Source organism: Argentina silus, assembly GCF_951799395.1.
Source record: "Argentina silus genome assembly, chromosome: 14".
In the NCBI taxonomy this organism is placed as follows: Eukaryota; Metazoa; Chordata; class Actinopteri; order Argentiniformes; family Argentinidae; genus Argentina; species Argentina silus.
The window spans coordinates 13,667,108-13,810,549 of NC_139668.1; the positions used below are offsets into that span (position 1 = coordinate 13,667,108).

At 44.0% G+C, this 143,442-nt stretch overlaps 8 protein-coding genes across 11 annotated transcripts; 4 read left to right on the top strand and 4 right to left on the bottom strand.

Annotated features, from left to right (window-relative positions):
* Window positions 1-4,320: 4,320 nt before the first annotated feature.
* LOC310814694 (transmembrane and immunoglobulin domain-containing protein 1-like) lies at window positions 4,321-5,873 on the bottom strand (the record flags this gene model as incomplete). Its single annotated transcript, XM_083684194.1, has 4 exons — window positions 4,321-4,332; window positions 4,536-4,639; window positions 5,040-5,324; window positions 5,582-5,873. The coding sequence occupies 4 exons, from the start codon at window positions 5,871-5,873 to the stop codon at window positions 4,321-4,323; spliced, it is 693 nt and encodes a 230-aa protein (XP_083540320.1).
* Window positions 5,874-9,139: 3,266 nt separating this feature from the next.
* LOC310814695 (multidrug and toxin extrusion protein 1-like) lies at window positions 9,140-15,924 on the top strand (the record flags this gene model as incomplete). Its single annotated transcript, XM_083684195.1, has 17 exons — window positions 9,140-9,154; window positions 9,436-9,537; window positions 9,882-9,950; window positions 10,074-10,222; window positions 10,647-10,689; window positions 10,903-10,947; window positions 11,725-11,822; window positions 12,063-12,160; window positions 12,314-12,427; window positions 12,624-12,691; window positions 12,996-13,104; window positions 13,338-13,413; window positions 13,617-13,686; window positions 13,889-14,021; window positions 14,787-14,881; window positions 15,260-15,382; window positions 15,628-15,924. The coding sequence occupies 17 exons, from the start codon at window positions 9,140-9,142 to the stop codon at window positions 15,922-15,924; spliced, it is 1,704 nt and encodes a 567-aa protein (XP_083540321.1).
* A 108-nt stretch (window positions 15,925-16,032) lies between these two features.
* On the bottom strand, window positions 16,033-23,526 carry slc47a3 (solute carrier family 47 member 3). 2 transcript variants are annotated; one of them, XM_083685379.1, is made up of 17 exons: window positions 23,371-23,526; window positions 22,466-22,567; window positions 22,119-22,187; window positions 21,788-21,936; window positions 21,462-21,504; window positions 21,240-21,284; window positions 21,046-21,143; window positions 20,514-20,611; window positions 20,217-20,330; window positions 19,844-19,911; window positions 19,563-19,671; window positions 18,800-18,875; window positions 18,174-18,243; window positions 17,823-17,955; window positions 16,978-17,072; window positions 16,851-16,893; window positions 16,033-16,635 (listed from the first exon to the last, which is right to left on the bottom strand). In XM_083685379.1, exons 1-17 carry the CDS (start codon window positions 23,506-23,508, stop codon window positions 16,415-16,417), a joined length of 1,671 nt encoding a protein of 556 aa, XP_083541505.1. In that variant the 5' UTR covers window positions 23,509-23,526; the 3' UTR covers window positions 16,033-16,414. The 2 variants fall into 2 exon arrangements, with proteins under 2 accessions (XP_083541505.1, XP_083541504.1); XM_083685378.1 differs by having other exon boundaries at window positions 20,217-20,611.
* Window positions 23,527-29,289: 5,763 nt separating this feature from the next.
* On the bottom strand, window positions 29,290-36,282 carry slc13a5b (solute carrier family 13 member 5b; the record flags this gene model as incomplete). Its single annotated transcript, XM_083684482.1, has 12 exons — window positions 29,290-29,415; window positions 29,626-29,763; window positions 31,908-32,069; window positions 32,466-32,587; window positions 32,709-32,815; window positions 33,215-33,427; window positions 33,577-33,699; window positions 34,045-34,219; window positions 34,579-34,808; window positions 35,000-35,136; window positions 35,255-35,383; window positions 36,184-36,282. 12 exons carry the CDS (start codon window positions 36,280-36,282, stop codon window positions 29,290-29,292), a joined length of 1,761 nt encoding a protein of 586 aa, XP_083540608.1.
* A 2,438-nt stretch (window positions 36,283-38,720) lies between these two features.
* wdr81 (WD repeat domain 81) lies at window positions 38,721-51,374 on the top strand. 2 transcript variants are annotated; one of them, XM_083685306.1, is made up of 13 exons: window positions 38,721-38,897; window positions 39,683-40,170; window positions 40,356-43,827; window positions 43,903-43,951; window positions 44,139-44,246; window positions 44,628-44,827; window positions 45,181-45,362; window positions 45,475-45,640; window positions 45,955-46,120; window positions 46,311-47,171; window positions 47,428-47,573; window positions 47,937-48,119; window positions 49,237-51,374. In XM_083685306.1, exons 2-13 carry the CDS (start codon window positions 39,812-39,814, stop codon window positions 49,561-49,563), a joined length of 6,219 nt encoding a protein of 2,072 aa, XP_083541432.1. In that variant the 5' UTR covers window positions 38,721-38,897; window positions 39,683-39,811; the 3' UTR covers window positions 49,564-51,374. The 2 variants fall into 2 exon arrangements, with proteins under 2 accessions (XP_083541432.1, XP_083541431.1); XM_083685305.1 differs by having other exon boundaries at window positions 40,356-43,951.
* A 1,370-nt stretch (window positions 51,375-52,744) lies between these two features.
* serpinf2b (serpin peptidase inhibitor, clade F (alpha-2 antiplasmin, pigment epithelium derived factor), member 2b) lies at window positions 52,745-55,502 on the top strand (the record flags this gene model as incomplete). Its single annotated transcript, XM_083684197.1, has 7 exons — window positions 52,745-52,801; window positions 52,936-53,272; window positions 53,529-53,672; window positions 53,915-54,103; window positions 54,437-54,579; window positions 54,806-55,010; window positions 55,153-55,502. 7 exons carry the CDS (start codon window positions 52,745-52,747, stop codon window positions 55,500-55,502), a joined length of 1,425 nt encoding a protein of 474 aa, XP_083540323.1.
* Window positions 55,503-56,686: 1,184 nt separating this feature from the next.
* rpa1 (replication protein A1) lies at window positions 56,687-84,572 on the top strand. Of its 2 annotated transcripts, XM_083684978.1 has the most exons (17): window positions 56,687-56,812; window positions 57,174-57,221; window positions 57,492-57,570; window positions 59,205-59,313; window positions 59,527-59,615; window positions 59,835-59,903; window positions 61,470-61,590; window positions 62,012-62,114; window positions 63,201-63,269; window positions 63,714-63,906; window positions 65,155-65,291; window positions 65,988-66,136; window positions 72,949-73,081; window positions 76,691-76,867; window positions 78,013-78,120; window positions 78,498-78,584; window positions 83,716-84,572. In XM_083684978.1, exons 1-17 carry the CDS (start codon window positions 56,780-56,782, stop codon window positions 83,821-83,823), a joined length of 1,812 nt encoding a protein of 603 aa, XP_083541104.1. In that variant the 5' UTR covers window positions 56,687-56,779; the 3' UTR covers window positions 83,824-84,572. The 2 variants fall into 2 exon arrangements, with proteins under 2 accessions (XP_083541104.1, XP_083541105.1); XM_083684979.1 differs by lacking the exon at window positions 59,835-59,903.
* Window positions 84,573-115,192: 30,620 nt separating this feature from the next.
* Window positions 115,193-117,338, bottom strand: rtn4rl1b (reticulon 4 receptor-like 1b; the record flags this gene model as incomplete). The annotated part of the gene is made up of 2 exons (XM_083684198.1): window positions 115,193-116,206; window positions 116,868-117,338. The coding sequence occupies 2 exons, from the start codon at window positions 117,336-117,338 to the stop codon at window positions 115,193-115,195; spliced, it is 1,485 nt and encodes a 494-aa protein (XP_083540324.1).
* Between the last annotated feature and the right edge of the window lie 26,104 nt (window positions 117,339-143,442).

Below are 143,442 nucleotides of genomic sequence, written 5' to 3' on the forward strand. Positions count from 1 at the left end.
TGTGTGTGTGTGTGTGTGTGTGTGTGTGTGTGTGTGTGTGTGTGTGTGTGTGTGTGTGTGTGTGTGTGTGTGTACATGTGTGTATGTGTGTGCTTGCGTGTTTCGTGTTTGTATGAATTGTTGTGCATATTGTGTAAATATCTTCAAAACCAAGAGCATGACAATGAAAGACCATGTATTCAAGAGGGAAGGGCCAGCAGCTGGTTCTCCTATGATCAGTCCTTTATGAACCACAGTACATAGTCTCACTGCAGCTCAATACACCCTGTTGTTAAAAACAGTCCTACTGTATTTCCATATGGTTTGAATTGAAGCAGTGTATCTTACCAAGCATTGGTGGAGTTTTTATAACTGCTTAGAAAGAGCGAAGGCCTCAGAGACTTTAAGCCTCAAGGTTAAGCTTAAAACCTGTGAAGAAATTCTCTCTGCGTGCTGGTAGCAGAGGCTTAGAGACAGAGTTATTATTTTCTTGCCTCTTTTATTGAACCACAAAAACTGGTCAGTGGGCCGTAGCAAAACTTTCCAAATGAATTACAGTGCAGTCGGTTCACTGATAACATGTGAATGTAAACGTCTGTGTATCTTTATCCCTGTAAAGTCCAAAACACAACAGCATAACTCTAATGATCTGGGATATACTGTAGAATACTGTACATAGGCCATGCTAGAATAGTTAAACATGGATTTTGACTTGTGATTTGTATCTTCATTTGAATGGGTTGAACATTGATTTTGTACAATATAATGGCTATGTCATCTAAGCAATGAAATGATCATTCTCATCAATATAGGACCTTGTATGTATGTATGTATGTATGTATGTATGGTAGTCAGTATGTTTTCAAAAAAATGTGTTCTAACACTTTACAGTGATTTTGTTTCAGCTATTAGGCCTGTGTCTAGAAAGGCAAAATATTGCAATTAGATATTTTACTTAATTTGACATTTTAATATAAGTGATATTTACTAGTGTGAAGCTTATCATAACATACTGTAAAGATGTGTCAACTAGCCTATTCTATTTTGAGGGAAACTATGTGGTCAGAATTGTACTGCTGCAAAAAATGTACTTAAATAACAAACATTACGTTTATATGATATTGTTTACTGTAATTGTATTGGACTTCTCCATCTCTCACTATCCCGTCAATAATAATAATAAAAAAAATAGCACAGGCAGAGTTCTAGAAATGGCTCAATCATGTCCTGACAACACAATGGTATTGTGTCAGTATACATTCTCTTCAGACACAGGTAAAGTACTGGTAAGGTACAGGTAAAGACCCACCTGAATCCAGAAGTGAAGAGCTAAATCACCTTTGATAGCATGACCTAATCTGGATGATGAGCCGTGAACTGAAAACTCTTCCAGCTCAGCCTCCTGCACTAAGCTAGCTATCAGTCCTAAGCCCTCCACCCCATCTCTCTTAGCTTATTATCATATGGCTTTGTGCAGACTTTACTTAATACTTGCAAAGTATGCAAATCCACAGCTATTTGGAAATCTTAGTAGATTGCCTGCATTGTGATGTGACACCTGGATGCTGAACGAGAGTTAAAACCAGGCAACCAATTGCCACTCTCACTCCTCAACCTCACCACGTCCTCCTCCTCCTCCTCTTGCTCCCCCTCCTGCTCCTCCTCCTCTTTCTCCTCCTCAGTGTCCTCATCCTTGGTGTTATGTATCATTTGTCCTTGAAATATAGATGGGGAGAAAAGTTTGCTCAGAGGAAGTCTTTAGAAAATAATGCCTCCCTATTTTCTCCAGCCATTTGTCTTGCTGCCAAGTCGCTGTGCTCGATCAATATCTGGTATCCGGGTAGTTTCCCCCTAAGACCCATGTACTCTTTCTGACATGGAATCAAACAAACATTTAGTTCTCTATCAAATGGACTCTTGGGGAAAAAACAAAGAGGTTTTTTTCGATTTTACAGACTGGAGCGTTTGATCACTGCAGCTCACGGTTAACCTGTCACCCAGTTAAAGTAGAACACCATTGCTAGTACTCCAGTCCCATTAAGAAAAGAAATGAACTTCAATAAGGCCTGGCTGGTGTGTCTCTCTAGCACTTGATTACCAGTACAAGTGCAGTAGCCTATAAAGCATCAGAGCACAAAGGACATCAAGAGACACGCTGCAACAAGTAGTTGGTTTGTTCTTTGTGCTTTGCCAAAGTCAAACACAATATTGGGTACACCTAACCTCTGAGCATCCCACTGCTGAATCTGATTGTTATTCCTGGATACCGAACCAGGGCTTAATTTATCCTGTGCCACAGTGGAGATGAGGAAGATGAGAATGGAATGTATAAAACACTGGCCAGATGAACAGCCCAGTGCAGCCAGAGAGAGAGAAAGGAGTAGAGAGGAAGAGAGAGGGAGGGAGAGGACACACACACACACACACACACACACACACACACACACACACACACACACACACACACACACACACTCACTCAACTCAGCAAGGCCAGATAGAGTTTCCTCAGTAACAATCCAACTTGGGAAATTCACTGCTGCGGTTTATATGGGCTCAGAGCAGAGACTTCAGTAGTCTTAAAGGGATGTTCCACCTTTTTAAAATGTTTCCTGGTTTTGCCCTGATTGTGGCCATACAGTAGTTGATTAGTACACAGCTTTTAGTTACATATTTTGCTTCCTTAGATTTTGAGTTGTCATATTTTGGGCTCCATAGGGCCCCATTAATTCTGGAAGTACAGTGCCCTGTACAGTGAAGTACAGTGCCCTGTACAGTGAAGTACAGTGCCCTGTACAGTGAAGTACAGTGCCCTGCGTAAGTCATGGGACAGTGAAGCATTAGTCTTCTTTTGGTTCTACACTCCAAGAGTTTGGATTTGAAATCAAACAATTACTGCTTACGGTTAAAGTAGAGATTCTCAGCTTTTATTTGATGGTATTTGTGTAGATATTGGTTTCATTGTGCGCATTAAAACAATTGAAATTGTCTGATCGCCTTGATAACAGGACATCTTTCAAGCTTTCAAACTTGAATCTCTCGATTGAATCTCTCAATGGCTGAGAGCTATCAGTTTTTTTGGCAACATGTGCATGATACTGTGATATCATGAACCTGTACATATGCATGCTGTATTCTCTGTGCTGCTTCCACATAAGGCACCCCAGCTGGGTGCCTTACCAAACAAGTTGTTGCCATAGTAACATACCAGTTAAAAGCAGTTGCTCAAGTTGCTCAACTCAATGCCGCCTGCCAGCACCACTTCTAGTGTGCCTCTGAGAGAGATATAGTATTGATTATTATTATCATGTTTTTATATTAGCTAAACGAAAAAGAAATATTTTGACAGCAACAGATTGGTACAGTAAGGCTGTGGCTTACATGCCTACAGTGATGAGCCACCACTGGGTATAAGCAAGATATCTTCAAAACTTGGACATTTAGCACCACGGTTTTTGGAGAATGTACCTAGAGTGGACTAATGCAAGAACAATTTGGATTTGGAGTAAAGTACAGCTTTAAATAACACTTTTGTTGACTGGTACGTTTAAGTCATACATGACGAAATGCATACACATTTATGAAATATTTATTTCTTACCCTACTATACACTACTTGCCTATTTTTATTATTACAAGATTTTATAACAGGATATTTTGAAAATATGATTAATTCCCACTCTTTGCTGCTATTTAAGCTGAGGGCTGGAAAACAATTGCCATGAAATGCATTTGAATGCATGACCTTATAAGAAGAGAATGTTGCACACTCAAGCCACAAAACTGTCACTGTCATTTATCGAATGGTTCCCACTGATCATAAATGGCTTTGGATTCACCTGTCAGCTTGCATTGGTTTAATCTGATCTGAGCTCACAGTATCCATGACCGACCTTGACCAAAAGCATCAATATTTAACCTGGTTTAATGGTTTTATTCTTCTTAGAACTGAATGGGATAGTTATGGGAGGAGCCCTTTCCTGTTTCCCCTCTATATTTTACATGAAGTTCCATCAATATGTAACTTTATGGAATCAGATCGAGCCAATGTTGCTGATTCATGCTCCCAGTCACTGAAATTAAAAGGCCTAGTAAGGTTAGAAACTTTCAATAGGCAAGGAAGACAAAACTCCTCTGGTTCCTCCATTCACACACTCCCCCTTCTCCTTTTCCTTTGTCTTGAAAATCCAATAGAACTCAAAACACTGTGAAGGTTATTTTTATTTTATTTAATTAGGTATGTCAAATGAATTCATCTTATCAGCAGAGTACCAGGAAAGAGAATAATTGGCTCCAGTGTTATTGTAACTGTAGCTATAGCACAGGTTGTACACAACCTATCTTACTTGCAGCACTGTGGAAGACACAAAAAGAGTATTATTGAATTATACTATATACTATAATAGTATTATACTAATACTATTACTATTATTAATATATTATAGGAACTATTGAATTGAAGCTGAAAATGATCATATGAAATGAATGTACACACCAAGTCATGTACTTTATTAGAATACATGACTTATTATTAAAAGGTAAAGGAATAATAAGTACCTGTGTAATCCTGTTCCACCTGGAGACAACAGCCAATACAGCAGTACACAGAATCACTACCACGCCTGCAATGATTGGAGCGGTGGGAATCCCCATCACCATCTCTGCAATGAAGTGAGAGATTGCAGGTAAGATAACATTGGACAGTTCGGATGGGGGCCATGAACTCACTGGATTAACCTTTAACTTTGGGTTGACTTTGGAATACAACAACACAACTTCTTATACATTATATAAGCTACCTCTTCAACTGAAGCACCTGTTAAGGTGCCATCTGCTCCTTGGTTGCATGGATTATTTGAAATCTTTAGGGTGGGAATCACAATAATATTTAAATTCTTATTTATTAATAATAAAAATTGTGGGGGCCCTGATTTGTTACAGGGCATTTATTTTTAGTTTCTAAAAAAAAACGGAATATTAGAAGATATTTACATAAAATCCTGTACATTCAAACCACTTCCTCAAATTGACCCCAACCCTGCTCTGAATACCAGCTCTGACCTTCTACAGTGAGCTGGAAGGACTTGGTGCTCTGCCCATATTCCGTGGAGTTTGTCACACAGCTGTAGAGGCCTGGGTGGACGTCCCTCAGCGCCTTGGCGATGGTGACCCGGGCTTCCCTGCCGTCCTGGTACAGCGTATACCCACTTCCCACCAGGTCCAGGTTCTCCCCATTCCTCGTCCAGACCACGCTCACGGCAGGGTTGGCATGGACATCACAGGACAGCTTCACCTCACTGAATTCCTCTACTGTTACCTCGTCTGTGCCAGACAGCACTGGGGGGACTGGAGGAATAGCAGGGAAGGAAAGGCATATCCAGTAAAACTTTACTTAAGTACACAGTTGTAATGCATTATAATTCTTGTCTCTGTAGGAGAACCCTTTAAAGAACCCTTTAAACCCTTTAAAGAACCCTTTTTTGTGCCATGCAACACCGTTTTTGTTGCCATGTAAAGCCCTCTTTAGATTGAAGAGCATGACAGACACCTTGTTTAATCAAGTGGAAAGGCCATATTAAAGGGGCAAATACTTGAGTACTCACAGTGGACATTCAGCATCACAGAGGCCTTGACGTCGGGGTCCCTCTTCAGCAGGCAGGTGAAGGTAACCAGGTGGTCATCTTTGGACATGTTCTGCACACACAGCCTGCTGACATTCAGCCTGTTCCCCTGTCCCAGGTTCACCAGCGCCCCCTCCCGGGTCCACTGCAGCTCCTCCTCTGTCTGCCCCCCCTCCACCTCACAGCTCAGAGACACCGTCCCCTCCAGCTGTGTGTGTACAAAGCCCCCCTCCGGACTGCTCCCCTCCCCTGCAGGACTCACCCGCACCCTCATCCCCACTGCAGCCAAGACAGAGGAATGATAGGATTAGGTGTATCACAATTCTAGACAAATTACACTTGATGACATAGATGTTTGTAAATTGGTTATGGCAGGTCATCTGAAAACGTTTCAGTGAAAAGCATTATGGTTCAATGGAACTGACATAGTCATGTTGGATGTCTGATGTTGACAATACTCCGAGGCTTCTGTTCTTCTGTTCTGTATTTCACCTCTAAGTGTTCCCTGTTTACATGTAGCACTGTGTTGTACTGCACTGGGCTTATTCAGTACACAATCACAGAGTAAATTATACCTGTATATATATTTGTGCTGAAAATTAGTAGCCTCCATGGTGGAGAGGTAGACATATACTGGTAGTGAGCTGTTTCAATGTGCTGTAAGGAGTGCTGCTCTTTATTTACCTGCTTGCTGACACACACAGCTGAGGATGAGAAGAGGGTGAAGGGCCCTCAACAGTGAGTCTATATTCATCCTGAGGGCCTGAAACAGAGTGGAATGCAACGACATGTGATACCTGCCGAATATCCTCCATATCTGTTAACAAAGACTGAGAGAAAAGTTTTTTTGCAAAAAAGGATGAAATTGTAAGTGAGTGGGAGAGAAAGAGAGAGGGGAGAGAGACAGAGAGAGGGGAGAGAGACAGAGAGAGGGGAGAGAGACGGAGAGAGGGGAGAGAGACAGAGAGAGGGGAGAGAAACAGAGAGAGGGGAGAGAGACGGAGGGAAAAATAGAAAGACATAAGCTGGGTAATGAAGTGCCCTCAGAGCCTGTAAACAACACAAAGATGGCAAACAACAAGTGACGGATACAAATCACTCGTGACAAGTCACATGATGTCTGCTGTGGCCAGACGAAAAGCCTGATTGATTTAGCCAAATTGTGTTTGTGTGTGTGTGTGTCTGTGTGTGTGTCTGTCTGTCTGTGTGTGTGTGTGTGTGTGTGTGTGTGTGTGTGTGTGTGTGTGTGTGTGTGTGTGTGTGTGTGTGTGTGTGTGTGACAGACAGACAGACAGACAGACAGACAGACAGACAGACAGACAGACAGACAGACTGACTGACTGACTGACTGACTGACTGACTGACTGACTGACTGACTGACTGACTGACTGACTGACTAAAGTCTAAAAGGGGCCAGGAATTGTCACAGTGAAGAGGAACTGCCTCAGTGGCTTTCAACAAAAAAAAATCAACTGATGGGCTAAAATCTGAAGAACCCAGACCTCTACCATCTATCATTCAGCATTATCCTATTTAACTCTCCGATGTCATCTCCTGTGGAATGGGAGAGACACATAAGAGGGAGAATCTGTGAAAAGTATTGAGAAAGCATTATGATTGTAAACAAAAGCACACTCTTCCCCAAAGGCTATCGATTTTTAATTTGGTCACTACAAAAGAAATGGAAAAAGAAAACACAACAGACTCAAGTCAGAGGGACCTTTTCTGTTCACTGTTATGATCGGAAAAACTAAAACAAAACTATTTATCCTGCTCCCGGACCGAAGGCATTTTATTCTAATCATTAAAGGCGACTGTTTGCTTCTTCCATCTTGGAAAAGGAAACAACTGTTTGTCATGGAAAGGTGTTACGTTACTACTGAATATTCCACAAATTCGCACTGGAGTTTGGCCTCGCGGACATGATTGCGACCCCTGAGACCAGGGTAAGATCGTCAGTTTTGCCTCTTCCTCATCTATCTCCCTCTACCATTCCCACTGTATGAAAAATCTGTCAATAAAATACAAAAGGAGGGTGAAGAAAAAGAATGACGAATATTCTACAAATTCAATGTTTGTTTTAAAAACTCTATAGTTTCTACTCTATTGCAATACATTCAGCTTATAGTATCAAGAAAATGATAGTACAAACCTTTTTGTTATGTTTTGTTATTCCGGCAACTGCCCCCTCAAATATCCAGCTACAGTATTCCAAGTCCTTGTACAATAATCAAAGGATTAAGCCTATCCCACTGAATAGGGCATAAGGTGCCTGACTGGTTTTATGCGCTGCCAATAAGGTTTTATTGCATTCTCTCACAAACTGATTCCTGTCGGCCTGTTATGTTAGCTACAATATGACTACAACCGTTTTATAGCATTTATTCAGATTTGCACAATCCCTTTCGCTGCCTCTGTGTCTGTGTCACTGCCTCGCTGGGGGAGATTTGTTAAGGATACATCGATTATGACAGATTCAAGATAAGGACAAGAGAAGCTACACGCTACATACATATTTTGTATGTAGTTTCTGTATCTACAATACCATGTATCAGTGTTGCTCATTACCTCATTGACTGTAGGTAAGCTATTGTGGCCACAGGTTATGGTGCCATGTGGTTTTAGATAAAGCATTAAGCCCTCTTGGTATTTACAGTGGTGCTGCCCTCTACCCTGGATGGGGTTAATGTTATCTGCGCCTTTCTGTTACTCAATGTGTCTGTACAATGTGTCTCTCAGGTCCGGCGCGGGGGGTGGGGTGGGGGGTGGGCTGTAGCAAGGCCGGCGGTGGCTATGGGCAGCGCTAAATAGATAGGAGATAGGAAGTGGACCTACAGTCAATACAAATATGAGATTAAACATCCAAACACGCCCCCGGAATATCAACAATTAAAAAAAAAAAAAAAAAAAGAATCGTAACTTTTGATCGAGTGGGCTCAGCCCACCCCTGCCCATAGCCACCGCCGGCCTTGGTGTCTCTATGATGATTCACTCAACAGCACCCCTCTTCTGTAGAGTCAATGTAATATGTAATAGTTATGTAATAGGGTTAGTGACAAATACACTTGTGATTACAATTTATTTATTTTACATAAATACATCTGTGTCTCATAATTATGGCTCTTGCAATTGGTCTTTCTCTGTGAATGTTCACAATGCTACTGAATGCCATTGGGTTTATACAATCCATTGTGCAACAAGGCCCTTGAAACCCCTTACACACTGTCAATGTAATGAATAAGCTTTTTGGTAGTGGTGAGACATTATGTAATATGTGACCTGAAGATGACTGTTGCTCACACAGCAGAAGAGCAGACTGCCACTGACAGTAGAGGTGTCAACAGTTACATCACTGAGAAGGAGACATAGTATGGTATGGAAGACTCAGGGTCGACACTAGTATCATCTGGGCACCGTCCTTCTCCCAATCCACAGGCCATGGCGGAGGAAGCCAATCCCAGTGCCAGGCTGTTCTGCTGCCATTGGGTGAGGCGCAAGGTGCCCCTGGCGCACCAAGAGGAACTATACCACATTGTCAAGATGACAGGACCCCTGGTAAGGACTAAGGCTGATACTCATTTCTCCAGTACCTTCCCTGATGTGTCTGGTTGTGTCTGGTCTCTGGAAGCAGACAGCTCTAGTGTCTGGGTTAGGTACTCTATACTCACTTTATACTTTATAGGGGTGTAAAATAGTGAGCATTGTGCACAATGTAACAATAGCTCCATGGTCTTGTCAAAGCATACTATGAGGACTATTAAAATGCATTACAACCGGTGTATATTTCACATTTGTTGACTTAGTAGTACTGTTGTATATGTTTTATCTTCCCGTAGCTGCTGTCTCGAATCCTACATTTCCTGCTCCCATTTGTCATAACAATGTTCTGTGGTCGTCTGGGGAATGTTGTGTTGGCTGGCTATGGCCTGGCCAGTGCGGTGAGTCTGCCAGTCTGCCTCCTTTTCTTTTCTGTCTACTGTATCTGTCTGTATGTCAGTCCTATATGTACAGTATGTGTTGTGCTCTTCTGTGGTCTCTGCACTAAGATAAGGAAATGGATGATTCTCTGGAGAGGCTCAGATGGTGTGAGAGGGAGAAAGGAAAGATGACATTGTCAGCCAAGGTCCCTGTGGCTTTTGGTGTTCCCTTTCTTAAGAATCTCTTGGAAGGGCATGGCAATGATGCAATCAGTTCTAATTAGAAAAACATTTGATGTTGAGTCATTTTGTGTTGAACGCAAGTGTCTTTGATGTGTTGTGAATGTATTTCATGTCTCTTTCAGACAATCAATGTTACAACTGCAGCAACAGGAACTGGTCTTTCCCTGGCATGTGACACTTTGGTATCCCAGGTACGAAAACGTATTTAGGTTGTAAGAAACGTGCAGTGCTTCAAAATGTATTTTAAAGTTCGAAATGGAAATCATTTCTGCTGTTTTTGTGTTTGTTCATGTGCTGCGGCTGCTGGTGAGCAGACGTTTGGAGGTAAGAACCTGCTGCGTGTGGGAGTGGTCCTCCAGAGGAGTGTCCTCATCCTGCTCCTCTTCTGTCTGCCTTGCTGGGCCATACTCATCAACACCCAGTCCATCCTGCTTGCCCTGGGCCAGAATCCAGAGGTGGTCAGGTAACAACAACAACAACAACACAGTCTGTCTCATACTGGACGACTGGAGTCTGAAACACAACACAGATACAAACTACAAATTAACCTGTGCTCCTGTATGTGGATGAAGATAATGTGCTTGTTTGTCTGTTAATTGGTTTGAACAGAACTCATCGTCCTCCTAGCTGCTGCAACAACACTGACTGAGCTCAAAGCTTGCCCCTGGTCATTCGATGACTGCCAACGTTTTTATAGCCAATTTAACTAACCGATGAGATCTACAGATTAGACTACAGTTACTGTTTTTACAGACAACTGAGTTGTGATACTGTAGGATACCTGTGATATTTTGGAGTTGAACAGTATGCGTGTGTGTATAGCCTGAAGAAATATAAGTAGTGTGTGTGACATTGATTCGACAATCAGTACATGCTTTGTATTCCAGAATAGCACAGCTGTATATCTTCGCCTACCTACCTGCCGTACCTGTGAGTTAATCTGTTTTCTCTCACACCTTTTCCCAATGATACAATAATTCATAAGCTAATTTTGAGTGGCTGTAGTTTATCCACGCTAGAGTTACATGAATCCACTTCTAACAGTAGAGAAGTGACACTCATATTTGCTGTTTTCTCACTCAACATGTCTCTCTCTCCCAGCCCCCTCTTGTTGACTCTTGTTGACTCTTGTCTTTCTTTCAGGCGTTGTTTTTGCATCAGCTTCAGGTGTCTTATCTTCAGAACCAGGTACATTGTGCTGCCGGGGGTTACAAATGAGTTGGATTTGTTCTACACAGTTCACCCCAACCTCTTGTGTCTTGTTCAGTTAAAGGAATAGTTAACTCTAAAATCAAATCTCTGATCAACCACATACCTTCACTTCAGTTGATACACCAAGACACCTCTTTATCTTGGTTATTTTGCAACTTCATTGTAAATTCTGTTAATCATAGAAATGTGACTAACTGTCCCCCGAATAAATTAGTAATGTTAATTTTATTGATGATTTTAATGATGTTCCAAAGTGTTGATTTTGGGAAGCCTAAGGTTTTGGCTATGTTTTGGATTTTTTTTTTCTGATGTTTTAGCCTAAAAATTGCTTCCTTGACTTTCTCTTTTGTCCTCATGTTAACAGACATCAATAGCAAACTCCAAAGGCAAATGCAAAGCCTAGAATCAATATTAGACATTGACAGCTCTCTTATACCTGCCCAAATGATGTGACGCAACACACCTGACTTACCAGAAACACCTGTCAAGCTAAATGTCCCATTACTTTTGGGTACCCTAAAATAGGAGAACTGCATTCTAAGTGTCGTAATGTCTGAATGGTGAAACCAATATGGACACAAAAACCATCAGATAAAAGCTGAAACCTAATCTCTAATGTAGAGCCAAAATAAGAGAAAATGCTTCGCTGTCCCATTACTTACGCAGGGCACTGTATATGAGATGCTTTACTCAAGCAGTAAACAATTCTAGGTGACACTCAACTCACACACTCCTTGGTGTTTTTGTGCTTAGGGTATAATACTGCCTCAGATGTACACATCAGCCCTGGCAAACATTGCCAATGTGCTGACAAACTACATCCTGCTCTTCTGGATGGATCTGGGAGTTGAGTAGGTGTTCTCAAAATTTGACACATTTACATTCTTAACAGTGAGTAAATTACATTAAATGATTCAAAATTATTTCATGGTGTGTGTGTGTGTGTGTGTGTGTGTGTGTGTGTGTGTGTGTGTGTGTGTGTGTGTGTGTGTGTGTGTGTGTGTGTGTGTGTGTGTGTGTGTGTGTGTGTGCATGTTTTCCTTTGTGTGTGTGTGTGTGTGCATGTTTTCCTTTGTGTGTGTTTTCTGTAGAGGGTCTGCAGCAGCCAACACCCTCTCTCAGCTCTACATTTGTGTTTTTTTATTTGCTTATATTTGGTGGAAGAAGCTGCATGTAAAGACATGGGGAGGTACAGTAACAGAGAGTCAAAGGTTTATTCTGTTCTTGTGGTACTGTAGTTTCTATTGGTGATTTTCTATTGTTTTTGCCTAATGAGCATAGCTCTGGTTTAAATCTTAATCGTGACCCGTTGATATGAGAAGGCCTCTGTCTCCCCCTACAGGCTGGACTACAGAAGCACTACAGGAGTGGGGCTCCTACATGAAACTGGCCATTCCCAGTGCAATGATGATATGTTTTGAGTGGTGGATATATGAGGCTGGGGGCTTCCTTGCAGGTAGCCTAAACATTTCAGCGCTTAGATAAGCACTGACAAGCATAGAAATAGAATCCGAAAACAATCCCAAACAAATACATAACACTCATCTCTGAAGCATGCATGAATCTACAGTTAAATCTCAAGGTCTAGGAGTTCGGTTTAACAACATGCTTTGAGACTGGACCATAATTGTGTCTCCCTCTCTATTTCCCAGGAATGCTTAGTGAATCTGACCTGGCAGCTCAACACATCGTCATAATGCTGGCTTTCATAAACTATATGGTATTGCATGCACTTCAGTAAACCCCCACTTGAACACTCATTCACTTTCCCTGACCAAATGCCTCACTCATCCCTAAGCCAAGCAGGTTGAAATATAACGGGAATGTGCATTGTGAATGTGCACTACAGTAAACTTCAGATCAAAGTTACACCTGAGGTCAAATAATACAGTACATGGTTGGATCATACACGGTGACATTGCATGCTGTCTGCATCGTAAAAGAAAGTGTTTTGAAGCACCAAAAAAGCCGATCAATTAGCTGCTGTAATTAACAGTGTGCATCCGTATACTGTACATCCATAGTTCCCCCTGGGCTTACAAGCAGCAACTTGTGTCCGTGTCGGGAATGCCCTGGGGGCAGGAGATACCGCCGGAGCAGTCCTCACCAGCAAGGTGTCTCTCACCCTGACAGGTCAGTTACAGAGCAACGGTTTGACAGCATCATAAGCGAGGACCGATGACTCCATCGTTTATGTTTTTAGTGGTCACCTGAGACTTTGTAAACGGCCTTAAAATCATGTTCTAAAAAAACACTCATCTCATGGAACGTCATGTTTTGAGCACAACAGATATGTCAAGTGCTATTTGCAATGTTAAAAAAGTGCTATTTGCTATGTTCACATGAAACTCAATGTCATGCTCTAGGTTTAATGGCAGTAGTTCAGGGGCTTGTACTGGCCTCTACTAAAACAGTGATCGGTTACATCTTCACCTCTGACCAGTGAGTACAGAATTATTACTGCATGTGAACTATGGTGTAGGTGTAGAACTACAGTAGTATGTGATATAGAATAATTAATGCGATGATTTAAATCAGTGCATATAGTTATGTGATAACTTGATGACTCAATAGTTGGAATTGACAGGCACACATTGGCAACTTGACTTGGCCATATGAATAACACTTTTTTTTTTTAATTTCAGGAAGATAATAGGTCTGGTCTCTCAAATTATGAATGTGTACTGTGTCCTTCAATTCTTTGATGGACAAGTGGTAAGTTATGCAGCTATGTGCTGTGTCATTTGGTATACTACTGTATATTAACAATATATCGACTTGTCTTCATCTTTCTATACCACAGTAGATTCAAACAGTAAATGCTGTTGCAGCCAACAGCATGTTTTCGTGTCTGACACGTAATCAGAGATTTCTCTCTCTCTCTCTCTCTCTCTCTCTCTCTCTCTCTCTCTCTCAGTGTGTGTGCATGGGTATCCTCCTGGGTTCAGGGACACAGAAGATAGCAGCTGTGGCTAATCTCATTGGATACTACTGTGTGGGCCTTCCACTGGGCATTTCTTTGATGTTTGCAGCGAAGCTTAGAGTTTTAGGTAAGGTCCTTTTTTCTGGATATACAATTGAATAAAATCCTTGCTTTTGATTAATAACACTTTCTATGAGGCACATACGCATATAACACTTTTTGGTACCTTATGCCTTCATCATAATATATCATAATATGTCATTTCTTTTCAACAGAAAATGGCTGATAATAGCTTGGATCATCATGAGATAATATAAGACATTATATAATCTAGATGTAATCATAATTCTAATATATATAATCATAATTAACTGTGAACAAATAGCTGCATGCTCTAAGTAAGTAGTGTTACCAAAGGGTCTACCTAGAACCGAAAACAGTTACTTCTGCTCTCTGTAGGAAAACCCTTTGAAAGAACCCTTTTGGTGCTATGTAGAACGCTCTCTGTGGAAAGGAGTGGGCTTTCACAAGCTGCCACAAGCCGGAGAACCCTTTCTTTTTAAGAGTGACACCGTTGTTACAAGTCAGTCCAATCAAGGTTTTGCTCTCACTAGCAATCAAGCCTTAATCAAGGGCGAACAAACCAGGGTTATGTCCAAAAACAACCCCTACCGTAGCCCCTTCTCTTTGTATACTTGCGTAGATCTGATAGTATTGGAAAGGTACATGGATAAGCAAGATTGTAGTCGCTCCACCCTGCTCTCTGATAGACAAAGTGGAACCTGCCATGCTTATACCTATCCAATTCACCTATCAGATTGACACAAATGTCTAGGGTGTAGGGGCTAGAGGTTGATTTTAAACAGACCCCTCTCCTCTCTCCCTCCCACAGGGTTTTGGTTGGGCCTATTCATCAGTGTCTGTTTACAATCAAGCTTCTTCGTCATAGTCATCTTCAAGCTCAACTGGGAGAGAATTACAGAGGAGGTACAGTACTCCAGTGGCTTTTCAATGTCCCTATCTGGGACATACAGGGGCTCACTGAGCTGATAGAAAGTCTGACGGTGTGTTCTATCTTTATTGTATCAGTTGTGATGCATCTGAGCGAACAGATCTACCTAAAGGTCTACCTAGAACTAAAGACAGTTATTCTTGTCCCTGAAGGAGAACCCTTGTATAATTCCAATTGGAGCCTGTTTTGGTTCCATGTAGAACCCTTTCCATAGAGAGGGATGCATCCATTTCACAGATGCATCACACTGGTACCCTAAAGCAGAAAGAACCCTTTTTGAACCCCTTTTTCACATCTGGGGTGAATGTCTAACACCGCATTGAGTTCCTACATTGTATGTGTTGGCGCCCCAGGCTGTGAAGCGGGCTAGGAAGACCAAACACATGAGGAGGACAGTAGACCTCTTGGAACCTGTGGATGGTCACCTGACCCAGGAGACAATAGGTGCTTCTGACCATGCACTGACCAATGGAAGAGTGAGTTGACTTCAGTTGTCCGTTTCATATGATACGATTTGTATTATACATGCAATGTTCAACAAACTCTAGTTCTGTCAGTGGCTGCTCTCATAATATAGTAAAACATTGAATATGTTTTTTGTTACAATTCAAGAGTTAACAGTATTTAAGCTTTTCCCACACTTTGTCAATACAGCTGGAGTTGTGATCATTTATAATGCAGCAGTTGTTATAACACAGTTTCTATTTCCTCTCACATCCAGACAGTTAATGGCGATATGTCTGTGAGTGCTGAGGTCCAGGAGGACCTGGGGGGTAGCAGTGGAACGGAGGAGGGAGAGTGGGAAGGGAGTCCCAGAAAACTGCTCTCCACCACCCAGTTGATCCTAAGGAGAGGCCTCACTGCGCTGGCTGCCATGGTCATTCTGGCTGTGGGGACAAGTGTCCATCTCCTCGTGCTGCCACCAGAGGCCCATACACTCTCAGAAGGCAATCTCACTGTGGACTGGACCAACACCAGTTACCCCCCTGAACCGGTCCAATCCACTCTACTCATCTGAGAGAAAGACCCAGGTTAACAACAATAAGTCATATACAGTAGATCATATGCAGTGTGAGTGAGTGTCTTGAATCAATGAATGGAATACAATTGTTTGGATTTTATGAAACTGTCTTTATTTTGAGACATGAATTCAGCTCAAGTGAGAGATGCACATTACTTGCATCATAATACCACAAGCACTTGGCAAGATAGCATTTGGTTGGATTTGTTTCTACAATCGACAAAGACAGTAGGATCTGAAATATACTTGGGAAACAAAACCCTTCTGGGTGAATGATCCCAGGTCACCACAGGAGCTTTCTCTCCCTTCGCTGGTCATCACAGACCAGCAGCACCAGAAACGTGTTACCACCACGTTTTGGCCAGCTCCGCTCCTCTCCTCTCTGCATTGGTGCTGGTACAATACATCTTTATAAGATTTATTATCTTGCTCAGGCAAGGTTACTCATTACGCAAGAGGAGTGGTCTCCGAACCAACTCTGTTACACTCAGTCGATGTGGTTGGTGAGGAGCTGGTTGGTGATGATTCCCACAGCAAGGATGGCGAGCATCACACCCAGAGCCATGCCCCTGCGCAGCACCAAGTCTCTGTAGGATAGCAAGTCCCCCACTGTTGTGAGGGTCACTTCGTCCCCCTCAGATAGCGCCACTGTGTCTGTGTGACCCTCGCAGTGCCCCGTCTCCTCTGAGTGGGCATCAGGGGACATGTCTGACACACACAGACACACACACACACACACAGACTCTTACAGAAGGCAATACCACTTACAGAGCTCTGCAATACCTAAGCAAGCCTTAAATGGTAAAGGCATGGAGAGAGTTAACTTTTCAGTAATTTCAATGACAAGACACTGAACATGCCTAAACCACTCTATGGTAAGACATTATGGTCCAATGCTTTTACAGGGGTTGAGTTCCTCTTACCCATGTCTGTGGAGTTCCCCTGCACCCCAGCTCTGGTCTGTGCCTGGGGGAAAAAAATACATTTCTATCAAAGCCTCTTCAAGGCATTAACAGAGCATTTTGGAGTGTTCTACCCCTGCATACTCACCTCTATTGTGGCTGTCTTCCAGTTCATTCTGACTAGGTAGAAGAGCAGGAAGGAACACTGCAGGAACACACAGATAAAGAGACCAGTCCACAGACCTAGGGGAAGGGAAGAACAGCTCATCATCAGAGAGAGAAGAGAGAGAAAGAGAGAGAGATCCCTCCGCAGGCCAACCTGACTCCCACTCACAAACACAGATCCAAACATTCTGCATACTGTACATACAGTGTCCTCCATAAGTATTGGAAAGAGGAAGCATTTTTTCTCTGTACTTCAACAGTTTGTTGGCATCACCAGAGAATATACCCAGCATCTGGTGGGGTCAACAGGTCACAGACTTCAGGCAGTTATTGCAGGATTGTCAAACAGATACTAAACATGAGTACTTTATTTGGACATTATATGTTTTTTTTCCAATACTTTTGGAGCCCTGAAATAGGGGGAGTATGTTTAAACAATTTTGTAGTTTCTAAATAGTCAACCCAATCTGAAAAAAAACCCATTGAATTAAAGCTGAGAATGTCTAGACAAAATTCTTCCAATACTTATGGAGGAAACTGTAGATAGAGTTACATACACATACTCACATACACAGACATACAGTACGTATGGTCAAACAATTTAGACGTTTCGTAAGTTCAGAGAACACACACTTTTAAGAAAAATAAGGTTCCAAAAGGGTTCTTAGGCTGTCCCTGTGGAAGAACTCTTTAGCCTACCATGTAGAACTCTTTTGGAACCCAAAGGGGTTCTACAAAAGCTTTTTTCCCCACAGGGACAGCTGAACCCTTTTTGGTTCAAGGTAGAACATTTTATTTCCTACGTGTGCAGTGCTTTCTTGTTCTTACCCATGATTCCAAGTCGGGCAGCAAACATCAGGGACACTCCAATCGGAAACCCAACACCATAGTACCCCACAATGCTGCAAACTGCCCCAACCTTCTGCTTCCCTGCCCCTCTTATAATGCTCCCTGAGGATACCTGTAGAGCCAGGACAGATAGAAACAGGGTTACTGGTACAATACTCTTAATAAAAGTATTATTTGTTTTACGATAGAACCCAAAAGGGAACAAAATGTCCCTAAGAACACATTTGTTGTCATGAATAACTACTTTTGATATTGGAATGTCAAGCACATTGCCATGAGTACATCTAGTTACATGTTCTTCTGATAAAGTAAAATGTCCTTGGTCCTTACCGATAATGCATCTAATATAACGAATGGAGCATAGAAGGCCATAACTTGTGCAACCCTTTCTCTGATCTGCCTGTTGGAGTGGAAGAGAGGATTTGGTCTCTGTAAGACTTGCTCTCACAGCACGGAATAAACAATACATTATAACATGGTGATTATACAGTACAGTAATTAACACTTTTATTGTGAAAAACTATACAGTGTTATTCTATTATTACCATGTTATTACCGCGATATTGCCTGCTGTAATATAAACATGAGGTTCAGCAATTCTGCTCTTACAATTGTTTGGCCTTACAGTTACAGTGAACCTGAGAATGAATCACAGATTAACTTCACCCTAGTTAATATGTGAAGATGTGTCTTAGTAAGGGTCAAAGGTGTGTACTTCTGGATATTGCAATGACTCATATCCTAGATCAAAGTTCACACTAAATTCATAATGTGAATTGTAAACCTGTAAATTCAGGTGAATTTCAGGTGAAATAATGACTCATATCCTAGAGAAAGGTCATCAAAGTTCACACTAAATTCATAATACTGTAAATTCAGGTGTTGACATCACAACAAATACTATATTAGCAGCTCACAAGGTCAGCTAAAGAAGCAGATTAGATGATAATACTCACTCATCATATGTAAAAACATAGGAGATTTTGTCCTTCAGTGTCCCAAGGAAAATGGACATGCACACAGAAACTGAACCTGTATACATTATGGACACAAAAAAGTATGGATTATCTTTCATGCTTTAGAATTGTGTGAATTTGGAATTGCCGTGTGATCTAGTTTCGTGGATACTGATAAAATGTGAATTGTCAGTAAAGACGTGTGCAGGAGCCAATTGTCTGTTTGTTTCATTGTTATTGGGCTGTCACATTATTACCACTAGAAGCAGCAGCACACAAGGTGATGGGTGAAGTGAGGGATCAACAGGTGTAACACACTCATTTTTATGGCATTCAGCAGACGCCTTCATCGAAAGCAACTTACAACAAATACATTTGTTTCAGTAAGTGAATCATCTATCCATCAGTCATCATAAGATAAAGTAATCAATGCTCAGACCAGGGGCCATAGGCAGTCACAATACTAGAAGAAGGAATTTATTTATTTTTTACTCCTCAGCAACACCACCACCACAATATCACACCTGCTATGACATCACGCTACTAGAACAACCATAGTAGTCTTGCACCTTTGTTTGTTTTTAGCAATATCACTATTAAATGGAAACAACCACCAGAACACATATCATAACTTAGACATTGTAATCTGTTGCGCGTCATAAACACCTTTGGTATCTTCATGCTGTAGTGGCTAACAGCTTTGTTTAGATTTAATGATAGCCACTACAACATGGTTTGATATATTTGCCCACATGTACTGTACCTGCACAGAACATGGTGAGTTTGGCAGAAAGCTTGGCCCCCTCTGTCTCTCCAGCTCCCAGAGCGTTTCCCACCCTCACACTGCCCGCCACGCTGAAACCTAGGGGGAACTGATAGCAACCATGGTGGTCAACCTCTGGAACTGTAGATACATTTTGACACTGTATATGCTCATTTTCCAAGTGGTTGATACAGTAAGTAGTGATGTTGAATACATGATGTAAGAACAGCTGCAAAATAGTTGACAGAATCTTAGATCTCCTCTAAGGGATGTTAACATACCATAAATGCAACATTTGCCAGTTGGTAGACGACTGACTGTGCTCCAAGCTCAACCTCGCTGATCAGTCCTGCCATTGAGAGGTAGTGACAGGGTAATGAATCAATGTTTGTTGCATCAAAACAAGTTGTGTAGCAGTTTTCCTAAATCAAAAGGACTTCAAGCAATTGCTCAAGCTTGAGGGACCAATACTGATGTGGATGATACAATCTTACAACCCTGGGTCTAGGTAGGCAGGTTCAAATCACTAGTCTGGAATGTAAAGACACTTTGTAATCTGTTTCTCAGATTGCCTTCTCATCCTTTGTAAATGTACAGTATGTTCTTTCTACCAACACCACTAGCTTGTACAGGGCAACTGCTGCCTGGCCTTACCAGCCAGAAAGCCTCCGAGCTCATAGGTCCACCACTCGGCACACAGCATGAGCATGCTGGGGATGGCCAGTTGGATGTAGGGGCCCCACTCCTGCAGGCACTCTCTCGACCAGCCTACATAGGGAACACAAGGGAAACATCTTGGGGTGAAACTGAAAAGTCTTTCCTTGATTCCTGTCACCCTTTCTCCCTGCTTTCTCCCTCCAAAAATATTGCAGGAGACGCTCCTAGGTTCCTCCTCTTGGACAACCTCCTCCAATGTGTTTTGAGACAGAGAAGACAGCACAGTATGATCACCTCCCCAGGTAGCCTTGTGTAGACCCTTCCACATGATGTGGGAGTAAAGCATGGCAGCCAGGGAGAATTGGGAGATGGTGTTAGCTGCCGCAGACCCACTGGGAATGACATACCATGCACAACATATTACAGACCTGTAGTCGAATGGCACTCGATTTCTATGATATATCAGCTGTGCTCAAGGAATGACATTCCATTAAACAGAGCAGCTGTATATAATTTGCTTACAAAGTTTCCAATGACCACCGAAACATAAACAATGGAGTAATCAGTCCATACTGCTTTGGTTAGGATGAGGTTATACAGTTGTCCTACTCTCGTTGTAGCATTTAGAAGTCATATTCATCATAGGAAAGGGGTATATTTAATCATTTAGAAGTCACATTCATCATAGGAAAGGGGTATATTTAATCATTTAGAAGTCACATTCATCATAGTAAAGGGGTATATTTAATCATTTAGAAAATGAAGACAATATCACAGTGGGTTTAATGACAACAGTACGAGAGGAGCCACTGGAGGTCGTACTCACGCTACACCCAGATCCAGTGCATAGAGAAAGATGTAGTTGATGAGAACATTGAGCAGGTTAGCCACCCCTCCTGTGATGACCTGGGGCCAAATGATTCCCTGAAAACAAGGACTTATTTAAATCCAGCTGGACAGATGATCATTGACTCTGCTAGAAGAGATCTTTGTCATTCTGAGGAGCCAGCAATTCCTTACCTGGTTTTGTAGATATTTTGCTTCCAGTTGATAAATAAATGTGGCCTATAAAAGTAAAAGATGGGCAAAATAAAGCCTTCACCTAGGATATTCACAGCTAAAATACTCCTTTGAAGGGCAAAATCGGCCAATAAAAGTGAATTGTTCTTGACGATTCCACAGAGTCGTATCATGTTTCTCAGTCTTGTTTTATTGCCACTGTGTTTAGAAAGATATACTCACTGGGAGTGCTGGCATAAAAATCTTCACGTACATCTGAGACAACCTTGTGACGCACAATATGACATCTGTCAGAACCGTCCCTTACAATCATCTGATCTCCACACGTCACTTATACATACAGTAAATGATCAAATTGAGATTGAAAGTCTATGGACCCAATTTTGCTTGAACAAAACAGCACTGAGCTGCATTATTTGAAACACACTGAACAATGTCCCATTCCATCTATTTGAAATATTACAGTTTTTTCGTGCAACTGTGCTAACTGTTTGTCTCAAGCAACATGGGGCCCTTGGGGTATATTGCAGTAGATTAAGCAGTCTCACCTTGCCACCTCTGGGCTTTGCTTGACAGCCAGGAGAATGGATTCTGTATTTATGAGAATAGCCCAGCAGGGGAAGCAGGCCAGCATTAAAATGAGGATTGCCCTCTGTAGAACGACGCCAATCCTCATTAAGTTGCCGCTCCCATAGGTCTAAAGGAGAGAAAGACCTTTCTGAGTACCCCCAAGAGTCAGTGTGTGATGTAATTCAAACCCTGGTTGACAAGATGATGGAACTTTCAAACAAAATGAAGACATGGACATACTGCTGCCCTGTGTTTGATACAAGGATCAGTAAAAGAGAGGGTGAGGAGGAGCAGGAGAGGACTTCCTACCTGAGATATTAGTGTATCACATGCTGAGGATAAGCCAAAGCCTATTGAAACACCTGTTACATTAATAACCTGTAAACACAGAAAAGAGATTCCGAATGTTTATTGAAAAATTGCAAATGTGTTATCTGAAATGATATATCTATATCTATATATAAATGATATAAATCAATAGTATCAATAGTTTTGTTTTAATAGTGGTTTAATATAAACTAGTGAGTAAAACACATTCATTTATAATATGTATTTTTTAAATACATTATATGGTTCATGAATGTACTGTAGTCTATGGTTGTTCAAATGAGGAGTGATGCACTTAGTGAAGACACAGCATCAATAGGCCTACTTACAGCTATGGCAAGAGTGACACCTGCCAGTTCTGTCTTCCCGAAATGTCCACAGAAAACAGTACTGATGAAACTCACAAGAAATACCATGAGTTGAGACATAAACTGGTGAGGACAAAACATAAGCAGAGTTTACAATGCAGTATACAAAAAACTATTGCATTTGTATTGATTGTGATTTTCACCAAATTTGACCTCTAGAACAGAAATTGAATGAGGCATTGTGTGTGCTAAAATGAATAGGGTTGCATTTTTATAAATGTATATTCATGCTTGTGGTTAAAAAAAACGTTATGGTTCAATTCATCCATCCATTCATCAGATAAATTAAAATATACCACTCTGGGTCGGGCTAGTAACTGGATAGGCGTGAGACTCTGTGGGACGGAGGACCTATAGAATAATGCTCATTCTTTATAAAAAAAAAAAAAAACATTGATTAATTGCTTTCAAATAACTTCCTACTTGAGCTGCTAATTAACCAAATAAACACTCCAACATCTGCCTCAGGCAACAACCCCTAACTTGGAAAGCGAGAGACTGGACGGGACAGGAGGGGAAATGCCGGGTATTTTGCACTACAAAAGCACTACAAACTCCGTCCCCATGCAGTGCGCACCGATGCCCATGGCCTGCGCTCCGGTACCCTGCTCTCTCTCTCTCTCCTGTTCACAACTCCTAAACTAACCCTTAAAGCAAGGTTGAAGTCAATTCAATCCACACAATGTACAGAAGCACTAGGCTACTTTCGTTTGATCATGACCGCGCATGGTCTAGGTCAGGTTTTGACTTGCTATGCGAGACAGTGTCATGGAGAGCGATAGATACCTCTGATTTACGTTTTTTTTAATACTCATTATTTCGGACAGGCTCGGAGGTCACAGGCTAGAAATAAGAGATATTCTTACCACCGGCCCGGCCATTTTGGATAATTCGATTATTTCTTGTTTGGAGCCTACTGGAATCCAATTACGAATACGCCTTAAACAGTTTCCACAAATTGTGGACGCACACAAGCTTTCAGTCCAATCAGCCTCCCTCTCCATAACGTGGCCGTTCGAATCCATTCCGGAACCGTAATGCTCACACTATACTCGATTAGAAGTAATGGAATGAACGTTTTCCACGTCACGTGCTCTAACGCGTAGGCGCCATCCTGGTAGTTACATAATCTATGAATTGCCTGTACATTCTGAGATTGCTTAAATTACCTGAATGGGAAATGATTAACTGCCTATTGTTGATAGGCGTGAGACTCTGATTCAAGATTTCCAGATGCAAGACCTATATTGGGCCCAATCTACTTTATAATCGACATAAAACTATTAGTTTGTTGTTGGGTGAAATATTTTCTTGTCAGTCCTCATTTAGCAATGATATTCTATTCAAATATTGTATTGCAATTGATGGCAATACTGTAGCTAGGCTTATTTCTAATTCCAGACATAGGATATTCTGTTAGCTTGTGGTCAGTGTGGCTCTCCAAGTGAAATTGATTTGCCAAAGTTGCAAATGATGTAAAAAATGTTCTGAAGGCCACTGATCTACACTGTCAGAGATACTTTGTTGCATATTTAGGATAATACAGTTGCCTCAATTCTGCAATTGCACCAGTGGATGGAGCCATTTCTCTATGAACACAGCAGTTATACACTCACTGAACACTTTATTAGGAACAACTGTACACCTTCTCACGGTGGAGATGGTGTAATGGTGTGGGGAATGTTTTCTTGGCACACTTTGGGCCTGTTAATACCAATCAATCATCGCTTGAATGCTACAGCCCATTTGAGTATTGTTGCTAACCATGTGCATCCCTTCATGGCCACAGTTTACCCATCTTCGAATGGCTACGTCCAGCATGATAATGCACCATGTTGGAAAGCAAAAGTCATCTCAAACTGGTTTCATGAACATGACAATGAGTTCAGTGTTCTTCAGTGGCCTTCCCAGTCACCGAATCTGAATCCAATAGAACACCTTTGGGATGTGGTAGAACAGGAGATTCACAGCTTGAAAGTGCACCTGAGAAATCGCACCTGAGGAAAGTGCACCTGAGGAATTGCGTGATGCAGTCATGTCATCATGGACCAGAATCTCAAAGGAATATTTCCAACATCTTGTGGAATCAATCAATGCCACGAAGAATTGAGGCTGTTTTGAGAGCAAAGGGAGGCCCTACCCAGTATTAGTATAGTCTTCCTAATAAAGGGAGGCCCTACCCAGTATTAGTATAGTGTTCCTAATAAAGTGTTTGGTGAGTGTATTCCAAAGGGGTCTCTTCCCATAGAGATACTCTACTTCTATGATGTATTCTCCTCTGGCTGTCCCATATAGGATGCCTGTAGTAGTGTTTGTTTGGGCAACAGTTTTAATGTCTAAAGCACACACAGGGTAATGAATATCAGCTGTACACTTTGTCTGCTACAGTTTGCATCCTGTCCTATAGTGGACCTATGTCTTTTGCTTCACTCTCATGTTTACAAAGCAATGGTTGTAATTATGTGATGGAGACAAAACATTTGATAACGAGACTTTAACTTTTTGACTGAGGGGCATTTTCTTTATTCCAATTTCGTGGCTTTATAAAAGTAATTGCTTGTCGTGGGTGCTTCTCTCTGGTCAGCATCAACTCACTGTGGGCTCCAGAGACACAAATAAAGGCTCTTTGTCCTCTTCTTATTTGGCTTGGGTCTTGTCTAGCTTTGACCGGAGACAATTCAATGAGTTAAGAATGTCTCGCTTACTTAATTAGAGACTGAATTGGCCTGTAGAAACCACTCTCTAGACACAGTCTTCAGTGTTGATTGTATCAGACAGGCTATATATTGTCTGCTTTAGTAACTGATACAGTATCTAAGAAGAGGGCCAAAGGAAGCTTAGAAGTCAGTCTGGTGTATGAAATTCTCTCCGTGTCTGAATCACCATGACTAGGTTAATACAACAGGTGGATACAAAGTTCTCCTCTTCCTTTCCTTTCTTAGGTCTATGTTACGCTTGCTGAGTCTGAGGTCTTGAATATCATGTCACTCTTAGGAAAAAATGGTTCAGAAGGGTTCTTTGCCTGGTCCCTGTAGAAAACCCTTTTTGGTTCTACTTAAAACCAGGGATGGAATTTAAGGAATTTGGCACTGGGCAGCCAGGCTAGTAGACTGCAATTTCTACTAGCCCGGATGACACTCTACTAGCCCATGCCCAAAACATGCCATGGCTAAGGCAAACTATTGTTCCTATTATAGACATAAAAAATATTTCAATTAATATCTCATCTACTTCACAATTATTCATTTCCATAATGTACAACTTCATAACATTGTGACTTCTCAGGTATGACATCCATTCTTTTGCACTAAGAAGACAAAAAAGGGCTAGTTAGAAACACTTTTCACCAGCCAGCTCTGAAAAATATGCCAAACAGGCTAGTTTAATTGCCATCCCTGCTTAGAACCATTTTTGGTTCCATGTAGAACCGTCTCGTTGGAAAGGCCAAAGAACCCTTTTTGGCTCTAGGTGGAACCTAATTCTTTTAATAATATATGCCATTTAGCTGGCGCTTTTATCCAAAGTGACTTACATTGCAGTGAGTGCATTTTAAGAGTATGTGCCATTGAATAACTAACAAATGTGCGTCGTTGCCCAGTGTCATTTGATACACACAGTCGCACACACAGGGTTAATGCAAGCATGTTCGTGAGTCCACCGTAGGGCTTCTCTTTGGAATAATTTTTTATGCAAAGAGAATAGCTACCATACCCCTTTCCTCACCAAACACTTAAATGTATATATAGCCAATAACAGAGGCGATGATACAGAATTACTTGTTTGAATTGGATAATGAGTGGGTGTTTGAGAGGCAGCGAAGGGAGAGAAAGAGCACTGTAATTACATAAGCTTGTTCCTCCTTAGAACCTCTCAGAAGATCATAGTGATCTGAGCTGTACACCCAACTGCCTGTTAACTACTCATTAAGAGTTTAACTTTTGAATTTCCCAAGACTCTGTGGTCAAGGTCGTGGCTAAGATATAATCCTTTCTTTTTTTTCTTCCTTTTTTCATTTCCCCTCTACCTAAGATTCACAATTATTTCACAATGTCATCCATAATGTAGGCTTTTTGGCATCTTTTAAGCTGTCAATAGCCATATGGTGTTTTAAAGATTCAACAGTTATTCAAAAATGTTACGTGTGTCTGTGAAACTTGTGCTGTCTTGTCTGTAAAACCTGTCATCCTCATATGATCATTCCATGGTGGTGAGAGATTCTCAGTTTTGTTGACCAAAGTGAAGGGACTGTTGGTTGTTATGAACTGTCCTGCAGATTATAAATATCTGGTTGTGAAACGGCCTCTTGTTGGCCACAGGGTGTTTCAGTCTGGGTATTCACGCGGAGCTTCTTCTGACCCTGCCAGGTTCATGCAATCACTCATAAAGGGATAGTGACACAGCTCTCTACCCAGGTGTAGTCATGTAGTCAGGTGTAGTCATGTAGTCAGGTGTAGCTCTCTACCCAGGTGTAGTCATGTAGTCAGGTGTAGTCATGTAGTCAGGTGTAGCTCTCTACCCAGGTGTAGTCATGTAGTCAGGTGTAGCTCTCTACCCAGGTGTAGTCATGTAGTCAGGTGTAGCTCTCTACCCAGGTGTAGTCATGTAGTCAGGTGTAGTCATGTAGTCAGGTGTAGCTCTCTACCCAGGTGTAGTCATGTAGTCAGGTGTAGCTCTCTACCCAGGTGTAGTCATGTAGTCAGGTGTAGCTCTCTACCCAGGTGTAGTCATTCGGCCCAGGATTACGCTGGGGGTGCAATATGTTTTTATTGGACCAACGTGGCCTATGAGTAGGAGAGGTGGTTCCGTGACCACACTTGTGTGATCAGTAACCTTGCTTGAGATGTGAAGACATGCGTTAGCTCCCCGAAACCTTTTTTTTTTTTCTGTAGACAGTGTCCAAAGTATGCTAAGTTAACAGTTGCTATGCAAAGAAATGTGAATTGTGGATTACAGTCTCATGGCCCATAGATGACTTTCAGGCTAAAGAACACACATTTAGTAATTTGGGTGAACTATCACTTTTAAAACACATTCCCAAAACTGCATGTAAGGCCATAATTTGAACGGACAAAAGAACTCGAAGAAAGCGCTGACATTCCGGCTATAGCTTAACTGAAGGTCATGCAGAGAGAGTCAAAGTGTTAGTTACACTATTTGTTAAGAACAGGCTGTCCGTTCCTATATATAAAAAGGGCACAATGCTATGGTCATGTTCCTGGCAGTACTTTGGAAGAAATGTGGTGTAATTTCACAGTGTTTCCTGCATTTCATGTGGGATTTTAACAAGACATTCATATATTCCCATACTTGAAGGGATTTCTCCTGTACTTGAAGGGTTATTTGTGCAGATTCCTTAGCCAAGACAACCAACCATTTCTTATTTCATTCTGTAACTCATGCAAGTTAGTTTTAAGGAGCTAAATTAAGGTAACATGTATTCTCAAGGAATCGTAACAGGCTGAATTTCTTGGTAAGAAAGAAATAACTTGAGAAAAAGCGTTATGAACAAAGATATGTTTGGATTTGTTGGGCTTAAAGATCAATATGTATTTTTATTTCCCTCTCCACTTGTTTCACACAATCAGTTTGTCACAGTTGAATAAATCAGTGAGATCTGGTATTGATGCATGAGCCCATAAAGGCACTACATAAACAAGCAGCCCAAACATTTCATTGACATTTTGGTATTTCAATTCTATATAACAGTGTGCGGTGGTAAACACCATACAAAAATAAACCAGCTATATTACATCTCATAGATATAAATAATATTTATGGGATGTAATATTTGGACATGCTATGGTTATTTGGTTCAATCTGTGTTGATATCTTGGGATTTCAAAATTGTAAAATCAGTAATATAGGCTTAAATTGGAATCTAGCCGAGATCTAGCCTTAGGCTAGATTCTAATTTAAACCTACATTACTGATATTACATATTTTAAATCCCAAGATATTAACACAGATTGAACTAAATAACCATAGTATGTTCACAAATCAGAGAAATCAATGTGTTTACACTTTCAAGTATGTAAAAAGGGATTTCAAGTTGTATATACAGTGATACAGTATTCAAAGTTCAAGTGACGTAAGTACAAAGCGTCATGTTTCAGTAATCAATGTAATGTGAAAGTACTAGCACAATCAGAACAAGTTAATCTCAGGCTAGATTAGCAAGGAGAGGAGAGAGCGTACTGTACATGTTTGGTAATGACACAAACTGTAGTTCAGAGGTGTCTCTGCTACATTGTGCAAATAAAACTCTATCAATGCAACCCTGGGCCTTGAGACAGAAACTGTATTTTATTTAGCCAAACATTGATTAAACCATCTAAAATGCTAGAATGAATACAAACTAATAAAGACAAGGCGGTATTGTAGGCTGGGGCTACGTCTACTTATGAAATTGAGAAAATGGTCATTTGAGGGGGATAAACACTGTCTTGGGCATTTCTAAACAATTGACAGATGGGGTATCCATTACTGTGTGTTGTAGGGCAATGTTTAAGACCATACATTGCAGTAATGAAAATACATCACCCTTTTCACCCTTCATCATTAATCTCTCTTGTGTTACCCATCCATCCATCCATCCTGTCTTTCCACAACATGATCCATCCGTGTCCACTGTAATAATACACCCAGTTGCTTTCATTCCAAACGAAAACCAGTGCGCCTCGTCACAGTGCCTTTCTCTCCCTGGGGTCCCTGGCTCTTGTGGATGGTAAGGGATGGGAAGGACAGGGGCCCTGTGTGTGCGTCCCACGGCCTGGCCTATCAGGCCCTCACACGGCTGTGGTATTGGCCCAGGTGGGGAAGGAGTCCAGGTTGAACATAGCCCTGCCCCAGCTGTTGATGGCCAGAGTGATGCAGAGGATGCCTATAATGTTCATGACTATACCCGCCCTGGCCTGCGCGAGAAGAGGAGAACATCACATTATTGTCCATAATCACAGGGAAATGGACATTTGTATTTGTATTTTCGGTCACATCTTACATTATAAAGTTTGTATTACTGTTCAATTATAATTGTAGTGTAATTAATCTTGTAATACTCTGTACTAACACTGTACTTAAGGTTAGGGTTAGGGTTAGTACTGTAAGTGTGTGTGTAAACTCACCATGTCTGAAACCTTGAGGTAGCCATAAGAAAAGACGATGGCATTTGGTGGTGTAGCCACGGGCAGCATGAAGGCAAACGAGGCACTGAGAGTACAGGGCACCATGACGTACAGGGGGTTCATTCCAATGGACTGGGACTGAAATAAACACACAGAGGGCCCCATGATTAACAGAGGTTGAGTCAACAGTGTGAGAATGTATTGTACACCCTGAAATGGCGAGCTGCAGCATTCAAAACTCCAATTTAGCTCGAGCAAAATGGAGGCCAGACAGTACTGTCTTGATGACAGTAGGGGGCAAACGCAAAAACATGACAGTACGGGGCAAAAAAACTCTATTAGTCAGAGAACACTTAACCTAGTCATTTTTTTATGTCAGAAACTTAGACCTGTCTACTAAATGTGAAGGTCTCTCAAGAGGATCTAGGATCACAGTATTGATCTTAATTGTCAGAGTAGGCTGGGGCAAATGTCACATTTAAAAACAAAAAACACCTAATAAAGTCACTGAACTCCAAACAAAATGCAGAAGACAAAATAGACACACACTTACACCATTAACACCTTTAATCAGTCCCTACAGTATTTCGTGATGTTTTTTGTGGTATCTGCAGCCAGAAATGTCTTTCTACCCCTTTCCTCTACTGTTGTGTAAAACACTGGGAAATACTTTCTTTAGTTGATATGGTTGTGGGCAAATTAGATTAGATTTTGTCCTTTTGTCTGCCTGTCTGTCTTCCACCTTCAGCTTCACATGTGAACACGCTAACAGGGGACAAAAAAGTAGCAAGCCCTTTTTTGATTATGTGGTAAAGGTGGTTAAAATAGCATGTTTTAATTGATAGCGGATCTTTGTCAAAAATAATATCTTCATTCTATAAAACAACAAAACACAAAATTACATTTTAACTACACTTGTTTTTCTGCACCGTAATCACTGAATCACAACTCTTAGATTTAAGTGTTCGTAATTCTATGTTCAGAACCTTCATTAGGTGGGCGTAATTAGGATGTCATTCTTCAAGATGGTATGTTTTGGGTCTGACTCATGAAAACAAGAATTTCAAACGAGCCACAAAAGAAGAAAACATGGCTGGCATAGAACCACATTGTAAGTGCAGAAAAAGATTACAGTACAATACAGTACAATGTGGGCATCTAAGAAATTGTCTCACCATTTGTCCACAAGTATGTGGTTTGATATGAAAATACTTTTCATATCAATAACAAGTGTCTCCTTTATGCTGTCATGCTCTTTCTTAATGCATGTTATCATTAATTATATGATGAGTTGCTTTATTATAACAGGCTGGAAAGACATCCCAGACAGAGACATGTAGCCAGACACATAAGCACCAGCCCTGGCAGTGCTTCCTCCCCACCCTTGTCTGAATGTAGTTGGTCCAATCCGCCTCTCTGTTTCCCCTCTCTTCTTCCCCGTTTCCAAATGTGAGTACTGCCACTCTTGTGTGCTCCCTTGGCTCTGCCCTGAATAAATCCCTCTCACAATACCCCTGCTTGGCACATTCTGGCCCGGTCCAGCCCTGGTGTTCACAGCCCTCACACTGCTTGACTACTGGGCACAGTGACACCATTCTTCAGCGTGGATGGAGGTGGATGGGCACCACTACAAGACACTGGCCTGAATTTGTGTGTTTGGCAAAATGCCTAATGGGAGGAGGGGCCCAGGGAAGGGGACCAAACACATTCAGCCCAAATGGGTAACTAGAGGCCAGGGCAACCAGACAAGGGATTCTACAGTAGGCCGGCTTCCCCTGGGAGTAGTTCCAATGCTGGACTCCAATTGGGGAGCATTTTCAGTCGGTTTCCATTGGGAAGTGCTTCACATCAAGACGCTGTTGGGGCCAGATACAAGTGCACTGTCAAGTGCTGCATGTACTGCAAGTGTCTGAGTGTCAAGTGTAGTGTTCCCAATTGTGACCTGTGCTTGAAATAGAACTCATTTCATAATATATATATATATATGCCATTTAGCTGACGCTTTTATCCAAAGCAACTTACATTGCAGTGAGTGCATACATTTTTCAGTATATATGGTCCCAGCAGGAATCAAACCCACAACCTTAGCTTTGTTAACGTCATGCTCTACCAACTGAGCCACAGAGGACCAGTACCAGTACCAGTACCAGTACCAGTACCGGTGGTCAAGCAGTAGAAAATTTGAGGTGTGTTCTCGCCCAACTCAAGCACTGATTGTAACCCTGCTTCCAGTTGTTTACTGTAATTGTGTTGCCATTACTGAGCTGTGTCTTGAACCTTACCAGTGAGGCTAGGACAGGCAGGAAGAGGGTGGCAGTGGCCACGTTGCTGGTACACTCTGTGAAGATGGCAATCAGAAGACACAGGATGACAGCGATGGCCCAAGGAGGAATGGTGTGCAGAGGAGTCATCTGATCACCCAACCACTTGGACAGCCCTGATACCTGCAAGGGCACATACAACGATATCATCTATACCATTAGACAGTCATGCTGTTCTTACGGTATAACCTAATTACACTACAGGGCCAAACCGAGCTGAGCTGTACTGTGCTGGACTGATATGCATCTACTGTTACCACAGTTACCACAGTTACCACAACTACCACAGTTGTTGTGACCATGTGAAAAGGAATGATCCGAGCCAGCACAGTACGGTTCGGGTCAGCCCTGTAATGCCTAAAGCCCATTACAGCACCAGATATACTGCCAGACTAGTTACAATGATTCCCACGATTTACAGCTATATAGCTTGTTTACCAAGGCTACTCATGGGCTAACACATAGACATCTACACTTTCTCTCCCCATGTACAGTAGACATATTCCCCCTGGCTCACACCTCGCTGCCCTTGGCCAGAGCGAATCCTCCCCCTAGGAGAAGCACGATGCTCCAGGGCAGCTTCTTCTGAGCCACCTTCCAGGTGAGCAGGGCCGGTGTGGGGTCAGCTGTGTGCTGGGGCTCTGTGTGCAGTCAAAGCATGGTAAGATAGTGGAGTAGAAAATAGCGACATATGCATATCTATTCAAGTGCATGAAGTGGAACTGTATCCATAACCCAGGTCTGGTTACTAATAGGGTTCACCTGTATCAGAGCCACGGGACATCCAGGGACAGAAGCTGGGTGCCTTGGAGGGCAGGACGAAGAGAAGGACAGCGACGAAGACTGCCACTGTAGCGTCAGTTACATATCTGGGCATTGGAGGGATATAAGCACGGTGACGATCTATAAGCATTCAGACACAAAGCATTTTCCAAAATTAGGTGTTGGTGGCCTGGGGTGGTCCAGTGGTCTCGCACGATGGCCTACTGTGAACACATATGCCCGTGTTGGTATGGGTTGGAATCCAGCCCATGTCCTGCTGACATACCTTCTCCTCCTTACTTTCCTGTCTTTATAATCTCGTTAACAACTTCATGGAAAGTGAATATTTTATGTTTCTTATCCGTCTTACATATATATATATACTATACTATATATATGTGGTCTAAATGATATTGCACTCGTAGAACATTTGTTAAACATTTTTTTCTAAGAGTGTGCTATGTATTGTATGTATAGTATTGCTTGTGTAATCCATTAGGCCTCACTCTGAGTCGGAGTTGAAGACGTGTGTGGCCCAGCCTGCAGTGAAACCAGGGTCTCTGGTGAACCACAGCACCACCAGCAGAGTGAAGAGACCCAGGACACTCAGCTCCCCAAACGACATGGGACCCAGCTGGCGATGCTGCTCGCGGATCACATTAAACGCAGCAATCTCCTTCTCTGTCTTCACTGCTCCACAACCCCATGTCTTCTTGAAGCTGCAGAGGTAAGGAACAAGAGGAGCCGTGAGGTTCTTTCTGGATATGCTTATATCATGAATGCATTATAATTTATTATAACTGTTACTCTACGTAAAGTGTTACCAACTTTTTAAAAGGTTTTTAGGCTATCAGCCTCAAAAACTTACTTGAATCCCATGAAGACAAACTGTAGCCAGAGCCATGACAGGGTGAGCATGAGGATCATGTTGGGGAAAGCAAAGCCGAACCAGGAGGCAAAGTTTATGACGTCTCCATTTTGAGGAAAGAGCCTGAGGTAAACACAAAAATGAAGTAAAATACTGTATCTAATCATATTAAGGCAAAGCTTTGTGATATGACATAGAAGATGCATTGATTTCGATCGAGTTTCAGCTCAAACAATTCAGGAAGTACATTTAAAGGGGCAATCTGGGATTCAAAAAACAACAACGTGGTCATCCCAACATTTTCTTTGGTGATTGACACCCATTAAATTACAATAAACTGATTGTACACTCATTTTCAAAACTGAAAATGAGAGATGTTTTTTTATTGTGATCTCAAATAATTTCCTGAATTGAGATCATATGACCTCAACCCTGCTGAAGACAATCCGGGGCTAAGGTTGTACCCACTGGTTCATTTGGCCCTTGAGCACCAGGTTGGGGCCGGTCCCTGTGAGGGTAGCAGTGCCACCGATGCTGGCAGCGTAGCACACACACAGTGTCATCCCCTTACACATCTTCTTCCTCTCTGCTGCTTCCTCCCGCCGAGCAGCCTCTACCGTCACATCTAAACAGGTCACCACCACTGGTGGTCAAATGGAGATGGAGACAGGAGGTCAATATGGCCGAATAAGTTGCATGTCAGGAAAAAAATAATTTCTTCTGATTGTTCCTGTCGGATAAACCCTCTGAGGAACACTTTTGGTTCTAGGTAGAACTTGTTTTATTGAGTATACTATAAACTGTTACATTCTCCCCAAGTGCTTTTTTTTAATGATCACTTTCAGAACACTCACAAATGCACTGTTCAGATGTATTTGCCCCCTTTCCCTATTGTCTTGCGACAGGTGGCGTTATTCCTTTGCAATGCTCAGAGCCTCAATCAGTGCAGAGGCAACTGTCGTACTCTGTGACAATGCCTCCCCCCCCCCCCCCTCTGCTCACCTGGCCCCTCCCCCTGTTTCCCTGGCTGTCCTGCTGGGAGTTTGCTCTCAGTCTCTACTGGCTGGGCCTGCTCCTCTTCAGTGCTGAGGATCTGGGGCATCTCTGTATCGCTGTGGGTGTTGAGCTGCTCCAGCACTGCCTGCACGATGGGCACCATCATGGCCGTTGTGGCTGTGTTACTGATCCACATGGAGAGGAAGGCCGTAACACCCATGAAGCCCAGCATCAGACTAGGAGGAGAGGAACATATCAGAACTTCTGTCAATATATAATGGTAACAACAACAATAACACTTGTAACTGTGGTTGTAAAGATGAACTGATAGCTCTTATCTAGACGTGGATAACATATCTCTTTAGAATGCAATGTCGCAAACATGGTGGGGGCTATTGTTGTGGTTAGTCAGTGGAGGTTCACACACAGAGCTGGGCGCACTCCTACGATGAGCAGCACCCTCAGTGCAATCCGCTTGTGCAGGTTCCATTGCTCTACTGCAACTGCCACCAACAGGCCACCAACAAACAACATGTTTGTGTCCTTCAGGTACTGCATACACACCTGAAAGACAACCACAGACTCAAGTGACTCACTCACTGTAATGTGTCATGTGTTGATGATGAGATGATAATGCAGTCATTCATGTGTTGATTGTGTTGTGTTGAAGAGGCTTTCTTACGTCTTTGGACTGCATGATGCCGAACATGGGGAAGAGGATGGCTGGGAGTAGAGCTGTGACAGCCAGGGGTAGAGCTTCTGTGCACCAGTACACTGCCATCAACATGATCACATAGGCACATTGTGCCTCCTGTACACACACAGGCACGCATGCACGCACGCACGCACGCACACACACACATCCACACACCCGTGCACACGCACACCCGTGCACACGCACACACCGAGAGAGAGAGAACAGCACCAAGCAGGTCAGCATAATCTCCACACCACAACACCTTGGACTTAGAGTAAAAGGGCTTGCTCAATAGTTTGGGACTAGAGGTGTCGCAGATGGGACTGTCTCAAACATCAAGTGTCCATATTACGTAATCCTGAGATTGGACTGAGATAAGGAGATTGCGGTTAAAGATCAACCTGTGTTTTGCTCATTGTTTTGAGTCACCTGATTGCCTCCAATTTATAACACTTGCCAGGCCACACATATCAGCACTGAGGTGACATTCTCAGTAGTATTCTCAGTAGCATTCTCTTAGTATCTCTCACTTGATGAGACAGGAGGACTTATGTTCCCATGCTGGACATGACCTGCCATATCAACAATAAAGCGTTAAAACAACAGTATTACTTAGAAACAGCCCCCTGGATGGTTCCCATGGTGTGATTGTAGCCTCCCTCCTCCGCAATTTGAAGAGAACTAAATTTAGTGATTCTGTCCCGCACCAACACAATTCAACTACAGGTAAATGCAATGACTGCATCTGACGCAATTATGAAATCCCCCGAAATTGTCGAAATAGTGTTTATTGACTTATTTAAACATAAACTACATCATATAGTAGAACACAGGTTGAATTAGCTGCTGACAGGTCACTCAATGCTATGCTGCACACCAACAATGTAAGACCTACAGTTGTAAAATGTAAATACCTTGGTTCCGATGACTAAAGGAAGCGGGAGGAGAATAAACGGGGTAACGAACAGAATGATCTCATTCTTCAGATATCGAAGCTGTTTCAGAAATGCCATTTGACTTCAGTGAAAACGAAGGAAAAGAAAGTTCCTGCACTAAGGACCGTCCTTTTACATCGCCGCGAGTGTGGCGGGGGGGGGGGGGGGGGGGGGGGGGGGGGGGGGAAGGGGGAGTCCCACAGCAGATAATAGGAGTGAGAAGAGACTCATAAAACATAATGAGGAGAGAGAGAGAGAGAGGGAGAGAGAGAGAGAGAGAGAGAGAGAGAGAGAGAGAGAGAGAGAGAGAGAGAGAGAGAGAGAGAGAAAACGAGAGAGAACGAGAGAGAACGAGAGGGCAAGAGAGAGTGTGATTTGTGTGAGTGTGTAAGTGTGTAATCCATCTTTAATGCAATTATTTTCTTGCTGAAGTCTCTAGGTTGCTAAGTATAACGACCACCGTTCACAACTGCAAAATGTGCAATACTTGACCCGCTAGTCTTTGATCTGATTCTGACATTTGACAGACCCTGACACGGTCATATCCAGTTCACGGTGGAGTTTTAATGTGTATCTTAAAATATAACAATCAGATCTGATATGCATTCTAGAAGTGTTCCAGAGTAGAGTGGTACCAGAGATGTATTGAAATCTTTGAAAAATAGTTCTGTACAGTCCAGTTTATACAAATATAATAGGCATGTGTACAATTCCACCAATATGTAAATTTTAAAGCTCAATTTATATAATTGTATATACTTTCTGCTGGGTTTTTTGTGTGATTATTTTAGCAACAATAAGAGAAAATATTGTGATCCCATCACTTTTCATTAATGTTTTAACTCGCGCTTTTACCTTGAAGCCGCGAAAACGGTAATAAGTCTTAATGGAAGTCTTAATGGAGCTATATGGAACTCATTAGAGTTCAGAGAACACATATGAATTATAGCCAGTAACGGTACAATGTATTTGTAAACAATTTTGCCACACTATTTCAATGGAATATATTAAATACAGTGTACCAGTTAAAGACTCACCAACATTACGTTTTCCCCTCAAGCTTGCATTTAACAAAATCAAGCATATGCTAATGAAGAGAGCACAGTTCAATTCCATTACAATCGTTTCAGGGGGGATATTGAATTCAACACCTGGACTGAAAAGTATCTTTATTTGATTGAATTTGAGAGACAACTCCTGACATATACTTTGATGTTATTATTGACTTGTCGATTGCTCCCTTTTAATGGGGGTTGGACTGATTTGCCTACATGTATACTCCTGGTCAATGGCTATCAATAAACTATTTGTTATGGACTTTGTTATACTGTACATAGTGCCCATTGACAGAAACATACATGACAACAAACATGCACTTTATTTAAACATAATGCAGTGCAACATAGTTATAACACATTTTTCGTGTCAGAGAAATCAATTACACAAACCTTAATCATGAGATCCTAGTGTTATACTTTATTTGCTCTTCTTGCCAGAGAGTCGTTGGTATGCATGGCAGATGAACCAACATAAATTAACATTTGTATGATGAGCCAAGTGTCTAAATGTTCTGTGTCCTTTCTCTATAGAAGTCTTTTGTGCCTGTGTTGACAGTAATGAGTGTGGTTTGCTTTGGTGGTGGGCTGAACAACTCTTAATTTGTGTCGGTAATTGTCAGTCTTCAGACATATCGGTTTCATGACCAGTCAGATTTCTGCTTCTTTTGAAGGCAAGCGAGTCATGTTATTACACTGAATGTCATAACAACTTCGACAAAATTGAAACTGTTTGTGCTTAGTCAATGGTTGTTCAAGTGATTTTTCAGATACCGTTACACTTTAAAAAAAAAAAAAAAAAAAAAAGGGGGGGGGGGGGGGGAAGGGTTGTTTGGCTGTCGTTGTAGAAGGACCCTTTGAAGAATGAATCCTAAAAAACCTAAATGTCTGAGACATTTACAGTTTACAAATGTAAGTATTGTGGTTATTGCAAATTATAAAGTTACGAAGTTACAGTTCGAAAAAATGCATGCAAATGCATGAAGCCTCATATAAGAAAGAAAAACTTCACCACAAAAACGACATCAAAGCACACCCTGTGAAAAACTACAACACAGCAATTGATGTAACCTGTGAATAAAAAGGACATTACACTGCCACCTTGTGGATTGACTTCCAAGCCACAGCTAAATTGTTGTTAGCCTATGCTAAAGGAATCTTCGAAAGTCACAGGAAATAAGGAAATAACTTATTTGTAAAGTGGAGCGATGATGACATCTTTATTCAGGATGCAAACTGAACATGTGTTGGTCTCTCCTAGAACTATAACGCTTTACAGGTCAGACCAATTGAATGCATTGTTATGTAAGCCTACATTAAATGCATTAGACAAAATGAAAAGAATAGCAAAGTCCTATTATAAACAGCATTGGCATCACTTGACAGACATTTGCTTCGTGGTCCCAACGCCTGAAGGAATCACATGAGCGCGCGCGTATGGGGTAGTTGAGTCACGTGAGTTTCCGATTCAACAACATGGCTCCTAGCAGAGAACAACACATAATCGGCTGATTCTTAGATAGTCAGTTTAACAATATTGTATAATAAACAGTACATATTCCTGTGCTGATACTCAAATTTAATCATTTATTTTGGATTCAGCATGGAACCTGACATTGTATAGGCTGTCACACACAGGTACGTGAGGTCGAGCTCAAACAGCGATTTAGATGGACTAGCTTGTTAGCTAGCTGTCAAGAAAACCACATTTCTAGCTATATTATTCCTGCACTTTCTGTCATATCACAGGGGGTTTGGGAATGATAACTATCGAATAAATGGATCTGTATTGAGAGGCTATAACTTTCAAACCTAGTCAACTCGCTAGATAAACTAGCTCGCAGAAGCTATATCCAGGTAGCTAGCTATCTAGAGTTCTGTCATATGTGATATGTCGGATCGATTCTTGGTCTCATTGCATTTTCATTTCAATCATGCTTTCATTCATTACACGTTCGTTTATGCGTGCTGTCATGCATGCAGAGTTCGTTTTAATCTGATTAGTTTAAGGGAAAGAAAGAGGAAAAACAATCCACTTCCTTCTCTAAACTTTTTATACACAACCTGTATCTTGAATATGAATCCTCTGCAGCACCAAAGAGGAAGAGAACTATTTGGCAACACTCACAGTTGATTAGTAAGCACTTCTATTTCACTGGAAGGCCACTGGAGAGGGGCTATGAAGTCATGTGAGCAGGGTTTAGCCTAACAAGACAGTAACATTGAAAAAAAGTCAAGCTCGTGGATTAAGCAGTAGTCATGTGCATTCAATAACTTTACATCCTCTCAGCTTTCATTAATTGCATTTTAAAAAGAATGACAGCTGTTGCTGTCCTGAATACAATACTGTGTACACTTATAATGCAATCCTATTACCTGGATGTTAAAACTCTTTTTTAATTCTGTTTTGAATGTCTTCACAGACAGGCACCAGTTCCACTCCTGATGTCAGCACTTGCTCATTCCATGGAGACGTGAGGCATACGTTTTTGTCTGGTTTTGAGGAGGCAGTTGGACAGTGTGTCAATCCTGCCAGGCCCTGCAGAGTCACTATGGAGTGGCTAGTGTCGGCCGTGGAGAGGGACCTCGGGGTGGACCACCGACAGCTGGGTCCAGGGCCTCGTCCTCAGGAGCTGGTGGCTCTTGTCCCGACCCGCTGGGTGATGGGCCTTAGGGAGAGGAGAGTCACCCGGTGTGCTCGCGCTGAGAGCATCAGTGAAGCAGAGATTCGCAATTACCTCCAGCGATCCTTGGTGAAGCTGCCTCCTGGTTGGACTCGAGTGTGCATTGTGGGTGTGAGGAAAAGCAAGCTAAGCTATAGGCTGGCCAGAGACCCAGGCTGGCCTGGAGAGGGGGGTTCCCAAGACTCCTTCATGAAAGTAATGCAAGGGGTATCGCAACGTAATATGAGGTATTATACAGTCTCTGTTAGTTTAGCGTAAAACCTTTTTCATGGTGACTGAGGATTTAACATAATATAACGTAAGCGTATGCATAGTAATATAATAATTATTTTGGTATTTTCTCTAGTCACCTTACAATAAAACCATTCAGTAGTACATTACTCATAGCTGTTTTGTTTTGGTTATTTGACAGAAACCTGTGGCGTGAGGCTCATCACTGTTACGTGCAGCCATATGCAGGGGTCACGGAGCAAATGCATGTGGCAGCCATAGACTCTGTGCGCCAAGCGCTGCAGAGGCTCTTCTGCTCTACGTTCATCTCAACAGACCGCGTGTCACCGTCCCTCTCCCCTGCCAGAGAGAAGGAGAAAGAGATCCCATTCTCATCCTCCTCCTCCTCCTCCAAACACCACTCAGACCATCTGTGTCCTAACATACTCCCTGCTGAGTGCCTGCTGGAGTCAGCAGAGATGCTCTATGTCATTCTACCCTACACCCAGTATTCGCTTCACGACATTGTCTCTTACAGCCCAGCCAAGCTGGCCAACAGCCACGCCAAAGTGCTGTTCATCCTCTACCAGTTAACAATAGCGTTACAGGCCTGTCAGGCCTCAGGTCTGTCTTGCGGAGAGCTCTCACTCCAGGATATAGCAGTAGATGAGAGGCTCTGCAGCCGTCTCAGGCTCAGCCTGGCCCATTATGAGGACCTGGGGGAGGACAGGGACACAGAGAACTATGTCACTGGGGGGCAAGTGCCAAGAGGTGTCCAGGTGAGGGAGAGTCCAGGTATGAGTGGTGACAATAAGAGGCTGTGCAGAGATTGCTTTGTCGAGCTTAAAGCCCTGGTCCTTGACTGGGTCCACGGCCGAGTCAGCAACTTTCGCTACCTGATGGAGTTGAACAGGCTAGCTGGAAGGCGGGAGGGGGACCCAAACTACCACCCAGTCCTACCTTGGGTAGTGGACTTCACTGTGCCATTCGGGAGATTCAGAGACCTCCGGAGGTCCAAGTTCAGGTTGAACAAAGGGGACAAGCAGCTGGATTTTACTTATGAGATGACCAAAGAAGCACTGGCAGCCGCAGTGGCTAACGGAGGTGGGGGAGGCGGTGTCGTTGGAGACCTGGGTGGGTCTGTCGGGCCTGGTGGTTCTGGACAGTCTGACCACCTCCACGTGCCCCACCACATCTCAGACGTGCTGTCGGACATCACCTACTATGTCTACAAGGCTCGCCAGACGGCCAGGTCAGTGCTGTGTAGCCACGTGAGGTCCCAATGGGAACCAAATGAATACCCCGCCAGTATGGAACGCATCCAGAGCTGGACCCCGGACGAGTGCATTCCGGAGTTCTTCACAGATCCTTCTATATTCCGCTCCATCCATCCAGACATGCCGGACCTAGATGTTCCGCCGTGGTGCACCTCCTGTGAGGAGTTTGTAGAGGTGCACAGACGCCTCCTGGAGAGTAGAGAGGTGTCCCAGCAGCTGCATCACTGGATAGACCTCACGTTCGGCTACAAGCTGTCAGGTAAAGAAGCCGTCAAAGCCAAGAACGTGTGCCTGCACCTGGTAGACAACCACACCCATCTCACCAGCTACGGCGTAGTGCAACTCTTTGACCAGCCCCACCCGCCCCGCCTTGCGCCTTACCAGTACTCCCCACCTGAACCCCCTATCCTGGGCCCGGCGTCTCTCAACGTGCCTTCTCTGCAAATCCCCCTGATCAACTCCATGAGAGACGCTGTGGATGGGATGGTCCCTGAAGCGACGGGGTGCGAGTCCAGCGGCTGGACCCTGGTGGACAGAGATGAAGAACTTGAACAAGGCATGGAGGCTCTGGACTCACTATCCACTGGTGCCTCCAGCTCTACCACCTCCTCTGTCCCACTACCACTCATCAGCACAGCAGGAGGGAAGACAGGAGGGGAACACCCAGCCATGGTGGTATCTCAGTCTCCCAGTGAGGGGGCAGGTAATGCCCTTGGCTCTGGCATACGCAATGCCATGTTACAGAGAGGGGTCAGAAACACAGGGAGGGGAGTGGAGGGGAGTGTAAATACCACCAACACAGAGGACTTCAAGATCACCCTGCCGGAAGGGTTCAGCCCTTTACAACCCCTCGAGGAGTTAGAGAAACTGAACAACTTCCTAGTGAAGAGTCTGCATGCACAAGTTTGGCACTCCTCAGAGTCCAGTACGGAGGGTGGAGAAGGGAGGGTGGCTGTAGAGTCACTCCCCTCCCTCACAGAGCTCTACCAGAGGGACATGCAGGCACTAGGTGTCCTAATCGCAGAGATATTCTACTTGTCTAAACTGCGAGGTGTAAAACCGGGCACCCCACTGAGAGAACGTTTCCAGGCGGTGATAAAGCTATGCTCTTCTAGCCTCCGTGACGTGCCACTGCCATTGCATCACGCTCTGGAGACGCTGCTACATTTGCGCAAACACTCCTCATCGAAAGCCTATGTAGAGAAATCAGGTTGTCCTCCTAGTCCACTTATTTTTAAATACGACCCCATCTATGAAGGTCTCCCTCCCCCAAACCCCTTTCAGTTACTCAGCCCTGTCCTCTCCCCTTTGCCCTTTCCCACCTATTTCCCTGCTCTTCACCATTTCATCTACTCCTACCACACCAAGATGGAGACCACTTGCAGCCTGCAAGGCCGCGATGTGGTGTTCCACCTGTGGCAGCAGCTGGAGACACTGTTACAAGGTGACATCACAGCCGAGGGTCTGGAGATCCTCCTTCCCTTTGTGTTAGCGCTCATGCTAGAGGAGTCCACCTCCGTGTACGCCGCCTGGTACCTGTTTGAGCCCATCTCCAGGGTGCTGGGTCCGAGGAACGCCGCCAAATACCTCCTGAAGCCTCTGGTCAGTGTGTATGAGAACCCTCGCTGCCTCCGAGGCCGCTTCTACCTCTACACAGATTGCTTTGTTCTTCAGCTAATCGTGAGACTGGGCCTACAGGCCTTCCTGTCCAGCCTCCTGCCCCATGTGCTCCAGATCATCACTGGATTTGAGAGCTGTAGCTCAGGCGCAGGGACCCAATGGGAGGCCTGCAAAGCCTTGAGGGGTAGGGCATGTGACCTGGGAGAGGAGGAGGAGGAGGAGGAAGAAGACTACCAGTGCAGGGATGGGGGGCCATCCTCGGGGTCTGTGAGTGGGAAGGTGGGAGGGGGCAGTGGAGCAGGCGGGGGAGTCGGGGTGGCTGGAGACCCAGGTCTAGTGGACTACTCCTCAGGCATCAGTCTCAATGATCAGGTCTTTCTGTCTGAAGGGGAGGACTTCCAGAACGGGTTCTACGGCAACAATGGGGCAGGGGCAGCAACGGGCGGAGTCAGTCTGCCTGGGAAACCCCAGAGCCACAACTCTGCAGTCAAAGAGCAGGACCAGGAGTCTCTAAGTGTGGGGAAGCTGAGTGACAAGAGCAGCACTAGTGAAGTCTCACTCGGAGATGCTGATTCGTCACGGGACAGAGCCAGTCTGAAGTCAGCTGACAGTAGTCAGGACCTGAAACAGGCCAGCGAGGGAGAGGAGGGAGGGGAGCTGGAGGAAGAGGAAACTGAGACAGAGGAGGGGTGGGGTGGGGTGCACAGCCTAGAACTCACCCTCTCTGGGTGCACAGAAGAGTCTGGGGCCACAGTGGCCACCCTGGAGGGAGAGTTTGTGAATGGGATGGCGATGGGGGAGGCAGAGAAAAGAATGGTGGGAGATGAGGATGAGGAGCAGGAGGAAGAGGAGCATGACCCTTCGGAGGACTCTGAGGAGAAAGAGCATAAGATTCTTCTAGGTGAGACTCCGTTCAACAACGTATCTCATTCATGTCAGTTCTCTTTTTTTAAATGTGTTTATTTGTCAGGGACCATGCACAAACAAGTATTTAGCGACATACATTTAAATCTACATAGCTAATTTCCATCTGCAGTCCCACCCCATGTTGTCTACTGTATAATATTGCCACGGATGTTCCCACATAGACACAGTCTGTAAGACAGTTAGATGGCTGTCTGCAAAGCTGGGACCCACGGTGACGTCTCGATATGTGGCCAGAAATCTGCTCCGCTTGCTCACCACCTGCTACATAGGTGAGTGCTTAAATGATCCAGCAAGGACAGACGGGAGTCGGGACAACAATTCCTACACAGAGGGGAATCTTTGATATCATTTTGGAATGATGTTATTGTTCATAACACACAAGCACTATTGTCATTGGGGTGGAAATATGGACATATCAGCCATAGTAATTCACACTTACAAATTCATTTCAGTGTGCCTATATTTTGAAATGTTTTCTCCCACTGTGTGTGTGTGTGTGTGTGTGTGTGTGTGTGTGTGTGTCTGTGTGTGTCTGTGTCTGTGTCTGTGTCTGTGTCTGTGTCTGTGTCTGTGTCTGTGTCTGTGTCTGTGTGTGTGTGTGTGTGTGTGTGTGTGTTTGTGTGTATTTTGTCCCTCCCTCCTACCCATAGGCCCTGAGAAGCACCAGTTTGTGGCCCCTGCATCAGAGGAGAGCAGTCTGGAGCATGTGGGGATGGGGAGTGTGTATGAGAAGAAGCCTGTTGTAGGAGACCAGACAGCAGGGCCAGTCCTAGACTGTCTCATCTACATTGCCCACCTCTATGGAGAGCCAGTGTTGACCTACCAGTACCTGCCCTACATCGGCTACTTGGTAAAATTGTACTTTAGATTTGCTCCTTCCCTGTTTCATTTACTAACACGTTAAGAACTAATCCGGTATTTGCTCTAGCTGTGTTCTCTAGGTCTTCGTTCTCGGGTTAACTTCACAGGTATATTTCACATTGATTGCTGGAGTTGACTTGCAATATACGTCAGGAATGTTTATAGGGATAGTAATAATTGAGTCCCCTAAACCAGTTTTCTTTGATTAACCACATACCTTCTCTCCAGTCGGTACACCAATAACTACCCCTTTTGAAAAATGTTACATTCCTGTTCTGTTGTGCATTTGAGTTCCAATCCTGTACCCTGTGTTCCAATCCTGTACCCTGTGTTCCAATCCAGGTATCTCCGCCCTCGTCATGTCGTCTGAACACGCGTAAGGAGGCAGGGCTGCTGGGGGCCGTGGTGCTCACTCAGAAGATCATCGTGTTCCTGTCGGACACCACCCTCATGGACATGCTGATGAAGATCAACCAGGATGTGCTGCTGCCCTTGCTGGACCTGCTTACCTCTCCCAGAATGGGGTAGGTGACACACACACACACACACACACACCACAGTATTTCAATTAACATTTTATTTTTCAATATACTGTATGTCAGACCTGTGTCGAAAAGTATCTCTCCCCTCATTTAGGTTCCCCAGTGGGGTGCAGACGCGCTCGGCCGTGTGTCTGAAGACGCTCAGTCTGATGGCGCTGATCTGTCTCCGTATCGGCAGGGAAATGGTGCAGCAGCACATGGCTGACACCCTGCGCAGGTTCTTCGCTGTCTTCTCTCTGCTGCACAGCCTAAAGACACAGGTAAGACATGTACTTTGACACGGTCACTTTCTTGGTGGGGTCATACTCAGCAATGTAGTTGAGGGTAAATGGAGTGAAACAGAGTTTACACACCTTTATTTGGGAAGAATAACGTTTGTCCATCCTTTATGAAAATTAGAGGAATTTAGCTGTACATTCCTCATTTTCTGTGGTGTCCAGAGTTTACCCACTTTTTTCTGTGAAACTGGAATCGGAGTAACCTTTCAGACTGATGTAAATGCCTTGTTGATATCCTCACTCTCCCGACCCTGAATCCTCCTACAGCTCCACTGACCTGTCTTCCTCTGGTGTAGGTGGATAGTGCCCCCCGCAGGGAGGTGGGAGAATACACCCTGCTGGACGTGAGCACACCCGAGGGGACAGAGATCACGTGCGAGTTGGGGGTGCTGGAGGAGCTGCAGGCTGTGTTTAACCCTGAGATGGCCCACGCCTCATACATCCCCTTCTACTGCCTCATAGGTGAGACAGACACACACACACACACACAGCAGTCAGCCTCGAAAAATAAGATCAAAAATAAGGATTTATACTGTATTAACTGAATCACACTATAGAGCTGAACTGAGCTGTGCTATGCTGGCTTGTTAACAGCCCATAGGTACATTCAATGGTTCCCAAAGCAGTGTGTTGTGTTCTTGGTCTACGCCAGGTGATGCAGCAATCCGTAAGCTGGTACCCAACCATGAGCTGGTGTGGCGGTTGGCCCAGTCCTACCATGAGAGGATCAGCCCTGGCAGCCCGGATGCCAACCCCACCACAGCAGTGTCCAGGGTAGAGCTGCCCCCACCCTCCTCCTCCATGGGCCTCTCCCCAGGCCTGGGCCGACACGTGGGCAGAAGCCCCTTCCCTGCCCCCTCCACCACCTCCACCCCCCTGGGTGGCTCAGACACCCTGCCCGAGTCTGGCACCTTCGGCAGTCATCTGGTGGGCAACCGCATCCAGGTGGCCCGGGACTCTGAGCCAGTCAGCGGCAGCCCCAACTTGGCCTCTTTAGACACCTGGGGATGCTCTCACCCTAGCCATGCTCCCCCTGTCATCACAGCCGCGTCCACCTTCACCACTCCCTCCGCAGGTCCCTCCTTCTCCTTCTCCTCCTCCTCTTGGGTGCTGGGCCCCACCCCGGAGGACAGCGCTCTGAAGCAGGATCTCCCCCGCAGCGGACGCTCACTCCAGGGGAACTGGCTGGCCTACTGGCAGTACGAGATTGGCATCAACCAGCAGGACCCCCACTTCCACTTCCACCAGATCCGCCTGCAGAGCTTCCTGGGCCACTCGGGCACGGCCAAGTGTCTTGCACCACTGGCAGGGGAGGACTACTTCCTGTCTGGGAGCAAAGACAAGACGGTGAAGCTGTGGCCGCTCTATAACCACGGCGACGGGACGAAGGAGGTGGAGCCTAGGCTGACGTACACGGACCACCGCAAGTCTGTGTTCTACGTTGGCCAACTGGAAGCACTCCAGGAGGTGGTCAGCTGTGATGGCACGGTGCACCTCTGGGACCAGTTCACAGGTGAGAGAGAAGAATAGGAGATTCCTTAGGGCCCATTCAGACACAGCTGAGCCTGGACTAACTTGTAAATGAGCCTCAAAAGCCAGAGACCTTAGACCAGTAAGATTAGTGCCGCTGGTGCGCGTGAATCAAGGCTGATGTGAACTCCCAAGTTGAGTGAGTGAATTATGTAGTTTAAAGCCTCATCAGTTAAATGAAAACTGATAAGGCTTTGAAATGTATTAATACCACTCTCTCTCTTCCTCCCTCTGCCTAGGCAAGCGGATCAGGTCGTACGAGGCTCTGGATGGGAAGAACCCCATCACGGCGGTGACCACCATGCCTGCCCCACATTGTAGCGTGGTCTTCGGCAGTGCAGACTCTGTTCTCCGCTTTATAGACCCACGCAAACCAGGCCTGCAGGTACCAAAGGCACCCAGGAAACACCAATCCTAACCTTCATCCTAGACCTCATTGTTGTCACATTAATCTGTGTTTTTCAGTGACTATTTCATTATATTTTTATTTCAGTTGTGTTGTTATTCATCAGAATGATGTAAGGGATATAATTACCATTGCTTTATTCCCAATTCCTCTCTGATTGCTTTTGCTCTGTGTGTGAGGTGAGGTCTGTCATTGTGTTCTCCGTGTTGTGTTACTTTTGTGTTACGTTTGTTACTGACACCAACAGTTTCTATCTGTCATTGTGTTCCCCGTGACCTACCTGGATAAATAAAGGTAATGAATAAGTGTGAGACACAGACAACTCTTTCCCTGTGTCCCCAGCATGAATTCCGTCTGGCGTACAACAACCTGAGTGCGGGGCTGATCCGCTACCTGGCAGTGAGCCCTGGAGGCCGCACGGTCGCCGCAGGCTTCTCCTCTGGGTTCATCGTGCTGCTAGACGCACGCACTGGCCTGGTCCTGCGGGGCTGGCCTGCTCACGAGGGGGACATCCTGCAAATGAAGGTGTGTGTGTGTGTGTATGTTTGGTGTGAGGTGTGTTTGTCAGATAGTTTTTTTTTTGGTTTTAGTAGACCATTGTACCATGGACATGAGGATCATCTCATTGAAATGAATTACATGATTATCATTTGGAGGGGAAAACATGGACACCCGTGACAGTAAGGTTTTGATGTCTGACTTTATTTATATCCTATTTGATTGCTTTCACCGGTTTCAAACAAATTCCGATGATGTATTCACGCGTTACCACCAGCGGCATAAACAGCGACACTAGAGGGAAATCAACTGAACCTTGCCTGATAGCACCGCTCCCACCTACTCCTGTTACGCAAGAGTACATTTCCCATCACAATGTTGGACACACGCCAGTCCTGCTCTCGTTTCAACGACGAGGGGAGTGCGGTTTTGGAATTGTTCAGCAGTCGGGTGATAAACAACAGTTGAAGCAGATTTACGGCCAAGTGTTTTGTTATTTTGACACTCCATATTATTGGTAGAGAGCATAATGTAGCCTCTTGTAGGGAGGGTGAAAGTTGTACCCAGCAGGTTTGTTCAGAAGCAGTCAACCAGGCACTAGAGCTGAGTAAACTTTACTTAACCCCGGTTGGCAGGGTCAAGGATTGTGTCTCTGGCTTCGGAGGCACAAGTTCAGGTAAATATGGACAGGAGTTACTTATTAGAATTTCGTCATCGATTCCCACTGGCCCATATATATTGTAGCAAACGGGGGGTGTGTAACAGGAGCCTCAAGCGGGGATCGAACCGGGTCTCCCACTCACAAAGCGAGTCCACCAATCACAGTGCAAATAGAGTCGACTCACTTGGCATCTGCTCGTAGAACACTGCTGAGGTCACGGTCGTTCCAGTATGGGTATGATCTTTCATATCTATCGATTTCTTTGTCAGCACACTGATATGGCTGAGGTGCTCTTTTGGCGGGAAACTCTTGACGCTTCTCAGTACCATAGACCAAAAGATGTTGAGGTTGAGAATATGAAAGGCTGAAGAGTGCTCTCTGTCAACCAGTAACCTGTGAAGAGGTGTGGGTGTCTGTTTGCGAGTGTGCACTTTACACCCCAGTGCTATGGTCTCTGAATGTGTCTCATGTCTGTTTTTTCAGGCCGCCGAGGGCAACCTGGTCATCAGCTCCTCCACTGACCACACACTGACCGTGTGGAAGGATCTAGAACACAAGCCTCTCCACCAGTACAAGTCTCCCTCCGACCCAATCCATGCCTTCGATCTCTACGGGCCAGAGATAGTGGCTGGCACCGTGGCCAACAAGATAGGGGTGTACTCCATGATGGACATCTCTCACAGCCCTGCCAGCAGCACCAAGCTCAGCTCGGAGAACTTCCGCGGGACCCTCACCAGCCTGGCCGTGCTGCCCACCAAGAGGCTGCTGCTCCTGGGCTCAGAGAACGGCGCCATCAGGCTTTTAGCTTAGAGGCTAACGCCGATAGGCTAACACATTGGCATAGCTATACACCTCGCTATTGACTTTTTACAGTGTCCTATTCCTACATGCCGGTGCCCGTGGTGCTTGTTGCCTGCCTCAGCTCCTCCCTGTATGGGGTCGAAGCTAGACCAGCTGATGAGGCCGGAGGCAAGTTCTTCCCTTTTTAGAATGAGGGCCGAGCTCCGCCACAGTAGTTATTCAAGCAGTGAGCTGAGAGGACTTTGCTCCTCTGGCTGTAGTCAATGACCAAAATAGATAAGATAAAGGGTTTGTGATTGTTGTATCACTCAATCCAGAATTCAACAAAAACTTGATTATCTTTTATTTGTTTTGCATTTACATATCTATAGATACTATATGATGAAAATTCTTATCCTTGACTAGGTGAATTGTTCTTTTTAAAATAATGGATCAGAAGAACTGCTCAGGAAGGTGGAACCCAAACAAGGTTCTGATGTAGTGTTTACACTTCCCAAATACCAGTAGATGCATACCAACACCAAAAAAGACATTCTGAGATTGTCACAGCCTATCAGGGTTGGGTTGGCTTCAGTTCAGTATTTGAATTCAGTCAACTCAGCAAGTGATTTGAAAACAAATATATAAGAAGCCTCTAATGTTAAGCTTTGAGAAATCATTTCAAATACAAATATTTAATTGTAATTTACTTCCTGAATTGACTGAATTTAAAAATAATTGACCCCATCTCCGCACCCTATCATTATTTCCCTGACATTAGATCACACAATGCATCAGATGCACTGAATAACTATGCAGTTTTTCGTAGATGTAAACATTTTTTAAATGTATGTATTTGCCATATTATGTCTTTCTCAAGAATTACAGTGTTTATTAATCATGAACAATAAAACTACTAGATACCTTTTCGTTTGACAGTGTTCGTGCACCCTCTCAGTGCAGACCCAGGTAAGGTATGACGAGGGGGTGGAGTTATGGAAGTGATTAGTCAACCTGTTGCTTCTGAGTGCCAAGGTCAAACGGAGGTGAATTCTTTTAGCACAGGTGTCCCCCCAATCCCCTTCCTGGAGAGCTACCATCCTGCAGGTTTTCACTCCAACGCTTACCTAGCACACCTCATTCTACTAATCAGCAGCTCATCAAGACATTGTTTAGCTGAATCAGCTGTGCTGGGGGTTTGGGTTGGAGGGAAAAACTGAAGGACAGTAGCTCCCCAGGAGGGGGGTTGGGCATCCCTCGAGCACAACAATGGGCTTACCCCAGAAGTTCAACTCTTTAAGACTATAGTTTTACAATTAATCAGTGGTTTAAGATTTGCTTTTAGATACCTCTTGAATAGTTGTCCCCATGGTTGTAGAAACATAAAAAACCTGATATAAGTATGCCTTATATTTAATCACACATTGGCAGGCAGTTTATGTTGCAGAGGAAGAAATGCAAGAAAAATACATTATTCATTGAATTTGTGATTGAACTAACGCCTAATAGTGTCAGATACACATTGAGAGGCATTTGTTACTGACAACCAACAGTTTCTATAGCAGTACATGAAATGTTAACCCCTGACTCATTCATCCTGTTGTGTAACAAACTGATGTTCTCTTGTCTCATTCAACATTTTGAACGTTTCTTGTGACTTTTGTATATGTGCTTTAAATGATCCAAAATTATTTTGTTTTCTAAAACAATGAAGAAACACCTTGCTTTCAGAAATAGTCAATCCATTATGTCCATTGGAACAATGTATGAGAGAAATACACAAATAAAAGTGCTTATTTTATTTATTAACAGGTTTAATAAAATATTGCCTACACAATGTTTGTTGTTTGTCAGCTTTCAACATTAATTAGATTGAATTGTCCTGTGCCCTTAGCCTAAACAGAAGCTGTTTCTATCTAACAGAATCAACTTTGGTACAAGAGAGGAACACTTATGGTTCTTATTGGAAAAAATCCTCTCTTGTTTGCAGAAAAAATGCCTGTAAGCTTCTGTCATGTGAACTTAGAGATACCGCCTACTGTTTCCGCTGAGTCGTGAAAAGGAACAACAGGTTGAATCAATTGTGCTCTCCTTTTCCCATTTTGTTATGCAGTACTACACACATTTACATTGGCTCGAAATGGCAGAGAAGCTTGTGATTTCACCCACGTTACTTCCTGTGATTAATCATGTGATTTTATTTATTTACCCACACAAAAACTGATAGAACACACATTAACCAATGCAATCAATTCATCAACATGTTGCTTCACACAGCTGTGTCATATTGCAGCTTCATAAGTCCACTCTGATGTTCAACAGCCAGTTAGGCTTCCATGTTTGACCCCTGCATCAGACTCAATATTTACATTGACAAACAAGTAGTGACTTAAATGTAGCACGGATCAATGGAAGTTGAAATGTAACTACTCACTGAGTAACTGCCAATCGTTTGCAACGGAGAATTTGGCCATTGCACATTCAGTGTTCTCTGTCTTTTTTAGGCAGGATAACAGGTCTCCCATCTTAATTTTTGACACGGTAAGTACTGGAATGTCTTTTTGACTTGTGATATAACTGAGTGAAATGTCAAGGTTGGGATGTTATCTGGCACCTGTATGTGTAGCTTTGACTCAATGCACGATATATATACAGCTGATTCATAACCTTTTGAAGCACATACATTTGAATTGTTTAGGTGTCACTTGAGAGCCTAAAATGTCAATGTACATTTAAGAGAGGTTTGTTTGGATGGACCATTTTAATTGTTACTTTGGAGAATTTAGGGTTAGGATTTTGATGGTGAGAGGCAAAAAGTCCCTGGCAATCCTAAAGTCTGTCAGGTGTTCTCTGTCAACATTAACAATCTTGGTGCCATACAGAGAGGGAGACTAAAGAGAGACAAGACAATAGACTTCAATAGAAAACATACACTTTATACACCAATATACAGAGGTGAGAATGTATTGTTGTGCTTTCAGTAAATGGATATGCTCAAAAAAAGATCTATTATTCATCTATCTATTAATAATCTATTATTCATTTTCAAAAGTAGATGCTGCTGCACTTTAGAAGATGTTATTGATGGTAACTATGTTGCAATGCTACTGTTGTCTTTTATTCCGTTGCTTGCTCCTTGGGAAGAGACTGAGTTTGCCACATACAGTAGGTAATAGTTTATTCCTTTCTGTTTCAGGCTTGCTGTTAAGACATGGACCTTCGTCTGCTTGCACTCCTATTGATCTGTCTCTGCAGACAAGGACTCACTGTAAAGCAAAAAAAATAAATTATAAATCATCTTTACTTTTTTTAATTTTTTTACTGAATGATGTAATTATGTAAACTAATGTCACATTGTCATCACCCTGGTTTAACTGCAGAGTTGTGTTTTTCCAACCCTAGCAGGAAGATGTGGCGTCAACTTCCCCGTCAAAAGTGACAACTAGTGCCCCAAGTACACAGCAGCCTACAAACACAAGTCTCACACAAGAACCCCAAACCACAAATGCAACTGCCACTCCATCCATCGGGCTCACTGCTGCCCCAGGTGGTGATTCGTCCGAGGAGGAGCAGGAGGGGGATTGTCAGTATCTGGGCCGCAAGTCCAGGGAGGTCTTAGCCAGCTCCATCCTGAGGTCGGGCATGCAGCTCTTAGAGAATCTGAAGACAGGACCTGAGCAGCCCAATGTGATCATCTCCCCCCTCAGCATATCTCTGGCACTCTCCCAGCTGGCTCTGGGTAGGGAACGTCTCCAAATTTGTTTGGGTTTTGTGAGTGACGATGTAAAGGGTCTGGGCTGGGAAAGTAGTACACTCTTAGAAAAAAAGGTTCTTCTGCTGCCCCTTTGGGAGAACCCTTTTGAAGAGCTCTTTTGGGTTCCATGAAGAGCCCTTTCCACAAAGGGACAGTTGAAGAACCCTTCTGGAAGCCTTTTTTCTAAGAGTGTATGTTGTTGATATTGAGAGTGAGCATGTTGCATGTGTCACTATCTCAGGAGCGGTGAATGCGACGGAGAAGCTGCTGATGCATCATCTGCATGCTAACACACTGCCCTGCTACCACCAGGCCCTGCACAACCTCCTAGCACAGCTCCGCAACGAAGACCTGGAAATCGCCACACGCATTTTCTTGCGTCCAGGTCAGAGCTACCATCTGAGAAACTAAGAGTTCTTCAGCTTGGTTGTAGGTAGAACCCTTCCTGTAGAGAGGGTGTAGATGAGTAAGGCCCAGGGATTAGGAAGTTCATAGAACATAAAGGAAATGGAAAAATAAACTACTGACAATTGCACTATAGAAAGGAATAGTACTGTACACATGTTATTTTAAAATGGCCTATTTTGGAACTTTGTGCCTGAGAGACTTTTTTGCTGTTTGTTTCAGGGTTTGAGCCAAATTCAGAGTTTGTTCAGGAATCTCAGCGATTATATGACTCAGAGCCACTAATCTTGAAAGGGCTGAAAGAGGTTAATGAGTGGGTAGAGAAAGCCACAAATGGGAAAATTACGGACTTCCTACCAAGCCTACCGCCCAATCTGCTCCTCATGCTCATCAATGCAGTTCACTTCAAAGGTGTGTATACTGTAGTGTTGTTCAGACCTGGGCAGAATATGCATTTCATTGTTTTTTGCTATTTGTTAGTTTGCCTTACTACTAGCATTTTTGGGACTGTTCCGTTGTGTTAATCAAGCAAATATTTGAAAAACATATTTTGCTTAGGTCAGGTGTTATCACTCTTTCCCTACTTGTATAAGTCATTATTTTCTGTCATGTCCTGCATAATCTTGTTCTCAGACACTCCCAGCCTGTGGACAAGGTTATGTCCTGCATAATGCATGTCCTGCATAATGCACATTTTTCCAAGATAATACAGAGTCTATAATCACCCTTCCTTGTACCCAACAGGAGAGTGGAAGGCTCGCTTCGACCCACGATTCACCTCCAGAGATGTCTTTTACATTGATGATCAGCAGATGGTGAATGTTGATATGATGCAGGGGGCTAAACACCCCTTGAGTCTTCTCATCGATCATGACCTGGACGCTCAGGTGAGACTATCCATTTCTCCTTGGAGGTATTCAGGACAGGGACCCCTTGACCAATTGGTATTTCACTTCACTTTCTTTTTGTCCCTGCCCTAAATACTCAGTCCCCCCCCCCCCCCCCCCACACACACACACACTCTCGATCACACACACTCGATCACACACACACACACACACACACACACTCTCGATACCTTCTCATCATGCCACTCCTCCTCCCCCTATGCAGGTGGCTCGTTTCCCATTCAAGAAGCGGATGAGCCTTCTGGCGGTGATGCCTATGTCCGGCAAGGTGAATGTATCAGCCATGGCAGCCAAGCTGAATATCTCAGAACTTTATAATCGCATGCCCAAAGAGAGAGCTATGCAAGTCAAACTACCCAAATTCAAGCTGGAGTATAGTCAGGAGCTGCAGGAGGCTCTCACCAACATGGGTAAGAGGGACAGGGTTCAAAGTGTGGAAATATCATTTTGGGCCCCCACAAAAAGTTCAAAATGACCTGTTAGGCATCCACAAGAGTCAATGTTCAATATTGTATAGTAGCCTAAGACTAAGACATCGTTTCTCCCATGCAGGTCTTGGGGAGCTTTTTGCTGGTCCTAACCTTGCTGGCATAGCAGAGGGCCCCCTGCTGGTGTCCAGTGTGCAACACAAGTCCAGCATGGAGATCAACGAGGAGGGAGCCGAGGCTGCAGCAGCCACCAGTGTGACCATTTCACGGTCCAACCCCTCTTTTAGTCTCAACCAGCCCTTCTTCTTTGCCCTCATGGACGATAAGACACAAGTGCCAATCTTTCTCGGCGTCATAACCAACCCCAACCCTGGAGCTCCTGTCTTGCAGAGTGGAGGGTCTGACAACCCAGATAAAGTAGGGTTCCCCATTAAGAAGCATTATGAAGGCTCTTTTGGCGGTCCACCCAAGTAAGCTGAACACCAGTCACCTTTTTGGGGGGGGAGGAGAAGTTTTTTGGGGGGGAGGAGAAGTGAGATCTCATTTTACCTTGAACTGCACTGCTGTCTGATGGAGAGACAAGCACATCCGGACAAGCAACTCAACATGTACAACAGCCCAATTGAACAGATTAATGTTGAGCCAAAATGCCCACATGGATAGGACCAAAACATGTTGTCTTTTCTCTAAATGGTTTCCTAAAAATATAAATGCTTTTTTGTGTTTAATTTTGTAAACCAACTGAGGTTCCCTATAATTACCCCCTGAAGTCTATTCCAGATAATAAAAACAAATATTTCTGAAGTTTTTGATTAAAGAAATGTGATATCAAAATGTTTTCCCCTTCATTGCTTGAAGTCTTTCTAAATGCTGAGCAGATTGCATGTTTAGACTACGAGACATAATGGGAATATATCATTTGTTACTGGAGTAGCCAATTTACAATGTTTTGTCTAGCCAGCACATTTACTGAAAAGTGTAAAAACGATTAACTTTGAACATAAACCTAGTATTTAAATAGCATCTCTCTAAGGCTAATCAGTGTAATTTCAGTTTAGTATCGCACCTAAATAATAAAATCTAGTCGGATACAATTTTAAAGTCAAACAAGCCCAGGTGGTGCGCCGTCAGCCTCTCCTTTTGAATGGTGAGACTAGGATTTAGCCAACCAAATGAAAAGAGCAGCTTTTTAAAAATATATTTGTTATCCTCTTTCACTTTTACACTCTCTCACCTATTACGGATCATATGCATGTCTTGCTCTCACACATACAAACACGATTTTAGTTTTCCCCCCGGCTGATCCTAGATCTGTAAAAGGAGCCGGGAGCCTTAGCAGCACATTACGTGATGACGTCGTTGACGTTCTCCATTCCAAATTGGCCACTACACCCTAGCCACTCCACTCGATCTGAAATGATTGCATATAAGCAGATCCATATTCACGGCCCTCACTTTGAATAGGAAATATAACTACATTTCCTCTAAGCGTATGAGAAGAAAATGGTCAACAAGTTACTATAGACCTACTTGCACCTACTCAGTTCGGGTCCTTGCAAATCTACAGGAATAGGAAGGCGGTAGGACCTAGAGGCCGAAATGGAATGCGGCAAACTTTCGCGCGGTTACTGCTGCAGTTGGCGCCACAGACAACACTGGAAACACTGTCATTGAAATAAGAAGTGAAGTTGTCCGCTGCTGCCTCGCTAAAAACTGCAAATTTCACTCGAAAATTTCAATTAAACACAGACATGACTGTCAAACTGTCAGAAGGAGCGATAGAGGTACGTGTTTTTTTAATGGCTTTGGGTCGCCAGTTGAATACAGCTTAAGTTTATCAGAGGAGGTAGTAGTTAGCTATGTTTGGAACTATATGTGCACTGCCTTTCAACCTTTTCTGGTTGCTTGCTAGCCAAACATTTCTTTCATCGCTTTCCTTGAGATATTTGTCAGATTTATGTATTTTTCTTTTGCTGAAACCTTTCATAATGCAGTCAGTCTGCATTATAGGTTTGTTATTGTCAAAACTAATTGTTGAACCTTGCTTATGTTAGCTACTGGAATAGTACTGACACATTTCATGACAATGACTCATACATAGAAGAAATATTTTCTTTATGTAACCTACTACTTCTCTTTCCACAGGCTCTGACGAAAGGTAGCGATGTCAACAACCCGGTGCTTCAGTTAGTGGTGAGTATGCAGCAGAGCTTCTGAAGGATAAAGTTATACTGGCTGTTGGCTATGTAAATTAAATGATAGTCCAACACGAATTGTTTGGTTCATGTTTGGGTGTACCCTATGAGCCAAGATATCAAAAATGACCTTAAGCATGAGTACTTATGTCTCCATGTGGTTTGGATCGTCATACAGAGTAAGGCCACAAATAGGTTGTTCAACTAGGAAGAAGGAAAGCATTCTGTTCATTTGCATACACTTTATTTTATTATTTTTTTCCCCCAGAACATCCGTAAGATTGATGGAGGAAATGGACCAGCCCGCTTTCGTCTGATGATGAGTGATGGGTTGCACTCAATGTCGTGTGAGTATGAGTCAGCATATTCAAATACAGTAAATGGTTCTGAAAAAAAAAACATGATAGGAAATTGAAAGTACCCACGAACGTACCACAGAATACAGGAACCAGCTAAACGTTGCAGAGTAGGCAACTATATGAGAAACTCAAGCATCAGGGTTCTTTGATGCATGTGATGGAAATCTTTCAGTGAACAACAATAAACGATGTTTGGTCTCAGTTGAGAGTTTTAATGCATATACAAAGTTTAAACAATTCTGCTTACGGCCGTATCAGCATTCCTTCACCAACAGTGTGGATTCAGATACTGATGCTGTGGCTGAGGAGAGGACCGTCCTTAACTCCAATGCTTGTATGTCATAGGTCTAGGGGTAAACATATCTTGCACCTGTTTGCTGATAAAGAAGCTGGGACAGAAGCGTAGACGTTGTGAGCTACTATCTCAAACCTCAGCCTGCAGTTTGTTCCAATAGTGTTCCAAGGTCACATAACATCTTTGATACAAGAAAAGGAGCAGTCGGTTTTGGTTCTTCCTCAGTCACATAATTAAAAATAACAAAGAACATTGGGTCACAGAGAGGTCAATACATTTCATATATGACTTAAGCAAAATAGTACAAATATATTTTTTGCCATTACATGCATCACTGAAAAAGGAATAAAAAGCGATAATTCTACCTTGATATATGTTCTGAAACTACACCCTGTTGTGCAAGTCAAAAGTGAGTGAGATCTAGTCTTAACCTGGATGATTGTAGAAGGACTTCAAAGCAGACAGGGCAAAGGGGGAAGGTTTTTTAGGGTTTCTCACACAGAAAATACTGTATGTGGGTTAATAGCTACCCCAGTCATCTGGGAATGTGGTGTAAGCCATGTGTTGTTTAATGTTCTGAATTGCCTTGGGCAGACCAGCAGGAGGTAGTCAGGATTCAGTGAAAGGAATAGAGTTTGGAAATCATCAAAAGGGGAAAAAACCCATGTATCAGTTTCTTCCTTTTAATTTGGTGGAAGTTGAGAAATGTTGTGAAACCATACATAAATAATGTGCATTTAAAGATGTAATAAGTTACACATTTTTTGTATGTAAATCTTAACCCAGACAAAACTGCAGTGCAGTTGGCTCTTCTCTATGGTTTACTGCCATGGATGACAGGTTGTTAGATTAGATTAGATTAGATTAGATTAGATTCAACTTTATTGTCATTGTGCAGAGTACAAGTACAGAGACAACGAAATGCAGTTAGCGTCTAACCAGAAGTGCAAAATAGCAGAAAGTGCAATGAACAGTATTTACAGGTAGTGCAATATATGAGCAGTAAGTAGTGCAGTATAATATAAGTAGTGCAGTGTAAGCAGTATATGAGTAAGCATTAGCATTATAGCAGAGTGAATAGTTACAGTATGAACAGTGTAGCAGCATATGAACTGTATAGTAGGTGTGTGTGTGTGTGTGTGTACACGTCAGTGGAGGCATGCATGGAGTGGAATGAAGAATGGTATCAACCGTGCGATTCCTCATTCCATTACATGTAGTAAAATGAGCCTGTCCTCTTTTCTGCCTCCCCTGATGTAGGTACATGTGTTTTTAATTAGAAAATAAATTGCTACATTTCAAACATCTCTCCTGTCCCCCCCTGCAGCTTTCATGCTCTCCACCCAGCTCAACCCTATGGCTGAGGACAATCGGCTGGCCCCCAACTGTGTCTGTCTGCTGAAGAGGAATGTGACCAATGTCCTGAAGGATGGACGGTACACTGCCCTTTCCCTTTCTCTCCTGCAGAGTTCCTGGCACTGTTAAAAAAGTCTCATATGGGCTATTACATACACACACACACACACACACACACACACACACACACACACACAGAGCGCGAGCTCTGGTATTTCAGGGTACAATGAACTCAAATCTGACTTGTGTGTTTGTCTTGGTATGGAATTGATAGAGTGTGTTGATGTGTCCAGGCGTGTGGTGGTCATACTGGACATGGAGGTGGTGAAGACTGCTGATGAAGTGGATGGGAAGATTGGAGAACCCACTCCCTTCACGGAAGGTAAGGCTTCAACACAGTGCAAGGAAAATAATAAACAAATGCACTGTTGGATGCACTGCTTACTTGAGTTTTTGCTAGACCATTATAAGTCATCATCTGCAGGAAGACATTTGATGGGTAATTTTAAATCCATTGTATGTAAAAAAAAGAAACTTCATACCAACCTTATTTAAAGTATAAGCCTTAGTTGGTATGTCTGTGTGACTGTCTGCCTTGCAGGTCAGAGTAAAGCCCCACAGTCAGCCCCCACTCACGCCCGCCCCCTGCTGCCCCAGAACGGAAATGATGGTAAAGAACTTCCTCACCCCTAAACCTTTGAATATACTGTTTGTTGACATCTGGTAACATGAGTTGAATTCATATAGTAGAAGATGACGGAAGATAATGTTGACGGTGATTTTGAAGCTTCCGAAACAACGCAGAGGGCTTATGCAATTCAGTTTCCAGTAGATGGCAGCATTTTAACAAAGCTGACATGTTAATGTTGGTTTGTCGGCTGCCATGTAGATTTCAATGGGGAAAACATGACACTACTACAGATATTTTATGTTTGTTAACATAAAACAGTTGCTTCTAGGTTCAATCTTTCAACGGGTTATTTTCTTTAATTTTACTCTTTTTAAAAAGAAAAATTATTATTTAATCAACTGAGGCTCCCCATATTGAAGTATATACAAAGTTAATTCATCATCTGTAGCATTAGCCTACACTATATTGCATAGTGGTCATTGGCACATGTAATGTTCTAAAGTATAAAAACATTTTCTCCAAATGTTTGGAGGACAAAAAATCTGAGCGTATACATCTGTTTTTTAATCTTCCATAGTCCAGATGTGCTTGTCAATCTGGTTGGGTAATATTACAGATATCTTAAACACAATAAACATATATTTATACATTTGAGGTATTTCTACTATCTTTCTGTGTGTTTTTAACGAATGAGCAACAAAAGGCTTTGGGGGAAAAATGTGCTGGTACTGAAATTAGCACCCAATGCTGAACCACCCCATCTCCCACAATATGATGACAATTTTATGACTAGTTAACTTTTGATTATGAATACCCAATGTTTCAAAACCACTGTAAAGGGAAGGGCTGCTAAACTATCATCGGTAATTGTGTGAACCATGAGAGATGATTAAAGAATCTACAGTGGTTTGAAAGCTTGTTCAGCCATTACAAGCCAGGGTCATAACAGGTATTCATCCCACTAATCTGGTGTCCGGGAATTGAAGTTGTGGTGAGCATCCTCCTCATCAGCACAGTTATTGTTCAATTGTGAGTATGTGTGCGCTGCTCGATCTGGGGGCTTAATGACTAGAAATGCAGTGGTTGGTAAAGTCTGAGGACTTAAGTGGACACTTTGAACTCTAATCCGTGGTGTGAGACTGACGGCATACAAATCAAATGTGCAGCGCTTGTCCAAACAGAAAAAGCTCAAAGTCAGGCCGCACCCTGCACTCCCTCTCCTGTGGGAAGCAGCGCCGCTTCAGTTTGTTATTTTACACTCCCGCTTTGAGCCTGTGAAATGTGGATCTTCTCTCCCTCGGAAACGCCATCTCACACATCTCCAACTTAGTTTGTCAGGGTGTTTTTTTTTTTTGTGTGTCTTGTCTCCTATTTCTCGAAATCTACTGCAGTAAATTCACTTTTACTGGAGTTTTTTGGTGTGTTTTTACGAAACCAACTACCCTCACGAAACGAGGTAATTACAGCAATCGAGGAGTTGCAATCCAAAGAAATTGGATTTTTGCAATTCATCCACTAATGAATAATGTATGTCTTCATTTGAATTAGCCACTCTCACTGCTCTATATATGCCTCACCGAGTTCTCTCCTCATTCCCTTGATCAGGGTCCATGAACAAAGGTCCCAGCAGAGACTTTGGGAAGAAGGCCTCGTCCACCATGCCCAGCACTCCCGGGGGCTCCTCTAAAGTCGTACCCATCGCCAGCCTCAACCCCTACCAGTCTAAGTGAGTGTTCTCTCCGCCCTCTTTCTGTCACCTTTGGGGAAATTAGTCCTGCTGCTTGTTTTGGGTATTAGCTTGGGAATAAGGCACACTATGTGGTCATAGCTAGATGACTAGGAAGAGTCTAGGTTCCGTCTTTTGAAGTAGTCTGTCTGTATGGTATGTGACGAAGGGGCTGTGCTTTACCTGCCTTTTATGCTGGTTGGGATACCACTTTCAAACCTATCAAGGTCTCAGTTTTTGGTGACACTGCACACCAATTGATTAGCCAGTGAGAGACCCTGCCCCATGCAAAAAAACAGTTGTGTTATAGGCCTGAACAATATACAGTGTAGCTCACACTCTCAGTATGCTTAATTAGATTGTCTATATGTTAAGTGTAAAGTATGATTATCGCTGACAAACATCGCTCCTTCTCCATCAGGTGGACCATCCGAGCCCGTGTCACCAACAAGGCCAGCATCCGCACCTGGAGCAACTCTCGTGGGGACGGCAAGCTCTTCTCCATGGAGATTGTGGATGAGAGTGTAAGGACCGTTTCCTGTTCTCTTCTACTAGGAAATTGAGGGACATGCCCGGCGTCCCAATTCTCCTCCCCTTTCCCTGAAGTGTACACTCGTGCACTCCCCTACCTGGATTAAAAAAAAACATAGCTGTAACCATAGGTGCCTCCCATTCAGCAAAAAATATCTCCTCTCCACTACCACTTTCTCCTCCTGACCCAGAAACCAACTGTCATGTTGCCATTTTGAATGGTGTCCCTATAGTGTTTTCCTTTAGCCCCTACCCCCAGGTTGGCTCCAGGCATGGGATGCACGTAATGCCCTACGGCGCACAAACCTGTCCAGTTCTCATCATGCCTATTCAGCAACCACATATTGTATCTACTTGATTTATGATGTATTGTTCGTTATGTGTATGTTCTATGAAGCCTGAGTAGAAAGACAATGGAAACATTTGCAGGCACTGATAATGTAGCCCACTCTGCGCTCCAACGCACGCTCTTGTCTCAAGCTTTTTTCTTCTAAATGAAGTACATTGTGTCAAATCCATAGCTTCATGTATTAATATTATTACTGACTGTTGGTGGAAATTAAAAACAATAAAATAATAGCCTATTGTATGTAGGCTTAGTGGTAATCGGCCTTAGGTCAGATGCTACACGGCATCAGTGGAATGAATAGTCAGCGAATGAAAAATGTTCATTCCTCAATTTCTTCATCAGCAGCCAAGAATGTTTTTTCCAGCATAGCCAATTTACGCATTTTCAGTCAGTTTTTGAATGCTGACACTATTCATTTGAATAACATTTTCTTTCTAAATGCTGCCATTGTGCCACTCCTCAACCAACATTGCCTGATTGAAAGTTCTGTGATGGGTTTGTGGTCATCAGCAATTGTCGTCACAACATATGATGCCGAAGTGGGTCAGGTGTCCCAAGTCTCACCCACTCCTCCTTAGCCATTTTCTCCCCAGCTCTTCTCCTCCACTCATCTCATTTGTAGGTGTTTCTGCGGTAGTGAAAAGGTTTAAGTGCATGTTGGGTCGTGGACAAGTGCACACCTCAGGTTAAAAGGTGTATTTGACCAGCGTTGTTTGATTCTGTGTTGCAGGGAGAGATCAGAGTGACGGGCTTTAACCAGGAGGTGGACAAGTTCTATGACCTTATTGAGACTGGCAAGGTGAGAAATGCCTCCTATCAATGACCCTCATTGACCAAATGTCTCTGGTTCTTTTGAGGCACTGGCTATTCCACGGGCTACTTTGTAGAAGGTTTTGAATTTAATATAACTAATGAAAATCATAAAGATTTTGGATGAGTCATCCCAAAACTGTGACAGTATAAGCTGCTTATGATCATCTGCCAGGCTTTGTTAAGCATACAGTGTGTGTGTGTGTGTGTGTTTGATCAAGTATAAAAAGTGTCTTTTTGTGTGTTATCAGCATTCAGTTGAAATGTTCCCCACATCTCTTGTAACCTATCTCTCTTGTTCACCAGCCCTGCAGGCTTTCCTGTCCTCCCCTACAGAATGTCTTCATTTTCGATTAATTCCGTGCCACTTTCTGTCTGCCTATGCACAAAATGAAACAAAAACAAACAAAACACTGCTGCTATCCCTCCCTAGGTCTACTACATCTCCAAGGGCTCCCTGAAGATCGCCAACAAGCAGTACTCCGCTCTTAAGAATGACTATGAGATGACGCTCAACGGAGACTCCTCCATCATCCCCTGTGAGGACAGCCAGGATGTACCCATGGTGCAGTGTGACTTTATCTCCATCGGCGACCTGGAGGCCAGAGAGAAGGACGCCATCGTCGGTGAGGGAGAGGTGGGGGGGGGGTTGGTTGTGGAGAGGTCAGGCACGCCGGGCGGCACTGGGGGAGGTACTGATGATAACCATCATTAATAACCAACTTAGGGTAATAATAACGTATCATTGGAGTGGATTAGAGGGGTAGGGCGGAGCGTGGTGGAGATGGATGCAGGCGGTGTGCTCTCGCTCGCTCCCTCGCTCGGGAGGTTGAGGTAATTATAAAAGCAGAGATAAAAGTGGTATTAATAACGGTGATGACAGTAATGGCCTGTGGCGCAGACTGACTTTGGGCCCTATGGCTGAGCCGCTGAGCAGAGCAGAGGAGAGCAGAGGAGAGAGAGAAAGTGTTGTCACCAGTAAAAGGAGCAGGATGTTTTAATAATAAGAAGCCCTAGTTGTAATTATGGTGATGGAGACTGCAGCTTGTGGCGACCATACGAGTCATTCTTCTTGGGGACCAGCAGGTGTCATCGGTGATGTTTGAGTCTTCTTAATCACGGTTAAATTAGTTATAACAAAGCTGGGATAGGAGGATCAAGATGGCAAGAAGCAAGGATATAACAGTAATGTCACTGATACGACTCATTAGCCCCCCTCCCCCTCCAGGGATAAGTGGCTGTGCATCATTTCATATTGAGGCAGGTTCACAAGAATGTGGACTGACTGAAGATAAATGACATTTTTTTTGCAACATAATTTATTTTTGTGGTTTTGTATTTTTGGCACTCCTGTAGAGATGCCATCATAAACATTACTAATGCATGTGACTTGGAGACGCAGGGCAGTGATCCCACATCTGACTTGACGTGAGTAATGAGGGACTGATTTCCAGAGTCAATTTGCTGTGGAAAACCGAAGTGACCTTGGGTCATGCACCAAGGCCAGGCACATGATCAATATTAATAACATGTATATGTGGGAATGTGAAAGTCTGTGGCTTTATTTCATAGTTGGACAAGGTCTCCTCAAGGACTAGCTCGTCCCAGTCGACAACTTTTTCACAGTAAATAATAAACCTGTCGTCCTGGGAGACACAGGATGGAAAGGCCTAGGGCCTGTTCAGATGGTTCCGATTGGAATGTGCTGCGTAGAACAGGCACAGGTGTCCTGTCAAGGAGACAAGGGAGTCATTAGAGCTCTGGGAATCACATTTCCACCTGCAACATTCTGTACGTTTCACGTCTCTCTGAATGCACCCCCTACTCCGCTGTGCTAACGACGACACCTGTGACCCGTGTCTCCACCTCTCCAGATGTGATTGGCGTGTGCAAAAACGTGGACGAGGTGACGCGCCTCACCACCAAGACCAACCGAGAGGTGTCCAAGAGAACGCTCAACCTGATGGACATGTCCGGGAAACTGGTTTCCGTCACACTTTGGGGAGAGGAGGTAAGGACTGGAGCAGGGGGGGGGGGGGAGGAGGTAAGGACTGGAGCGGGGAGGAGGTAAGGACTGGAGCAGACGCGCGGGGGGGGGGAGGTTTGAGGAGGGTAGAGATTTAAGTGTGGGCTCAGTGTTTTAATAGAAACTGATGTGGTTGAAGTCACTGAGTAAATAGCCTGTCATGGAGTGATGAAGGAACTGCGCTGCTGCGGTTGATTTTACACGTGGCTCAGAGGGACTGCTTAGTTTGCCACCATTCTTTTCATTCTGACAGGCTGCACAGTGTTTCCCCTCTGTTTGCTTGGCAGATATACCCCTTACCCAGGGGGACTTGCGGAGGTACAACTGTAGATTTATAAAGAACAATTTCCAATAGGAAACAAAAGGTGCATGAGCTATTTTTCCCTTCCTCTGAAGGCCGTTTTGCACATAAAGCATGTCCTTCGTAAACACAGTCTTAAAAAAAAAAAAAGAAGTTCTACCAAGAATCGAGGAAAGGCTTCTTGGGCTTATCCCTGTAGGAGAACCCTTTTGAAGAACTCTTTTTGATGTAAAAAAGGGTCTGTGGAACCCGTAAGGAAGGGTCTGTGGAAACCACAAAGAAGGGTCTGTGGAACCAGAAAGGGTCATTTGAAATATTCCCCGACAGGGACGAAGCTTTTTCTGGGGGATTTTTAAGTGGTGTTTTCCTCCTGTTGGCAGGCAGAGAAATTTGATGGCTCTGGCCAGCCTATACTGGCCATCAAAGGTGCCAAGCTGTCTGACTATGGAGGCAGGTCCCTTTCTGCCTCGTTCAGCAGCACCATCATGATCAACCCTGACATCCCTGAGGCCTACAAGCTCCGGGGCTGGTAAGTAAAGAGTCACCTGTTCACATTGTCTTGCCGTCATTGTATGTTCTGATGTCACCCTGGGGGCTACCCTGTCCCATTATCGCCCCACCTAACTGACCTCCAACACAGTCTCACCTGGATCCAGACACATTTTGACCGTGGGCCTCTATATGCCGTCAGACCTGAGTCGAAAAGTATTTGAGCGTTCACTTGAGCCTGCCGGGTGTGCGAAGCGGTTGGGTTTTGCACTTTTGGGACTCCTCCATTGGTTCCATTGTGTCAGGCAATCTCAGCACAGCTGAGTATTTGAAATGTTTTTCAAATACTATTTGAACCCTGGTAAGAATGGAATACAAGAGCCAAGGTATTTTGGACAAATGTGATTTCATTAAGCTGCTGTAAATCTTCGGTTTCGTGACCTCAAGGGAACCTACGACATCCTCAGTCTGTTCTACCAATGAGATTTGAGAAAAGACAAGTCAAAGGGTTTAGGAATTGGAATGTTAAATTCGATCCCCGAACTCCGAGGGTGCATGCTCCGTCTTTTATCATCAAGATTAGCCTACCTCCATTTGTGACGGAAGTAGGGAGGGCACTCCAGCGAAGCCTTAAATATGAATACTTAATCTGCGGAAAATGTGTTTTTTTTCCCCCCCTAATCCTCCTTTCCAAAGGATCTATAAATGACGGTGCTCTGTACAGGAGAAATGACTATTGCACTTAATTCTCCTTTAATTATGGGGATGGAGGCACGTTTGATTGTGCCAGTGGTGTTTTTCTTTTTTTCTTTTTTTCTTTCATGGTGATTTACAATATGAACCAACCTTGGAATGTTTGTGAGTGAGGCCTTACTGTATTTTCATGGAACACGGACATAAAGTGCATAATCGGCATAAAGGCCAAACAAGTGTTGGTACAAGAGGAACTAGGGAGGAGTGTTGTTGGGAGCACATCCTCATGTAGTGGTTTTAAGATGGCAGACTATCACAGTGGAACAGGGCCTCCTCTCCTATTCCTTAAAGACCCCGCTATTGGCTGCGTCTGCAAAGGAATAGAGAAACAGTTATGACTCATGCTTTCATCTTTTCTGTGCGTCCGTTCTCTTGCCAATTCAGTTTATTCATTATCTAAATGATGTTATTCAGTGTGTACCATATCCAAAAATAAACACGCCTCTCTTTCTGTGTCTTTTCCCACATCCCATCTCTAGCGGTGATGATGAAGCTAGGTCTTTTTTTTTTTTCCGCCTTTTTAGTTTTTCGGTTTGTAACAAAGCCGACATGAAGGCGAATGTCTCTCTTTCAGAAGTGGAGAGATCGATTCGATTGATTCCAATCCAAGGTACTTCCATTTATTTACCCCCTTGCACCAACAATGGCCCCGCTCGACTCCACAGGGAAATAAGATGAAAGGCAGAGCAGGAGGAAAGGAGCCCAAATAACAATTCCAATTTATTTTCTGGCACGTCCCTTTTGCGTTTTGACAATGTGCTCAGATTCCACTTTTTCAGCCGCCTTGCAAGAAGTTGGCTGTAATTATTCTGAGCGGATCAGAAGACTTGATCTGCATAATGAGAGCATTGAAATGTGACGACGCAGCGGGTGGGGGAGATGGGTGGCGAGTCAACAAAATATGCTTCTATCTGCTGCTCCAGTGCATGTCTGGGCCGTGGTGATTTCTGTTCACAGCTTTATCTCCAGCTATGCTCTTTGAAATGTTGTTTGGTCATATGGTAGGATCTTGCTCCCATTCCTTGGAAATGTTCTTGCCAGGGATTCCGTTTTTCTGTGGTGTTTCTTTTATGTTTTATTGTAACAGTGTAATTATTCAATTAGACAAATACCATGCAAAAAATGCAGTGAAGTATTTAGTCAGAACTGTTCTTTTGTAAAAGAAACCCACCAATTTCCTGAATTTTAATCCATTTTATTTGTAGATTGAATAAGGTACAACTAAGCTGAAAGCATATGAAATTGTCAAATGTGGCTTTCACAGCGGTTTCAATTATAAAAAGTCACACCATGTGAAAAAGCGCATTGGCCCTTGTGGTGTTAATGGACTGAACTATGGGGAATTCTTGGACCCATTTGAATGAGGTTTTAGCCCTTACAAAGAAGTCATTATTACCCAAACATTGTGTGGTATGGTTTGACACTTCTAAACTCAATTTTCTCACACTTAATCCCATTCTTCACACACATTAGAACACCGCCTCTCCCATGCATTCCATCCTGTCAGAATACATTCTATCCCTGTACTGTACAAACATTAGCTCTTGTAACCCAGATAATCATGTTGTATTTTGAGCATTGTGTACGAATATTGTACAGCTTGATTTACCTAGATGACATAATATCCTGATGAGGCTGTAGAGGGAGAGTCGTGAATCTGGGCTGTTTCCGCCTCCCTGCGTCGGTGCAGGTGTTCCACTCACTGCCCTCTATCCCCCTCTCCTCTCCTTAGCGATGGGAGAGCTGAACCGTCAAAGGCTCCTGCCCCGCTCCTCCTTCTCTCCAGTCACTTTTCACATGGACAGCCAGAGATAATGAGCCCTTTTAAAGTGTTGGTCTGTTTTCCAGTGCAGAGCCTGGCCCACGCTAGTCTGCAAGGGCCAGTGGGCGCCTACAGGTTCACCGGAATCCATCAATTAGCCTACCAGTTCAGAGGTCGCAGATGATATGAGGCCTGACCTCAGCTTATTAGTCTCTCGGCCTGGGTTAGGCTTGTGGTGGAGAAAAACCTCCCTATGCAACACTTCTCCTACGTGCGACGATTATAACCCATGCAGGCAGCACCAGATGTTTGCCTGTTGCGTTGTGGACTGAAATACTGCGGCGGTATGTTAATTTGAAGGGTTGCTAGTGCTTACCGTAGTTTAGCATCACACTGTCTCTTGAACAGGAACGTGGTGGTAGAAAATGACCTAATTGCCAATGCTGAAATTGCACACTTTTGCAAAAGGGCCATTTTAAGTGGTGTTTACGTACGTTTACCCTCCACCACATTCCGACTCTTAATGTTGTGTGTCGTCCTGCTCTGATAGAGAGACGAGTGTGGAACATTAAGAAGGAGCCAATCGATTAGACTCAGGAAGGAGCTTTTTATGTTCACGTTTCATCTCTGCACGCAAAAACCGAAAGCTTTTAGGACCAAACAAGGCCCGTCTGTGAGTCTTATGAAAGCCAGGCTGTAGTTGTCTTAATTTGATCATTTTTTTTGCTGTGAACCATTGGCAATTTCTGTAAGTGAGAATCCTCACTTGAGCTGTTGACTCAAATCCATGCTGAGCGTCTTGTGCCGCTCCTGCAGATCCCTGTGCGCTCTGCTGAGAGGAGTGTGCTATGCCTTTAATGTCAGACTAATTAATCTTATGGAGAAAAAAAACTGTTTAATTTCCTCAAACCAGAATGCCTCACTCTGCAATTATCTTGAGCCCCGATTCTGGGCTCCACCATGCTACATGATTTTATGATTCCTTTCCTTTTCCCCCCGTCTTTGAAATAGTCTGCACAGATTGCCATGAAATCTGTGTTCCTTTTTTTTTTTTTTTTAAATAGGGAGATGAAGTGTGCATGAAAAAAGAAACATGGATTTGTCTTTGAGTCGCATCGAATGTGATTCCTGTGGCGCTGCGGTAATTTATGGCACTGTCTTAGCCTCCCCTCTGCATAATTGAAATGCTTAAAGATTAATTTTGCTAGATTAATTAAAGTGTTTCCTCACTCAAGTGTTTTTTTGGGCTTTCTGCGACTTAAATACATCGTCATTTAGAAAGCCCTCATTATTTAGATGCCTTGCCATAATGATTTATCCTTATCAAAGATATGATGGTATTGGCTTCTTAATTAGAGAATCTACAGGGTTGCTGTACCTTGCTTTTTCCCTCCGTCAAACAGTCAAGGAAAAAAGCCAAGGTAGCCATGTACATTCTAGAATTAAGAAGCCAATACCATCATATCTTTGATGAGGATAAATCATTATTTTAGGCCTTCTCCTGCTTTTTTCCCCTCTATCTGACAATACTCTGAAAATGCCTGCTCAGTTGCTATATATGGAAGAATTTAACTTTCCCGTCTTCCTGTTAGCTATTCTAACACCGTATAATATCTTTCCAGACTGAACGCCAGTGGTGCATGCAGTGAGGTGAAACGTTCAGAACGTTGCAGATAGAAATGTAATTCATAGAGCTGGCATGTCTGCCCCATCCAGATAAGAGCCACCCGTACCTGTTCTACACGGCTCATTTCTATCTGAAGGTTATTTTAACATCCCAGCCTGAAACAGGCCCCAGGTATTCCACCGTTGTTACAGCGCACGCACAGGCAGCTCACATCCATTAGATGGCGTTCCACATTTGGACGTGCTCCTGCCCTCTGCCTGACTCTCAGTTGACTGGACCCTCACTCCTCTTGTCAGTCACGCGTCTTGTCAGTGACAACCACCCGTCCCCCTCCCCCTTCCTCCCTCCCTCCCCCCCTCCCTCCCTCCTTCCCCTCCCCTCCTCTCCTCTCCTCATTGTCATCCTCAGTCATCTGCCACTGCTCACTTAGTCACACTTGGCAACTGCCACTCTCTCCTGCCTTCTTCTTGAGTCCTTCTCAGTGAGTCATCATCCCACTGCGCTACTCTCCTGTCCTCCACTCCCTCGCTCTTCACTCCTCTACCCACTAGGCTGGAATGGGGCTCGCTGTTCAGTTGTTCCACACTTCATGTCCACTTTTATTCCCACTAATCCACTCCCAACTGAGTCTCAGTACTCCTCCATAACAATTCATCTTAAATTATAATTGTTTTGGAAAAGTAGCTTAACGGTATAACCGTATGCTGCTGGGGCGCCTTGCTCTTATGCCAGTAGTGGTTGCCCAGCTTAGTCCCCCTCCTTGCTTAATCTGCCCTTTGTTAGAAGAAAAGCCTTTTTTTGTGGTTTCTCCAACCATTAGAGTATTGAAATCCAGTACCATTCTCAAGCGAATCTTTCAATTGAAAGTGACCCATCACGGAGGCCTATCTTGGGTTCTAAAGCGAGTGAATCCACACTCATCATGCCCTGCTGATCATGTTTGTTGAATGTTGTCTGTGTCTGCCACTCACACACGCAGCATGAGAGCCTTAAAGTAGCTGTAGGCTGGAAACACTGCTTACAAAGTGCTTACAGAGTGTTTCCTGTCATGCTTAGATGCACTTTTACTTTTTCCTTCTTCCCTCAGTCACGTGCCTCTGGTCTCTGCCCCTGTCCTTGTCTCCCTCACCCTCCCTCTCTCTGACATGAGACGGTCTGTACCATGCACATACATCTGCCTCTCCTTACCACTGGTCCGGTCCTCCCTTACAGTCTGTTGACCTCACTTCACTTCAGCCTGGACTGCCTGTCAGTCCACCGTTACGTATCTCCTGCCAGCTCCAATTTGTCCTCCTTTTTGTCTCCTTCATCAAGCTTCCGCTGACTGAAATACCCTCCATTCCATTGCTCTTTCCTACACTCCTTTCTGGCTGAACCCCCCCCCCCCCCCCCCCACACACACACACTGCTGCCCATATAAATATAACTCATAGATGTGAATCTGTTCTATTAATTCCCTTTCTGTGTTTCTGCCCTTGCAGCGTTGTGTAATGGTACAGTGCCCATCATCAGCATCATGTTTTGCATTGTGTGCATAATTTGTAACTCTGTCAAATAGAATGTGTTGAGATCCTCCTATATTACTTATTGTCTGCTACTTACAAGTATACAGTCTCGGAAAGCAGCTCCCTCCCTCCCTCTCTCTCTCTCTCTGGCCTATTTCTCTTGGCAAAAACATCAGCCTCATGAAATGTTGATGTCGTTAATCAGAAAAACAAAAAGAAACGTAATTTCCGTTGATTTCAGAAGTAGGTTGATTTTGGTTTTGGGTGCATCACCAGCAAATATTTACTTTGTCAGTCTCCTGACGACCTGCGTACATGCGTCCCGGCAACCTGCGTACATGCGTACATGCGTCCCGGCGACCTGCGTACATGCGTCCCGGCGACCTGTGTACATGCGTCCAGGCATGACAACAAAGCACAGGCCTGATGGTTGAGATGAAGGAATAGGTGCCACAGGAAAGAATTGCACACATTTTTCAGCAGTAGGGGAAATTGGCAGCGGCCATATTGCCCGGGCCACACACTCGCCCGTTAATGGGGATATTTTCAATTAGTCATGCCTCTAGGAGCAAGGCTTCGCTCCCTGTACACCTCCCCCCCCCCCCCCCCCCCCCCCCCAACACACACACACACCACACACACACACACACCACACACACACACACACACACACACCACACACCCAGTGCCTCGAAGCCAATAGATTAGTAAGCTCTATTGATCTCTCTTGCACTATTCCAACCTGAGTGGTTTTTGTTTTTCTTCTTCTTACACCCCTCTCACCATCTCCTCGCTCTCCCTCCCCCTCTCCCCCTCTCTCCCTCCCTCTCTCCTTGAGTGAAAATGGGTTTCTGATTTCACCCTCACAACCCTGACCCTATCCAGCTCAACTGTCCCTCTGTTGTGGATTCATTCCAGCCATCACTCGGTCTCCCCTCCTCTCAGCTGAGACTTCCGTGCTTTGTCAAACAAACACAGATGGCGACGTTGTCCAGGATAGAGATTTTAACAGTTGTTTCTGCCGGCAGTAGGTTAAAATTGAATGTCAAGTCATTGCGTCTTCCTCTGTTTTTCTGTTCGCAGCTTTATTGTAATGAATGATAAAAGCCAACAATCCCGTTTCGGATATTGTGATTGATGTGATTGATTGATGGGGTAGAATCAGCAGTGACAGCTCACTGTGTGTGTGTGTGGTGTGCGTCTAGGTATGACAAGGAGGGCCATGCTCTGGATGGGCAGTCTCTGACAGAAATGAGAGCAGGTGGAGGAGGAGGAGGAAACACCAACTGGAAGAATCTGGCTGACATCAAGACTGAGCACCTGGGACACGGAGAAAAGGTTTGAGACACACACACACACACACACACACACACACTTACGAAACACTTTATTAGGAACAACAACTGGTTTCATGAACATGACAATGAGTTCATTGTTCTTCAGTGGCCTTCCCAGTCACCGGATCTGAATCCAATAGAACACCTTTGACACAGGCACCCATATCAAACATCCCAGGCCTGTTTTGATAACCAAGCACACATTGTTCACTTTGATTCATTCAAAGCAAGAAATTCAAGGACAAACCCAATGACAATCTTGAATGCAAGCAATTGCTTTGAAAGCTGAAGTAGACAAATCTACATATAAAAAAAAAAAAAAAAAAAAGCACAGTATATAGCAATGGCAGCATCTAAAACCGTAGCAACGTAACCTTGTCACTTCAGCCCTGCTTTCCAAGGATCCTCTGGGCTGACAGTCATGGTGATGAATCTATGTAATCAGTTTGACTCATATTAAATGTGTGTGCGGAACCCAGAGCCTTAAAAAAAAAGAAAATTAAGCTGAATCCTCCTCTTCCGATCTGCTCCTGCTCGTTCATCACCAGCCTGGTGGGTGTCCTCTCCTTGCCTAGGTAGCTGTACGCTTTTGGTGTAGTCACATTTATCTCCCATATCGATCATGGAGATAAGAGGGACTGTATTCATACCGACGCTTCATAATTAAGTGATTATTACACTGAGATAAGTAAAGTATTATGTACTCTTGCGAAGAGCAGCTGCTTTATTTACCTTTTTATGGAACTGTCGGATAGAAAGGTGTATAAATCATCTGTTATGTATTCCGGTATTTCCTCCTGTGTGTAATATGATATTGTATTTTAATCCATATCTTTTTCATATTAGGCTCACCTTTAGTATTAGCGTAAGGAGATTAGATGAGGGCAATAATTGAGGCTGAGAACGTCTTGGTTGCTAACAGCATTGGGAAAGAATGAGGGTAGCACCCAAGCGGCGGGTAGTCTGAGAGGTTTCGGGGTACAGACAGACAGACAGACATGATTGGGGAGAGAGCACAGGCTGAAATCCCATACCTTAGGTACGGTGGAAAATGGGGCATGGTCCAAATATAGCACACATGAATAATACAATAGCACAGCATTCAACTAGGAAGCCTCCCCAATTGTGCCTAAACCCTCACCTGGTTGTTTGTGTGGACTTGAGGCTGTTGAGGAATTGCAGTAGTGATTGGCTCAGTGGCTTAGCTGTGATGCCTCTGGCTGCAACTGGCTCAGCCCTGGGTCTGCATTCTTTTGAATGAACGTCAAAGCGCACACACAAACGTCCTGGTTCTGCTGCACTCATCGTCCCCTCTCCTCCTGACTGCACAGCTGCAGGGGGCTGGAGTCACAGAGGCATCGTCGTAGCTGTCTTCCTCTTCTTCTTCTTCTTCTTCTTCTCTGTACTCCACTTTACGTGCAGTCTGCACTGTCACCAGCATTTCCATGGCTGTTTCACTAGCTCCCTTGCTCGGGCCAAGAGTCCTCCTGACTCTGTCTATTAGCCCCATGCTGGTTAAGGAGCCTTCTCCTGCCATTAGTTCCCATAGTGGTGTAGAGGTTTGACCCTGGGCTGTAAAGGCCTCTCCTCTAATGCAGCCTGTAGTGGGCCGAGGGCTGCTGCTGCCGCTGACAGGGGAGCTGAGCTCAGATTGTCCTCATGCTCCTGTCCTGCCTGTAGAGGCTCCCAGACGCAGGGTCACGGGGGTCATCCCTCTCAAGGCCCCTCTGCAAGTCGGCTGCAATTAATTGTCCCTGTCACAAAGCCTCTGTGTCACAATCTCAAATTTCCGCTGCGCCGGCTTGCCCTCTTGACAGCAAACGGCCACCCGGCTCCTGTTGGCTTTGACATTCGCCTGCGTAAAGCCTGGGACAGAGACGGAGAGAACAGGATCAACTGTCTTGTCTCTCTGTCAGGGTGTCCTGGTGACTGACACGCTATTGTTGAGGTATTATCTTGATTAATTAGTGCTATTTGGAAAAGCTGCGGTGTGGGAAGTATTTATCTAACCAAGTAACAGTCGTTTTAAAGGGATACTCCATGCGTTGTAAACTGCTATTTTTCTCTCCAATTTGTCATTTATGACTCCCCGAAGGCTCTCTTTAAAATCTAAAGACACAATAATTGGGGTTGAATTCTGTAGGCCTACTAACAGAGGGGTCAGCAGTTAGCGTATGGGAGAGAGAAAATAATCAATTACCGGTATTGCGGAAAAGCAATTGTTTTAGCTTTCTGTGTATTTCCTTAGAAAGGTTGAGGTTAAGGTTTTGCCTCAGGTCTCTGTCTAGATTGTGGACTGGGAAGGAACTGTCCCATGTGGAATTCTCAATGAACCACCGAGGCGAAATATCTGTTTCCCGTCCTCTGTTTTCCCTTAAGTGAGGCAGTTTTAGCTCATGAATATGAATCGGGGACATTCTGATTTATTAAAATCCGCTTTTTAATCCAACTGTTGGTCTTAATTGTGTTAGGTTGTATTATGAATAAGGAAATCATGTCTGGCTTGCTTTGTCCTGGATAAATTCAAATTACTGGCGCTTTTGGCCTTTGAGTGTCTCCTGTGTTTACATAATTAGATTTTCCGTGAGGCATGGAGGTCCGCGCTTCGTTGCCCAGGCTCTGAGGTCACGCCCTGCCCTCCTCTCACACCCATCCTCAACTGGAGCCTGGGACCTTCCTCTCACCACAGGCTCCGCTCTGTAGCGTTTAAAGAGAGATGAAGAAACTAGCCTTGTATACGGCCTGTCGTGGCGCTTCCCTTGTTTTTGACAATTTACTTATAGAAGTGCTCTCACTAGTGTTCATCTTCAACTCTGTGGCGGTGTCACCATGGCCTCATGCAGCACCCGGGATGGGCAGAAGGGGACTAATGGAGAAAGAGGGGGAGAGGAGAGGGGGGGCCCAGTCAGAGGCAGTCCCAAACAATCAGCTGTGAGGCGTGACACCTTTCCACTGTGTGCAACAAAGCCTCTGAAGTAGCGAGGGGACAAAGAGACGACCCTGCCTTCGTAACGTTAATACCAGAATTAGAATTCAATGAACGGACATTCCCATCCAAATGTCAAGGTCTGAGGTGGGTTGTGTGTTCTATGAATTCTGTTTCTATGGTTGACACTGCATCGCTTCACGCTGCTCCCAGAGCCCTCCTACATTTGTTTATTTCACACGCGCGGAGAATTTCTCACCAGGTGCTTAGCGAGAAGGTTAGCAATGATTCTAAAAGGCTATTTATGTATATGGGGGTTATAAACTTAGCATATTCCCCCATAAAAAGGATGAGGCCCTCGCTGCTTTCGCCTTGCTACTTTTCATTTCTTGTTAGAGACATGCAGATTCCAGTTGGATTGTAATGCTTGGCATCCACTGCAGAAACGTAGCCATTCGAGTTATGCCCTTTGAGATCTTTTCTGCATGTAAATATGATGTTATTGTCCTCCCCTGGTGCCATCACCCTTATACTGATGTCATTGTCTACTGCGCAAATGTGTCATATTCCTTATGGTGTTTCGCAAAACATCGACCAAATGTATGCATTTATAAGCCAGAGCGAACACTAGAAGTGTGCTGTATAATATTGTTTTTACCGACTAGCTTTCTCTTCTTCCTGCAGGCGGACTACTTGAGTTGCATCGCCACGATAGTGTACATCCGCAAGGAGAACTGCCTGTACCAGGCCTGCGCCACCCAGGACTGCAACAAGAAGGTGGTGGACCAGCAGAACGGCATGTTCCGCTGTGAGAAGTGTGACAAAGAGTTCCCCAACTTCAAGTACCGCCTCATCGTCTCTGTGAGTGCCGCCTGGCAAAACCCTCCGGTCTGGTTGTTTACACACACACACACACACACTGTCCTCCCTGATTCACCGTGACTGGGTACCCCATAACCCTACCCCCCCCCCCCCCCCCCCCTCCATGGTCCATATCCCATAGTCCTTAACTCTTCCCTGTCTGCTCTCTGTACAGCCATGTTTGAGGACCATTATTGAAGCCTAGCCTATTCTGCTCTTGCAGCCTGCTAGCAATGCATAAGTCTAGTTTTCTTTTTTAAATTAATTCTAGATTTGTGTTGTTGTGTTTAAACTGGAATGATGTTGAGTTAATTACCCTGTTTTCCCCACCTTCAAAATGCTGTTGCTTGCCTTACAGAAATGTGCCAGGAACAAAATAAAACGCAGGCGTTTCCTTTTTTTTTTTTTTTTTTTTTTCTTGCCTTGTCGTCAGCCAATTTTTTGTTGTTGTTGAAAATAGCAGCATTAAAATACTGAAACTCATTTAGTCAGCAGCAAGCCAAGTGAGCGAGCTCTTGCACCCAAACATCTGAAATAAGCGGCTTTCCTTTTGTTTTGCACCTCTCACCAGTCAGGATATTGCCTATTCTTCACAGAGCTGTAACATAAGCTGTTAATATGCAACCACGGTGTGCATGGCAAGTGCACCGTGGCTCTGCACATATTGGATAGCTCTCTGTCTGCCAAATATAAAGGAATGTAATGATTTTACAATGAGAAGGCTAAACCTGTGCATTCAACAATATATTTGAACATTCCAGCTGTAATGCCACTTCAAACTTCATAAACCGAACCCATGAACAAGCACAGTAATGGCACTTGGAGCATTACAATCATAACACTTAGAGCATACCGTTATAATGCATTGTAAGATGTGTTATAAGCATGAATGACTGCATTACAATGTCTTGCGTCATCTTCTAATGATCCTGAGACATTGTCAGCCGTTTTCTGTTGCTGGAAATGAATGTCTTATAGACCGATACAACATAATATATTTTGTAAAGAAATTATTAGGCAGCATACATGCCTATAAAATAAAAGTGAATACATTATTCCTGTATGCTTTTAAGTGTTGCCATGATCTCTGCCCTTGAGTTTTACCCACCCACTCACGCCATGTGGGCCTCTGTTACCTCTGGCAGGCCAACATCGCCGACCACGGGGACAACCAGTGGGTAACGTGCTTCCAGGAGAGTGCCGAGGCCATCCTGGGCCAGAACGCTGCCTACCTGGGGCAGCTCAAGGACTCGGTAAACACACACGCGCACCTTTCACACACGCACACCTCTCTTTCTGCCGGAATCAAAGCTTGGCCTCAGGAAAGGGCCTGGGGAAGAGATGAACCCCAGGCACTGCCAGTGCCAAGCCCTGGCGGGCACAATGCTAGCTGGGCTTGGACTAAATACAGCTATTGTGTGGTCTCTCCTCCACAAAAGCTCTATAACCCCAAGGACTTTTTTGAAATAATCACAAGCATGATTTATTCAGCTCCAAATTAATTTTTAGAGGAAACTGGGCTAAATGTATACTCTCAAAAGCGTGATTAAAACAATGGTCGATTAATGGGAATGTCCAAGTTCATTGCCATTAAGTTAAATTAATCCCATTTTCCTCTTTTTTTTTACAGAACGAAACTGCCTTTGAGGAAATCTTTCAGAAGGCTAACTTTCAAACGTTTATCTTCCGCAACAGAGTCAAGCTTGAGACCTACAATGTAAGTATAGGACGCCAGGAAGCTGATCTTTGATCTGAACATGGGGTGTAACACTCGAGGCCATATTCACTAAGCAATGTGTACAGGGTGTAAACTGCACTGTTTTTTTTCACTGGGGGGATAACACACCAAGAACAAGACTGAACATGTTTTCATATGAGCTTTATTTCAATTCCTCCTTCCTTCGCTTTACCTTAATTAAAATGTGTTTGTCAATGTTTAATTTCCTTTGGAAAAAAAAAGTGTCAAGTGCAGTTTGTGCCATAATGCAGGCAGCCTTTGTAAATCTGGCCTTCAGTGAGAGAAGTGCCTTGAGGGCTCTGGAGTGAGACTCCAGACCCTGTAAACATGTTATTTTATATTGACCTCTACTTTTCATATTGGAATTGGCCTGTCAATTGTTGTTTTTTTTTTAGCCTGGGCTTTCCAGGGGCGAAAGCGAGACCACAGAAAAGCCAGCGTGTTTTCTTTTTGAAGACTGCTTGTTTTCAGGGGACGCCGGGTGAAAGGTGCCCACATAGATTAGTTGTGGTCACCCTCAACCTCTCCTGGAGGCTACAGTACACAGATAGGGCCTTGTTTTTCAGGGCACAGCATAAAATAATTGATTGGGCTTGGGAGAGCTGGCGCCTCGCCAGGGCTGTATCCTTCTTGAACACACAGTTAGAGAGTAGCCTGCAGTTCCTCTGCGCTTTCCACGTCCACCACATTGCAGATGCCTGACAATTGTCACCTGGATAAGTATTCAATGCATCAGCTTAACCCACATCACAGGATGTGGCAAACTGCTATCCAGCTGCGCAGTCCATGACATGGCACACAACAATTGATTGCAGCACGCCTTGCTAGTTGTCCACAGTCACCGTAGAGAGAAGACATGCAGCTCATTACCGGAGGGAAGCATGTCTCTCATACCCAGACTCTATAACAGACACCTACGCATTCTGGAGCGTGCCCAGTTTACTCCAACAAGAAACTAAGGCAGTCTATTTGTTTTTACCTGATCAGAGTTGTAGTGGTGGGTAAACACTGTGAACACTTTTTTATTTTTTTTTATGGTGAATTGACCCATCTTATATGAACATCTGCTGATTTCTCTGTTGTCCAGGATTTAGCCACTGTTTATTTATTTTACCACTACATCCCTGCTTGATGCGTCTCCCAGTGTTGTAGAGCTATTGTTCTCATTGTCTGGTAGGATAATAGTCTTGTATTTGAGTTTTAGAGCCCTCTGTCTTTCCACGGTTGATGACAGCCAATTCTGTGGCAACAATGAGAGGCAGAGCAGTGTTTGACAGCATCTGTCTGATAATTGTTATTTTAATGTTTGCGGAAATGATAGCGTGCATTTTTAATTCACTGAAGCAGTCGCATCATTCATGGGATATTGTTTAATGCAATTATCCCACCTAATGCAATTGGGAAAACCTTGTCACTGTTGGCAGATCTGGAGGGGTGACCTTGTGCCTGATGCAATGAAGACAACATATAGATTTATAGACTACTGTAGTGTTACGTTGTTGTTAGCTCGTGGTATGGTGCTTGGTGGTCCCTGCTGATGTTACATTTGCACTTATTGAGGATTCTGGAGGCCAAGAGGATCATGCTGAAACGTACTCATTAGTTTAATGAATGAATGCATTTAATATTCCAATACAACATTACTGGATTGGCCTATATTGCTGTTATTCACTCCTCCTAGCCTTTGGCCCCTAGTACAGTCCCTGGTTTTGTGCGTCTCAAGTGGTTGACACTGGAGAAGAGGGCACATTGAACATAAAACCATTTCAGGCTTTCAAATGCAAGTCTGCCCTTGATCTCCCATCCCTGGCCCAGTACGAAGAAGCAGAGATGTGCTGTGGATTTGCATAGCAAACGGCAGCCCAATTCTCCCCGGTTTGCCCACATAAATCCTGCCTTTCTGGCAAGATGTGACCAACACTAATCGCTTGATGAACTCTGTCACAGTCAGTTGTGGATCTGCTGTGTGTATCTGTAGTGTGTGTGTGTGTGTGTGTGTGTGTGTGTGTGTGTGTGTATATATATATGAGTGCATGCATGGGGGGGAAGAGGAGTGGTATGGGGACTAAAGCAAAGCGATTAAAGTAAAGAGAGGTTGTTGGTGTGTGAGTCACTCATTAGACAGTAGAGAATGAGGAGCGACAATTTCCAGACCACCCTTCACCTCTGCTGCTCTCTCTGGTTGAGCGACGCTCCATAATGGATGAAAAGGCCCCTGCCCTTTTCATGTGTGATTTGGTCAGTCAGGATCCTGCTCCGACAATCCACGCTTGGGACGCTGGCACGGTTAAGACTATGAAAGAAAGGTCAGAGCGGAACAGGTGTGTGTGTGTGTGTGCGTGGGTGTGTGCGCGCGCACGCTCACCTGTGTGGCGGCGTTCTTTGTAGAGAAGCTTGGCAGGTCGTGTGAGGGTGGAACAAACCGGGGCTAAGCAGTGTGACGCCCATGAGAAGATCACACACTCACTCTCTCCCACCACCCACCCTCAAAGCCCCGTCACATCTTCCATCCACCCTCACAGGCTGGTAAAACCATCTGAGCCCCAAAACGCACGCTATCAGCATCTGTGGAGTAATGCTGGGTACGGTCTTATTGAGGGGCTGGTCTTCCTGTTTTTTTTTTTTTTTTTACCCATCTACACTGACCATCTGAGACTTGAAGGTGGGAAAAATACCAGCTGTAGCCTAGAGATAATAGGTAGAATTCTTCAATAGATTCTACTTGATAGAACCGTTTGGACAGTGGGTTGTATAGGCTGTAGCTTTTATTTATTTATTTCTCTTTTTTTTTTTTTGTGTGTAAAATTTTGAAATTACAGACACATGGCTGCGTTGTATGTTTGGTGTACCACTGGCTGCAGGTGCCTTAGCAACCCACTGAAGCATGTTCTGTGTTATCAAGTGTTCCATCTGCCTGTGTTTAGAGAGAGAGCGCGTGTGTGTGTGCGCACGCACGCACGAGACTGCATGCACACCAACATTTCAACTGTAGCTTTTTAGCTGTGGAGCTAATAGAGTGTGGAGTAACCCCAGGGCAGATGCACAGGTATTCATCTTAACCATTTAAAAAAAAATAAAAAAAAATAATAATTTCATTTTTTTTTTCAAAATCATGAGAGAGGAGTACGAGCTACAACCAACCTCCTCTTCCCCTACCACCACCATCACCACCACCACCACCTGTGGAAGTGTACATAGCCAAGCCTGGAGCGGCAGCTCCCACTCTCTGTTACACCAGATGCAGATCACAGTGCTGTTGTGATGAGCCTCAGTAACACAGCTGTAGCAGCACTTGTGAGCCACGCAGAGACAGCAGCTCCGCCTGTGGTGTGCGTTTGGTTTGTTTCCCTTATTCATCAGGGCCTGACTCACTGCTGCCCCCAGCTCAGGCCTCACCTCACTAGGCTCCAGGAGTGAGTGAACCCAGCCCTCTTCCCACAGCTCCACATCCCCCCCCTCTCCCTCTGTCATGAAACACTTCCATGCCCTGCCCTGCCAGAATGTTGTATACAGTACATTAATGTTTAATGTGTATTTACAGCCCCCCCCCCTCCTGTCTCTCTGTCACAGAACTCCCTCCGTACCCTGCCCTGTCTGGGAATCTGATACAGTCCATTAGCACATCCAAGCAGACTGCTCCCAGGAAATAGGCTATGCACAACTCATTCACCCTTTTCCTCCACAGATATTTAGTCGTGTTTTTTTCCCCCTCTGCTTTATTAATTTGCATGTTGAGCATAGCATTATAACCCGTGCCGGAGGATTTTTGACAGAGTCTGAAGATGACACTAACCTCAATCTCCCATGTTACATAAGGGCTGCTGGAAGGCTTTTCACTCCCTCTTGGTGAGGGGGGGGGAGGAGGAGGGGGGGGGGGGGAGAGATTGTCACAGGCTGTAAGAGTATGAGTCTATAGAAAAGTTAACATGATTTACATCCTCACTTACATTGGTTCTTGAGTGATTAATGGAGACAAAGTGGCTGTAACCTCTGTTTAAAGAATGATGGACTCGGTGAATGACCTTCTCCCGTCTAGACGAGTGCGGAGGAGTTGATGCCATTAAATGCTGCAGCTTCTGTGCCGGGAGGTAGCTAACATCCATTTAAATGCCAGCAGGCTTTTGTTGCCGATTTTCAAATGCATTGTGTTAACCATGGCTTTTTATTATCACGAGGTAAGATATTAAAGCGGAATTTTAGTTGGATTCGTTGTTTTCGTGATTCAATAGCGGACACATTCACAGAAAATCGTGCTTTAAAACTACCTCTTTAAAATGACTTGAAAGGTATCTTGCTTTGAATGCCCTCATTGAGGTCCTTCTGTTAAACAGCGCAGGAGCTAGCGTCTGCTGCTCTCTGGGAGTCACTGGTACAGTAGAGCAGGGTGAGAGTGCAGAAACTCTAGTCTGACGTATTTCAACGTGTTATGAGACTTGTTTAGGAAGTAAACACTGACCTCGCATTTCGATAGCTATGATGCAGCTGCACGCAAAATTATAGTTCGCGACGGTATGCATTATGGATTGACCAGAAATACACATGGAAATGTATTCTCCTTGCGATGTAGAATCAAACACATTTTTGGGGGGATGCAAACAACTATTTGTCAGTGTGAAATATTTGTTGTAATTGTGCAAAAACAACACACTATGTTTTGAAGTTGTATTGTTCATGTAGGCCTGTGGTCTGTCTCTAAAAGCTTAGTGAAAAGGTGTGCACTTTTTACATTTACATTACATTTATGGCATTTAGCAGACGCCTTTATCCAAAGCGACTTACAACAAATACATTTGTTTAAGTAAGTGAGTCATCTATCCGTCAGTCATCATAAGATAAAATAATCAATGCTCAGACCAGGGGCCCTAGGCAGTCACAATGCTAGGAAGGACCTAGCCCAGGCGCTAGGTTTGAGTAGCAGTAGAAGACCATGCACACTGGTCTCTGCTCCTAAAATGTTACTGTTAATTGCAAGGACAAGGTTTCAACCCTAGCTGGATCTTCTTTTTTTCTTCCTTGGACTGGCTCAGGCTTGTACAACATGCATTAAAGGGTCACAGTGTTAATAAGTGGAAAGTGGCGTGTGACGTGTCCTCTGTTCCCCCTCTTACAGGACGAGTCCCGGATCAAAGCGACAGTGATGGAGGTCAAACCCGTGGACCACAAGGAGTACAGCAAGAGGCTCATCATGAACATCAGGAAGCTGCAGGCGGCCCAATAAGAACGGCCCGCCTTGATCCCTTGCCTACACTTAGAAAAAACAAGCAGAAAGAACCATTACTTTTCTCTGACTGTACATGCAGCTCCAACCCCCTCTCAGCACTTCAGTACCTTCCCCGGCTGTGCGCCAGGCCCAACCGGTCGCTCTGATAACTTGTACTTTTCCCCTGTTGCTTAGCCGTGTCCCTGTTACCTCAGATAAGATGCTGATCTCCTAATATGTTAACTTTTCTGTGCTAAATGTATTGTAGTTATGTTTTGCTCGACAACAAAGTAATCGTGAGCCTCTGAGTGCAGGGGCTAGGGGGCTTTTTGGAAGAGGGATGGAGGCAGGGACGGGGTCAGTTAAACCACAGAAATCACCACTGTGTCTGTCTAAAGTCAGCCAGCTGTTATTGCATGTGTTGCGATCGAGGGTGGGGGGGGGGTCTTGGCTGTACAGAGGGCTTGTACGGTAGCTAGCTAGCGCTCCCTCTTTCACTCTCTGACGCACCGTTAGAATGCCTGGGCTGGACCTGCACATCCCAGATAAGACCATTTATTCCCCCCACTCTCTCCTGCTCCCTTAGACAGACAGACAGACACACACACACACACACAAACAGGCAGAGGTATGTGAGGTGCACTGCTCTGTATTTATGTAGATATGTGGTTTTGTCATTATTTTCTATACCTTTTGAATATTTTGGGACAACACATGCTATTTTATCTACTTTGGAAAACAAATAAAGATGTTTGTGATGAAAAGCATTGGCATTGTATGTTTTCAATGAATATTAAATTGTTATGCTCAGTGTTCACAGAGATGAATAAAGCGTTCCAATTGTAATTGTTTGAAATGTTTGATTGCACTGTTGAGGCATCGCCTTTGTGTACAGCAGCAACGTTAATCAGGCCTCTGGGAGAATCAGTGACAGCAAAGGTCTGTAAAACCAGGACCAAACAAATGACCAGTAGGTCACGCTTTTCCCTTTGGCCTACGAAGCGTGCTGTCTGAATGTAGTTATTTTTGTTTGTTGAAGTTTGTTGAATTTCCGGTCCAAGCTGAAAATCGTGGTCTAAAATTTCTTGTCCAGTTAACTAGTGTTTTTTTAGTCTTCATGTTTGCTATCTCTTGTTCAAGTTAATTTATACATTTTTCAAAGTTTTGACATGGAGAACAAAACAATTGAGAAACTGTTGCATGGACCAAATACTCTTTACAATGTACAAGAAAATGTAAGCCTACAGTTCATGTTACAAAACGCTTACATAAGCTCTTAGAAAGAATCCTGATGAGGAAAATGTTGGCTTGAACTGGAAGAAAGTTCAGACTACGCTCTCTATGCCCCAAGGCAGTGATTGGGGCACTGCCCTGCAGAGGATGCCATCCTTCAGATCATTAAGGCATTAAATGGATGTTCCACTCCATTTAAATTTTATAGTTGTCTAGCACTCTGATTCAAAGTGGTACCCCAGACAGTTTTTAAATGCATTGATCTTATATTTTGATATTCTCAATGTCTGTCAGAATAGCCAGTATTCCCACAAAAGAAGTCCATAACAAGACTCAAAATTCAGCTCTGAAATACTTTTTTGATCGTAATGTAAAATAAGTCCATTTTAGTTTCAAAATAAAATGCTCTGTGATGTTTTAAACATACTCACTACATTGGACTGTTTTTCCAGACAAATGTGCAAATGCCTCTCATAGGTACACTTGCACATTTGTGACGGTACGGTGCAGTAGTTGTGAATGACGGGAGGCGGGTCTATTGAAGATTAGAGGTCGCTTCCTGTTGGACAGGCAGTTGTGAAATGAAAAACAAGTGCAGCATGCGACAGAGAAACAGAACAACGTGCCTGTTGGATTTGATCTTCTTTCAATAATGTTCCAAATGGGTTTATAAAATACTCGCAATAGGGAAATTATTCAGAAGCAACATTGTCATAATATGTCCTTGATTTAAGTGTTTGGAGTCTGTTTTAGATATTGTTAATACATTAATGGGCTTCAATGGCCAAAACGAACTGGCTAAAGGCTGCATAAAAATAATGAAACAAGCAAAACATGAACCTAAAAACTATGTGAGGCGATTGACTACATAACATCTTAATACAAAACAACTAGAAGATGTAAAGATGGTGGAACATTGCTTTAAAAAACCAAGGTCCTGACTGTCTTTTAAAATCTCATGGCACTTAGGTGTGTTAGATATTATTATGAAATGCTCTACATTAATGCTGTGTCCTGGCAAAATTCCCATTCCTTCATGGCCACCTAATCGCCCCTGATTCCTAATTAGCATGATTCTCCTCAGCTGTGGTGAGCTTTCTGGAACCTAATGGCTGCCATTGCATGACCTGGGTCAGTGCTAGAAATTGGTAGTGATGAGGTGAGTACTCCCCCACACAATGTGATCGCTTTATAAATACAATCAATTATTAAATGTTAAAAAGGTGGAAGATTCCATTCAGGTAAGAGAGGTGGGGCTGGTCTGAAGCCTGGATATCTTTGTTGCAGAGTGTTTGGTGGATTTATTCAGGAGCTGGCTGGCAGTAGCAATGCTCCCTATCTCCAGAGGTCCCGCTCAGATGTAACACAGATTCCCTTCTGCCGTCTTGACCTCCATGTAGAACATCAGTAAAGCTGGGCTTCCCCATTTTTCTTCTGATAACCATCATGTTTCCACTAAACACTGCATCTCTGGCCAATTGTGTGTGCTCATGGATTAAAGCTGTCTTCTCCTTTTTAAAAAAAGATTAATGCAGTGACACAGGGCCAAGGGGAGAGGGTGGGACTATTTGAACGCTTGCATTAAAGGCCCAGTATGTAGATTAATGTGCTTTAAAATGATAAATGACCGTGATAAATTAAGTGGTGAGTGCTGTTTTGCTCCAAACAAAGCACTTTCGAAATTATTGGTGTCATGGTTGAGCACTGGCCTTTTATGTACCATTTGTACATTGTGTTTGTTTCCATGGATATGCACACATTTAACATAGCATATGTTTTCAAAAGTTCAGTGTCACCAAAGAGCGCAGCAATACGCAAAACTACATGCTGCACCTTTATTTTAAAACAAAATGTATACCAGCTTGCTCAACTTGCTGATGTAGTGGAATCGAACAAGGCATGGACAATTCCTATTCAAAAAGCACAATAACATTGTTTTCCATTCCATCTTGAGGGGGTCAGGTCTAGCACGTTATTTTGCCATTTGCATTTACTGTTGGTATATACTTGCATCCTGTGTGTAATCATTTGAAACATACCTTTAAGCTTGGTGTGAAAGCAAGTCTCAGGTCTCACACCCCTATTCTCTATCCTTCCAATTTGCATTATACAGTATGCCACTCACGGTTCCAATTAGATTTAGAATGAGATTTGTATGCAGCCCTAGAATAGATTTTACACTTGTTAACATTACACATATTGGCTGACACGCATTGGATTAAACTGAATTACCTCTCTGAGTATTACACATCCTCCCGCTCACTGTCACATTAACAATAGATGGGCATTGCTGATGGTCCTACAGTAGGTGGAGTAATCAGTCGGTCCAAAAAGTCAGAACACACTGCCATGCTTGCAAAACCTCCGTAATGATTTAATGAAACCAACGTTTAGACTTTCATCAGTGTTAACAAATGGTGCAACAATGATTACCAACAAAGCCATTGAGGCAAGTGTTTTCGTTGACAGACATGGGCAGAGTGACAACTCTCTTATCAGCAAGAGTGTGGGAGGAGGTTGTGTGGAGAATTTCAATTAGTAAGTGGCTCCACCCACACCTTGTGCCACTGCACAGTGGAAACACCAACAGTTGTGTAAAATGGACTGCCACAAAGTCATCAGTAGGGTTTGCAAATGTGAGTAAAATATATGACAATATAAGCTTTTATCCAATGTGACTGACGGTGAGTGCATACATTTGTATTATATATGGTCCCAATGGGACACGAACCCACAACCACAGAGGACCTGTAGAGTATGTTGCAGTTTATTTTATTTTAGTATTGAGGGTTTTTTTTGGAGCACCTGGAGAAACTATAGCCAAAGTGTGTGAGCATTCTCATTTGAACCAATAAGTCAATCTTGAAATGGGATCTACAGACATTCCCAAACCTCATCACAGGAAGATAAAAGATTGAACAGTAAGCAATATCATCTGCTTTATCTATGCCAACACTAGTCGTACAGCAGGACTTCTGTTGAAGCGGCAGGACTCAATTGAAAAGATAAGACAGAATCCTGGAGCGACATCCTCTGTGACAACAACATGGCTGCCGTGCCTGGCTGGGTCCCTGGAGCGTGGCCTACGTGTACACCAGTCGCAGGGCTGATAGAGTACAGAGCAGGATGTTGTATAAGGAATGGGATTAGTTAGTGGGATTAGTGGCAAATAGTTCCTTTATATTATACCAACGGAGCATGTTGCCAAGCAACCGGTTGTTAGTCCAATAAAAAAATCTATATTGGGTAAATCCGGAAGTTAACTAAAAAAACATATGTGACTCTTTGCTGCCACTCTTCTAACATACCACTCTGGTACAGAAGAGTTTTAACCTGATTATTGAAGCCTCCGCTTTGGGAAACCGCTCCGATTATCTAGAAGGCATGTACCGTTCTACCCTCCTAACTGTGACAAGGCTGAGTTTTATAGATAACTTGGACAGAGCTCCCAGCCATGCTAAAAACAGTGTGATGGGCGTATCGCAGGCTGTGCTGCACTGATGCGCTGTAGGAATCTTTGACTGCCATGTTGGTGGTGCTCATCTGTTTCTATCAGATGTTTATACATTTGATGTTTCTGTGTTTCTCATGGTGTTGTTTTTAATCTGTGAGATGCATTGAACATGTATGTATACATCTGTAGATGACACTGTAGACCATGTACATCTTTGACATATCTAACCCATGATAATAGTACAGTTGTTTTAAAATCAACTACCCTAAAAATTAATCAGGGTTTTATGACAACCCTTTGAGCAAAACGGTAAATAATGAGAACTGAGAACAGTCTGTCTGAGATCATTGAGCTTTTGAGAGGTGTGTGTGGCAAGGTTGCCCATTATCTCCCTATCCCTATTTTTTCTAGCAATTCAGACGTTGGCAATTCGAAAAGAAAACCTGCCATGGCCCAAATCTCTTGATGTAGTCCATAGAAAGATGTCGAAATTGTACAAAGAGAGCAGCGTGATCATTTGTGGATACATGCACTGAGGGGGTCCATGTGTAGAAGTAGCTGAGGGTTGACAGCTCAAACGTTTCTACACACAGTCTGCCACACTGCAGCATATATTGAGGGAAAGAGGCAAATATTCAACATATTCCCCCTTCATATGATTCTCCTGAAAAATAGTCATAACACTGGTTAAGACCATCCCAACAGGGCATGCATGGCTTCCAATGGCACTGGGTCGCTAGTGTTTATTGAAGATGTGACAGAAGATAGAAGCAGCCGAATGAATTCTGAAGTGTTTAGGGATATACTGTCTGCTCAGATTCAGCCAAATTCAGCAAAGTTGATTGTACAGATGGACAGTGACGCAAAACATACTGTGAAAGCAACCCAAGAGTTTTTTAAGGCAAAGAAGTGGAATATTCTGCAATGGCTGAGTCAATCACCTGATCGAACATGCATTTCACTTGCTGAAGACCCCCGAAAATAGGGGACTGTGTATAAAAATGGTTGCAATTCCTAAACATTTCATAAGATATTTTTGGTCAACCCCTTGAATTAAAGCTGAAAGTCTGCACTTCAATTGCATCTCGATTGTTTCATTTCAAATCCATTGTGGTGGCGTACAGAGCCAAAATTATGAAAATTGTGTCACTGTCCAAATATTTCCGGACCTAACTGTGTATGTGTGACTAATATATGATGAGGCACAAGATCCATGCGCAGGAAAATTCACCCCGTTTCCAGACAGTACTCTGGGGAATGGATGGTCTTGTTTATCTGAGACATTCTGGGTAAGAAACAGTTAACTCTCTATGGAGTCAATTACACTGGTCCATTAGAGAAATACAATATGTGCTGTGACTGTCCTTACAGCATACAACTGAATATGAAATTTGATCACTGAAGTCAAAGACCCCAATCAAAATAATCAGATTTTCAGACCAATTTTAAACATGATAGCGCAATGGGTCCAACATCATTTTGGCCCATTAATGCTGAAATGTAATAATGGACTGCAAGGACATTTAGGACGATATGTGTTTGTGAGTGATTGTGAGTCAGCTGCAAGCTAGCAGTGGTTTGGCCTTGTGTCTCTGTAAAACACCAGTTCTTGGTGTGTATTATTAGTTCTGCTTCAGCCTACTGAAGCCTTTCCTCTAGTTCAGCTTGTGCCCATGAAGCCCTGTTGGGTTTGGCCTGGCCCTGCATGCTGCGCTGTGGGAGCAGAGCAAGCAGGCCCATGCCTACGGCCCTGACACCATGGAGACAGATGGGCAGGAGGCCCTCTGGGGGGCAGCTGTAATTGTAATGGATGGGGACACTGGTGTGTGTGTCTCACGATTCATGGGCATGGTGCTGTTGCTAGACCTGGGAGAGTGTGTGTGTATGACTGTGACTCTGCAGTGCATCACTCAGGCCCAGTCCAAGGATCAGCTGACTACATGGTCTGGTCATGTGGCTCTATCCCAGCACCATAACCACTGGTCAAGACAAGGGATTTGTATTTTAGAGGGAGAAATGGTTCGTCAGCAGAATCGCTGCTGCATGCCTTCTCAATTGAGTAAAGTAAATTGCTCTGACAATCAAATATCTGGCAGATGGGAAAGCTGATAGTTGTAATAATTGTTGTGATCAAATAAAGTAATCATCTATTGTATCTTCTCAAAAGCGGTGTAGAAGCATTGTATCTGTGGATACAAATGTGTCTCTGGCTTCTTTCCTGTTTCCAGTTTAATTGGATTTGGTTATAGATAGGGGGTATTTGTTTGCTTCTCTCAGGCACTACATTATAAGGACATGCTGTTTTTGGATGCCAATGAATACATCTTGGCAGCCATGAGAGTTTGTGTTGTTATTTTCTTTGCTGCATCTCTGTATGTCATTTTAAGACACTGGTATTTTCTTGGAATAAGACATACTTTCTTTGTGGATCCAATCACTTTGAATCTTCCTCAGTGTCTCTCTATCTCTCCTCTATGACTAGTTGGCACAGAATAGATAGATAAAGCAAGATAGACTTAAGGGGAGATATTCATCATGATTCATCAAGAGTGCAGTGGCAATGTCTTCTTCACCCAATTATAATATGACTCACAGCAATTTCCACAAAATGACCAGACGGGGTGAGTCTCCGCATATCAAGTTGAGGAAGTGCCATGTTTGATGTTGTTGTTGTTGATGTCAGCCATCAAAAATGGTTGCTTTCAAATGTATTGTTCTAAACTGGGTCACAAAACAAACAAATGTTGCTCACCTGAAATGGAAGTCAATAGTATGAGTCACCTTTGTATAAACGGGTGTGTATGAAAGGGAGTCTGCGTGTGTGCATGCTGCTGCTGTGCAGAACAGAATGCCCTCATGGGAATTCTGTGTGCTGGAGGTAAATGTTTACCCAGAGCTATGAAGCCAGCAGCTGTCTGTTGTTCAGTTCCAGTCTTGTATGGCCCAGACTAGATGGTCATGTTTGGTCATTCTTACCTGTGTGCATGTGTGCGTGTGCATGTGTGCCCGTGCGTGTGTGTGCGTGTACCTCCGACAGAGTGGTGGGGGCTGATCCTGTCAACTACTGTAAGCAAGTACAGGAGCAGGGACAGAGAGTGATTTTGAATGGTGCAAGGAGATTTTTGAGATGCACAATCCATCGTAAAGTGAAAAAAAAATAAAACAAAGGGGAGAACATCAAAGGTCTGACACATCACTGAAATTGCTATGCCTGATAAGGTTTCCCCATTTCAAAATAACTTTGAAGTTTCATGTTGCTCTTTTGTGAATCTGACAAAGTTAACTGACACGCTGTCCTTTGAAGACCACTGGTGTATTTCTGTATGTACAGGTGTAGCTGACCTTGTCTAGGCTGCTTTTAATTGGATGACCCATTGCTTTGAATAAGGGCTGTTCATCATTGAACACTGAGGGCTGATCATCTTGGAGTTCATTGAAGTGTCAAGATAACAAGTGATAAGACAGTATAAGGAGACACGGTGTGAATATGCTTTGGTCTGTCAGAACTCGTTGACATGTAGAGAAATATTCAACGTAGGCTACTCCCACTGCTGCGAAACTGCTCTCTCTCCCTGACGAAATGTTGGAGGATCAACAACAGCCAGTCATCCCACCTGAAGTGCCTTCATTATCAACTCACCTCTCTGTGTTTCACATTAAGTGATATGGAAACACATACGTGCGTCCCTATGGATGAATTCTATTCATGGGCCCTCACTCTCATAACCCCCCCCCCCCTCCCCCTCCTCTCCCCTCTCTCCTTCCTTCCCTGCCTGCCTGTCTGTTTCAGAGTTTACACCATTCTGCTCTCCCCTCCACTTGCTCCATCTATACACAGGCCCTTTTAACTGGTCCCTGTGGTGGGCCTTTGCCCAGGCTTTTTGGTTATGTAATAGAGGCCCTACTTCTGCTGCTGCCTTCTTCGCCTCCCCCCCAATCGCCCCCTCTGTGCCACCACCCTCGATCTTCCGTACTGTACTTGTCTCTTTGAGCATCTCTCTTTTTCTGAGGGTTTTTCCAATGTTATTCTTGTCATGACGGTGAGAGCTGGTCCAGGAAGACCAAGAGAGACTCTGACTGTGTTTAATATGGGCTTCAGAAAGGAGGAATAGCACATTTGCTCAACATCCGTTAGCTTCGCCTAGCATTTTCATTTGCACACATTTGATGTCTTGAGTCTGTCCCTGCACAGTCGCTCCAGTATTCTGGGAACTGAACTGAACTTTATATACAGATTTGTTCGATTTATGGACTATGCAATTCATGGCGTGGAAAGCAGCCATATTTACTGAGTGTTCCAGGATACTGATCTTATCTCCATGTCCAATAGGCCAGGTCATCCTAGACCAAGGGAGAGCCCCACCAGGCCTGGCCCCCTCTCAGTGATCTGGCCCTCCTGGTGCTCTGGGTGATGCACTGCTGTGCCTGAATCATATTTTTCACACACACACACACACACACACACACACACACACGCACACGCACACGCACACGCACACACACTCAGCTGGCCATGTATCCAGCTAAAGAGCAATTGGCTTATTTACTCACTGTCAGTGCAACCTTTTCTGGAATGAGATGAAAAAAAAGTGGGAGTCAGTCAGGGTGTGCGGCAGTACACTGTGTCTCGCTGGCTGACAGAATGCCTGCACAGGCAGCTTTGCACAAGGCCTACTGCTGATGATATTTTGACATCTTACAGACCCTTGAAGGCAAGGCTGAATCTATCTGGAGAATCCCTCTAGTCATTCATGTGTGTACGAGGGGGAAGGTAAAAGACAGGCAGGTGAAGACTGAAGGGTGAAGAAGTTCAACAGAAAATATCCTCCAAAAACCACAGAAGCTTGAGGGGGGGTTCTTTTTCATTTTTTTTCCAGCTTAAAAGTTCCTCCATTTTGAAACTTTCCTACTTTCCCGTATAGGATACTTCCACTGTCTAATTCAATTAATTACTGAGATGCCATAGGCCAATATGCAGCCATTAAAGGATGATGTCTCTCCACCATTGTACATGTATGACTCCTCAAAGAGAAGACTGCAGTACTACTACATGGAGCAGAACAAACCACCACCCAGATGTCTCTGAGTCAGCTTCACCCTAGCCCAGCCCATCGCTCTCACTAGTCAGATACTACTGTATAATACCCTACAGCTACAATTATAGATTATTACTTACAAGACATTATGGCTCATATTTTCCCAGTAAAACCAACAAACCCAAGGCACAGGTAAAGAAAGAAAAAGCAAATGGGCAGCTTTTGAGACAAACATTAAGGAGGAGAAATAAAATGAAGGTTAGCACACTACACCACAACTCTAAAGTGTTGAGATTACATCCAACGCCAAAAACATCCTTCAGAGGGGCTGTAGGCAGTGCATGCAGGTCTGGAGAGGGAAAGATAACACTGCAGCGTAGGCGGGGTCTGTCCCTCCAAGCTGCCAGTGCTGTGTGCTATAGTTCCCTCATTAAAATTCCTTTTATTTAAGTCCCAATTTGGCCCGCTAGTGACCCCTGTGTTCCTTGGCAGGTCTTTGATGTTTTGGTAATGAAGGTTCCGGTCGGTCCGCAGGCTGTGGAGGTGGCGGCCGAGGCCTGTCTGCATCTCTGCGTCTGTACACTAGGCCTGTCTGTTTGTCCATCTCCCACTAGTCAACCACATCTCAGAGACTCACTCCCTGTGAACGTGTCAGGAATCTGTAAGGACGGTGAGAGGAAGATGTGTCACGTTTGATCCCGAGGATGTCTTTTAAGCGGACGCTCTCTGGGGTCTTTACTGCGGTGAGCTGGGCGCTAGGGTTTATACAAAGGGACGCTGGGCCAGGCTTGGGGTGGCTTCAAAGCTAGTTGGAACGGTGGGTGGGTCTCCATCTAAATCCCCACTTTCATGCCTTTCAGTGCTAGTGGTGTGGACAGGACCCATCCTAACAGAATCATTCCTGTGGATGATGGGTAGGAAAGCTGGGTCCCCAGCTGAGCACTGGACCCTGAGTTAGCCAGATAAAGAGACAAGACTGAGAGCAGCTGAGGATTTGTGACATGGAGGGCAGCGCTTTAAACTCCACATGTTCTTGTTCTACAGCGAATAAATAGTGAGGAGAATATATATGTTTTTCCAGTGCAATCCTAAAGGCTTAGAAAAACGTTTAGCCCGAGGATTAATGTATTTGTGTGTCTAAGGGCGTCGGGGCCATGGAGGATAAAATGTACACTTTATGCTATGGTATTGAGGGGTTTAAGAGGTGTAATAGCACAGCTATGATATGGAGCAAAAGTATCTGGAGAAATCAATAATCACTTCTTTAAGAGCAGAACAGATGTCGCCAGAATAGTCAATCAGGATTGCCGACATTTGCATGAAGGAAGCTCCATACAGCCTGGAGACTGCCTTAGTGGTCCTCTTGCTTGCTGGGATTGCTGGCATTCCATCCCTTCACAATCCATATCCATTCCTTTGGACTCACCCCAAAAAGAATACACTAACGGCTCATCCCAAAAAGAACAGACTAAACCTGGGGCTCCATCAACACTACGTGAGAAAAATGTCTTTGAATTTGCATGAAAATGTGTTGTATTGCTTCATATGACTCACACAACCTCATTCTTGTGTCTAGACATTATGAAAATGGAGTTTGATTGTCATAAATGTCTGTATGCTCAAATGTTGCAAACTAAGTTCATTTTGTAAATGAGGCCCCAGGTCCACTGTAGGTTTGAGAAGAGGCCCATTTAATATTTTTGTCGTCTATTGAGAACAACAACATGGAAAATATTGAAGCTTTTTCCCTGTGATTGAGAGGTTGAGGCAGTGTTTAAACTGCAGGAGGCCAAACACCATCCTGCTCTCCTGAAAGACATAGGACAATTATCTCTGTGACATTAGACACCTCACTCTGAGCTCCCAATTCAGACTCATAAATCACGCTGGCCACAAAACGGCGTCACTTTTCATTTTACGGATTGCAGTGGTGGTAAATAGGATAAACGTTTACCTGGACCTATCAAAAAAGATAACAACAGTACAATTTCAATTATTCTAAGTTTCCCCCCCAGTCAGCCGGCATGGGGAAACGGAAACAAACAGAAATGGACTGGAATGTGTCTCCACGGTGGCTACCTATCACCAAAAGACCATGTTATCTTCTGAGAGTGAAAAACAGTCACTTTTGATTTGTATACAGCGAGTGTGTGAACATGTGTGAACATGGGATTAATCTAATCATGTGCAAGGGGTTGTTAGAAATGTTTTTGATTTCAAGAACAGAGCCTCTTATCTTATGTGCAGTGGAGCTGTAAGCCAGACTTTATTCAAAATGGATGGCAAACAGCTATAGTGATGGAATGTAATAGTCAACATATGGAAGGTGAATTCTAATGATTTGTTAGAAATATTTCAGGCATTGACGTACATTGACGTATACAGCGAGCAAGAAAACACTGAATTAATGCAGCTGTGTGTGTGTGTGTGGAGGGGTGGGGTTTTTGTAGTGTTTGATGGTTGCACAACATGATCTCTACCTCTGCCAGACAGCAGGGATTGAGAGCGTACAGACTGTCTGACTGACAACTCAATGAGGCCACTGTCACCATGTGCTCTCTACTGCCAAGAGTTATTGATTTGGCTGTAATTGATTATGGCTTGAGATGGCTTTTCAATGGACTATGGGGCTAAGTAGAAATAGAGTGATTGGGTTAGGATGAAGTACCGATCGTTAGGTTTGAACTGAGGGAGACAGGGGAGTGGGTGGAGGCCATTGTGGATGTACAGAAGAGGAGAGGTGTGAAAGGTTGAAAGATGAGGGCAGAACAAAACCTGACAGTGATGGCTCACTGCAGCGCTAGTCACAGGGCAGTGATGGAGGAGGCTTTTCACACATTGTATTGACACAAAAGACTGATTCTGATTCACGCACGCACATACACACAACAACATACAACATCCTCTTAAGACCCCCTACCCCCACACCCCCCACAACCCCACTAATACATTGTAACCACATAGTAATAACCCTGTAATTACCATCACAATTGGATGTTTTGAACCCTGCTGAAATGAGAATGTAGCCTCAGTGCCAGCATCACCCTTCACCCCCCCCCCCCCCCCCCCCCCCCCCCCCCCACCCCACATGATGGGATTCATACTGCGTGATTGGCCCTGCTTGTGGTTATTGGCAGCTGCTGGTCATTTGGCCATGTGTGTGTATGTGTGTGTGCGCGTGTCAGCATTGTAAGTGCCCCCTCATTAACCAAAGGCCTTTACTGCCTGGATAAGAAAAGGCCTATCAAAGCAGCTAGCTTTTTTATCGCTGCTATTGATTGGCTAATTTGCTTTGAAGTGGCTCTGCTATTGCTGTAGTGTGTCTCAATTTGTAGTGTGTCTCAATTTGTGCGTGAGCATGTGTGTGTGTGTGTGTGTTGAGTAAGCATACTTTTTGGGAGTGGGGAGAGAGAAGAGTGAGGGACAGTGGACATGTACTCTACTGTATGTTGACAGTGTGGCCTCAGGGAGAGGAGAAATGCTCCAGGGCATTGACCACTTTGCTCATTAGTCTACAACACGATTCCTCTCATGAAAGTAAATAGGTTGAGTATGCAGAGCTCAGCCATGCAGAACTGCTGAAGGGCTACTGGCTTTACCCAGCAGCCTTTTTCTACTCCTGATCTTCTCCTGTTGGTCTTCTCCTCCGCCTAAATAACCTCGCTTACTAACATGACTACTAATCATTGCTTTTTCCGATATAAGACTAAGACTCATTTCACTGGCTGTGAAAGCTGTAGAGACAACTGACTTACAAAGATAGACGTGAGTGGGTCGAGGGGGTTGCACAGTCAGTTCTGAATTACCATATGTCTGTCGGTAGTGGCTCTGCAGATAATCACTGAAGAGCTCCACAAAGATCCAACAGAGTATCAGAGAGACAGCCCTCTTCTGACCTTATGGGCTTTCAAAGAGGAGAGCGTCAACACGATGAGAGCTTCACACTGACTCCAGTGGCACCCTCCACCACCCTATTGCACACTCCCCAACTTCACTGGCATAGGGATTATACTAAGGAATAGAAATAAACAAATACAAATCCCCCTGTCTCCTGTTTCCATCCAGGGAGAGGAGCTACTCCAGAGCTACTACTACCTGGGGGTGCACCTGGACAATAAACTTGTCCTGTACAAGAGGGGCCAGAGCCGGCTTTAATTCCTGAGGAGGCTCAGGTCCTTTGGTGTGTGCAGGACTCTGCTGAATATGTTCTGCCAGTGCAGTGCTGTACGCAGTGGTATGCTAGGGGGGGGGGAGCATTTAGGAAGGTGACACCAAGAGGCTTTAACAACACTGTATCATGTTGCAAAGAGGGGAGTCCAGGTTTCTAAAAAGCCGAAATTTGTGTCTCAACTCGCGATCCAGCTTGAAATCAGCAGTTTTTAGCATAGGACAACAATGCAGTCATGATTCTCTGCCAGTGTAACCACGTTGCGATGGTAAACTCACTCCTCGTTCAAATAACCTCACCTGTGCTGTCGAATTGTGAGCTTTTTGATGATGCTGGTAAGGGTTGGCGTTAGCAAGGAAGTTAGAGCGCTTCCATTTATCAACACCTAATTGCTGTAACTGGCACAAGCACTCGTGTTTGTGGATGTGTGCACTCTTTCTTATCTGTCTGTCATCAATCTATCTGCCTATTGCATTAGTATGCATGAATGAAGTTGGTTGCTTTACTAATTTAATTACCTTTTCAGTGAGTGAAAATCAATTTTATGCTTTTCTTCTTTTTAATTCTTATGCTTGCGGGCAGTGTTGTTTATAGGCTACAGTAGCTCTCCTTCATTATAACGCGTTTCCCAACCAATATATCTATCAAATCAAAAGTTAGTGCCCATCACTAATTAATTGCTCTGATCCATCAGTTTAGGTGGAGGGCAGTCACTTGTGAGAAGTCTCTGATTAGGCCTAGTCTCTGTGTCAAAGAAGCACAGTGTTCCCCTCCGACCCCTGTAGCCGTGCTGCAGCAGAGGACAGTTGTGGAATCATTGGGGCTTGTGAGTGGCAGAAGGAGGACCTCTCACCTTTTGGAGGTAGTGGGAAAGCGTGGTCACTGGGGCACGGTGTACGTGTCGACTCACTGTCACGCTGAATGTGTGTGGTGCTGACACACGCTGACAAAATGCTAAGTGTGGCATGGAGAGAGAGAGAGAGAGAGACATTTGACCTGATCTTTGACAGTAGTGTGGTGATTATGCCTTTAAAGCAGGGTGTCTCCCCATGTCCTCCTCATATGTCATCATGTCAAGGACCCCATGTCTGTGTGCAGTGAATGCCGTGAGGAATAGAGATGAGCCTACCCATGTTGGTGCTGCATAGTCATTAGATCAGGACTTGTACTGGTCTCACTAGATATGAACAAGCTACCCAGCTATCCAGTAAGTAAAACACTTCAAGTCCTCCAAATAACTCCTCAGGAAGAAGGATGCCATTCAAGAAGGTTTACTTAGGAAATTGAAGTCTATGTAGGTTCAGCCAAGACACTTCAAGGAGACGGCAGCTTAACGGTCAAGTGAGTACCTCAATATCCAGCAGAGCGCATAACTTCTTGCTGGGGTGTCTCCTGGATCTAATCAAAACTGGAGAAAACAGAGACATAGTGGTTATTAAGGGAGTTAGCCTTAGCAGGGCCAACAACCGATGAGTACAATCTCCCTAGAGAGAGAAAAAAAATCAGTGGAAGATAGTTAGCATACCAATTGTCTGAGAACAATTGGCACCATTGCTATTTCGTGCTAGCTCTGTTCACGCGAAGCGTAGGAGCTAGCAATTGTCAGATTAGCTGCATGCTCAAGTCGTGATGACAAGCATGCTAGCTATAGTAGCTATCGCAGCGGTTAGCCGAAGCTTACCCAAGGGACCTAGGTTTATCACCTGAGGTAACTAGCTAAGAATTATGTTGAATTAGTAAGTGCTCAGTAGTCCTGGGATTGCGAATAGGGCACTAATATTTCTCACAAGAGGTGAGAGAAAATGTGCTTAAGAAGGTGAAAAGCCAAGTTCAACAGTTATCAAATTCTTCGATAATCTTCTTTGAATGTCGAGCTGAGCCGCAGGATTCCAGTGGAGAGAACCTAATGCCCTGGGAGTACAGTTACGTTAAGTTGTAGCTAGCTACAAGTATACGACTACAGTACACTTTGGAGAGTCAGCGAGTGAAGAGTGGAAAAGATGAAATGGCATGCTTGCTGCGTCCCTTCACTGGGACGGGTGATAGGTGGGCCTATTGCTTGCAAGCGTCACCAGCCTGTACAGGCATGATTGAATAGGGGTCTTCAGCAAAAGGGGCACACAACTGCGTGTCCCAAAGTGAGGGGTCGAACCGAGTATTGAAAGAGAACCACGCCTACTTGGTGCGCTGGACGAACGCACAAAACAAACTCACAGACTGGGAATTGATCCTGGTGGTTGATTCACTGTGCTAAAAAGTGACACAGGTGCCACTTATTACAAAGACAATCAACCCACTTCACACAATCATGAACAGGTGTGTCCGGAGGAGAGAGTTTTCGTTGAGAGGAGCTACTGATGGTTTTTATGCTGGCAATGACGATTTGTATTCATGGTTTCAACTTGCTTTCCAGTTTGACAATAAACCTAGTCCATTTTGAAATATTTGTATTCCTTTAAAGCCTCTCTGTGTGCAGGGGGCATCAGCCTGCCTTGTCAAGATAACAGATGAGCCTTTGTGTATCACAATTAGGAATTCACAAGTGTAATTTCTTCATTTCACCCACTGTCCACATCAGCATGGTTTTAGATTCCTTGTCAAAATCATATTCATAAGAGCTGGTCTTGACTGCCTCTGCTTCAATATTGACATATTCAAATAAATGAGGTCTCCGTTACTGCTGACATGTGCTTTGTCCAGTGTATATCCCTTCATGAACTGTAGAAAGGAAATTATTAAATGAAGGAGTGTGTGTGAGTGGCCTTACTGTCTACCTACCACACAATAAAAAATAATATAATTATTGCACACTTATTCACATACTTCAATGTTTTTTTTAAATCATAACGGTAAACTTGCTTGTAGATGCAGTGCACTGTAATTTATGTAACATCGATTTAATTTAATTTCAATTAAAAGTGTTACCAACACTTCGGTTGATGTGTCATCATCAAAGTAAGTCTCCATGTTTGTAATTTGGTTGTGCTGCTTTTGTCATTTATTTTATAGCTATCAGGGAATCCCCTTGGTTTCTGATATCATTAAAGGCGTGGCGTAGTCGGCGACAACATCAGTGGTCATCATTACACCTATAGCACATTTTAATTCTTAATCTTCAGTAAAGCTAATGATTTAAGAGACCCTTGCAATAGGAAAAGGCTTTTGTCAGCGCTTATTAAACTGAGCTCCCGTCTTCCTTTTGTTTCATTCTACTAGAAAATGGTGTGGGAATTACCATCATTGGATTGAACAGATTTAACTTAATTAACTGGGGTAAAATGGCCGGGCTTCCACTACTAGAGCTGCATGAAGAATCTGTAATCCCTCATCTAGGCATGCACAGAACCAACTGGGATGTTAATTTGGACATCATGCAACTTTATATCAGCCATTTGCATCTTGATTCTGATTGGCGCTGGAATTGCCTGAATCAAATTTTCATCCAAATAAGGACTCCTCCTCCTTGAAGGTGGAACACGTCCTTGCCTGTCGGGAAACAAGGGTGAATAATGTCAAGGTGAATCCATCAATATAGGCTTTGAGATGCAGTTTATTTTTTAAATGTGTCTCACAATCTCCACCTGACTTGGAGGTTAATGCTTACATTTCATTTTACATTTATGGCATTTAGCAGACGCCTTTATCCAAAGCGACTTACAACAAATACATTTGTTTAAGTAAGTGAATCATCTATCCGTCAGTCATATCATAGGAAAAAGTAATCTATGCTCGGACCAGGGGCCTTTGGCAGTCACAATGCTAGAAGAAAGAAAAATTACTTACAGACAACATTCATGTCTTAAAATGTAACAATTTCATACTCAAGTTGTGTGCCCTTGGCATCAGCAACATTTGACTGTTGGGGTAGCACCATTAAATAATTTTAGTTTAATATTTTATGCATAGCTTTTCAAATCTGTGTGACCCACCTGGGTTTCATGAACATGACAATGAGTTCAGTGTTCTTCAGTGGCCTTCCCGGCCACCGGATCTGAATCCAATAGAACACCTTTGGGATGTGGTAGAATGGGAGATTCACAGCTTGAAAGTGCACCTGAAAAATCTGCTGGAATTGTGTGATGCAATCATGTCATCATGGACCAGAATCTCAAAGGAATGTTTCCAAAATCTTGTGGAATCAATGCCACGAAGAATTGAGACTGTTTTGAGAGCAAAGGGAGGCCCTACCCAGTATTAGTAAAGTGTTCCTAATAAAGTGTTCAATGAGTGTATATCCCACAGTGTGTATAATAACCTAGTGTGAACATTTGTAGTGATATTTTCGAGTGACCAATTGAGGAACGTGGGTTGCCAGATTCATTGCCCAGGTTGCCAGATCCCTGCTAATACGTGTCTAGCCTGGCAAGATTGGCCTATGAGTGATTCCCCCTTACACTAGTTTGCTCCTTACATGAAAAGAACCTTCAGGTTTTGACACATGCAATTGCTTGTGTTTGTTTGTGTGTGTGTGTGTGTGTGTGTGTGTCTGTGCACTTGGACAGTGTGTGTGTGTGTGTGATGTCCCATCGTGTGGTTCTAAAAGCAGATCAAAGTGCTTTCACAGAGCATGCTACTAATTGAGTGTGGAGATGCGGTGAGAGATGCACTGGACTGTGTGTGTGTGTGTGTGTGTGTGTGTCTTTGTGCGTGTGTTTGTGCGTCATGGGAACTCTGGGCATAACACGCGCCTGTCCTCAAATGTCAGCTTTCTTCTTCTGATCCGCTCCTCGCCGTGAATTAAAGTCAGAGCCCTTCCCCATCATTCTAGTGGGGGGTTGTTATGTGTGTGTGAAGGGGAGAGTAAGTCTGTTTGATCTGACAAGCCTGAATTTAATTGACTGGGTCGGGGCTAGAGAGGGCAGATGGAGGGAGAGAAGGACAGTGAGGCAGCAAAAGGTTTGTGCATTCCCGTCTTTGTCACACGCTTCATCCTTTGTATTGAGAATAGAGTGGAGTACAAAGGCTGCTGGGAAAGCTTATACCCTGGGAGAGAAGAGGCACCTGCTACTCAGAGCCACAAAGGGTGTGTGTGTGTGTGTGTGTGTGTGTGTGTGTGTGTATATGGGCACGTGTGACTGGCACAGGACTGGTCCTTCAAGCCCTTCAAAGCACTGTCTCAGTATGGGTACTCTCAGTCTGCACTAGGTTCAGACCAGGGGCATACAAGGGAATTAGTATGAAAGGATCATGACTGGGCAAATCCCAGTTGCCATGAAAAACCGAAGCCGTCTTTGCCTGCAGTCCTGGATTGGATTTGTTTGGTGTTAAAGTGCAAACTCAGGGTAGAACACCCACCACAAATTATGCAGTGCATTTTTGATAAAAAAAATCCCCCAAAAAACGGCATAGTTATCTGATAATATATTAAAAGCACATAATGATACCAGCCCCTCGAGAATGGCTGGTAATAGATCTCTATGAAAGTAATTTCAGAGCATATCAGACATGTTCTTCCTGTCAACCCCCTGCTTGGGTTTCCCTCCTCCATGTGACTCCATGAGAAAAACAAATTCATGGGTTAGTGCTATGGGATAGATGGAATACTGAATCTCCCCCACAGCGTCTCCCTGCTAACCAAGGAGACTTTGTAAGTGAACTGAGATAGGAGCAGTTTCTCAGAGTTTTACATCTTATTCTTAGTGAGCGAGTAGCGCTCTGGCTGTGAGTAGCAGTAGCGCCGGTCCCATGCGACAGAGTGACACACACGATGCTGCCTCTCCGTGTGCTGTCATTACCGTGGCGATGTAACTTGGAGGCTTGCGTCACTGCTATGAACCTTCAGGGAGAATGCAGGAGAGGGAGTTAATATTTTACATATTTACTGTAAGATCTTCACACATTATTACAGAAGATGCTATTCCATGCCATTAAATTAAGATGGGAGAAGAATCTTCATTATCATCTTCATGCTCTTTATATGTTTTTAATCTCCTATTCTATCTCCTCATTTTATCACATCTGTCACTCACACCCTTTTGCATATTTTTCTTCAAGCCAGTTAGTTCGACCTCCCTTCCATACAATTTTCCATGCCAACTCTTCCCCTTCCACAGCTGTTCTGTACATGGCTCACAGTCCTTCTTGCCCCAAGCTTCCTTATCCTTCTCTCTCCCTCTTCTCCTTTCATGTCTGTTTATCTGTGTCTCTGTTCCTCAACAGTGTCTGAGTGGAAGCTAATAGGAACAAGGCCTTCCATTCTGTACTTGGTCAGTAGCAGTGATGAAATGTGAAAGTCTCCCACACAGAGCGACTTCAGGAGCTGGTCACAGGGCTCCAGTTTGCTAAAAAAGTGAGCAAAGTCGCCCGTGATAACCAGAATATTTTTTATATAGAGGATGAGACATAATCCAATGGGAATTTTGTATACTGCATCTCGGCTGCAGTTATCAAATGGCGGCAGCTATCTTCCTTCCATTTTCAACCTGCGTGTCCAGTGGCATGTGGTACAGTAGCGTGTATGGGTGGTATTCTGTGTGCATCAGGACCCCCTGGGGTTTGTCAATATCCACTGTCAGTGCTTACATGTCCTGCTATGTTAGGTAACAGACACGAGGGAGCACTATGAACTCCCCCACACACTACCACAGCTGCACAGGTTCTACTGCACATGCTCCAAAACTCATGGGAGGATACATCAGGGCCAAGGTCATTTGCTGTTTGACTTTGCAAACAGAGGAAAAGTCACTGTCAAAAAAGGTTTATTGTTTTTTCACACAGAGTACAATGTAAACACTTGATCAATCAAATAGAAAATAGATTAGTTGCTGAGTTGTTGAACCAGTCTTAGACAATCACTGTATCTCTGGGATAACTATGCAGGTTTTTTTATCTGTTGTTTTATGATCTGTTTGATTGGCTTCAGCCAAGACCTTCAATAACCAGCAATAGATCCTAGGATCCTACTGTACATTGTTTTCATTTAGGATGCTCTGTTTTACAATCACCGGTTACAATCTTAACTGCATATCTATGCCTACAGGCAGGTATTGACCAGGCTACTTAGCAACTCTCTTCCATGACCATATTGACTGTTGTCATGCCAAAGCTGAAATCACTAGGGAACACACACACAAAAAAAAAAAAATCAATAACCTGGAGATATTATTTTTCATTAAGCTGCATATTTAGGCTGGATATAAGATGAAGTATGCTGTGTGGCAGAGAGGCTGTAGCTGGGATCATGGCAGTGGTCCCAGCAGCATGTCATGTGCTGCTGTAGCCTCGCGCAATTAGCTCGGAGGACTGCAGACGTACCTATCCAATTAGAGCAGAGCCCTGTGCTCTTGTCACAAAATCAATGCAGATCTGGGCGCTAATGCTGGAGGCAGCCATGCTTGAGAGACATCAGTGGGGGAGAGCAGGGCAGGAGCAGAGCAACAGTCTGCTTTTCTGCTTTTCTTCCAGCAAGATCGTGAAGGAGGAAATGTCGGGAGGGAACCTTTTTTTTAAATGTTCACTTAGAAAATAATAGTGTAATGGCAATAAGGTTCTCTGAGAAAATGCGGTTGTGAGGTTGGGTTGGATAACCATGTCACTATAATAATACTGGCAGTGGCACTCCATACTACATATCACTGACCCTCTCATATCCTCTATAATATATAAGACACATGATTCCCATACAATCTGACATTTATCCACTCGTGGCTATTTTCAAATTGATGATTGAAACTGACAAGTGATTTCTGGGATCAAGCCCTTTACGTCAAGGAAAATCCCTATGATAAATTGCTGATGTAATATTCACAACCAAGTCTTTTTTTTTTTTTTTTTTTTTTTTTTAAATCATTATTTTAATGACTGCTGTTTACTTTGTTTCATTGCATTTTTTTTTTGCCCTCAAACTGTACCCCAGAATCCCAATTTGCAAATCTGAACTGCTGTTGTGTTGGTCTTAAGCCATGAAAACAGATTCTGTTTGGTTTAATCGGCCGAGCTTGTTTCCTGTAAACAGTCTTTTTACATTCAGGCGGTTGTGCGTGGGGGCAAACCTTTTTGGAAATGCCAGGCACTGTGTCTCTGAGTTGTTTGTGTTTTTTGTTTTAATGAGCATAGCCTTATTTCTATTAGAGCAAATAGGATGACTGTCATTCATATTCCATTCACACAGCTCAATGTAACATTGATAGTGCACGATCCTCGAATCTTCTCCTCCTATACTCATCATGAAGTTACTCCAACTTGACCTACAAACCAAACATTTATAATGTAGGGTTAGGGTTAGCCTCCTAAACGCTGCCTCTTACCGACTGTTACAGACTTTGCGTTGTGTGTATTGTAAATGCTGTTTGTTATTGTCTTGTGTGTGCTATACATGGCTGTGCTCACCCCTTGACAGGTTGTCATTGTAAATTAATATATGCATTGGAGTAGTCAAAGTTACAGTGACACAATCAACCTACAATCCTGCCTGCATCGAAATACAAACCAAAAGCTTACCCTGATTCGGAAGAGTTGCAGTGTTGGATAGCCTTAGCCAGCTAGCTGACTCATATAAAGTCATGCTTCTCTCTGTTTGAGGAAGTTGTTCAGTAGGCTAGGATGGTGTTTCAGCTGCATTACATAATAATTGAAAAGTAAACATACAACCACCCCCACCCCCCCCCCCAAAAAAAATAGAGAGTAGCCTTAGATAAACAAAAATGACAACGAAATGTAGCTACCTCCACTCTCTCACTCTTCTCCTGCCAAGATTTTAATTAATTAATTTAACATTTATTCAACTACTGAATACATACTGAATGTGGCTTGTGCTAGGTTCTGTACATGTCAGCACGTCACTGAGACTCTTAATAAGGAGTTATCCATACTAATACATCCTAAAACCAAAAACATGGTGTTCAAAACATGCTCTTAGACGTAAACCTCAACTGGAGTTGTGCGTATAAAGTGTGAGACCAATAGAGCAAGTTGAAAAAGCAGTAACATTGGATAGTCAGTTATCGTGTTCAAGTCATATTGACAAAGTTGTTGTGAAGATGGGGAAAGGTATGTCTGTTATAAGAAGATGTTCTGCGTTTTTGACACTACACTCTTGATTAATGTCTGGTAATATGGTCAGGTGCGGCAAAGAAAGACCTACTGACTCAAAACAGAGCATGCATGTCAGTCTTTCCTGGCTAAGGGTTGAGGAGAGATTGACTGACTACTTCTTTTTTGAGAAACATTTGTTTGTTGAAAATGTCTATCTACTTCTATAAAGTATTTGCATACAAATAGACATTCATACCCCACCAGACACGGCGCTGTCAGAGCCATGTCATCATGGAATGCCACCAGAGGTGACTCAGGCAAGAAGCAAATTTAGCTTTGAAAACATATTGTATCACAGCGCCGCTTCTCTGTGTAAAGATCAAATTTAACTGAACTGTATATAAGAATATGAATTTGTATATACGAGTAGTGTGTAAATAGTATTTTGTCGTTTCTTAGTGTCTTTAAAATACAACTCTTATCATCTTTTATTTATTTTTATTTTGAATTGATTGTTATATTATTGTTGTTCTTGTATATAACTGTTCTGTCTATAGCTTTTCTGTACTCTGTTCTATGTGGACCCCAGGAAGAGTAGTGGCTGCATGTGCAGATCCTAATAATGAAATTAATAAATACTGCACTAGCTTATGCTTTTAGTCCTGGGTTCATTCTCTGATCCTTGGATTGGATGCAAAAGATGTAAGTTCATACTGTAAGAGCCCTGATTGGTTGGAGAACATCCTCTGGGAGTTGTTATATTTACATTGTAGGTCTATGGAAGCACCAGCTTCTTAGGTTTGTATTGGAGTCAATAGAGCTAGAGGAGGACAGACAATAGCTGTCCTCCAGCTGCACCATGATGCTACCCTAGAGGGTGCTGTTGAGACAACTGTAGACATTAATTGTAGAATATTGTGTTTTAATCAGGTATTTTGTGACATGAATATATTTAGTATAATTGTATAGTTTCATTATTCTAAATCTTTCAGAAATTCACTGTGTAGGATGGTCACCCCCCCTCATCCGCTGAGGAACCTCCAACTGTGACTGAAGTGAAAATATGCCACATACAAAAAAATGTGTGTGTGATGTTGTGTAGTATACTGCACAGTACTGTGTGTCAGTGTGGGTGTGTGTTTATCTGTGCTGGAGGGCAGAAACATAGAGAGAGAGAGGGAGTGAGGAAGTTTGAACTCAACCTCGCGGCATAAGAAGGCAGCAGAGGAGGAGGGAGACACAATCCTTGTGCGTCTCCTCTCCTCCTTTTGTTCTAGCTCTGAAACTTTATGCAGCACCGCAGTCTAGGAAAAGCAGCGGGAGGCAACAGCTTCTTCTCTACAGAGAGATGGTTTCATATTCCCCGAACTCCCTGGTTGACAGAAATAGATGGAGGTGGGGAGGGTGGGGGATGCAAACACACAGCTTCACTTCTTCTGTTTTTGTGTTGTGTTGTGTTTATAACACACAGTATCTTAAGAAAAAAACGCAACGTTTTTAACAAGATCAACTGTGGTGTTATGCCGTTTTCTTAGCGTTTCACAAAGACCCAAAACAAAAAAAAACAGCTCATAATTTTTGATTTGCAAATTAGATTTGATTGGGGTCGATGAATGAGTCAAAGTCAAATCAAAGTATTGATTTGTGGAATGTGTGCAGTGGGTGTTTATTGAAAGGTAATGGAGAGTGTATGCAGTGATAAGTAGACACTGCGTGCCCAGTAATCAGGTGCGTCAACTGTAACTGACACCGCCTGCTACATCTCACCACTGTACCACTGCTCACTACAGGAGAGAATCCAGGAAGCTCCAGTGACTAGTCCCTGTAACTCTGAGCCCCCTGAGCCCCCTGAGCCTGGGGATTAAGGATGTTGGGGGCTGCTGTCACCTTCTAACCGCAAGGTGAGTGGGAAAATCATAAGCAGGATCACCAGGATCCTTTCTCTTTTTAACCCCCCCCCCCCCCCCCCCACCCTCCACACAAACACCTCTGGGTTCTCAACACAGAACACTGGTTTCATTCTACAGCTTGTGCGAGACAGAGAAGTGTGTGTGTGTGTGTGTGTGTGTGTGTGTGTGTGTGTGTGTGTGTGTGTGTGTGTGTGTGAATACAAGGAAAAGGGTGTTGTGGAAGGAGTGTGTTGCCTATTAGGACAGCAGGTGTGATTAATCGCAGGGGGATAAAGTGCTGTGTGTCATTAGCCTCTTGTCTGGGGCTGAGGACCCCTATAGGAGTGATGCGGTCTACAGCTGTACAGCCAGAGCACATCTTTTTTCCAGGCCTCTCCAATTGATCAGAGGTGTTAATTGCTGCCATTGATCAGCCGGGGAGGCAGACGAGAGACTTCTTGAATGGGCCTATGTGCCCGGAGTGAGTGAAGAGAGATGCTATCGCTGACGTCATCTTTGAGAGACTGTAGCAAAGTCTTCCAGTAAATCACATCCGAAACAACACAAACATCAAGGTGCACTTAGGCGGTGGCCATTTTAGCCCAGGTCAGGGCAAATTTGATTTATGGGTGATGGGTAACACTATATTGGGAGACTATTGCAAATAAGCTTTCCTGCCAATTCAGATCACGGTATTAGAAAGACATGCTTAGCTTCTTTTTGACTATGCTGCACCATGGCAAATGTAATTTATGGACAAAGACTTGCCTGCCTCTTGCTTCCCTTGCCTACCAGTGAATTTGGTTTTGGTGTGGCCTTGGGGCTACCACCCAGGCCCTATACCATTTAATTATGCAGGCAGGTTGGCATGGAGAGTTAGCTGAAGTATGCTGGAGTTCTTAGGGGATTTCTGAGCTAAATAAATAGACCAAATAAAAGGGCTAAGGAGAGAAAGGGGATGCATGCAGGAGGTGATATTAGCTTTGTGATTGATTGGGGAGAGAGGGACTCTGAGACAGAGGGGAGGGAGGTAGGGAGTAGTGGCATGGCGCGAGGTTCAGGTACTGTGGCTTTTTCTGCCGTTTCGTGTGTTAATTATCATGCCTCCCATGTGATACTCTTTCCCCCCCTCGGCTCCCTTTCTTTCTCCTTTCTCTTTTTTAATTTTGTAAATGGCTACTTTTAATTAAACACACACAATGTTGATGGAGACTCAATTAAAAGCTATGCACAACAGATGCAGATTATCATAGTGTGCTACTATGTATTTTTTTGCATTTCCCCTATTGAAGGCTCCCCCGAAGGCTCCCCCCCGAAGTGCTGTTATGAATCAACACTTCCTGCTGCTTTTGGGTATGAATAACGCATGCATAATCTCACACACTGGGTACTATATTGGGAGTGTTGGGATGCGTGTCATCAGGGCTGTTGAGCGGCCACGTGTATACATGTGCAGTATATAGAAACCCGAATCATGCTCCTCTTCTGTTGTGAATTTCCACAATCTTCCTTTCTTTCATCTACCAGTTCCTCTCCCTTGTGTGTGTCCCTCTCTATCTCTCTCCTCCAAACATGGAGTCATGCTCTTAATCATCTATTTGTTTCCTGCTGTCGTTTCCTCTGTGGTTTTTTTCCTGCCCTCTCGTGCTCCCTCAAGCCCTCTCTCCTCCTTCCCTCACCCGACCATCTGTTACGTCTCCTCTCCTCTCTTTTTTTATCTCTCCCGCAATCCCATCATGATTTAACTCCCTCTAAGCCACTTTCTTATTTTGCCTGTCTCATCCTCTTCTGTCTCAAGCTCTCTCATTTTCAAAATTAATTCATATTCAAATACTTCAGCAATGTTCTGGCTCGAGCTTCCTGGGGGTAGGTTTGGTGACCTACCTGCTTTACACTGAGGATTCTCCGCGCAGAACTAGGTTCTGGCTATATGACGCTCCTTCCTGGATTAACAGCAACAAGACAATTACAATTAGGCGCTCTGCTTTGAAGTGCTTTACAAATAAGAAGGTCAAGTCAGATGAGAGTAACTGTGAGGGAAATACTAATTTACCCCGAAGATAAGAAAAGCCGAACAAATCCATGCTCACTATCCAAAGAGGAGAATAAGATGCCTCCTAGACAGCACCAAAGTCATGTTTCATTGAAGGCACAATCTGTGATTTGTGCTACTGTTCAATAATTTAAATATAAGTTTGTTTTACTTCATTGTTTGTTCACAATAATCCATGTAAACAAACAATGTAGAGCTTTAAAATACGTTCAAAAATCATAATTTCAATATCATGGGCTGTTAGTCCTTGCGTCCAAAGCTCTGTTAATTAATTTGAAAGCGGTTACGTTACATCAGCTCCGTCACCGTCACATTAATACCAAAACCATTTGGCTAAAATAACTAATTAAGGATTGCACCGTTAACCATTGGTTATGACCTCATGATTTATCTTGTGCTTGTGGCGTAGATCTGGACTAATTAAGACTCGTTTTCAGGGCAGCAGTAGATGCCCATCAGATGGGTTAATGGGGTGTTGTCTGTGATTCTGTACAGCCCTTAGAGCATGGTACTATATGTTACCAGTGATTACCTTACTGAAGCGAGTAATAAAATGAAATGGCTTGTGTCACGATAAACTGCTTCATTGTTAGTGTCATTTCTAATGAGTCAGCAGAACTTGATGCTGTGGAAATTGTGGCATTATATAATGTAGTAGGTTCTCTCGTGGGCTGCTAAGTGGCGTGAAGATGTTCTGTATTGCTTCCACTGTTGAACTGGTTGGGGGGGCTATACCAATAGAACCAAAGTTGACATTGTGGCAACTATGAAAATGGTGTTACGAGTTGAAAATCTCATATATGCTAGGAATGGAAAATCAGCTACATTGAATATACTCTCTGTGTGCAGTAGTCTGGGGATGAGGTTAGAACTGGGGTCATGCTACATCCCTGCATACAGTGTACTGTAGGGCTTTGAAGCATGCCATCAGAATGTCGTTTGTTAAACTTACTTCTGGTTCAATTCATTTATTTTTCCCATCTGGATTTAAAAAAATAGCTAATACTGTATAAATGTTGTGTAACATAGAGGCTTACAGTTTCTTGTACATTTTCTTCTCCATTTAAGTAGCATTTGATTAGTCTTTCTCTAGTCTCTAAATCAGCTTATTCATTTTCATGTTTTGACTTAGAGACCAAATAATTGAAATACCATAATCAACTGCTAGTTAAAAATGACTGTGTACAATAAACTGTACGCCTATCTGTTATACAATGCTTATATTAGCTACTTGTAAATGTTAAATCAGGTGAGATATGTAGGACAGTTCAACACATTCATCTGTATTGTGCAGCTTGTACTAATTGGGTTCTATTGGCCTTGCGAAGCTAGAGTCTATGTGGTTTGAGAGCAGAATGATTGTTCATCTTATGCACTTTCAGTGTTGAGGTCTGGGGAAGAGGCTTCTTCTGAGTTTTATGTTGGAAGTGGGGGAGAGGTAAGTGTGTGTGAGAGAAGGACCGGGGAGAGAGAGAGAAAGCATGAGAGAGAGAGAGAGAGAGAGAGAGAGAGAAGGACCGGGGAGAGAGTGAGAAAGCATGAGAGAGAGAGAGGGGGGGCTAGAGAGAAGGGTTTGATGAAGCGGGAACCCAATGCTATTAGATGCCGGGGCTGCTCATCAATTTAAATGTAATTCCGCAGCCATCGCCATCCTCAACCATGCATAAAACTAACTTTTTTTCCCTTTTTCGTTTAACAGAATAGAAAAAAAACTAAATTGTGCACTTACTTGTGGATCAATTTCCATCATGGCGAGAGAGGGGTTGAGAAGAGGAAATAGAATGTATGTCCTAAAGTACCATTCATAATAATAATAACCCTGAATATCTACAGATCTGCTGTGTCACGCTCATGAATACCCTTAGTGTCTTTTAAATGATTTATTGACCTGCAGTGTATCATGGTGAGCTGTGTTTCGGTGAGAAAGTTCAGTATGAGTGTCTATTACAGTTGAATTCTGTTTGTTTCTGGGATCAATAAGTGTCACTTAACAGGGTTTGCTGCTCAGTATTCTTTGTTGTATCGAGTTTTTGTCGATAGATTTTGTCACAAAGTGGCGTTGCCTCCGTTCTTTGGTCATTTACATATGCAATCTAACTCCTCTTGATGTATGCTGTATGAAGGTCTCCTCTTCCTACAGGGAACAGAACCCTTTTTGGTTCTAGGTATAGTTGGTGTGTATATACCGTGTAAACCCATGTGTTGATTCACAGAAGGAGGAGTGTCTCTATTTGTAGAGAGCAGGCAGTTTAGCCAACAGGGTCTGATCAGGGCAGACAGATTGCAAAGTAGAGCAAAGACTGAGGGGAAAACAAGGAGGAAAAAGACAAACTTGCTGACAGAGTCAATTTCTGCTCTAAATTAATAATAAAAGAGAGAGGGGAGGGGAGGGAGAGCATGCCTCCCCACCGTCTCTAGGGGTTACGGTACATCCTCCCTGCCTTAGCCAATATCTGAGTACACCATAAATCAACTCAACCAATCACCTTGTAACATAAGAAGATATAGATTTTAATATCTTTATAAACATTTTGTATTGTTGTTCTCTGATACCGACTTATTGAATCATGGCAAAGACAGGAAATAGATGGAGTACAGTAGAGGAAGTAAGGAAACGGAGTGGTGTATTGTTAATGGGATTGGGGTGCTGAGAGGATGGTATGGGAAAAGTAAATGAAAAAACGCAGTAAAGCATTAAACAAAAAAAATGAAACCATAAATGGCTTTAAACAAAGACACTTCCCTGGTTTTGGGGAAGCAGAAACCCTGTTATCATTGTTGATGTTATTAATATTGTTATTCTCATAATAATAAATGATTAATATCAGCACTGCAGATCGTCCTCTTGTTGTCGTCGATAATGTTACAGTTCACATCATTATTATTACAAACACCATCTTATCGTTACATTTTCTGGAGGCACAAAAGCTCCTGTAGTCCTGGGGGAGTAGTACTGTATGTCTGTCTGTCTGACTGTCTGTCATCCTCCTGTATCCCCCTGCTACTTCCCAAGCGATTGTCTTGCTCTTGGATCCCAGACAAGAGGAGTAGTCTATGTAGAGGCATTTAGCGTCTGTATTTCCAAGAGGTCCATATTTTGCCATGCTTGGTTTAAAAAGTTTTCGTTTTTTTTTTTCATTTTTTATTCATCACACAAGTCATTTAAGGTACACATATGTTCATGTTTTCTCTAGTCTCGTTGGCCAGTTGATTTCCTTTAATGTTCAGAGATTAGGAAAGTAAAAATCTTCCTCACGTTCTCAATGAACTGTCTCTAAGCTGAAGAATGTTCTGATCAGCGAAAGCCTCACTGGGAAACTTAGAATACCCCGTTTGACCCTTAACCCCTAAGGCTCCAGCCCCACTCTGTGCCTTGTACTGGGGTCCATCTCTAAGTCCTTTTGTGTCTTGGCGAAATCAATCAAACAAACAACATTTGAGACAAGAAATAGACATATTCCTCAATATTCACAGTTTGTTCTCCTGGGACACACACACACAGATGGGACTAGAACTCAGTCCCATTCAACTTCATACAGATAGTTAGCAGCTTGTGTATATTAGCTTAATATGCAGTAGCATCATGTAGAAAAACAATGGAACAGATAAAAAAGAATTGAAATCTGACGCAGAGTTATGTAAAATGCTATACGGCCTAGCATCTAGTATGAAAAATACTGTTTGATAGGCAGAAGATGGTCCCTCGATAATAACCTATGGTCAGCAATATCCGGTCAAGGAACAGTTACTTCATTATACTGCAGCTGAGCTCACCAATCTGTTGGAGCTGTATGCAGTGCAGTTACTGTAATTCCCCATTATTTCTGCCAAGAAGTGTGTGTTGAACATTCCTGGGCTGATATGGAATGGTGATTTATGACCCTGCTAGCAGCTTATCTCTCCCGTTGACGAGCAATTCTATGATGCTGTTATTGGCAAAGAATGACAAATAATAATAATAATAATAATAATAATAATAATAATAATAATAAAAAACATTTGGCAAATAATACTGAAAACAAGATTGGGCATCAGACCTACGATGTCCAGGTTTCATCGAGCCATCGGTTTTCCATTTTCTCCTCTCAATAAGGAATTATAAACTATGAAATGAATTAAATTAAAGCCACTTTCAATACTTTTCTTTTACTTTGAGCTTATCTGTCTCACAGCTTACTTGCATTTCACAATCCCCCGGTTATCTGTGCTCCATCAGCAGAGTCAAATACTGAAAAATGAAAAGAGACCAAGACAACAGGAAACAAAATCGTAATGGCAACAGTGGCAGTGCAAGCGTGTTCTGTTTTCGTTTAGTTTTTCCTGACCCCCAGTCCCTCACAGACAGTGCTGTGAGACTTTTTCCATTTGATGTTTGATGTTTCTATTTCTGAGTCTAAACAGCAAAGCTTCCCTACACAATGTTTTACACACACAATCAGACACACACGCACACACATAGAAAGTACATACACACAGGCCTTATTGTGCAGGAGCTAGAGCAGGTCTGAGGACTGCGTTGTTGTTGTTGTTGTTGTTGTTATTGTTGTTGTTTAGCCAGTACAGTATCTATGCCCCTCTTGGTCAACGGAGAATGTAGTCAACGGTAACGGGCACCAAGACTCCCAAGATGGCGTAGAGGTGTACAAAGGGCTGGGAGTAGGTCGCCCTGTTGGTGGCTTGTTGGACCCCACTAGGGGGGCGAACAGAGGTCCGGGGAGGGCACTTGTGCTTCCTCCGTGTGATGCTGCCGTCTGGAGACGTGTGGTCGTATTTACCAGCCCCCTCTGTGAAATCAGGTGAGGAATACTCCTTATCCGCCATCTCCTTTAACGTGTGCACCTCGTTCTGCCCCTTCCCTTTGCCCCCCCTAACGCGCTGGCGGGTGCAGTTCCGTGGGCGGCCAGGCCTCTGCGGGGAGGGCACCACCCCAGGCTGCCCCTCCGACTCCGTCACTGCCCCATTCATGGACGGGGGCGGATGGGGCAGGGGTGAGGGAGGCGAGGGGAGGTGTGGTTCTTGGTTGTGGTGAGTGGGGTGGTGAGGGTGAGAATGAGGAGGAGGCTGGACCGGGTGGGGCTCCTTCTTCAGGGAGACCTTATCGGTGCCGGCCCAGGTGTTGCTTGTCTTGCTCTGGTGCAGCGACTCTGAGCCAGAGCAGTTGGGGAAGTCTTCCTTGCTCAGCTGCTTGAGGTCCTTGCCGGCCAGCTCGGCTGGAGCCTGGCAGCCCACTGAGGAGGTGGAGCCGCGGAAGCGCTTGAGCCAATCCCACAGCGACAGAGCCTTGCAGTCGCACTCCCACGGATTGTCGTTGAGGCGCAGGTACTCCAGGGCCGGCAGGAGAGCCAGGCACTCTCCAGACAGTTCAGTCAGGGAGTTGTTGAACAGGTAGAGGGTGGTGAGGCGTCTCAGGTCGTGGAAGGCCAGGCGGTCCACCCACTGTAGCTGGTTGTGATGGAGAAGCAGGCGGTCCAGTGCCCCCAGACCTCTGAAGGTGTTCTGGTGCAGGCTCCACAGGCGGTTCCCGTGCAAGAACAGGTGGCTCAGGTTGTGGAGGTCTACGAAGATGTCATCCTGCAGGAACTCCAGGTGATTGTCCTGCAGAAAGACACACCACACACAGCAAGAGGATCAAATCACATTCAAGGACTGTTCCTTATTCCTCTTGTTTAAAGGAGCAGGGGGCAAATCTGCTGGAAATCTGACACCTCTGGCCACAAAGGCGAAATTCAGTTCAAAGTTCCAAACAACATCCTCCCTAATAATAATATAACCCCCGTAACGGACCTGCAGAGTCGGACATTAGCTGTTGTGTTTCTGCATGTGCGCACGATTTGAAGAGGCAACCACCAGAGACAGATAAGCAAAAATCCACTCGCCTAGAACACCCCTGGTCAATTGTTACAAACCCATAGTAGTGCTTTTAAGGACCAACAACCAGCGTTCATAAAGGAAATATTTGTTTCTAGGGAACTCATTCCCTGATGTCTACTGATTAAACATTGTCAACATAATTTGTTTAAAACCATTAGAAAGCTTACATATTGCACCTTTAATAACATACCGCTCAACTTCATACACTTTGTTTTGCAATTTTGTTAATCTTTTAACTCTCCCTTTGTTGTTAAGAGTGTTGTGGCATTTTCTGTGCAATTGACTTGATTTGATTTATGTTAATTGTTAAATACTGGAACGGAAAATGTAATCATATTATACTTCTCTTAGCTGTAAACAGAGAGTGAGAGGGAAGACAGGGTACCTGTAGGTAGAGGTACTGCAGGTTACGGAGGCCCTGGAAGATGTTACTGGGCAGTGCACTCAGGCCACAGTGGTACAGGTGCAGCGCGTGGAGCCGACCCAGCCCCTGGAAGGTGTCGGCAGCCAGGGAGCGCAGGTGGCGATTATCCCCCAGGTCCAGCTCCTCCAGCAGGGTGAAGCCGTGGAAGGTGGAGGGCTCAATGTAGGTGATGTTGTTGGAGTAGATCCAGAGCGTGACCGTGGTGGGGCTAAAGTGGCCCCGCAACAGCCGGTGGATCTTGTTGTTCTGCAGGAAGATGCGTTCGCTGTTGGGGGGAATGCCCTCAGGGACGGACAGGAAGTTGTGGGCCTGGCAGGACACGGTGCTGGGTGCAGTGTAGCAGATGCAGTGGTGCGGGCAGGACCAGGACAGCTCCAGGCCACAGAGAACCAGCAGGAACTCCAGCCCACAGCCTGTAGAGAACGCACGCATACACACATACACACAGTGCACACACATAAAACGAGAGAAGAAAATGAATTAGAAGACGTACATTGGACTGTGCATTTGATTTTGAATTGCAATCCTGTCGCACGACTTTGATGTCCAATTCGCCACTTGAAAGGAAGGAAGAATGGTTTCGGGAATATGTGTTTTTGAGGATGTCGAACTGGGGAGAAGTACTGTAAGTGGAATCAAAATGATGAAAGAGTGAGACATTGACTACAAGGAAGGGCAGAAAATGATAAAGAAGATAGGAGGTGTAGTGTATGGAGAGTTTGAGTAAATGACAAGGAGAAGAATGATGTTCTGTAGTGGGGCCCCAGAGAATGTGTCAGATGTATTTATATTAGAAACAAAATGTTGGGGCTGATAAATGACTCGGAGCCAAGTGACCCTGTTGCTCTGCATAGATTTTCTGGCTCCAGAGTGTGACATTGTGCCTTTAAGGAATTCCACTTGCTTCGTGCCACTCAATACAAGTGTGAACATTGCATTATGCTCTTGGCTAAGTATATCTATGAGCCCAAATCCTCCTATGCCAGAGTCAGTAACAGTCTAATGCTTGTTCTGACGGGTCCACTCAAAGGCGCAAACAATAGCATTAGCTCCTGTGCAATTGGCTAGATCAAGTATATCAGGCAATTTAATTGGATCTTTAATACAATTTCTATTTTCTGTTTCGTTTTGTACATGTACTGCCTTGCACACACGCGCATGAGTCCACACACACACACACACACACACACACACACTCCATCACACACGCACATACACACGCACACACACATATTTACATTTTCCAATATTTCCCCACATCTGGGAGGTGTTCTGTTTTGAGGTAATTTAACCGTGTCCATGAGCTCACTACAACTCAGCCACACTGAGAGTCATGATCAGTGAGTCTGTCAGTAAATGGGGTGTGGAATGCTCACTTAAACTTAATATCAAGCTTCACATTCAGCATTCAGCTTCCCTGCTGTTTCGTGACACGCTTTCAGGGATCTGTTGCGTGTGACTTATCTACCAGCTCATCTACAGGGAAACCGTCAGAAAAGCTGGAATCTGGCCCAGCAGACAACCTGGTGGCTGTGTTCTTCTTAATTCATTATGCTGGGTGTGACTCACTCCTGCCTGATTGATACGCTTCTGTTGCCTTTTAACTCACAACCGTAATCCTTGGGGCTTTTAACATTGGAATTCAGGAGCAGGGAATTACTCACTCTCCCCCTCTCTCGCTCTCAGGAGACAGCAAGGTGTATTTATCTGAATATTTTTTTTCTCCCCAAACTGTGGCTAAGCTGTGACATTCAGTGTCTGTCTGACTCTGTTGACCTTTAGCTGTAATTCTGTGTGTGTATCTGGTGGCGATGCCAGAGCAGCATGCTTGTGCCGCTGTGTGCGTCAGCTGAGCAGGAGCCCGCTCCCCAGAGCTGCCCTGTAATCCTGTTAGTCATGTCTTGCCACTGGGTGACAATGCAAAACTTTGCATCTGTAGTCAAGGAGACCCAGGTTTGAATCCCACCCCAGTCAAACTTGTGCCGTGACTTAGATGAGGTCCTCCAAGGTGGTATTGAACCATGCTCATGTGATGAGTCACCTTGCCTGGGATTGAACACTTATATTAGCTCCCCAGGCTAATGCTTAGGCTTTAGCTTAGCAGGCTGAGGCGATTGTGTTGGTGAGTGGGAGACACAGGTTTGATCCTTGATCAAGTTTCACATCCTCTCAAACCACCAAGCAAATAGCCTATACCTGAAGTTATTCCTCAGACTTGTGCCACAGCAAACAATACCACTACATCTGGACTTTTTATGGTAGCCATGGTGACAACAAGGCCATTACAAACATGGACAGTTTTTGGAATTGTAGTGCAGCCCAATATCCTGTACTGTAACTAGACCGTTGACACTTGTTTCCTTTTCAATTTCTTACCGGAAATAAACTTAAAATAAACCAAGCCAAATAGGGATAATTTACTTCACATTTCACATTTCTTTCCACACTATCTCTTTCTCTCCCTCTCTTTCCTTATCTTTCCCTCTAGATATCTCTCTCTCTCTCCCTCTCTCTTTCCTGTCTGTACTCTCTATTTCCATGGAGATATATCAAGCATGGCATTTGCTCTTTGCGTAAGTGAGTGGAAACGTGTTGGATTGCTCACGGGATATAAAGGTTGGGTGGATAGATCAACCAAATAAACAGAAAAAGACAGTTAATCCTCTGTGCCCCGTGTTTGAGGAACATTTGTATTTGGCACCAGCTCGCAGGTACTAGGAAAAACAGCTTTATATTCATATGCGTCATTGACAGCTTCATTTACCAATGAATACACTTCCCTATTTGCATTATACTGTAAGGCCCAAGGCATTGACTTCATGACACGAACACTGCTGTTCATATCATACAACAATTTCACCCTATATCGTATTGGTACTGCGTAGCCTCCATTGCTTCTGCATGCCTTTTGTACCAGAAAAACAGATGTTCATTCCTTAACTCATCAATAGCTTTGGTGGAGTTCCTCATAATACCATTATCCATACAGTAGCTCCTGCCTTCACCTTTCATAGCTTCTGTCACACCAGCCCTGTAATTATATTTTATATATTGTATTTCTTTAAGGCCTTGCACTCTCTCCATTTTCATTTTGCTTCATGCACGGCTTTAATAGAATTAGGTATCAAAATTCCCGACTGGAAAATGATCAGATGGAGAGAGAGAGCGTAGATCCTGCTTAGATAGTGAGACAATTTGAATCAGTGGCTTCGATGCTAATCATGTTGGACACATAAAGATTCCCCTTCTCCCCCTCCAGAGGATGTCAGAACGCATTAATTGATTATTTACTCTGCTTAATCTGTTTCCCTTAAATGGCTGCTTCTAACACCTTATCAAGGATTTCTATCAGCAGAGAAAGTGAAAAAAGTGTTGAGAAAAATAGAGTGACTCGAGAAGAACAGCAGAGTTGTGTGGACCAATAGATTACATTATATTAAGTTCAGGGCATGCGCAAAGATTTGTCTATGGACTGAAGTGAAGTGGTCCATTCTAGGTTTGAGCTTCCCCATGAAGTCATAGGCTAATACGTTACTGTTGGTTAACATAATTCATAGCTGAGCATTGTTATAACTCGAGGAAGCTGTATCATATGTTTCTATGCTCTTGATGAAGTTACTGTACAAGTAAATGATGTGGTAGTTCCTCCTCTCTCATCCTCCCCTTGGAAGATAATCTGTTTAGTATTGCTCCCAATAGCGGAGATGGAAATGGCTATTGATGTCGATGCTACATACAGTTGTCAGTATGTAGATACTGAAAATAACCCGGAAGCTTTTCCTCTGTCTACTGTTGAGTGGCAGGAGAGTGTCAGCTGAACTCCACCCCCGCCCTACTTTCAGGTTTTAGTCAGGGCATGGCTGCCGTCTCCTGCAGTTGGCATGAGGTAGCTAGACTGCCACTGGAGACCTGGTGCTTCACACCTGCCACTTCACTGATCTCATCACCCCATGAGCCAACCAACTCAGCCCTTCTTCTCACACACTGCCAACGCATGAGCCACACACACAGACACACACACACAGACACAGACAGACAGACAGTCAGACAGGGAAGACCACTGATGCCTAGGAATGAGAGGCGACAGATCATGTTGAAAAATGGCTGTTAGGAGAACTATGGACAGGAATACCAATAACACAATTCTCAGAATAAAGGAGAGGTTCTGAGAGAAAAGAGAGAGAATGTGTCTCTTTTTTTCTAAATGTGGCACCATGCGTATCAACAGGTTTGTGCCACTTATTAATACTCTCGTTGTCACCCCCTCCCCGCCCCCCTCCCCGCCCCCCTCCCATCCTCGAAGGGCCCCTCTCTCTCTACCTAGTTGCTTATGACAGATGCTGTTGATAGCTCGTTACCGGGAGAATGATTAAACAGCCTGCAATTGGGCTTGACGTTTGACCCTGCGACCCCCCTGGTCACCCAGTCTCTTTATTCCTCGCCATCACCGAAGGGGAAATAGATAAATAAATGAATAAAATAAAATGGCTCTGGTCCCTAGACAGACAGTTAAAAGTGACTCTGTTGAATATCAATGAAACATAGTTCACACTAAATTTGCCCTCATGAATAACACATCATCACTAATAGCAGGGAAACGGCCCGTCTGTCTCTCGGCGTGACTCTTCCCACCATTACACTGGACAAACTCAATTTCCTGTGTCTCTCCAAGGACCCTGATAAGCGTCCTGCTGGTGTTTTTCACGCCTGCCTATTGGCTGGCCATAAATAACCGCTGTTGCCTTAGTTCGCCTCACCCTCAGGTGTTCACATGTTTGGACCGCTCATATAATGGCAGAGCAATAAACTACGGCGTTGATTGAGCGGGCTCATTCTTAGATAGAGCGTTAGCTAGACTTTACATAATTAGCACCCTGTAGAGCTCCATGCCTTTTGTCTTGATAAGACTGTGGCGGAGAATGCGTCTTAATGAAAATCACTGAATGACGCACTCGTGGAATTAGGGTACCAACATACGTTCAAAGTATATAATTATTACTGAATACTCAGTAATTGGCTTCATGAGGAAAACTGACATCTTTCTAAATGACAGGTTAAAGTGTATTTATTTATTGTTAATTTGTTACTTGAGTTTATAGTGCATTTTACCAGAAGGTCACAACACACTGTGCAGGTAATACAAAAGTAACCTAAAGCATTAAATGTTCTTCGATACTTAATTAAAGAGGCATTTTTGTGGGCAGACAGCCATGGTCCGGTAAAATTTGCATGGAATTACCGTTGGAGAACAGTTTAGAATTTTGCCTTTGCCAAAATTCGATTGTCATCATAGGCTAAGAACTAAATCATATTCTTTCTTAAATTCTTTTGCTGGTTCAGTGGGTCACTGGCTTGGAGGACTCGCTGGCCCTCGCCAGGCCAGCAGGCAGGTGGCATCCAGGGAGACGTGGGAGGCACAAGGCTGCTGCAATATATCTGAAAACTCTATCTAAGTTGCCTAGATGAGCGGCAGAGGTCCCAGGCCTTCACTCCTCCTAGCAATATTTACACACACCCCCTCACGAAATATACTTCCTACGTCCTTGCAAGCTGCTCATTTAAAGTTCTTGGCTCATGTTTTTTTATTCTCCACAATAATGCCCTTAATATTGGCCTTCAGGAATTAATAAAGTCATATTGAAAATAATTGAATGTTATAGTTGCCTCCTGCCATAGAGTTTGTCACCTTGACCACTGCCAGGGACTGAGTGGTGGTTGTGTTCCTCGCCACTCTCTCCATGATAACAACACTAATACAGCAGGCTGAGGGCTAGCGCTGTTTGAGGGGTACTTAAGCATTGACTAGACTAGAGGATTAGGAAAGCACTCAACTTTAATTCCGCCAGTCGCCCATTACCCTGTCAAGGCATTCACTCAAGTGTGTTGTTCTCTGTGATTTGTTGACTCGATCCTAGTGGTGCTTTTCATAATTGCTAGTCTGAATTTCAAACTCAGAGACAGATAAGAGTCCATGTCAGAGAACAGAAAATAGAAAAGAATTACAATAGAACAGAATGGAATATATAACTTTATTGCCCAACTGAGACTGGAACCTTGCCTTTGGCATCACTTTACAATCATTTAAAATCTCATTATATCATCCTTTTTCAGGTGTAAAAGGTTCAGAGGGAGTTTGAAAGGGCTCATTCATGCATGTGATACAATGACTACTGTGTGGGCATGATCAGTGGTCACATTGCATGCCAGCACACTCCAGTCAATCAGGTCACAGTCGCCACACACTCAGGATTCCGTAATTATGCCCAGAGGTTCACGATTACTGTCCACCCTGGCGCTAACTACAAAGGACTGGGGGGGGGACTGGATTCAGTCCCACTCATCTCTGGTCTGGCCCCTACGGATGCCCCAGCGACATAGCAGGACAGAACCTTGGTTGAAGGCCTGGCCCAGAGGAGAGAGAGGCAGAGGCCCTGTGGCACCGTTGCCAACCGCCGTCAGTGATCTAAATGGACGAGCATGGATGCTTCATTATTGATGTTTGTGTCTGTTAAGTGCTTTTCGTATTATGACTGACTGATACTGGAGAGCGTTGGCGAAAACAATGGTGTCTGCCTTGCCAATAATTCCCTTTAGAATCTGGAACGAGGACAGAGAGAGAGAGAGAAAGAGTGACGCAGACACAAAGAGCGCAGATGAAGGAAGGAAGGATGAAAGAGGGGTGTAGACAGTCACACAGGCAGACAGCTGCGACAGAGGTCTCCTTGTTTGAACCGGAGGCACCTGCGAACGGAGACCTGATGAAGATTCAGATTAGAGCATGGAGTTTCGACACACAAACAAACGCTAAGCAAGGGAGAATAAGACAGAGAGAGAGAGAGAGAGAGAGATAGAGAGAAAATGGGAGAGACAACACAAGTGACTGCAGCGTTGAGGAATCAGAGGAGCTAAAAATAAGTCCTCTGAACAAGTGCGTCGCCATATGGAGCATGTACGGAATTAAATGGAAGGATTTGTGCGTGCGGATGGGAAAGATAAAAGGAAAAAGAAGCCGGTTTGTGATTGAGGTGGAATTTAAAGGTGCAGGGAGGGAGTCATTTTTAATACATTTACAGGCTTTAATGGATGTCATGATGTTAGAGTTCTTCGGCTTGTCCCTGCATATAAGAACTCTTTTTGGTGCCATCATGTAGAATCCTTGCCACAGAGAGGACAGGGAGAAGCTGAATATATGCCATTTAGCTGACGCTTTTATCCAAAGCGACTTACATTGCTGTGAGTGCACACATTTTAATATATATGGTCCCAGCGGGAGTCAAACCCACAACCTAAGCGTTGTTAGCGCCATGCTCTACCAACTAAGCCACAGAGCTGAAGAACCTTTTATGGTTCCTTTATGGAACCCTTTATGGATAGAACCTTTTTTTCCTAAGAGTGTGTATTTCTCATCCCCTCATCTCAGCCCTGGTGAAGGTTTCTCTCTCCACACCTCCGCAGCTCACGGAGGGGCAATGTAGTGCGTGAGAATGAACACACTAGCCAATGCTCTAAGGACCAAGCTAGGCTATCAGCCACCAGCTACATTCATTTATCACGACAGCAGAAAGCTAAATGATTCAAATCCACCGGGTTCCCTGTGGGCTATCGCACTGCATTGGCCAATCTGAACTAATGGCTGGACCAGAATGATATAACTCATCTGTAGTGTAGCCATATGTGGTTCACGCATTGCTTTCAAAGTGATAAGAGGGGGGATGTGTAATGTAATACCTCTATAGCGTTCAGCAGAGTACAGGCTAATAATTGGCTTTCAGTGTTGGGATTCGGTGGTAAAGCAGCCGCTCTCAGAGGAGAGACAGATGTGAGGGCTCTGATAGCCCTCTGATGTAGGATGGTGACAGATGCCGGGGATGGTAGATGCTAAGTGGGATCCTTGGGACGATCCTACCTTTACAAGGATTGAAACCGTGAAAAACGCAGCTTGCTGCCGAAATGTTGGTTAAATAAAAAATTACCGTCTCTCTCTTTTTTCACCCGCCAGCCTGAACCTCAACCCTACCGTTGACCCTAATCTTAACCCCTTTGCTTACCTAACCCTAACCCGTACCTACTCCTTACCCTAACCTTAACATTCACCTTAACAATTCTCAACTTTAGCAGGGTTAAATTAGGGTTTTGGCGGTGGCTCAATGATCCCAGTAAGACTTGTCTGACAGTGGGACCCGCCTCCCTTCTCTAGAGTGAAAATGCCTCGCGTCTAGTTGTGGCTGTTCTTTCACAATGCTGTCAGCCTTCCCGCTTCAAATAACAAAAACAACACTCCAGACTGATTTCAGAGCCTTCTAAAGATTGCTGCAGAATGGATGGATTCACCCACGTATCCTATCTGGTTTAGAATCAACCGTCATCACAATCTCTGTCGGGGGACAGCAAGGCAGATCGTTTGCCACTGTAGCTCTACAAATCCTTCATTGCAGGCACTTCTTGAATACTAAGCATAATGTGAATTGCCTGTGAGCAATTTACTGTATGAATAAACAATGTCCCCCTCCCAACCAACATTAATTATTTCCCAGGCACCACCACTGTATGTTACAATACCACTCATGTTAATGCCCAGTCCTCATCCCTGATTGGTTGGTCAGTTGTTATTGGTTATAGAGGGGTTAAAAAGGGCAATTTGTGTAACTGAGTGCCTCCATAAACCATGACACAACACATTGTATTAGCCCAAGGCAGACAGACTGGTTAAAGCAGTGTCTACTATCATGGTACAGGTTTATCTTGATTTTGTGTAACAGTACGGGAAATGCTGAACTGCTAATATCTGATGTGTTTCCAGGCTGCTAGTTGTTATTTAGTGGGGGTTAGCCAGAACCAGGGTGTAAAAGTGTCTATATGCTACAGGCATTCAAGCTGTATAAGTGATTTACAAAAGAAAAAAGCTGATAAAGAATAAAGAAATTGCAGGGTATGATCAGATGATAAGTTGGCTTTATTCAGTGCCAAAATATATTTTCAAAAACAATAGGAGGACTCTTTATGATGTGGGTCTTTACCGTCTATGGACAGTGTCTTTGCTCCTGTTCGGGTAGTTCTTCTCTAGATGTCATATTTCCGAACGTTTTTCCAGCAAGACTGTGCAAATTCTGAAAAAATACTAATTTCTCCCAAAATACATATTATGTCGTACTGAGAATGTTAATTGGAAGGATGAAACGAATCAGAATGCGTAACAGCAACCTAATTCTGCAACCTTTCCTTCAATTCAATTTGTTCTATTTCAAATGGGGATTAAATAATGTCCTTGACTAACCTTGAAGCGCCTCTCTAAATGAAAGGTCAGTAAAAGCTTTTTTATTTTATTTTGATAAATTATTTAGAACTTGCGTACATTTTCTTTTCACCGGTCAGGTCAGTGTTCTGGTGCTGTCCTGGTGCTGAATGGTGCCATTTTCCAGCCCACTCCATTCTACCCCTGGTACTACCCCTCACATGTTTTCCTTAAAAGAAGCCTTCTAGAACCTGCCTGCCTAAATAGATGCTCACACACAGCAGCTGCCTTGCCTTGCATACAAACCATTCATGCGCCCTAGATTCTACAGATAAATTATTCAGTGCAGGTGAGTATGGTGCTTGATGCCTGAAATGTTCACACACACACACACACACACACACACACACACACACACACACACACACACACACACACACACACACACTCTCAGATGCAAGCACACACACACACACACACACACACACACACACACACACACACACACGCTCTCTCACAGATGCAAGCACACACACACACACACACACACACACACACTCTCTCACAGATGCAAGCACGCACACAAACACACACACACAAACAAACAAGCACAGAGACCACACTGTATAACCACGTACACAAGGCAACATAATACAAGCCCACTGCAAAGAGCCATTTTTACACAAGGTATAGCACACTGATGCAATTAGTGTGCAACTAATAACAAACTGTGTTGTTTTTGTGTAGGGTCATGTGAAGAATACTGTGTGTGTGTGTGTGTGTGTGTGTGTGTGTGTGTGTGTGTGTGTGTGTGTGTGTGTGTCTGGATGGATAGGGAGTGCTAAATAGAGAGGGTCTGAGGGAGAGAGGGGATTCATGGGGGGAGGGGGGAGATAAGGGAGAGGGGATTCGTTGGGGGGGGGGGGGGGGGGGGGGGCTGGGGGGGTTGGGGTGAGACCTTGATCTTAAGAGACTAATCCCTGTTCATTAAGTGCATGTTTTCAGACCGAGAAAGCTTCACCATTGATCCTTGAGGAATGTCAATTCATTAACTGTACCGGAATTTAACATGGCTTATCAGCGCGAGGGCTGCTGACACTTTCTCAATACACACACACACACACACACACACACACACACACACACACACACACACACACACCTCAGCACTTCTACAGAAATAGGAGGAAATAACCCAACCTATTCCCTAGGCCATGCCCCATTGTACTGTACCTTCAAGCTACATCAATCTATTTCTCGATCTTGTTTTTTTAGTTTTTCTTCTCCTATTGGTTTCTATCTTTGTCTTTCCACTCTTTGCCTCTCAGCTTTGTTTCCATTCAATCTGACCATGGTCTCATACTGTATTGCTTTTGCTTCAAATGATGAATTATTATCATCGTCTCATTCTCTCAATTCTCTGCGCTACATCAGAGCTGTCCTTGAGTGCATGCTATCTCTCTCTCTCTCTCTCTCTCTCTCTCTCTCTCTCTCTCTCTCTCACTCTCTCTCTCTCTCTCTGCTCTGTGCTCTGTAGTTCCGTCCATTTTTGAACCTATCATCTTCTTTGGGTGTTTAGTCAGTGAGTGTGAGTGTGAGTGTGTGTGTGTGCGTGCGCGTGTGCGTGTGTGCCTACACAGACTCTCAAGGGAATCCCCTTGTGTCTGACACTCCTGCCAGTGCAGACCTTAAACAAACATTGTTCCTCTGTACCTTCCAAGCGTACCTTCCCATTTTTCTGTCTTTGGAGTCCCTCATTCACAGAACTCCCCTTCCTCTCTTTCTCTCTCTCCCTCCCTCCTCTCTCACATGTCCCCCCCCCCCCCCCGCTGTTTACTCCACTCTGTTATTGTTTTGCAAAGCTCGACGCAGGAGGCTTCGCTGGATAAAACACAGTGACTGCCTAGTTGTGATTAAAGAGAAACCAGTCTGGCCGTTTGAGATAGCTACAGCAGCTTATGGGATATACTGAGTCACTGGGACGCACTACACCAAACCACAGTCTTACTTCAAAGTCTTTTATCATCAAGCCCTCAAACGCTTATCCAATAATGATTTTTTCATTCTTATTACTTAGCCCCAGACTCTTTTCCGTTTTTTAACCAAAAAGACGGATCTGAGGATCATCCACAAATCACTTGACAATCTTTTCCTCAGACATGCCTGTTGTTTCATCATTGAACGAGTTGGGGCAGCTTGGCTTTGCAGCAGCAGCTCTGCCATTTGAATTTTTTTTCCGTTTGCTTTTTTTTCACCGCTCCATTGTAAACCTGGGGCCTCTTGAGGCAGGGGACTACGCAAACGACTACAGCAACCACTCGTCCTCCTCCCTCGCTCCTAAGATGCTTGTTTGCATGCAACTCCTCTCAACTTGAGTGCTCCCTTCTCTCCTTAGGAAGCTGACAACACCACAGTCCAGATGGCCTTTGGCTGATAAGTGGTTTCTTTTTCCAACTACGATGGAGAGCGCGGGACTAATTTCACTACATGTAATGATGACTTCTGGCACCAGGGCTAGGGAGGCTACCCCGTTCATAAGGCTAGATGATGAAATAAGATCCCCCCCCCCCCCCCCCCATGTTGTTCTCCTCTTCTCCATGAAGAGGGATAACGAGGAAGACTGAGTCAAGGACGGAGTGACTGCGAGGTTTGTTTACTCAGGAAGTATGAGGGGAATTTCTGAGAGAGACTGAGAGAGAGACTGAGTGAAAATGGGGGAATGCAAAGACACCATTGAATTATTCCCTGTACCATGCAGGACTCCTTCACACAAGATTGACTACGCTCTCGTTAAGCACTTGTGCATATCTCCCCATTGCGGCTATTATTTTCACACCACTGCCCCGTCCCTCCCTCCCCTTCTCTCCCTCTCTCCCACCATGGCCATGCTCTTGGCAGGGCACCTTTTAGGGGTTAGGCTCATCCCCATTCACCCTGGGGACCGAGACGGAAAAGCCCATATTCAAACAACTCAACGTTTGCTGAAATGATTATCTCTGTCAAACTCTCATGCACTTGGCTCAGGGCTCAAGGTGGCCCGGCTCTCTCTCACAGGAGCTGTAGACTGCAGAGAGAGAGAGAGAGAGAGAGAGAGAGAGAGAGAGAGAGAGAGAGAGAGAGAGAGAGAGAGAGAGAGAGAGAGAGAGAGAGAGAGAGAGAGAGAGAGAGAGAGAGAGAGAGAGAGAGAGAGAGAGAGAGAGAGAGAGAGAGAGAGAGAGAGAGAGAGAGAGAGAGAGAGAGAGAGAGAGAGAGAGAGAGAGAGAGAGAGAGAGAGAGAGAGAGAGAGAGAGAGAGAGAGAGAGAGAGAGAGAGAGAGAGAGAGAGAGAGCAGGTGAATCAGAGCAAGAGGAGAACAGTTTCTCATCTGGAAAGAAAGATGCTGAGGGAGTCTGGAATAGGAGATAAAGTGCACTCATTAAAGCCTGAGTATGTCACCGAATGTCGTGTTTACTAGGGTTAAGTAACACGTCTACTCAACAAAATACTTAATGTGCAGTTTCATCTCACCAAAAAGGTTCTGGAAAATAAAATGAGGCAGAGTGGTGTGTGTGTGTGTGTGTGTGTGTGTGTGTGTGTGTGTGTGTGCCTGCGTGTGTGTGTGTGTGTGAGAGTATGAGTTTCTCTACCTCTTACTCCAGTCCACACTTTTACATGATGCTTAGCTGGGAGAAAGAAGGGAGCATGTATTAAGAATGAGGGAAGGCTACAGAGGCTCGCCTAAAGTGATGAGAGAACCATGATTAATGGATGAGGTAGGGAATACAGCACATACATATTAGAGTTAATTAGAGGTGCAGGGACAGTGTGAAAACGGTGTGATAATCAAACCAAAATATGACTACCATTGGTATGTTTCTGTACAATATTGGGTTGTGCTATGTTGTATGGTCCTCTGTGGCTCAGTTGGTAGAGCACGGCGCTAACAACGCTTAGGTTGTGGGTTTGATTTCTGCTGGGACCATACATACTGAAATGTATGCACTCACTGCAATGTAAGTCGCTTTGGATAAAAGCGTCAGCTAAATGGCATATATATTATTATATTAGATAAGAAACAGCAGGGACTCACACAGCCAATTATGGTTCATAAGTTAAAGATTTGGATTCAGTAGTTCAAGGGAAAAGGTGATGCTATGAAAAGTACCCAACAGTACGTTACCCCACAGTTGAACATAATATGATGCCCTATATAATAAATTCATGCCACCAGCATATCAAAGTAAGCAGTGTCATTTAGTTCATATTGCTACTCTAACACATAAACACACACACACACACACACTACACTGCACTACACACATACATTGTACACACATGCACAATCTGAAAACCAATTTCAAAGTCCGGACCTCAAATACATTTTTTTCATCGGCTCATTAGGCAAGGCAATGATTGTGAAGCTCCACTCACTTGTTGACAAGCTGGACATGGACTTGTGTGACTGAGTCAGTGAACGTGAGTGAGACCAGTGAGTGAGTGAGTGAGTGAGTGAGTGAGTGAGTGAGTGAGTGAGACCAGTGAGTGAGACCAGTGAGTGAGTGAGTGAGTGAGTGAGTGAGACCAGTGAGTGAGTGAGTGAGTGAGTGAGACCAGTGAGTGAGTGAGTGAGTGAGTGAGACCAGTGAGTGAGTGAGTGAGAGAGTGAGTGAGTGAGTGAGTGAGTGAGTGAGTGGGTGAGTGAGTGAGACCAGTGAGTGAGTGGGTGAGACCAGTGAGTGAGTGGGTGAGACCAGTGAGTGAGTGGGTGAGACCAGTGAGTGAGTGAGTGAGTGAGTGAGTGAGACCAGTGAGTGAGACCAGTGAGTGAGTGAGTGAGTGAGTGAGTGAGTGAGACCAGTGAGTGAGTGAGTGAGTGAGTGAGTGAGTGAGACCAGTGAGTGAGTGAGTGAGACCAGTGAGTGAGTGAGTGAGTGAGTGAGTGAGTGAGACCAGTGAGTGAGTGAGTGAGTGAGTGAGACCAGTGAGTGAGTGAGTGAGTGAGTGAGACCAGTGAGTGAGTGAGTGAGAGAGTGAGTGAGTGAGTGAGTGAGTGAGTGAGTGAGTGAGTGAGTGAGACCAGTGAGTGAGTGAGTGAGTGAGTGAGACCAGTGAGTGAGTGAGTGAGTGAGTGAGACCAGTGAGTGAGTGAGTGAGAGAGTGAGTGAGTGAGTGAGTGAGTGAGTGAGTGAGTGAGTGAGTGAGTGAGTGAGTGGGTGAGTGAGTGAGACCAGTGAGTGAGACCAGTGAGTGAGTGAGACCAGTGAGTGAGACCAGTGAGTGAGTGAGTGAGTGAGTGAGTGAGTGGCAAAGTCATTATTAGCCTGAGGCTAATATGGTACTGTTCCATCCTGTTAGCAGCAATTGCAGTAACTTCCATGTGTTAGGTACGGTAACGGTACGGTAACGGGCCAAGTATAAACCACTGCCCTGGTAACAATTTAACCCACTTGCAACGAAGATAAGGCTTGAGATTTCACCCGAGCATGATTAGGATCGGAAAATGTGGTTGGAAAATAACTAATCTGTCCCATCACAAGTTAATTAATCTATAGCAGCTGTTATGGGTATTCACCACATTTCTCACATCAGAGGTCACGTGATGCAACAGAATCAACAGATCCTCTGGAGTCTTATCCACAAAATAAACCTACATCGATCTATATGACTATATTCAGTTACATAATAGTAATAATAATAATACGGAATAGATAGATATATAGCCTACTTTATAGTAAACCTTGTAAAGTACATCATAGAATATGTATATAACAATATACATCATTATAGTCTGTGAAATATATTGGCAAGGATGTGGAAATATCTAATATTGATTTTGCTGGGCAAACAATGTAGACTGAACTGTCCGCACACTCGTAAACCTTAACAAGTTAGTGGAACATAATCCCTCTGCCATTACCTGAAAGTTGTACGTTGTAAGTGAGGTTACACCTTCAGCATTGCTTCACAGGTACCTCCAATTACACCTGAGTTAGACCCTGACATATTTTCATTGCAAGTGGGTTTAGTCATAAACTATCCAGAACACACTGCCCTGGTAATAAACCAAGGATGTTACTCTAACACATGTTCATTGTGAGTGGCCCTGAGTGTTTGAAAGTCTATGAGGAGTAATGGTAGCGCAGCCTGTACTTAGAGGAAAATGAGAAAATGCACCCTTTTTCTCCCTCTGACTAATGACACCGGGGGAGTCTGAGAAATGTAGATGGTGAAAAAATGTGCAGCAAACGCTTTTCAGTCAAGATGAAGAATCTCCTGTTAAATGTAGCCGATTTTTGGTCTCTTCCCTCTCTCTCTCTGTCTCTCTTTCTTTCTCTCTCTCTCCCTCTTTGACATGTACTTTTGGTGCTCTGATGGGAATTTGCTCAGTGGATTGCTCCAGTTAGAAAATGACAAAACAGAAATTGGAAGCATATTTTTCTTACAGAAATAACTGAGCCGGAGACCTAGTGGTATCAGAGGAGGATGGTTGATGTGCTGAGGGATCTGGAAACGCGCTGCATAGAGATTACCGCCATTCCACATTTTATAGCCCAGCTGGCCCATGAAGATGGGTGATGATGAGACTAAGACTGATGGAAACATTCATTTTAATATGCTGTAAAAGGATGAAGTCTCTCCGCTCCCCCACGGCAGCTCTTCATCTGCATTCAGATATGGATCATTCTGTGAATATAGATTCACTGGCTACTGCATACAGTACGTGCTTAGATATGACAAACCGAAATGAGCTCTTCATATTTTTTCGCAACAGTCTCCTAGAAAGAAAACAGGCAGTAACGATGGTACAAGGCCGCTCGTCTGCACGTTACTGTAGCGTGGAATCTGCTGGTTTCCATGTAGCACTACTAAAGGGTTAAAAGAAATGATGATAGAAGTGACTGGCCTGATTCTTTTCTCCATCGAAAAGATAGACTGTAAAAAAGCCTGTTGCTCTGTCATTGAAAACACTCTCAGTTATTTATATATATATATATATATGCTGGTGCCGTAACCATTTCCTGATAGACAGTCGACTAACATCACAATTGTGTGAAATCACAGAGAGAGGGGATGATGACGTCTATCTGAGATGCTGTCACTGATGACCAATACTTCCCGGTAAGGCCCATTCAGTAAAAGCTGTGTGATTACGACTCTCAAACAAGACAGGCTATAATTATATCTGGACACCCCAACTCCCCTTTATTTTAGCTCCCATCTCTTCGGGAGCTGTGACGCTGTTCGAAGACACGAAAACACGACAACCCATATTTTGTATTCATAGATGGTTTTTACGCCTCGCACACCCACATACTGTAAATACTTCGGTTACTGTGCCCCTGTAATTACTTATTCATGCCTTTAATCTTTCTGCCAGAAGAAGTGTGATGTTAATCGTATCAGAAGCAATCAACACAATATCAACACAATATTCACTGGCTGAGAGACAGTGGAGCAGATGTCCCCTGATTGCAATGCTTTTATCTTGTGAGCCATATTGTCTAGTCTCATTTGAGGAATCGGAAACGACAATTGCACAACACTAATCATTGCATTGGATTCACATGCTAACACACATGCACGCACACACGCACACGAGCACACACACACAATGCCCCAAATCTCTCTCTTCCTCTCTTACATTTACATGTGCATACACTTACAATTAACAATCTGTACCAAACTTACAATAACCTGTGTGACTGGTGGCTAGGTGGCCCTGGTGTCAGTCAGTCAGCTGGTAGCTAGGCAGCAGTGCCATCCCTCCCTCTCTCTCTCCCTGCTGTGTGTGAGGTTGTGTGGGTTCACCCCTTCAGGACTTACATTACACTGCTAAGGTAGGCCCACCGCATGCTTGGCTGGTTTACGCATGGGGAATTTTTGTTAGATTTGTACTTTTCAAAACAACTCATCAGAAAACATCTGAGGGCTTATCCTCAACTGGCCAAAGTAACACTGAAGGCTTGTGACATCTCCCCCTTGTGCATGTTGTACACTAATTATATATTCAAGAAAAGTAAAATAACTCAGATTCCCATTCACTGCGTGCAATGTGTCCTGATTTTAAATGACTGGAAAACAACATCACACATTTGAGTGATGTTTTCTTGTAATCCTTCTCTGATGAGTCAAATAAACGTTTCTGTGTAAGTCCTCGGTTTCCCTCAGGAAGTCACAGAGGCGGACCCCTGTCTGTTAAGGGGAGGGACGTATGCAACAGGGGTGCAGGCAGCATAATCACCAGGCGACATGCGACTCCACTCCCAGACATTAAGAAGGATTAGGCTCGTTCATGGCAGTTTTAGCAGTTTCCCATGGTTCTTGAGTTTAGCAAAATACAACAACAACAAAAAAAACCACGACGCTTTGGTTCCTCATGTTCTATAAAGACAGATTTATCATCGTGCAGATTAATGTGATATCACTTACGGGTATTTTCAAATCAAAACTTGCCTTATGCTCGGTGGCACATAATTTGATTGGTAGGCTACCGCTTGAATGGGAAAATTCTCATTTGGCCTTTCTCTTGTGACCTGTAGTGCAGTGCAGCACTATTTTCAGGCTGACAGATTGATTGACTTTGCTGGATCAGAATCCCAGCCCTTAATTACCAGTAATTGCATGTTTTCCCGATTATGCATCTGTTTACGCGTTGCGTTTAATTTGAGATAGCAGCGTCAAATGATTCCCTGTGCCTCCCCAACTTTCGCGCTCATCTGCGGCAACGAGAGCAGCAATAATTATGGTAATTTTTAGCAGTGGGTAACTGCAAGGCGAAGAGGCTTTTAATACTGAATAATGTGAGAGGCAATGGTGAGATATGGTGTTGACAGGGAGGTAGGGAAAACTTGTGAGGTGAGATGATTGAATGGCATTTTTAATGGCTGGGCGGGTGTGTGTGTATACTGTATGTACGTGTACGTGTGTGTGTGTGCGTGGGTTTCATCCAACTGTGAATGTATACCATTAACATAGGAGGGCTAGACTGTCAGGATGCATTTGCGTGTGTACTAATGTGTGAGAACTATATTCTACACAAACTGGAATATTTACTGCATGTTTCCCCACACTACAAGTTGAATTTAATGAATGCAATTTCAACTTGTACACCTATATGTGTTCAATTTTCTCTACACAGTATCTGTGTGTACGTGCATGTGTAGGCTCCTAGACGGGCCTGTGTGGGATTGCATTATGCTAATGCTTGTACATTATGTCCTCCTTTCACATGATGGCATCCTCCTACACAGTCTATACAGCATGAGTGTATGGATCGTACTGTGGGTAAGATTGTGTAACTGGCGGGGGGGGGAATCACACCTGGGTCTCCAGCATGCCAAGCCCAGTCTCGTGGTCCGAGGGTGACATCAATCTGGGTACTTTACCGGTCTCAGATATAGTGACTTATCACAAGAGCGTGATTCCAAACTGCCTCCGTTACACAAGGAAGGGCTGACGCCCTTCCCTGACGCCCACAGTGGCTAGATAGTGATTAGACCATGGAGACAGGGGGGCTTAGTCTTCCCAAACCTGGACCAACACCTGTCTCCCTCAGCCTGAGGTCTGTTTGTTTTTAACAAACTCCCATTATTTGTCCTTAATGAGCTCCCGTAGTGTTGGATTTGCTCCCCCATCATCATTACTGTAGGGGCTGCTGCTGCAGTGCTGCTGGGCCTGACTGGCAGCTTCAGCAGCCTCCTCGTTCCCCCTGACTGACTCCAGGCTGCTCTCCCTGACAGCTGGCAACCTGCTTCCTAACACACACACACACACACACACACACACACACACACACACACACACACACCCATGCATGTAGGCATGCACACACATGCGCAGACACAGCCCTCATAAGGCGCATACCTTTGTACATATAGAACAGTCATAATGACAAGTACACACAGAGAGAGAGGAGTTACAGTCTGTGTGCCCAGCACAGACAACAGGGAACACAGAACAGTCAAAAGTGATCATGTTCTTTTTAATGAATGACATACAGCAGAGCGGTGCAGGTGAGGTTATGCCTATCGTCCAACCACATTCACAGCCCATTACTGCATCTGCCGCTCATGACATATACTAGCAACCCCCACCCCCTGCCCCCCGAAAACCTTCTAACTTAATCTGAAACTCATTAAAGTGTCCTCACAAGTTCCCATGATGTTCCGTTCTTGTGATTAGTGTGACGTGCATGATTTCATAATGGCTTTCACATCACATTTCACAGTATTGACTCTCTTACTCGTACTTGCCTCTGGGTGTGACGTCTGACAGGGGAGCCTAAATGACGTCCATGAATTACACTGCACCGTACGTCCATGAATTACACTGCACCGTACGTCCATGAATTACACTGCACCGTACGTAGACTTTCATCCTCCTAAACATTACTGGCGCCCACTCAGGGAACAATCATGACTCCTCTGGATCATGACATACCTGCCATACTTTTCTCTTCATCACTTTGTCCACTTTAACCATCACATTGAAGTTGCAATCTGTAATTCAAACAACCTCAGCGGGCTCCCTGCTGTACCACGTCTTTGGTAAACAGCTGAGGGATGGAGCTGGAGAAATGTAACCACTCTAAATTTCATAGAGGGAACTACGGATGCAAGGACTGATCATCCTTGAGAACATAATTAGAGAAACATTTTTAACCGTGTTTTGAAGCTTTCCAGTGTTTGTTTACAACTGCATTGTTTACAAACAATAGAGTAAACATTGTTACTGCATATGTTGGTTTATGATGGGATAAGACAGTTGAACTAAGCTCATGAGGCATTTATAAGTTATATTCTTTAACAATCAATGGCTATATATCATTTTTATTTAAAAGTCAGACAATTGATGTACCAATTAAAGATCGCCCCTTTAACAGTATAACACAACCTAACCTCTAGTGCACCCTAACATCAGTATAATAATTTGCTATGTCTCTGCAACATTCAACTGAATAATGCATGAAAGGTAGAACAGTGTTAAAAAAAGGATTCCCCCCCTGCCTCCCCACCCCCCAGGCAGTTGGTCTGTGCCTGTGCCTGGGTCTAGGGCCCCTGGGTAGAGATGTGTGGATGTCTCTCCTCTATGCCACAGAGCATATGTCTGCCACCACACGGCTATACCAGGTGACACCTGCCTGCCCACCTGATGGCATGGAACTCGTTCACACCTCCCGCCGCAAAACAAGACGCTGTCTAACACACAACACCGCTGCAGTCACATAGCTGTGTGTGTCGTGTGTGTGTGTGTGTGCGTGTGTGCGAGAAAGATGGTGTGTCTCTGTGTGCGTGAGTGTGTGTATGTGTGTGCACGCGTGTGCGTGTGTGTGTGACGGAGGATAAAACACAGACGGAAGCGCCTTTCTCTCTGACCCAGAAAAAGAAGAGTGGGAGGATTTGGAGTGCTAGTGAGAACCATTATTTTTTTTTTAAGGAAAATGTTGTGTTTCATATTAAGCACTGAGGCTTAATGATATCAGCAACCTGACACCACCGAGCTATTTACACTAACAAGGAACAGAGATAAAAGATTGAATGAGGAAAATTTTGCATATTTCCAATGTTTTTCCTTTTTCAGATTGTGATATAATTTTAGATCAAGCTAGTTTGCCATGTAAATTGAGTTAATCCCATGCCTTAAAAGGTAGCCATTATTATCTTATCATTTCATTATGAGTAATGCTTGCTAATCCCCAAATCGCTTCATTGTGGGAAATGATGCGTTCTGTCAATCTACTGGCTATACATGTCTCAATGTGTGTTGAACATTTCCAGTCTCTCAGTTGCAAAACTGAGAAAAAAAAAAACCCTGCCCCCCGCCCACCTCTCTCCCCCCGCCCACCTCTCTCCCCCCGCCCACCTCTCTCTCCAGGTCTCTGTCGTGGCTCATCCTCCCATGGTCATCTCCTCTGAGCCCTGCAGACTGACCCAGATGGGTCCTGCCAACTCAGTCAAGGCAGGCATGGGAACTCAAAGACTCAAATGACATTACAGAGCAACATATGACAAACACACCAGCACCCACCCACACCCACAGACACACACACACACACACACCTGCGCAGAGACACACACACACACACACACACACACACACACACACACACACACACACACACACACACACACACACACACACACACACACACACACACACACAGCATATGGTGACCAATGATAAAGTGTGATGTTTTCATTATCAGAAAAGCTTATTGTCTCTCTTGTTTTGGCTAAGTATGGAGGATGATTTGTTATTGATCACAGGTTTGAAAATATACTTCATATCTGTGACAGATGAATTGGGCAATGACGCAGGTGCAGGATATCAGGTGTGTAGCTTGGTAACGGGTCGAGAGATAAAACATCAGTCGAGGCATTTTATGCAGGTGGTCTGTTTTTCTTTCCTCCCCTGGTTTTCCCCCACCAGCCTGTCATTTGGTTCCCTCCGATTTGTCTGTGGCCCAGAGCCCCACTCCATCAAGCCATGATTGCTTCTTGATAGCTCTGGTGTCCACCCCAACCCCCCCCCGCCCCCCTCCAATTCTCAATCGCAAACACTTCAACAAGGCGCGGAATGAAAACAGGGGGGAAAGAACAGAGAAGGAAAAGAGGAAAGTGCTTTTGTCCTCCTTTTTCTCTTGGGACTAAGCAGGTACCTTCCTTGCATCCGTATCAGAAGCAGAAACGCAACATTTCCTTTTAATCTATGAATCACCTTCCGCACCATGGTCTCTCTCAGAATGGCTAACAGCTTAAAATATTCATTTCAAATTTTCAAACATTGATCGAGGAGGCCTTTTGCAATGAAATTCTACAGCTGGTTTCTGCCTACTCTATCTCTTGTGGGTTTCTGTTAGCTATTGTGGAGCTTGTCTCTTCTGTTACAGCCAGTAATTGCATTTTTCATGGCTAGATTCTGCTATCGGCCAGCAACATACAGTCATATTTTCCAATCACTATAACACCAGTACAGTACAGCGTTGCCATTGCAACAAGGTGAAGTTCAGTGCTCTTGGTTGCAATGATTGCAGTTAAATCTGGCTACGAATGTACATCAATGTCTGGGAAACTGTTTGCATGCGTGCGTGTCTGTCAGAGTTTTTAAGAGGGTTTCCCAAACTATGAGCAAAAAGTGTCTCTTATTTTCCAATGGAGAAAATGTCCAGAGATTGTGAAAGGCTGCACTTTACAAGCCACAGCGAGGGGCTGCCATCATGTTCCTACACTCAAAGGTCAGATCACTCAAACTTCCCCATGCTTTTGCACCCAACCAGCCAGGGACAAAGCACCTCACACACCTTGGTATTAAAACTCCCATTACCCTGAGGAAATAGAAGAATGTGCAGACGTTTGTATAGCACATTGGACACAGGACCAAGGTTGGAAGGCCACTGGACCCTCCAACTGGGCCAGAGAAGTACTGATGCTTCTGAAGCTTAAAAAGTTTACTGCCTAAGGTTCTACAAACACAATTCTCTGAAGTGTGGCAGCCTTTCAATCGACGTGTGGGCGATCGGTTCCAATTCAGTGTGTACTGTAGTTATGTAATGCGGCTCAAAGTCCACAGTGTGGTATGCCACTCTGCAACAATCATATCTAGCTCTGCTTTGTAGTCATGTACTTAGTCTCTACTCTTTTTTTTATTATTTATTTAGTCACTGTAGAGGTGGTTATGCATATGTTATGTAAACGTATGATACTGTAAACACCATTCACTGCTCACTGGCTTGTCCACCAGGCAGTCGACAGCATGAATCGCGGTTATGTCTTTCACATGGCTGTTCTTGCATTATCTCTGCGAGTCATGCTTTGTGTTCCTCGGGCCCTGTCAATAGCGTGTCAAGATGATGACGCCCCAGGATGATGGATGGTGTGTGTGGCTGATGTCCTTCAGACGATTCACAGCATCAGCGCTGTAAGCTGAAGGTACAGCCTAAGAGCTTTTTTGCAAATAATATGGGTGTACTCTCTAAAGGAAACTCGCGTACATGGGAGAAGAAGAAGGAAAAAAAAAGTGAGGGGAGAAAAAACTGACAAGTTGTGCCTTGGGCTGTAGATTTCTGTTCTGCATTTCTCGGAAAAAGCCAGATCCTTTCAGAGAAGCTCTGAAAAATAAACACTGTCCACCCAGTGCACCCTGGGATTTGCCCACCACTCCCATCCTGCATTCTGGTCTTGCTCTTGCTTCTCTCTCTGTCTCTGTCTCTGTCTCTGTCTCTTTCTCTTTTTCTCTCTCTCTTTCTCTCTCTCTCTCTCTTTGTCTCTGTCTCTGTCTCTCTTTCTCTGACCTAGTGCCAAGTTGATAGAGGCACTGAGTCAATGTCCAGGGCATGCTGGTGGGAGAGTCGCCACAGTTGACTATGCCTATGACTAAACACACACACACACACACACACACACACACACACACACACACACAGACCTGAGTCAGTATTCTAGTCCATGCCGCGCCTAGACACTGTGGAGATAACTGCAGAGTCCAGGGAGAAAAAATAGTACGCATCTCATCTCCATCCCCATTTAGTTATTCCATACTTATTTTGCAGGAATGCTAATATTTGTAAATGGTGTGCTAAAATGCAGATTAGCGTTATTTGTTGGAATTACCTCCCGATTGTGGATGCAAAGAGCACGGTGCCACAAGGTTGAGTGACTATGGGGAGGTGAGAAGGGGAGGGGGGTGGCAGCGGGGAGGTGGGGTGAGGAGGGGGGGGGAGGAAGAGGGGGGGCACCTGAGGCAGACCTGCAGGCACGGACGCTGACTGGATGGACAGGCCAAGCTGGACCAATTACTCCAGAGTCACAGTCTGGAGTCAAGGTCAGAGAGAGAGAGATGGAGGGGGGGGGGGGGGGGGGGGAGACAGAGACAGTTAGAGAGAAAGAGAAACACCTCTAGCCTTCTGCTCCACAAATTCCTGAAATCTCCTCACTTTCTTTCTCCCCTGTTAGATAATCTCTCTCTCTGTTCCTGAATATTTGTTTTCCTTTCTTTTCAATGTTCTGTCCTGTTGACTGTTTACACCATGCATCTTTATACTTAGGATAACAACCAAGCAGAGTTCAAGATGTCCTGGTTCAGGGCTGATCTTGAACTATCACAGAGGAACTGGTGTCTGTGTCTCTGTGTGTAGCAGAGGCATTAGTCCAGGTTTTAACAGGGCATGCCATACTAGCTGCACTACTCTCTCTCTATGGAACTCAATCCTGCACACTGTGTGCAGTTGATCAGGTCTGGCACGGGGTGTCCTCCAGGCCCTCTAGTGATTGTGTGTCAGTCGAGGCTGGTGGAGGTAGAAATCGGAGGACGGGCTCATTGTAATGCATGGAATGGAATGAGGAATGGTCGCAATGATGACAATGATGTTTTCTACCTCCACCAGCCTCCCCCTGTTGTATGTCTTATCACTCTCTCTCTCTCTCTCTCTGTCTCTCTGTCTGTCTCTCTCTCTCTCTCTCTCTCTCTCTCTCTCTCTGTATGTAATCTTCTGCCTTTTATTTGGAGCTTGTGCAGCTCGTAGCATTTCTGTACCGCTATGGGAGCGGCTAGTTTGTTATTGTGACTGATCGATATTTGATCTTTTTGTTCACCGCTGCCCAGTGGCACAATGAAAGGGAGGGGAAGCAGAATAACAGGGTAGCTCTGCTCTTTGGGTGGCAGGTAGCTCTGTGGGAAACAGAAGTGCTTTAAACATCTCAGCTAGAGCCACAATGGTCACTATTGTTGCTGCATGCCAGGCTGTGGATGGTAACAAGGGATGAGGGAATGGAGGGAGAAGTTTGTCGGTCGTGACGGCATCATTTTTTTTGTTGCTGGTTTAATAAGACACTGTATGTGCTTCATGCACATGTTGTTCCGCTATTGTGCTTCGGAGACAAGTGGCACATTGCGAGGAATGTATCTTTCTCAGCCCATAGTTTATGATGATTCTTCACAGAGACATTTTTCACTAGGTCTCGCTTCACTCTGATGTGAAGTCTCATGTCTTTGGTATTTTGTCGATCCCATGAGGATACAGACCTGTGGAAAAACTGACTGAAGTGCCCCAAATCAACTGTGAAACTAATACGGAAAATTGCTAAATTGATCATTAATTAAGGGTGTTAGTTAGTCTCTCTGTGTTCTGCAGTCCCATCACATCCCTTCAGCTTGTCCCTTAATTGCTTGTTTGAAAATATCAGTAGGAATATGGCTCACTCTGCGTGATTCTCTCTCTCTCTCTCCCTCACACACACACACACACACACACACACACACACACACACACACACACACACACACACACTCTCACATGGATTCTTCTCAAACAGCATGTGGGCTATAATTACATACAGTATGTCCCATGACTTCTCGCCTCAGTGCATCACTCTGGCAGTTCTGTTTGAAGTATATATTGAATAGCAGGAATAGAAAAAGTCACTGTGTGCATATGGTAACAATTTGGCTGTTTGCTAGACTAGCTGTGTCATTTAAGAAAAATATATATGTTTGCTTTGTGTACATACAACAATGTTCACAAAACATTATCTTTACCAGGACAGATTGTGCTTTTTTCAGTTTTTCTTTTATCCAAGGCTTCTATTGATTGATGGTCTCCTTAATTTGTTATTTAGGAAAACAGCCAGGCGCTTGTACTAACAGAAATGTTTTATCCACTCTCAGTAAATGGTGTCTTAATGCCACCACAAAATGATGTAAAATCATGACACAGGAAACTATCATCATGTAATTTTTTTTGTACATGATGACTCAATGTCCTTAAAATAACGCCAAGCCAGCATGAAACAGCAGACGGGCATCTCTAGCTAAATTTCAGCCTACGCCTGCAGCGAGTGTTACCTGAAATAGATTGAGACGTCAGGTCAGTTACACTTTTGTCATCCAAATCAATAGAGCCAGCTCATTCTGGGGCCTACTCACCTGCTGATGTCATCCGGGGGGGGAGGAGAGAATTCCCAGTGTGATGGGCAGAAGAGCCAGGCAACTGTCACTTTGATAAATTGTACAATAACATTTACAGCTACCATCCAGTTTACTCTCTGCTCAAACATGTCTTTTCTGAACTAAAACAATCTTTTTTTCCCCCCCTGTAACAGTAATTTGTGTTCCTCGTCCTCGTCCATTGTGTGCTTGGAAGGCGATATGAACGCTACAGTGATTTCAACAGTGGAGGATGTATACAGGAGGAAGGTTTCCTTTGCAGAGGAGCTGGGTGGGGTGGGGTGGGGGTGGGGGTGGTGGGGTGGAAGGTGATCTAGAGGCAGAAGTGGAACTGTAAGGGAATAGTGGTAGGATGGTACAGTACAATTCTAGGAAGAACCTTTT

Excerpts from the sequence above, each read along its gene's own strand:
- slc47a3 (XM_083685378.1), bottom strand. The coding sequence starts at position 23,508 with ATGGAGAGGGAGGCTGATTGGACTGAAAGCTTGTGTGCGTCCACAATT. Across the intron at positions 22,188-22,465 it reads GTGTCACTCTTGCCATAGCT|GTTATTAATGTAACAGGTGT; the intron begins GTAAGTAGGCCT and ends CTGTGTTTACAG. Across the intron at positions 17,956-18,173 it reads TTATATTAGATGCATTATCG|GTATCCTCAGGGAGCATTAT; the intron begins GTAAGGACCAAG and ends CTGGCTCTACAG.
- wdr81 (XM_083685305.1), top strand. The coding sequence starts at position 39,812 with ATGGAGTGGCTAGTGTCGGCCGTGGAGAGGGACCTCGGGGTGGACCAC. Across the intron at positions 40,171-40,355 it reads GTATCGCAACGTAATATGAG|AAACCTGTGGCGTGAGGCTC; the intron begins GTATTATACAGT and ends GTTATTTGACAG. Across the intron at positions 44,828-45,180 it reads TGCCCTACATCGGCTACTTG|GTATCTCCGCCCTCGTCATG; the intron begins GTAAAATTGTAC and ends GTTCCAATCCAG.
- rpa1 (XM_083684978.1), top strand. The coding sequence starts at position 56,780 with ATGACTGTCAAACTGTCAGAAGGAGCGATAGAG. Across the intron at positions 78,121-78,497 it reads TGGGGCAGCTCAAGGACTCG|AACGAAACTGCCTTTGAGGA; the intron begins GTAAACACACAC and ends TTTTTTTTACAG. Across the intron at positions 78,585-83,715 it reads TCAAGCTTGAGACCTACAAT|GACGAGTCCCGGATCAAAGC; the intron begins GTAAGTATAGGA and ends CCCCTCTTACAG.